The 144,179-nt window shown below is 36.2% G+C and overlaps 1 protein-coding gene and 4 long non-coding RNA genes across 8 annotated transcripts; 1 reads left to right on the top strand and 4 right to left on the bottom strand.

The window, feature by feature from the left end:
- Positions 1 to 3,007: 3,007 nt before the first annotated feature.
- LOC149774108 (uncharacterized) lies at positions 3,008 to 10,116 on the bottom strand. The gene is made up of 2 exons (XR_016417002.1): positions 9,864 to 10,116; positions 3,008 to 9,488 (listed from the first exon to the last, which is right to left on the bottom strand). It is a non-coding gene; the product is annotated as an uncharacterized LOC149774108 (long non-coding RNA).
- Positions 10,117 to 10,354: 238 nt separating this feature from the next.
- LOC149774107 (uncharacterized) lies at positions 10,355 to 17,352 on the bottom strand. 3 transcript variants are annotated; one of them, XR_016417043.1, is made up of 4 exons: positions 17,249 to 17,352; positions 13,870 to 14,013; positions 11,518 to 12,015; positions 10,355 to 10,511 (listed from the first exon to the last, which is right to left on the bottom strand). It is a non-coding gene; the product is annotated as an uncharacterized LOC149774107 (long non-coding RNA). The 3 variants fall into 3 exon arrangements; XR_016417045.1 differs by having other exon boundaries at positions 10,360 to 10,511; positions 11,518 to 12,005; XR_016417044.1 differs by lacking the exon at positions 10,355 to 10,511 and having other exon boundaries at positions 11,430 to 12,015.
- Positions 17,353 to 41,116: 23,764 nt separating this feature from the next.
- On the bottom strand, positions 41,117 to 64,260 carry LOC149774106 (uncharacterized). The gene is made up of 5 exons (XR_016416991.1): positions 64,028 to 64,260; positions 62,697 to 62,797; positions 60,122 to 60,277; positions 49,473 to 49,602; positions 41,117 to 43,351 (listed from the first exon to the last, which is right to left on the bottom strand). It is a non-coding gene; the product is annotated as an uncharacterized LOC149774106 (long non-coding RNA).
- A 454-nt stretch (positions 64,261 to 64,714) lies between these two features.
- LOC149774104 (E3 ubiquitin-protein ligase TRIM45-like) lies at positions 64,715 to 134,130 on the top strand. Its single transcript, XM_089945845.1, has 5 exons — positions 64,715 to 65,770; positions 66,850 to 66,867; positions 131,358 to 131,381; positions 132,141 to 132,164; positions 134,002 to 134,130. The coding sequence occupies exons 1-5, from the start codon at positions 64,730 to 64,732 to the stop codon at positions 134,128 to 134,130; spliced, it is 1,236 nt and encodes a 411-aa protein (XP_089801971.1). The 5' UTR covers positions 64,715 to 64,729.
- LOC149774105 (uncharacterized) lies at positions 118,285 to 126,140 on the bottom strand. 2 transcript variants are annotated; one of them, XR_016417036.1, is made up of 4 exons: positions 125,943 to 126,140; positions 123,692 to 123,812; positions 121,534 to 122,417; positions 118,285 to 120,825 (listed from the first exon to the last, which is right to left on the bottom strand). It is a non-coding gene; the product is annotated as an uncharacterized LOC149774105 (long non-coding RNA). The 2 variants fall into 2 exon arrangements; XR_016417037.1 differs by having other exon boundaries at positions 118,285 to 120,822.
- Positions 134,131 to 144,179: the final 10,049 nt, after the last annotated feature.

The following is a 144,179-nucleotide window of genomic DNA, read 5'->3' as shown; positions in this document are numbered from 1 at the left end:
ACAAATGATTTTGGGGAAAATAAAACAAATGGTCCACTTTACTGATGAACAAATGGTGAATAAAATTAGATTTTTAAGTTTATAAAGATGCATTACATTCTTCCTTTAAGTAATTAAAGGGAACCATTTATATTTTTTAAAAGGTAGAAAATGACTGTATTTAAGCCGTAAAATCTGATTAAAATTTTACATTACATGTGTTTATATTAACTTGATAATGCTGATCTTTACTGTTAATGTAGTCAGTAGTTACCTTTAAAGTAGTCAATAGTTACCTTTAAAGTAGTCAATAGTTACCTTTAAAGTAGTCAATAGTTACCGTTAAAGTAGTCAATAGTTACCTTTAAAGTAGTCAATAGTTACCTTTCAAGTAGTTAATAGTTACCTTTACATCAATGAAATTTGCATGAAGAATTATCTCTTATTGGTCTTTACTGGCCAAAAAATTAGTATTTTCCACTGTAAATTTGATAACAAGCAAATCTGATTTCCATTCATCAGTGTATATCTTGTGTGTAATATCCTGCAATAATGCTTCACATTACACTCAATCATTGTCACCTATCTGAGCATGGGTGTTACAACTATACGGTCACAAACTAAGTAGCAAATAAAAGGCTTGGTTGTTACAACTATATGGTCACAGAAAAAAGGCAAAATCCCCCAAGTTTTGTAAAGCTCAACAAAGAATTTAATTTAATTTAATTTAAGAATTCATTTACTCGTCAGTCGGTGGTTCTTCCCTGGGCTTTCCAGGGTTCTTCCTCCACCAGTTATACTGGCTGCCATGTATAGCCTATCTTGTGCTGAAAAATGGCATTAAACCCTAGAACAACAAGAATTCATTTAAGATGAATGAAAAGTTCCTTATAAATTTCAAACACCGGAAATGTACTGGTCCTGAAAAGAACCATGACACAGTCAAGAACTTCTTTGAATAGTTTGTAGCAGTTTTAGAATACAGTCGACTCCACTTAACTGCACATCGGTTAACTGCACACTCCGGATAACTGCACATAGTCACGCCGGTCCCATTTTTTTCCCAATGCTTTTCAATGGGAACAAGCTTCGGATAACTGCACTTCGCTTAAATGCACACTCCGGATAGTAGCACGATAAATGTTCTGCCCGTGGCACATTATTCATTACAAATTTACTCCGGTTAACTGCACAATGTATAGTCAGGATCAGTTATTGCCAGTCCACTGATGTAGCGCTTCAAATAAGCCAACAATTAAGCCGGTAAATGTGACTTTGTAAATGATTGACATGTAAAGGACGTCATAGGTGGTAGATACATGTATATTCCCGCCCACCAGGGAGCAATAGCGTGGGAACAATCATATGTTGCAGTAGATGACAGTCTTCAGACAGAAGGCGAAATCGACGACTCAACCATCGTTGCAACTCAAAACAAGAAGAAAATGACGAAAGAAGTGATGACGACGAAGCAGAAGATGACCAGGTTTCATCTAAAGTCGTTATTCAGTCACTCCAGAATTTACCCAGATTCATGGAACAGAGAGAATGTGAGCTGTTTGAACTGTTTTACAAAATAGAGTCGGCAATTCACCACTTATTAGTAAAACTTGTGTGCATATATCAATTGCCGATTTCTTTCGGAACTCGTCAATTTCATTGTGTTTGATTTAACAATATGACGTTAGTGCTGTTCATTGTAGACTCTTGTTTCATTTAAGTAAACGTTGAAAGAGTGGATTCTAGTCATCTTTATACGTTATTCTTCACCTATATTCGTGCTGTGCTGATTTAAAGCTGTACTGTACTGTACTTCGGTTAACTGCACACTCCGTTTAACTGCACAGTCTCGTGATGGGCCCGAGGCTGTGCAATTAACCAGAGTTGACTGTAATATTATAGTCCAAAATAATAAGCACTTTCTATTTTGACTGAGCAGTCAAAACAAATAGGACCACTCTGGTAACCTAGTGGTTAGTGTCCACTATGGATGCAGGATGTCATGGGTTTGAATCCCGGTCAAGTTATAACTAAGACTTAAACAAATGGTACTAACAGCTGCCTCACTACGCGCTCAGCATTAAGATGTTAGTGTTAGGGCTGGCCAGCCTGGTGTCTTTATAATGTGACTGGGTGGGACATGATGTTACATGTCTGCAGGATGATGCACCAAATTTAGACACTCATAAACTGCCACACTGCAAACATCATGGCAATATGACTGAAATGCTTCTATGTTAAAAGTCCAAGTCACCCAACCCCTAATATTTTTACTCTCAGATAATATCTGAGTAGAGCATAAAACATGTCTGCAGACTTACAACAGGAAGAAAATAAGTGAATGTCTCCAAAACTGAAATGAAACTGATTGCTTAAGTCTCTCCTTATATACACCATACATTCCAACCGTATTTCACAACAGACCCCGTGGAACAGAAAACACTACTCATTTTGTTTCAATTTGACCTATTCATGTGACCTAGATTAGCTAATAGGAAGTTACATAATTATTCTAGAAATGTTGAATCCACATCAGTCCCTGACAAATTAAGCCAAAATTATTATTAAGATTACAGTGCTTAATTGTTACAAACAACTAAGCTTCTAACTATAAAGCCAATGCAGTCTTATGTACCTAACATATTCAGGTCAGTTAGGCAAAACTAACTAACGATAATTAGTCAAGTTTACAGACATGAACAAAAATTAGACAAAATTAGACAAAATCATGTACCTGGAGTTACAAGAAAAACATAGATATACATAACACTGGGTTCAACCCCTGTTTTAAGTAGTGGTTACCATTCATTCTTTAACGTTTGTAATCTCCCTCACATTAAAGTGCATCTTTTTCCAACCAGCCCTAGAGTGCACAAGACTTATAGTAATTTGATGCACATACAATTTATTAATGATACATACTTCATGCCTGTGGAGATATCTGTTCACTGCTATACAAGACTGTGGGTTCAGGGATCGAAAAGTTTATCAAGCAAATATGTGAAGAAGAAACTAAAAAAGGAACAAGTTATCATTAACATCCTTTATTACAACATTAATTTTCCCACTAATTAAATACTAATAGCATGCACAAAGGACAGTAAAATAAACAATCCCATCTTGCTATGTCCATTTATCTGCCAATCTGGATATTTATGTTACTAAGTAAAGTGTTGCAGTCATATGCAACTTTCAAATGTAAAAATGGTTGGATGTCAATTACCAAAATCTGACAGCAATAAACTGGATTATCTTTATACTAAAATCTGACAGCTGGCAATAAACTGGATTAATTTTTTCTTTATGCTAAAATCTAACAGCAATAAACTAGATTTTCTTTATACTAAAATATAACAGCAATAAACTAGATTTTCTTTATACTAAAATCAGATAGCAATAAACTGAATTTTCTTTATACTAAAATCAGACAGCGATAAACTAGATTTTCGTTATACTAAAATCAGACAGCAATAAATTGGATTTTCTTTATGCTAAAATCTGATAGCAATAAACTGGATTTTCTTCAATGATGCAAATAAGAATTGCAGAAAATATGAATGGTCTTCTAGTTCTTTCCCACTGACAAAACACCAAAGTGTTTCATAACACAGAAAGAAAAAAAATTGTAATGTCTCGAACTCTTTTGGGTTACAATCTTTATCAAAATGTAAATACCTTTTCAATCATTAGTTATCAAAAAAACAATAATGCAGATGCCAAAACTATATTGTAAAAGGATCAAATAATATCTATGAATCACTTGATTAGCTACATCCATTATGTAATCATCCAACTCAAGTACAAACTAACAATATTACTTCTTAAGATCTAGTTAATTTACATTTACCGATGATGAGCTACTTTCAAACCAAACAGTTAAATAACACCAACTCCAGCTCAGATTTAAGCCAAACAGTTATATAACACAAATTCTAGCTGATTAAACCAAACAGTTATATAACATCAACTCTAGCTCTGATTTAAACCAGATAGTTACAAAACACAAACTCTAGCTCTGATTTAAACCAAACAGTTATATAACACCCAATCTAGCTCTGACATAAACCAAACAGTTATATAACACCAACTCTAGCTGTGATTTAAACAAAACAATTGTATAACACCATATCTAGCTCTTATTTAAGCTAAACAGGCATATAACGCCAACTTTAGCTCTGACATAAACCAAACAGTTATATAACACCAACTCTAGCTCTGACATAAGCCAAACAGTTATATAACACCAACTCTAGCTAAGATTTAAACCAAACAGTTATATAACACCAGCTCTAGCTCTGATTTAAACCAAACAGTTATATAACACCAACTCTACCTCTGATTTAAACCAAACAGTTATATAACACCAACTCTAGCTCTGAGTTAAACCAAACAGTTATATAACACCAACTCTAGCTCTGACATAAGCCAAACAGTTATAGAATGCCAACTTTAGCTCTGACATAAACCAAACAGTTATATAATACCAACTCTAGCTCTGACATAAGCCAAACAGTTATATAAGGCCAGCTCTAGCTCTGATTTAAACCAAACAGTTATATAACACCAACTCTAGCTCTGATTTAAACCAAACAGTTATATAACACCAACTCTAGCTCTGACATAAGCCAAACAGTTATAGAATGCCAACTTTAGCTCTGACATAAACCAAACAGTTATATAATACCAACTCTAGCTCTGACATAAGCCAAACAGTTATATAAGGCCAGCTCTAGCTCTGATTTAAACCAAACAGTTATATAACACCAACTCTAGCTCTGATTTAAACCAAACAGTTATATAACACCAACTCTAGCTCTGACATAAACCAAACAGTTATATAACACCAACTCTAGCTCTGACATAAGCCAAACAGTTATATAACACCAACTCTAGCTCTGATTTAAACCAAACAGTTATATAACACCAACTCTAGCTCTGACATAAGCCAAACAGTTATATAAGGCCAGCTCTAGCTCTGATTTAAACCAAACAGTTATATAATACCAACTCTAGCTCTGATTTAAACCAAACAGTTATATAACATCAGCTCTAGCTCTGATTTAAACCAAACAGTTATATAACACCAACTCTAGCTCTGAGTTAAACCAAACAGTTATATAACACCAACTCTAGCTCTGACATAAGCCAAACAGTTATAGAATGCCAACTTTAGCTCTGACATAAACCAAACAGTTATATAACACCAACTCTAGCTCTGACATAAGCCAAACAGTTATATAAGGCCAGCTCTAGCTCTGATTTAAACCAAACAGTTATATAACACCAACTCTAGCTCTGATTTAAACCAAACAGCTATATAACACCAACTCTAGCTCTGACATAAGCCAAACGGTTATAGAATGCCAACTTTAGCTCTGACATAAACCAAACAGTTACATAACACCAACTCTAGCTCTGACATAAGCCAAACAGTTATATAAGGCCAGCTCTAGCTCTGATTTAAACCAAACAGTTATATAACACCAACTCTAGCTAAGATTTAAACCAAACAGTTATATAACACCAACTCTAGCTCTGACATAAGCCAAACAGTTATATAACACCAGCTCTAGCTCTGATTTAAACCAAACAGTTATATAACACCAATTCTAGCTCTGATTTAAACCAAACAGTTATATAACACCAGCTCTAGCTCTGATTTAAACCAAACAGTTATATAACACCAACTTTAGCTCTGATTTAAACCAAATTTATATAACACCAACTCTAGCTCTGATGTAAACCAAACAGTTATATAACACCAACTCTAGCTCTGACATAAGCCAAACAGTTATATAATGCCAACTCTAGTTCTGACATAAACCAAACAGTTATATAACGCCAGTTCTAGCTCTGATTTAAACCAAACAGTTATATAACACCAACTCTAGCTCTGATTTAAACCAAACAGTTATATAACACCAACCTTAGCTCTGATGTAAACCAAATTTATATAACACCAACTCTAGCTCTGATGTAAACCAAACAGTTATATAACACCAACTCTAGCTCTGACATAAGCCAAACAGTTATATAATGCCAACTCTAGTTCTGACATAAACCAAACAGTTATATAATGCCAGCTCTAGCTCTGATTTAAACCAAACAGTTATATAACACCAACTCTAGCTCTGATTTAAACCAAACAGTTATATAACACCAACTCTAGCTCTGACATAAGCCAAACAGTTATATATTGCCAACTTTAGCTCTGACATAAACCAAACAGCTATATAACACCAGCTCTAGCTCTGGTTTAAACCAAACAGTTATATAACACCAACTCTAGCTCTGACATAAGCCAAACAGTTATATAACGCCAACTTTATCTCTGACATAAACCAAACAGTTATATAACACCAACTCTAGCTCTGACATAAGCCAAACAGTTATAGAATGCCAACTCTAGCTCTGACATAAACCAAACAGTTATATAACACCAACTCTAGCTCTGACATAAGCCAAACAGTTATATAATGCCAACTCTAGCTCTGACATAAACCAAACAGTTATATAACACCAGCTCTAGCCCTGATTTAAACCAAACAGTTATATAACACCAACTCTAGCCCTGATTTAAACCAAACAGTTATATAACACCAACTCTAGCTCTGATTTAAACCAAACAGTTATATAACACCAGCTCTAGCCCTGATTTAAACCAACCAGTTATATAACACCAGCTCTAGCTCTGATTTAAACCAAACAGTTAAATAACACCAACTCAAGCTCTGACATAAGCCAAACAGTTATATAACACCAGCTCTAGCTCTGACATAAGCCAAACAGTTATATAACACCAACTCTAGCTCTGATTTAAACCAAACAGTTATATAACACCAACTCTAGCTCTGATTTAAACCAAACAGTTATATAACACCAACTCTAGCTCTGACATAAGCCAAACAGTTATATAACGCCAACTTTAGCTCTGACATAAACCAAACAGCTATATAACACCAGCTCTAGCTCTGATTTAAACCAAACAGTTATATAACACCAACTCTAGCTCTGACATAAGCCAAACAGTTATATAACGCCAACTTTATCTCTGACATAAACCAAACAGTTATATAACACCAACTCTAGCTCTGACATAAGCCAAACAGTTATATAACACCAACTCTAGCTCTGACATAAACCAAACAGTTGTATAACACCAGCTCTAGCCCTGATTTAAACCAAACAGTTATATAACACCAACTCTAGCCCTGATTTAAACCAAACAGTTATATAACACCAACTCTAGCTCTGATTTAAACCAAACAGTTATATAACACCAGCTCTAGCCCTGATTTAAACCAACCAGTTATATAACACCAGCTCTAGCTCTGATTTAAACCAAACAGTTATATAACACCAACTCAAGCTCTGACATAAGCCAAACAGTTATATAACACCAACTCTAGCTCTGATATAAGCCAAACAGTTATATAATGCCAACTCTAGCTCTGACATAAACCAAACAGTTATATTACACCAACTCTAGCTCTGATTTAAACCAAACAGTTATATAACACCAACTCAAGCTCTGACATAAGCCAAACAGTTATATAACACCAACTCTAGCTCTGACATAAGCCAAACAGTTATATTACACCAGCTCTAGCTCTGATTTAAACCAAGCAGTTATATAACACCAACTCAAGGTCTGGTTTAAACCATACAAATGGGCCCTACCTCATGATTGAAATCTATATTGCCAAACCCAAAGACAACTCTTGTAAAAATTGTGTGAATACAATATTTAATCATATTTTCTGGTGATCACCATTATACATATTTTCTCATGATCACCAATGTACATACATAGTTTTACAGCAACTCAATAAAAAGTACAATAGTAGTTGCATTAAAACATTTGACATGCACATCATCAAGCTGTAAGTAAAAAAGGGCAATAACTCTTTCATAAATTAAGGAAGGACAGAGATTTGTCAAGATGTGCATTCAATGATGATCATACAGTATGAACAAAGTTCAATTGCAGTTCATAACAAAGGCAAGTTATATTGCATTTACAACAAAACGTTGTCTTGCACTAAATTCAGCAATAGGACAAAATGAATAGGTGCTCCTAAAAGAACAGAGGTTAAAGTGGTTTATTGATGTTTGTCTTCTGATCATGACCATAATGTTTACCAACTTTCATGGCAGTCCATCAAAACTAGTTGAAATCAATGAGATTGTGTTGGATGGATGGAAATGAGTATTATAATATAGAGACAGAGATAACACAATTAATATAAAACATTCTTGATTCAGAGAAATCCAGTTGTCTGTGTTATTTACAACATATACTCCCCCATGCAATAACCTGAACTAAATAACAGTCCCAAAAACTAAAAGGTTAACATAATGACATGAAAGCATGTTCATATTATGTACAGTAATGTCTAATAAGTTTATTTTTTGTCAGCATTTAGTGTTTTTATGTATAATCATGACAACAAAGGTTTAATTAATGAAATTAAGAGTTAAACAATCAAAACTTTAAATTTTTAAAAAAATATAAAAGAAATAATTTTACCACTTTGTCAGTCATTAATCATGCAAACAACCTTCAGATGATAAAGAGAAAGAGAGAGAAAAAACACATTATGACGCATCACCTGCTGTGAGCAACAAGTGCAGGGGACAGTTTCATATCATAAACTGTCAGTGCACCCTAAAGTGAAAATACCCATGTCATGATTGTTAAATTGTGTCAAAGATATATACAATATTCAAACAAGGTGCAACAATCATAACAATAATTATTTTTGGCAAATCAAAAAATAAGCAAGCAAAACATTTGTGAGCTAAAAGTTAGTCACAGAGGTCAAGTAGATATCATGAATGCATTAAGTTCAAGTTTAGTTCATTTTCTCCATACACTGGTTAATGTACAGCATAATTATGTATGGGAAAATCCCCAATGTACAGCATAACAGCATAATTATGTAAGGGAAAATCCCCAATGTACAGCATAATTCTATAAGGGAAAATCCCCAAAGTACAGCATAATTATGTAAGGGAAAATCCCCAATGTACAGCATAATTATGTAAGGGAAAATCCCCAATGTATAGCATAATTATGTAAGGGAAAATCCCCAATGTACAGCATAATTCTGTAAGGGAAAATCCCCTATGTACTGCATAATTCTGTAAGGGAAAATCCCCCCCCCCCCATATCCAGCAGACCTCTGTTCAACACTGTCTTCATCATCACCCTGAATGCTTTTGGCTATTATCTACTTCATTCTTCTGGGACACCAGGGGCTTCTTTGACCTTTTTGATGCTCCTGGTTCTTTTTAACAGAAGCCTCTTGCTTCTTGTTGAACATATATCAATGTACTTTTGGTCCAATATCTTCTTCACTTAGGATTTCCATCAAGGATGCTCACCATCTAACCCTTCCTCATTTGAACCCATGAAGCTGTTCTCCAGCACATTCCTTACTTCTGCCATTTTTCCAGAACTCCATGACTCTTTCTTTTCCAATGCAGAGTCTTCTTTTGGATTTCTACTGCATGGTAAATAAAAGGCAGAATTATATATATATATATATATAGACACACACACATCTAAACATAGTATAACACTAGTCATGGAGGCCATGAAAATGTACTCAATAACAAGGGAGTTTCCCTTATGCATAAAACTTAAAAGATAAAATGGTAATGTGTTACATTCAGTGTCTTATGGGTGTAGCATTGGCAGTCTTTATAAACAATGGTTGCATTTTTTTCCTATGAAAATTCTAGCCCCCCCAGCCCAAAAAGAAAGCCAACCATAAATTGAAAATAATAAATACTTAGTAATCCCATATAGCATAAGGTTATATCCACAAAATATTTAATACAGTAATATGAAGCCAAAGTTTAATCCCCAACTGTATTACCTCTTTCTTCCTTTTGTATCAAATCTGGAGTATGTAGCTTGTGCTCTTTAAATTCATTTTTCATCTTTCCTGTTTCAGTTTCCTTCTGGGTAGTTTATCTTCTTGTAGCAGCTGTGTGAAAAATGATACATACATTGCAGTGAAATATATTCATCATCTAGATAGTCTGCTTAAAATGATAGATTTAAACTAAACATGTTCAGTGGTGTCAGAGACACAAACATTAGGGCTGTAGCCACACATAATATTGAGATTTGATTCTCACAATGAAAAAAACTGATTTAAAAAATATATTGCAAGTAACAGTTAATTTTAATGCCAATTTAAATATGAAAATTAAACTTTATCTAATTTTAAATAGACATGTAAGGTGAATTTGAATCTGAGGCAGATCCAATTTGGTACCTTTTACAACCATGGTATCTACAGTGGAATAAATTCCATTCCCATTTCTTACCTTTTATAACCAAGGTATCCACAGTGGAATAAATTCCTTTTCTATTTTGTACCTTTTACAACCAAGGTATCCACAGTGGGATACATTCCATTTCCATTTTGTACCTTTTACAACCAAGGTATCCACAGTGGGATAAATTCTGTTCCCATTGCTTTTCATGAAGTCTGTCATCTTGTCATCAGACTAATTGCCTAAAGAATAAAAACAAAATAAACAGTGAAGTCATCCTGTTATAACATTTTTATAGTAAATGTATCTCTTACATGAAAATGTACATCATTAATGGATGGATGTAAAATATGATTGTACCCATGAATACACAATAGAACTCTCCTGCTGTTCATGATTACCCTTGTTTATTTTTCATGACTTTATGTGCACAGTACCCAAATATTTCATAAATCATAGATAATCGTTGCACATTGAATACAGTGAAATACATATAGACATTTTGTACTTAAAATGAATGTCAATTATAAAAAGAAATAAGAACAAATAATGCTGTGCACTGTCACAAAAGCAAGACATAAAAGGAAGAAAATGTAGTCTGGTAAACATGATTTTGGTTGCAGTTTTGTAGTTTCACGTCATTTGGCAGCACATGATAGGCTATACATGGCAGAGATAAAAGTGGTAGAGGAAGAACTCGTGAAAACCCCGGGAATAACCCCAGACCCACAGAAGCTACTAGTAAGTTTTCTCATATATGCATATTAGCCAATCCCAAGACTTAAATTCATGTAGACAGATGTGACATGGTAGTGATGGTAAAGGCAAGTGCCTTAGACCACTCAGACCTAATAGTAATCAGGTTTAATTACCTAATGCCATATATTTATGTGCAACATAGATTATTTTCTCAATCTTTATCAACAACCAGGTCATCTACTTATGTATATAAACTAATGAATTTCATTTTATCCCATTCACTGACTTGGGTCCAATTTAGCTAACAAGGTTTTCATGGAACTGAGTTAAAAATATATTTTAAAAAAATTAACCATTGTTATTATATAACCAAAAGTCTAATCAGGTCATGAAGATACAACAAAAATTCCTTCCAACTGAGAGTAATAGTAAGAGAGTTTGTATTGTTGACATGAGAAATAACACAAATGTAGTTTTCTTAAGAATCGTTCAAAATCATAAAAGGTTCATTTGAGTATGATATGATGGAAACCGATATTAATGGAATACCTCAAGTCCAGAATCAGCAATACTGGATCTGTGTGGATATTCCACAGATGATGCCTTCACAGTCTCCTTGTTACTAGAATAGGCAATACTGGATCTGTCTGTGTGGATATTCCACAGATAATGCCTTCACTGTCTCCTTGTCACTAGAATAGGCAATACTGGATCTGTGTTGATATTCCACAGATAATGCCTTCATGGTCTCCTTGTCACTAGAATAGGCAATACTGGATCTGTGTTGATATTCCACAGATGATGCCTTCATGGTCTCCTTGTCACTAGAATAGGCAATACTGGATCTGTTGATATTCCACAGATAATACCTTCACTGTCTCCTTGTCACTAGAATAGGCAATACTGGATCTGTCCATGTGGATATTCCACAGATAATGCCATCATGGTCTCCTTGTCACTAACTATGACAATGTCCTTGATTGTTATGTTTCCAAACAGCTCTTTCACTATTGCATACTGGTGTTTGCATGTTGTACCTGAATCAATCTGTACATTCAATAAAAGACTACTGTAAAATACAAACTAAGTTATGTACTCACTAAATAGTGTTGATAACTGTTGCAGTATATTTGTTTTTATCCAAATGGTAATACAATATTGTAAAATAGGAGTTATTAACCTGGAAACATGTTACTGCATTTACTGATTCATCTTCACTAGCCGAGATTCCGATGTGATAGCCCTATCTACACCTTGGCATATCAGGCAGATACTTCTGTGCTTCAGGTATGTGAATTTTATTGCATGTGGCAGCAAGCTACTACGTCCAATCAAAATTTTAGTTGTTCAAATTTGAACACTGTTCCTATATGGATGAGACAAGTGGAGCACACAATTTCAATGGACTGATAAATAAGCAATTTTCCACTGCTGGTCTTGAGTCTGTGTTCGGACAAATAACTTTTACACATATAGACATGTAATGACTTCCCTCTGGTACACAGTCATACTTTTGCTGTTAAACTTACAAAGTATCCCTTTTAGGTCAACCACCTAAACAATTCTCGGCTGATGTATAATGCACAACACTATCGATTTGTTGGCATTACATATTAAGGGAGACAAGACATGACATCACATAGATGTCGCTATGACAAAGCACCAATATATCTGTTTGATCGGTCAAGTTGTAGATAGGGCTCACATCGAAACCATGGTTAGCAAATATGTTACTGATCATAAAGCCAATGGATGCAATTATAACATAAATATACACATATTTAAGCCAAATAAATGGCAACAATTTATCTACTATCTTAAAAGTGCATGAAAAATCAAAAAGTCTATATTGTTAGAAAAAGTTCCCAATATATGATTTTAGATGTTACGGTAAATATACGTAATACCATTGGCACAAATAGTCTACAGTTAGTGATGGTTAAATTCTATTAAAGGCTCCACAACCAGCATACAGCATCATTATTACATACCAAGTATTGCTGTACGAATTTACAGTATCTGATAAATAAAATACAAGTACAGTACTTGAAAACCATGAATCTGAAAAGCAGTACATTAAACTAGAGATATATTCCAATGACATGAATGCATCAACATTTGATTTTATTCAACTCTGAATGTTTCAAATATTTAGCATCTGAAAAGTGATAGTGCATGGTCCCTTGTCTAGTGACCCTAACCATATCCTACATGTACTACCAATATAAACACAATGTTTCTTTTCAACATCTCATGGGGTCAGGTAGTTATGGAGGAGACAACAAATTAATTACCAAGTCTAGTGACCATGATGCTACTAAAATCTAAGTGGTATGAAACATGACATTTATTAATGATTCATTCCAATATCTATCATGAGCTAAGGAAAGGTCAAGAAAAATCCATAACCTTGTCTAGTGACCTTGATACTATCACCCTAATGAGGCACATGAAATAATGTATATTAATGACACATTAATGTATCATTGTTTAGATACAGAGATTCATTCCAGCCATAAATGTTTCAAAAGTGGAAATTAAATGTATTACCCTACCGTTTTCACAAATGCAATAAATGTCACAAACAACCGCACCATCCACACCTGCCAATAAACCTCTATTGTATATTTTTATTCATATCCACCTACCCATACACACTAGGTGAATTTTTAAAATCAAGTTTAAGAGGGCTATCATATTTAGCTCTGATTATATATATATATATATATATATATATATATATATATATATATATATATATATATATATATATATAACCATGTCACTGAGGAAACTAACAAAATACAAAAATCTAGTGAAAGAGTGGAAAAGAAGAGCAGGTGCTTTGGGAAAGTGACAGACAGAAAAGATGTTGCTATGAGTCACCTGATTTTACCATACCTGTTTTATTATGCTCGCACTGTCCACATTCTTCCTGTAATTGGTTAACTCAAGTCTGAAGTACTCCACCCTCCATTTGCACAAAGTCATTCATTGCCAATTTTTCAAAATTGTCTAACATATAAATCCTACTTGGTCTGGAAACTGAAATAATAGTAATAATAATAACATGTTGGTGTAAAAAACAATAACAATAATAATAACAGTAATATGATGTTGGTGTAAAAAAGATATAATAAAAATCATAATAATAATAATAAAATGTTGGTGTAAAATAATAATAATAATAATAATATGTTGGCATAAAGAAAATAAAAAAAAAAAATCCCATGTGATGCTGCAATTTTTAATATTTTTAAAAACAGTTACCAGGTGGAAATCTGATCGGTCTTTAAACTGGTACCCAGGGGTTACCCCATAAAGAGTGATTTAAAATTATGTGTCATTTAAATGTTTTTCCATGATGAAGGCACACACACACACACACACACACACACACACATATATATATATATATATATATATAGCATGATCTAAAGTACACTGTATATTTCTAATAATACACCATCATGGCCCCAACTGTAGGTACACAGGGGCGGCCATTCCCACCTTTGAACACCGAGGTGACTGAACCCAAACCAAAATGCATCCTTGCTGAAAGCTTGTGGCAAGCTTGCGGTAAGCTTGCGATAAGCTAGTTTGATGTTTATAAGCTAACATGGATGCTTGCGCAAGCTTGTACAAGCAAGTGCAGGCTTAGGCAAGATAGCTGGATATAACCGCAAGCTTGCACAAGCTTGCGCAAGCTTGTACAAGCTTTCTTGTTTGCTTCAGAAATTAAAACTAGCTTGCACAAGCTTTCTTGTTTGTTTCATAAAGTAAAACTAGCTTGCGCAAGCTTACTTGTTTTCTTCAGAAAGTAAAATTAGCTTGCGCAAGCTTGTTTTCTTCAGAAAGTAAAACTAGCTTGTGCAAGCTTTCTTGTATGTTTCAGAAAGTAAATTTAAACTAGCTTGCAACAAGTTTCTTCATATATATATATATATATATATATATATATATATATATATATATATATATATATCCATTCCTTGTGAAAGTTTGAGACCATGTATCCAAGTAGCAGGCACCATCACTGTCACGCCCCTACGAAAACAAAGTCATGACTTGATGAACAATCATGAAGTGTTCATGAAAGTTCCTCAAGTAAGTTCATGAGCTTCAAGAATTTTGATGAATCATGTACTTGAAGTTCATGAACACACTGATGAATTTTTATGAACTATTATAATATCTTTGAAGTTCCTGAAATGTCATGAACTAATGGTTCATGAACAATTCAAGTACTTTGATGCAATACCATGGTATTTCTTAAAAAAATGTATATTAAATATCTATATCATTATATTCATAAAATGTTCATGAAAATTTATCATACAAACTTCTCACAATATTAGTGAAATTTAAATAAAGGTGAATTTTTTCTTCTTTTTTTAAAATGATATACTGTATAAATGTTCATACAGATCTTTAATTCAATACTTGTTTACTTAACCTGAGTATTTCTGGATTAATATGGGAAAATATTTTCTGGCCAGCATCAACAAAATGTATTTGCTTTAAAAAGCTTTCAATGACATTGTCCTAACGTTTTTTTTCTTCTCTCCATTACTGTTATAAACTGCTTATTCTATTGACTTAGTCACTGGTTGCCAATTTGCAGTAAAAACCGAAATATATTAACAACGATTATTCTGATTGGATGACTTTGAAAAAAGACGTGATATGATTGGTTAATATACGCGCGCGATTAAGTGAAATCCCAAAAGTTATATTACATACTATGCTTTGGTGAAGGTGCGAACCAAAATGTCAGACTGGAATATGCAACAGTTTACAACTACCTCCAACCCTTTATATATTCTATTATGGCTGGTCTCCCTATAACAATATATAAACATAAATAATACATACATACACTCACACATACAAATACATTGGGGGAGGTGGTCACAGTTACAATTTTGATCTGCTAGCAAGAACGATGCTATTTCAGCTTAAACCTTTAAATCAGATAATGACAGCTTGTGAGAGGAAGACAAAAAATATTGTCCCCTGAAATAGGCTCAGTATTTTACTACATTTATGGGGGTTTCACCAGACTAACTTAAATCAAAAAATTGTCAACTTAAAAAAAACTAAAAGGTATAAAGTTCATCTGCTTTTTACTTCATGGTTACTAATTCCTGAACCTATTCCTTAATGGGACTAGACCCAAAAATAAAGACAAAAGTAAGAAAATGATAGAAACGTATACACGTGACAATTTTCAACCTATGTCAAAGCACATTCATTCATTATAACTGCAAAGTTATTAGCAATTGATAGAACCTTAAACAAGTCATGATTTTCAACCTGTGCCAAGGTTCAGGGCAAGTGATCGTCATACTAACTCATATTTTTTATCTAAACTACAACCAGAACTTATAGCTGCAAACAAAGAAACTTTCACCTGTTGTATTAGTTTATAATTTATTATTGCACCCCATAATTTTGAATTTTAAAATATTTGGTAAAGGCATTGTCTTTGACATGTTTGCAATTTAAAACAAAATCAAATAAAAAATACACCTCTATCCTGCCCATGCATAGGAAAACAAAGTAAGACCTTTACTACTCCTGTGTGATAAACTGTATGGGAAAATAAAAATACAATTGTTTATAAGTTCCATAAAGATATTCCTTTATGAGATCAGTTAGGAGTGATTTCCATTAGAAATGTGTGTTGTGTAATCATTCAAAACAGAAATCATGTCTTAAGTGTTTAATGTGATATTTCTACTCAATAACTATACTTCTGACTTTAATACTGAAATGAAATTATCCACATAATGTGTGTGTGTGTTGAAAAACTGAACTTGACTATGTACAATCTCCATGACCTACACCACAGGAGTCTGTCGTTTTATCAATAAAGTACGGCGAAATCTCTAACAATATGAAATCCCCTTATCGATAATATATTTATATTATCGATAAGGGGATTTCATATTGTTAGAGATTTCGCCGTACTTTATTGATAAAACGTCAGACTCCTGTGCCTACACGAAGAACAAAGGTTTATAAAGAATTTAAACTTATATTCAAATTTTCCTGAGAATCAGAGTGTTAAAATTAAGATTATAATAAATTGTACCGTAGATTCAAAGTGTTTAATCCGATATGAGACGCACCAGCACTAAATAGGAGTATTTGTAAAAATATTCACGTAACACTGAATACTCTAGTAAATACGACATATATACTATTTTTTATAACTGTATAATTTTAGAACAGTGTTTATACAAATTGTTTGTGGTGCCTGTGGTGTTGTAAAAACCTGGCATTAGAGAAATAACATTTGGCATCTTCAATTGCTTATCACTTTTTTTTCTTTTCTTTTTTTTATCACACGCTACCCGGTCTCCATGATCCGCCATTTTGTTATGTCACATGACACACTGTTGGGTTCCAACTAGGAATAACGCAGCAATTTCGGAATCCTGAGTTGTTGAGCTCTTTCTCGAGAATTTGCAGCAATTGTCTCGCTTCCTAGAGCATATGCTGAAACTCATAATAATACAACAATAAATTAAGGAAAACATTGATTTTACGTATTCGATAAATATTATGTCTAAAATTTAAACCAGATCTAAATAATTAATAATTCATAATATATTGCAGTACAAATAGCCAAAGGATATAAGATGTATACAAAATTGTACCATAATTCAGAAACAAGGAGGGAAATATATTCAACTTAAAATATTCAAGAAATGTATCAAATATTTATTAATGTGGATGCATAAAAGAATCTAAAAGAGAAATTATATATATATATATATATTAATGTATCCACACAAGGGGTTGATAATGAGAACAAATAATGGAGAGCAGCAGAGAGACTGAGCCCACCAACTATTTCGTCAAACAGAACCTTCTATCGAAAACACTCTTGATAGAAGTATTGTCTTCACAAAATAAACCCTTCTAGTCAGAAAACACTGATAAATAGGCTTTCTCCGCTGACCAGAAGGGTTATCTCATGAAAAATATCTACCTATATAACTATTTCTCGATACAGGGGTCTACTAGACGAAACATTCGGTGGCTCAGTCTCTCTGCTGCTCGAAATGCTTGCATTTCTAATTCTAGAATTTTTAATGCTTGCATTTCTGGAAAATCCTTTAGGATTTCTAACTAAAAATTGTATCTAACCCAACTGGATACCGTGTCCGAGGATCATGTAAATTTATCGTTACAAATCCGTGTGGTTTTGCCTGAGCACGACTAAAGAAATTTCTGAATTTATTTATGTCCATGTCGCCGCTGCACCAAGTCTGATGAATATTTCTCAGCGTGTGTGCGTCAGCTCCGTTAAATACCGCGAGAACGTTACAATTATCTCTGATCACTTTTGGAATTTGTGTATACCGTTGAGTCACATAAATGACATCAGTGTTTTTGTGTCGTCCACGTGAAAATATCCTGGCAGGGTTTGATTGTCGTCGCCGTTTCTGCTGCTGTGAATTAAAAATTTAAGTTAATAATAATGGACAACATTGGAGAAGCACATTCTGCTAGACTGGCTCGAGAGAGACTAGAAGCAATAAAAAAATTTCTTCCTGTACGAGATAGTGTAAGACAAAAATTACAAGCACAAGTTGAATTTGCAACAGGTGCAGAAGAATTATTTAAACCCGTCACAACAGCTACTGAAAAAGCTGCAATGGTCACTGAAAGAGCTTTACTGTGAGAACCTAAGGATGATATCGAAGAGGAAAAGGAACGAAGAAAGGGTATTCTTCCAGTACTAAAACAAACCGCTGAGCGGACTGAAAAGATTGCAAAAAGAACCAAACAAACAAAAAAGATTTTACGAGATCTTCCAACTGATATAGTTGCAGCTCAACCTCCACCCACCGTTGTAGCTCAACCTCCACCCACCGCTGAAGAAGGTACTGAAGTCGCCAAAGCTGCTGCGCCCAAAGCAGCAAAGGAAATTGTTGAACTAACTGCAAAATTTAATCCGGGTTTTATTAAAACCCTTAAAAACACACCAAAAGAAAGATTACCTGAAGTGATATTAGATGGTTTATATAGCAACGATAAAGTTTTAAACGAAAAATATAAGTCCACGACTGACACCAATTTTGTTAAATGGGCGTATCGTGTATACTACGACAAAAAAGTGGTCAAATCTAACGATTCAAAATTTTCAACCCTTGTAAATGCAATGAAGAAACTTGACGAAAGTAGACACCAAGGACTTCCACCTCCCTATTCACCGCCATTGGAGGATCGTCCAGATGACAAAGATGATGATGTTCTCGAAGATCTTGGCCTCTATGAAGCTACAGGTAGTGGTCTTGGTGGTCACATTACTTGTCCTGATAATATCATCAATGATGTATCACGGCTAGAAATTCTCTTAGGAGGAAGGCGTGCCGGAAATAACTCACCAGAAATAATTAATGAAGCAGCTGATATCTGTCAGCGATTATTTCAAGGCGGCATCATGGATAGCAGCAGAGAGACTGGGCCCACCAACTATTTCGTCCAACAGGACCATCTATCGAAAACTTTTCTGATAGAAGGTCTTATTTCACAAAAATAACCCTTCTATTCAGAAACTATGATGACTAAACCCCTCTTTTCTGGCTAGAAGGGTTATTTCGACAAAGATAACTCACTATGAAAAATATTTCTTCACGTGGTGACGTCGACGAAACACTTGGTGGCCCAGTCTCTCTGCTGCTATCATGTAAAATATTTTAGGATTTTTAGTTAAAAAATGTATCTAACCCAACTCGGTATCGTGTCCTAGGATCATGTAAATTTATTGTTACAAACCCGTGTGGTTTTCGCTGTGCATGACTGAAGAAATTTCTGAATCTATTTATGTCCATGTCACCACTGCACCAAGTCTGATGAATATTTCTCAGCGTGTGTGCGTCAACTCCGTTAAACACTGCAAGAACGTTACAATTATCTCTGATCACTTTTGGAATTTGTTTATACCGTTGAGTCACATAAATGACATCAGTGTTTTTGTGTCGACCACGGGAGAATATTCTGGCTGGATTTTTTTGTTTATCCAACATTACATCATCGTACACAACTAAGTTGTTAATTGATCCATCAATTTTCGTCGACGGATGGAGCTTCTTCGATATCAGTTATAAAATCAATAACATCTTCGTCGTTTATCGATTTTGCACTTTCGTTAAAATCTTTTAGCACTTGATAACACCGCTGATCGTCCACAGACGGGGCTATCAAATATAATTTATCCCACTTCATCCACTTCATTATCAAATTAAGTAACAACTGTGTCTTACCCGACCCAGATGGACCTATGATAATCATTCGGATAGAATTTGGTAGCGCTGAGTTATGCTTGATTGGTTCTCGTCGCTTTGTCGCGGAAAAGTCAGTGATTTCCATTTAATATATCATAAAATAAATATGGATTTATATTGTGTGAAATGCCGAGCACGTACCCCAACTACGGATACAACAACAATAACAACAAAAAATAATCGACAAGCGCTTACAGGCAAGTGTGAACGATGTGGCACAAAAAAATTTAGATTTATTAAAAAAAAAGCGGAGGTGCTATCGCAGCCAAGTTAAAAGCGCTGCCAGGAGCTCCGTGGGCTAAATATCCAGGAGAAAAACATCTTCCAGGATATAATTACTGTGGTCCAGGAACCCGACTTGATATCAGACTTGATGACCAAGATCATCCAAAACCAGGTGAGTATCCGATAAACGCTATTGATAGCGCGTGTCATGCTCATGATGTAGCTTACCGAAGCAAGGATTTACAACAGCGCCATCTCGCGGATGTGAAATTAATTCATGCGTTAAATGCCATCCCTGATAAATCTTTCAAGGAGAGGTTAGCATCCTGGTTAGTAAAATCCGCAATGAAATCTAAACTTGCATTAGGCGCTGGGTAATTAATAACAATGCAAGCATTTCCAATGGAGTCGATTTATTATTCCCCAAGCGGATACTGGAGAGGTAACGCGGCAATTAGTAAACTCGCTGAAGCAGCAAAAGTTACGGCGGTTACTGCCAAAAATTGGTTATCCCGACAGGCAATATGGCAAATTTATTTACCGCGGCCTAAACAAATTCACTTTGCGCATTTCGATGTTAGTGTACCAAATGAGGTTCATCAGGCTGATATATTATTTCTGCCACATGATACTATCCGAAGACGCACATACAAGTACGCGTTAACCATAGTTGATGTTGCCAGTAGATACAAAGATGCGGAACCGTTAACAACTAAAACAGCATCTGAGGTTGCTTCTGCGTTTGAAAGAATTTATCAACGAGGTGGTCTGCGATGGCCAAATTTATTACAAGTTGATCCTGGCAAAGAATTTCAAGGTGCGGTATCATCGTTGATGAAACAACATAACGTCACCATATGACGAGGACACACTGAAATTCACCGTGATCAGGCAATTGTTGAGCGATTCAATAGAACACTTGCTGAGCGGTTATTTGGATATCAATACGCGAAGGAATTTATTCAAGATGCGAGATCGCGCGAATGGGTTGGAAGATTACCAAGCGTGATAACTGCGCTAAATAATGAAATAACTCGAACAACCAACATGAAACCTTCCATCGCGATCACAAAAACACAAGGTGTTTTTCAAAAAAAATATACCACTACAACGAAAGAAAGAAAAACAGCAAATACTGGGTAATGTTACAGTTAGATATTTATATGAACCAGGTGAACTTGAAGGTGGTAAACGAAGAGCGACTGATCCCATTTGGAGTGTTACCACACATAAGATATCCACCGTGACAAGATCCACTGGCAGACCAGCAATCTACAGGTTGGATTCAACTGCTCCTCAACGCGGATTCACCCGTGAGCAACTTCAGGTAATTCCCGAGGACACACAATTGCCGCCAAAATCACTGAAGTGACTTAACTAGCGCTGGTACCCCGACGTCGATTACACTCAAGACAGGTCAACATGACATTATCACGTGTATGACCGCGACTGTTATCTTTTCTGTCTACGGTAAATTGTCTTGAATTTTTATTCGAATGCTGCCATAGCATTATACAATTACAGCTCGCGCAGTGATTATTCTGTTGTTGTTTCAGCGCAACAACGAAGTCATCGTCAAGATCAAAATCGCGATTATTTTTTTTTGTCACTCTGTTTGTAACCGGCGAGTTTTTTTCTTATTATGTTGCTGTTGTTTTCATTATTAATTTTATCAGCGTTTGAATGAAAATCCTTCGGATTTTCCAAGACAATTCTTCGCAGTTGAGATATTCTTCTGACTCTGGACACCGCTAAGTAAACTAAGTTTGACCATTCGATTCGATCATCAATGATCCAGACAGTTGTATCTGAAATAGTCAGTCCTTGAGAACAATGAATGGTCATTGCGTATCCTAGCGTCCACGGAGATTTATTCATCGCTAGTGCATCCTCGACAGCATCGATGTCAACTAACACAATATCATTTAATACTAAATTCTGTTTCTCTGTCTTTCCTGGAATATCAACATCTATATTTTGTAACCGTGTATCAGTTGGTCTATAACATAACGGCGTTGGCAGCATTGGAAACTTTTTTTGTTGCAACCGAAATAGCTGTTGTTGAAGTGTGTCTCTGACTATCTTTCTACTTGCCACTATCAAATCGTCTGGTTTCCACACGCGTAAAAAGCCACTCATCGAAGTTTCAGGAATCATCTCGCGCATAATTTCACATTGAATTTTATTCGGTTGTAGCCTGATTAGTGTTTTAAATTCTTTCAGCGTTGTGTCAAGTGCTCGGTAATCATCAGACACTTCTTCGTGATAATCAACAAAATTCCTCAGCCAAACATGCGGAGATGCGCCGACAAACGGAGGTGATTGACAATGATCGCCGCACATAATCACTGCAGTATTTTCCGTTAACAGCCAATCAAGAAATGTTTTTAACGTTTCCAGCGGCACCGTACATATCTCATCCCAAATTATTATATCATTGATATATTTTGTTCCCATTCGATCTGGCGTCCACACACCACCGCTGTATTTGAAAAAGCTGTGATAAGTACAAGAATTGACTCCTCGCTGTTTCATCTCTCTGGCAAGTCTGTGTGTGGGTGTTAGCACAATCATATCTGATTTTCGAAATAATTCAATCGCTCGAGTTGTTTTACCAGACCCTCCCGGCCCGTTCAAATAAACAGTTTTATGTCTGGTGATTGGATCATCCACAGACGGTGCGGAAGATATTTCTGGCATTGTTGATTTATAATAATCATCCTCGATTGCAACATCAGCGGATTCACAATACTCGTGTAACATCTCGGCTTTTATTCTCCACGAACCCCATTCATCTCCGCCGCAGAATTTAATTATAGCGGTCAGTGATTCTGAATATTTCTTGTCGATGTAAAATGAATCCGTGGCAACTCTGACTGCCATACCAGGAAATCGATTTACCATCGATAACAATTTTATAGAAACATAAGCCAGCATTGAAGATCTCAAATGTGTGTATTGAGGCGATTCTCCGTCGATATAACTTACAATTGTGCCCAACTTTTTCCCGTCGGACAAGAACACATCCTCCCTGTTACAAAATATGTCTCTGGCAACCGCGTCGGCGATTATAAAATCCAATTCAGCTTCATCGATAATCAACCACGAGTGATGCATTTTATGATCAAATGCTGCACCCTGAGTAAATTTACCGATTATTCTTCGTCCAAGATCTTTCGCTGTGCTTTCACTGTTTTTGAGTTTGATCTTAAGAATTTTAGGAGCCTCACTGACGATGACATCCATCGGGGTATTTGGACACTCTCGTGCATACTCGGCGATAACTTCTTCGAGGGTAACACGCTCCGGTGTTGGTAACGAAACTGAGGTCTGCGGTCGATAACATATGATTGCTTCGCTGACAGTCAACGATACCAGTATGCCGCTGTCAAGCATGTATCGCAATAACACTATTGGTACCCAGCGCTTTTCGACGAAGTGTCTGCCAAACCAAACATAACAAATCGGATGAAGCCCCGTAGCAAATTCAAACGAAGTCACACGAGCAAATCCTGTCAAATCATCGTCGGGTAAAACGCCGTTTACGGCGACTCGTGTCATCGAATTCGTGGGGTGTCCAAACCGCGCAAAGTATTCGCGGCATTCGCCGTTCCCGAGAAAGCTTCCTGGGTAGCAGGCAATCATATCCACGGAAATCATATCCCGGTAGTCATATCGAGTATTCCACAACCCGCCATGACCATGCTCGACACAACTTAATTGTATATCTGAAAGAAACTGACTTCGGGTTAGTCTCCACGAATTTCTTTCTCTGGCGGCGTGAGCGGCAACACTTGGAACTGTAAAACAATTAACCAATAACTGCTCATCGCTAGCATTTCTCATATACGTTTTTGCGAGTTTTTTCATTTGTTGTTGCAACGATTCTGTTCTGTATAATTCTCCGTTGGGTCTCACAAGTTGATCATACTCGGAATCTTCAGAGCTCCTAAATAACCACACCGACACAGGGTCGGTTTTACTCAGCGCGTAAATAACCTCGTATATGTTTCCAGAATAAAACTTGACAACACGGTCTCGTGGAAATATTGTAACTGCATCAGTCCACGCGTGCGAATTATGATCAATAATTTCAATCGGTGTTCCTGACTTTTTATAATGCTTCGAACTGTATAATATTTCCCCGGTTAGTGTTTTTACTGCTATTGAGCATTTTAATTTACTTGATAGCACAGCAACATCATTTATTGTTGCCCCGGTATTCTTAACCGATTCACCCCATGATGTTATTTTTTCACGTCGCAGATCGGTTAAACCGTTTCCTCGTTTTGCGTTTTTAAAATGTTCCATTACTCACTCGGCTACACAATTCAGCGTTGAAAATCGCATCGGAGCGAGTTTATCAATTTTTGTTTTTTTTACAGGATATATTCCATAAATGACTGCGGTTACAGGATACGCTCGAGCGTAATATGGTTTATCAATCCCGGTCAGCATTCCTGGTTTACAATTGCTGCTTAACATAATTGTCTTTCCGTTAGCAAGAACAGGATCGAGTTTGTCACGGATAATCCACGTATCGTCTTCAACGTTGACAATAAATTTTATTCTGAAAAAATATTTCTTTTTACCCTGATGAAAATCAATATAATCAACAATTGTTTTTGCTCGGGCATCAGTCATTGTAGCATCGATGATGTTCTCATCACTGACATCGTCAACGTCGCGGATAATTTTAAATGACGACCATACATGAGATGCGCCGTCGTCGCGAAATTCTTTTTTACCCTCGTTGATAATATTAAACAGATCAGTTAGATGCCGTCGTCGTGGATCCGGGTTTAGCCTGTCAAGATCGAATCTCCCGGCGCCAACTGCGGATAATTTCGAAAACACTGTCATATTATATTTAAGACAAATATTTAAATAAGAAAATATTGTATATACAATGAACAACTGCAAATGGTTAAAAGTTGGATCCGTAACAGTCTGTGGTAAGCCCTGCAGGAAGGAATTCTGCGGTGAACACATACAGAGCATCAAACGAGGAAGCACAGGACCTATTCGTTGCCTGCGATGTGGCATTGGTGTCAGGGGTAAAACACAGTTATGTGCGGGGTGCGGGGGGAAACGATACCGGGAACTCAAGCGATATTACAATAAAAGAAATAACGGAGACGCGCTAAAATCCGAAAGTGATTATATAACTAGGTTTTCAGACAAATTATAAATTAGACAAATATATTATTATATAAATGAATCAAGAATTTGTCCCACATCCCACAATCAAGAATTACGAAGCATCTCGAGAGGGAATAGTCAGAAATACCAGGTTGAAAAAACAGTTGGTGTTGTTGATAATGCTGGTTATCTTAGATTTACTGTTGGGAGAAAGAAGTATCTTAATCACAAGTTTGTGTTCGAGTGTTTCCGTGGAAAAATCAAAGACGGTCTTGTGATCGATCACAAGGATAATAATAAACTTAATAACTCTCTTCAGAATTTGCAAGCCATTACCCAGAGCGAGAATTCTGCACGAGGTAACGCTGGTAAATTTAAGAGCGTTGCAAGAAGAGCTGTAAGATCTCTCAACAAAAATACTAATAAAGAAAATATATTTCGCTCAATGAACTCAGCTGCGAAGTATTTTGGTATTAACTCCTGTTCGGTTCAACGTGTCGCAGAAAATGTTATCAAATCAACTTTTTCAAATAGGTTTGATAACTGCATTATATTTTATTATGTAGATAACTCTGCAGCGACTGCGTGAAAAGTCAATGATACAATTATTTCCCCGTTGTCACCTTGACAGCACTCTATAACACTCTACAGGTACGAGCAGACGATTTTCTGCACAAGGAAGTAAATAACTTCCCTTGTTTTTCCCCTTGACAAGTCAAGGTGACAGCGCAAGAATGATTTTATCCTCCGGATTTTATCAGGCAAACGTGTATTTATCTTTTTTTCACAGACAATATCGTTATTTTATTACACTTATTCGGGTTTATGGCTCATCTGTGGTTTCCACACGATAATATTTAAGAAAATACGTTTTAAACAAATCACGCTGAGCTATTTCTGAACTTTCAGGTATCAGTCAGTTTATATACAATATCGTCCTGATATCATATTGGGGTTTCGAAACCCAACAAAGTTGAACAACTTTCTCCGTTATCGCCCCGTTTCGGGGTAACCTTTTACCCCAAAACAGGGTTGATTTCAGGCGTGGGTGTGCAACTTGTTGGATGTAGAATTATAACCCCGCATTGTGTTTGTACCGTCCTAGGATAAGTTATATATACAATTGTAAATAACAACTGCTGTAAATATTGTAAATACTACATGTTTGTGCCGTCTTAAGATAAGTTATACTACTGTTGTAAGCTTGCTAAAATGCGGTGGCAATTTAGAAGCTTTACAGATGTAAATACTACATGTTATGTGTTGTCCCCATATGAGCCTTGCTAGCATATCAAATGGTAAGCTAGGAGGTTCACAAATGGGGAATGTCTCGTCGTTTCGCAAACACACCCTCTGGGCTTTCTAGACTGTTATTTGGCAGTTTAGGAGCTCAATCGGGGGTAGTGTTTCCGCCCCCTCCTGAGTTTGGTAGCCTATCATATGATAAGCTAGAGACTCAAAGGAGATGTGATGTTTTTTTATTTTAAATATTTAAATATTTAAAGATATAAAAATATATATAAATATGAATCAAGAAAATATCAATAATGTGATTGATGCCATTAAAAAATTAGAAAAACAAGGATTTAATATATTACTAAATGTTGAAACTATTCTGTCAGATTTTGAATCATTATACGAAGCTAAATGCGCAGGGCGTTATATTCTTCCTGCTCAATATCGATTCATAAAGATGATCCAAAATAATTTGTATGAATCGCTGGCCAGCGCAGCGGAGACACAAATAAATGAATTTGTTCCACTGTCTCGTGCAATCGAAAAGATCAGGCTGGCACTGGCAGCTGAGTATGAAACAAAGAAGATAATTAACAATCGGGTCAGAAAATTAAAGCATTGTATGTCCGCTGACGAAGTCAAGGGTGAAAATCCAGAGAATTTAGAAAGCAATGATAGCTTCGTCACGGATGACGAAGTCATTCACCTTGACGAAGTCAAGGGGAAGTAAATACCTCACCTTGATTGCATTTTACCTGGAAGTGAAATCGAAAGTAAAAAAAAAAAATATTACTTTTTTTTTTACTGTCCAAATTGTGCAACTGTCCGATTTCGTTGGTTTTCATAGCAAAATACCAGCGAAAACTATCAGTGAAAAAAATTATATTATAGTAAAATTCTGCAACTGTCCGATTTCGTTGATTTTTCGTGGAAATACCCTATGAATCCGTGACTTTGGTCTGTTTTGTTAATTTTTACTAGCAAATACCCCTATGAATCCGTGACTTTGGTCTGTTTTGTTAATTTTTACTAGCAAATACCCTATCAAAACCAGTGAAATGGACGATTTCGTTGATTTTTACTAGCAAATACCGTTATGAAATCGGGAAAATGGTCAGTGGTAAAAAATATATATATAAAGTAAAATATTTTTAAAGGATGGAAATGTCTTTGACATTTCTACTGAAGTATCTTATCAAGATGATCCCGTGAAATGCACGAGTGGGCAACATTGAGGATTTGGTCTGCGTCACAAGTAATCATCGTGATATTGTTTTCGCGGAATTGCTTCAGCTGAAAATCTGTCAGTAAAAAATCATCATTGCCGTACTTATCGATGATTATTTTAACAACGCCCGGGAAATGATTTCCGGTAAATATTTTTCGGATGAATTCTTCAAGCGCGCTTTTGTTGTGTATTAAACATTTCACGTGCTGATATATACTATTATTTTCGCGTTCATTTAATATAATTTATTACGACAGTGCTGTCGCTGATGGTGATGTCGTTAGCGTTTCCCACCGGGCTATCATCGGAATCACTTTGTGATTCACAATCACTTTGTGTTTCACTGTCACTGTCAGTGAAATCACTGTCAGAGAGATCTTCATCACTGACAACAAAATCACTGTCAAAATCACTTAGTGATTCACAAACACCTTGTGTTGTTACGCTAGCGTCAGAACTGTCAGAGAGATCTTCATCATCATCATCATACTTCTGGTAATTCGAAGATTTTTTGGACATTATTATGACAATGATATCGCTAATTGAAAACATCTTTTAGGATTTTACCAGCAGATTAATACTAACAGTCTCGCCACGTAGGTCCAAAAGTCTACCCTGCTGGTCAGTGACTTTAAAATTTATCCTTGTCAGCGTAGGGTTATGACACCGCAGAAATACAGGATTGATTGGTTCTTGCACAATCAAAAACCCAGGTGGTTCTCTAGGAGTAAATGAGTATAATATAAACCCTTGCTGGGCTTGATTTGATATTGTTGTGTCTATGTTGTAGCTGCCATCGATTACGTCACATACAAGATTGACCGCGACGACATCAGTGATATTTACGATTCCCGGAGAAACATGCCGGCCATCGCTCACTGTGGAATTATTGTGTGTTAAGATAGTTGGCGGTGGCAATATTCGCTTGTACTGGTCAAAAATATCCGGGAAGTATTCATCGACGATATCAGTGACGTGTTTTCGTAGCGTGGCCGGGGGTACGTATCCTGGTAATTTAAAATTCGGTAGTTCAGCTTCGGTCAGCGAGTACTTATTCAGAAATTTTTGTTTATCGCTGGGTTCACTGCCAATTACTGTTTGAATCATTCGCTGGTTATAATATTCCATATCTGCAGCAATCTGATTTAATATCTCAATTCGTTTAATAATTTCTTCACGTGAACCTGTTACATCGGAAAGATGTTCTTGGAATCGGTACCGTAGATGCGCTAGTTGTGTTCGGTGCAACACATTAACAATTTTAAAATATTCAGTAATTTCGCTTAGACGAATTCTAGCCCCCCTACCCCCCCAATCCCTATCTGTAAAAAACTCAAATCAATATCGCGGCCGCCTTCATGTGGAATCCAGCTAAACAACTTTGCTCCTTTTAGATCATCCAGTTGTTTTTTGTATGACGGTGTAATTCCATGATATGACTGCGCGTCAGTTACGTAATCAGACTTCGTTGGTGTTGGTGGTGTCGGTGGTGTCGGTGGTGGATTTTCTGGCCATCCTAATACTGTTCTGATTGAACTGTTATAAATGTCTACGTGGTAACCCGGTGTTCAGATTTCGATGATCGTGGACAGCGTTGGCTCGTGTGCTGATATGCTGATCTTTGCTTCTTTTCCGGTGATTCGTTTTATTTGACGCTGTATTTCTTTGTTGATTTCTTCTATCTGATAACTCCCAGTGGGAAGTGTAATAGTATTCCAATCTGGTGTGCCATCAGCGCTATTCTGATATGAAAATACAAATGAATTATCTGGCAACTGTCCGTGAAATGATGTCGACCTGATGTTGGGCCAGCTGTGATATACTCGTAATTGTGCCAGCGCGATTTCTTTTACTGGAATTGCAGTTGGAAAATTAATATCGAATTCTGGTTGCGTCGAGGACACTGATATCATTGTGGTCCTTACCGGAGTTGTATTTGCGGCTATCTCTTGAAGTATCTCCGTCATTATTTATCTTCATCGTTTTCAAATTAAAATTCTTTGCACGCTCGTAATCATTGTATATGCTGGACATCAGCGTGAATTCGGAATCTGATATTGTTGTGTCGTCAAGGCTGGATGATATCAACGAGGACAATTTCAAGTAGGCGCTGTTGGCCGCGCTGTTTAGCCGCTCATACTCGTGTAATTTTGTTATCGCGCACGAGGATATTTTTTTTGCAATTATATTAGCAACTCCTGCGATCGTCGTTGATGCTGAAATTGTGATTGTGATAGCGATTGCGGTCGTTACCGGAGTTAACGCAGACAATAGCACACCCGTGGATGCAACTACCGCGGATACCAAATACACTATTGTGTCCAGTGCGGTCACGCGCCGTTTGTATTTTTTTATTTTTATTGCGCATCTGTCAATGGTGTTTTTCAACGTTGACTGCCATTCGCGTACCTGATCATACCGGTATTGCTGAGCGTCTAATGTTGTCGTTGATGCTGATTTCATTTTTATTATTCAAAATCACCAGTGATTTTCAATTACGCGGTAACCAATTGAGGTGTTTCTGCGACGAATTCCAAACACCACCAGTAAGATGTTGCGGTTAATTTCTTGTCTGGGGCTTCAAGTATAAATATTTCTTCGGTTCCGCTGTTTAGTATTACAGTTACAACCCGGAAAACCTGTCGGTGGAATGACGCCATGGAAACGTTGAGAAGATTTCAAATTTAGCGGCGGAAAACACAGACAACCTGTACACGCCAGCGGCTGTTGCTGTATATTTGATAGTATTATTTTGTCGGGACCATGTTGCGAATCCCGATGATACCGTGAATACGATGTTGGTGATATGCTCGGGAGTAACTCCAGTGGGGACTTTAATCAGACTGGTTTTGTTAACGATATCAGGAATCTCCGCTACGATGTTTTGCTGTGTTTGTTTGATCGTGTCAATGTCGGTCTTGATTTCAGAAAGTTTTACGTCGATGACTGGAGGAACCCCAAAGAACTTATCAATGGACTCATCAGCTTTTGCGAAGTTTCTTCGAAGTCTTGTAAACGAGCCCACGTGAACATCATACTCTGCCCTCAACGTGGCTAGTTTACCGTCAATGGTGTCTACATATTTTTTGTTGGTGGCATCTTCGGGACCTTCCAGATCTTTTAACACAGTTATTTTGTTACCGTTCATGCTGAGTTCACCTGTCGTTGTATCACCGGTCTTTGCTACACGTCTTTCTGCAGCCTTCTGTGCATCATCTCGAAGCGCCGCTATTGATATCAACGAATCTCTGATTCTGCCGCTGTCAGTGAATACAACGATGTTGTCCGTGGTAGCTCCAATAACCCTGCGAATTATGTCATTCCACTTAATGTTACTGGTTTTTAGTTTGCCGTGCCTGTCCTGAAAAATAACAGCCTCATCTGGGTCTATCCCGGTTAACGTTAAAAGATTATCAATTTCATCTTTGGTCGCATACGCTGATAAATCAATATCTTTTTTTTCTTCCTTTGCTCTTCTTGATCTTCCGTAAATATCAACCATTATCAATTATGGGGTTGTTTAAATTTGGAAATCACATCTGTGGTGTATTCTTGCACGACTTTTGTGAGGAGGACTCGCTGATTTCGAGATCGCATCAAGAACATTTAATACTTCACGACCGCATATCGGAGGATCAATCAGTGTTTGTGTTGGTAACGTTGACTGCCAAACTGGAATGTTGGAAAATCTTTGGACGTACCTGAAAAACTCAACTGGCGGTGCTAGCCCGTACGAATCGAAATAGATAATTCCACGTGGATCGATCGCGTAAGCAACCCAGTGAGTTCCAGGACCTTCCTTGTTGTCGAGATTAATAATACCGGTTTCTGTGCTATTCGGTCGTGCTGGTAATTCATCTCGCATAAATACACCTCTGAAATTCTGTATACGTAATTGTTTAACAGCATCAAGCAAATCAAAATTGGACATCGGTGTGAAAACGCTAGCGTTTTTCAAAACACTTGGAACTTTTTGGGTACCATGACGGCGGAGTTCCTGGAAGTCTTAGACCGGATCCCTTTTTTTGTATCCTTTCCCGGTGGCTTTCTTTAGTGCCATTCCAGCTGCGGTGCCAATAGCTCCTAACTCGGCTGCCTTTGCTGCTGCGGCTGCTGCTGGTGCTAGTGCTGCGGCAATTATTGGAAGAAATGGAAGTATTCTGCCGGTTTTTTTGACCATATCTTTGACCGCGGCCGGAGAGAGATCAAGTCGAACTCCAGTCGTTGTTTGTTTCGCTTTATTGAAATGTTTTTGTTGGGTTTTAGTCAATGACAGTTTGTTTGGACCGCCCGCTAGCTGATCGTGTTTTAGTGTTATTGATGTCCCACATGTGCTCGCGTTTTTCGATTGTGATTTCTTCACCTGACCAGGAGTCAGTGTGACATTAACATGACTGTATGACATTTTATTTAATACGATATTGATCTAATTGTTTACAAGTTTTCCACGGGAGCATCGATGACTCTCATTCGGCTGCCAGCACCTTCAAGTAACATTGCTTTATCGGAAAGTATGACCGCGATTGCTCTGTAATTAGCTATAGCCGCTACGTTTCTATCTACGGTAGCCCTGAAGTGAATATCAACGACAGACTGTCTGGTTAAATCAAGATGCTCCAGCGAGAAGTAATAGATTGGATAATGAGATATAAAATCCAACTGTGATATTTGCAAACCAGTATCGATATTTAGATCACGCGCTAGATACTTTGTCAATCGTTGATATGCACGTGCAACATGGTTGTTAGCAAAATTTAATTGTATATTTTCAGTTGGTTCTTGATGCCCGTTTATTTTCAGAGAAACGTCAGTGACACCAAGTTGATCAAATATCATATGCGAACGTGTTTGATCACCTATTCGTCTAACATCCTGAAAAGCAATGAAAATATGTCGCGGCGCGGAAACCCCCTGCTGTGTTGCTATATTCCACGTGAATAAACCATTGATGTTACTTTGAATACTATCTGTGGTTGTTGTAAGCCACGATAGCAGCGTTTTGCCACCTTGATCCATAAAAGAAAGCAGTCGCTGTTCTTCGGCAAGTGCAGGGGACAATACCGGCATCCACAGTGATAGTTTTGTTATTTCTACATTACCAGCATCGCCCATAGGTCGCCATAGCGCATCATTGTCGTCGCCTTTTCTAACAAGCACGACTGTATGTTTTGCTCCAAAAATCACCTTTCTGACATCTCTGCAAAATCCAAAGATATGAGACAGCGGAATTGCACATGACAAATTTCTGCTATTACCTACTAGCGTTTGTCTGCGTGTAGCGAAACCTAAATTAAATTCTGCATTAGCACCATGAACCACTGGCGCCACATCAGCATCGGCATTGCCGGCATTATTTCTTGGTCGTCTAATATTGTACTGATCACTGTTAGGAAAATTAGAAGTGTCCTTGGCAAACATCATTGATGGACCAACTGATCTTGTATAATCATCAGAATATCTCGCTAAACCAATTATTGTTGTGGCAACATCGACATCATTCTGAATCGCTTCGATATTTTTTCCATCAATCATGTAAATAGCGCTGCTAAACAAGGCCATAATTCCGTTGTTGACAAAACCGACTTTAACGTCGGGTCCGTATTCTGTGTTATCGGTTTTTATAATTTTCCCTTCTACCTCAATAAATGCTTCAGAAGGCAGGAAATATCTACTTGTATCCTGAACCTGAAGTTCAATTCGTCCTCGTCTGTTTGGTTCTCGTGCGTTATAAGAGTAATACTGATAATCACGCACTGATTTATTTTTAGAGACTGGCTCGTCTATGTCGAATGCTGTATCGGATTCCCATTTGAACATTTTATTGTAAAAGTTATCGTCTAAAACGAAGAACACTTCCCGCGACCAAACTCGTATTTATTTGTTCAGGAATTTCGTTGACTAGCGCGGCTAGCTTTTGATTTGCAGCTTCGTTTATTACTTTACTGACATCCGCTGGCATGTCTGCAGTGGCTGGTAATTTTACCGTCGGAGGTTTTCTGCGTATCAGTCGTGCTAGTCTGCCCTTGATATCCGTGAATGCTTTACCGGCAGCGCTACCAGCAGCGCCAATAGCTGTATCTTTAATAACATCAATGGCTTTCATGCCTAATTGTTTTGCGATCGGTATTGCTTTAGGTGCCACTCCCGCAAATAAACCCGTAACTACATCGCCGAATCCGTTTCCATATGTCATCCTGTATACGGGTAGTCGTGAATTTATCACTCTGACCATGACTGGTCTACGTTGAGAATTGTGTACTATCATTTTATTCAATTGTTATTTCTCTAATCGTCGATGAGCTCATCAATAAGTTCTCGATAGATGTGAGTATCCATGATACCGCCCCGAAATAATCGCTGACAGATATCAGCTGCTTCATTAATTATTTCCGGAGAGTTATTTCCGGCTCGTTTTCCTCCGATGAGAACTTCTAGCCGTGATACATCATTGATGATATTATCAGGACAAACAGCTAGACCAGATCCGGTTTTTGGTTGTTGTTCTACAATTCTTGGGGCTAAAACATCTTGCGGTAAACTTTCAGGAGATGTTGTTAAACCAATTATCAGCGACCTAGTTGGCTCGGATTTTTGACGACGTGGACTTTGTTCAGATGCAACCTCATATTCACTTAACGGGACTAGGTCAGTATATTTTATCCTCCGCCGTTGTTGTTGTAAAGGTGCAGAAGGTTTCTGCTGGGGGAATTCTAGTTGTTTTACATGTTCGTTATAAACTCTCTTTACTTCTTCAATGAGACCTCTGTATTCTAAATCATCGTCTCTGGCTTGTTTTTTGTTTTTACATACGCGATATATCCATTTAATAAAATTATCATCATTCACGTTTTCAAAACCAGGTCTTAAGACACTAGATTTATTAAACATACCAATTAATATTTTTCTGGGCAATTCTTCTCTTGGAGTATTTTTAATATCTTCAGCAAAACCCTCCCTAAATTTTGCAATCAGTCCAATATTTTCCTTTATTGGTTTGGACGCGAGTTCAGCACGAATTTGCCCAATACCTTCAAGTATTTCTTTGACGACGGGTGGAGGTTGAGCTGTTGGATCTCGTAAAATCTTTTTTGTTTGTTTGGTTCTTCTAGCAATCTTTTCAGTTTGCGCTACGGTTTGTTTTAGCGTTGGAAGAATACCCTTTTCATCCCCCAATAAAGCTTCTTTGGTGACCGCCGCAGCTTTTTCAGTAGCTGTTGTAACAGGTTTAAATAATTCTTCTGCGCCTGTTGCAAATTCAACTTGTGCTTGCTGCCGTGCTTGTAATTTTTCTCAGACACTATCACGAACAGGAAGAAATTTTTGTATTGCTTCTAGTCGCTCTCGAGCTAGTCTAGCAGAATGTGCTTCTCCGATGTTGGCCATTATTGTTAACTTAAATTTTTAATTCACAACAGAAATCCTAAAATATTTTACATGATAGCAGCAGAGAGACTGGGCCACCAAGTGTTTCGTCGACGTCACCACGTGAAGAAATATTTTTCATAGTGAGTTATCTTTGTCGAAATAACCCTTCTAGCCAGAAAAGAGGGGTTTAGTTATCATAGTTTCTGAATAGAAGGGTTATTTTTGTGAAATAAGACCTTCTATCAGAAAAGTTTTCGATAGATGGTCCTGTTGGACGAAATAGTTGGTGGGCCCAGTCTCTCTGCTGCTTGGATACTCACATCTATCGAGAACTTATTGATGAACTCGTGGACAGCGACTGAAAGTCGTCGCGATTAGAGAAATAACTAATTAAATAAAATGATCGTACACAATTCTCATCGTAGACCAGTCATGGTCAGGGTGGTAAATTCACGAGTACCCGTATACAGGATGACTTATGGAAACGGATTAGGCGATGTTGTTCAGGGTTTATTTGCGAGAATGGCACCTAAAGCAATACCGATCGCAAAACAATTATCGATGAAAGCCATTGATGTTATTAAAGATAAAGCTACTGGCGCTGTTGGTAGCGCTGCCAGTAAAGAATTCCTGGCAATCAAGGACAGACTAGCACGACTGATACGTAGAAAACCTCCGACGGTAAAATTACCAGCTACCGCGGACATGCCAGCAAATGTTAGTAAAGTAATAAATGAAGCCGCAAATCAAAAACTAGCGGCGCTGATAAATCCTGAACAAATAAACACAAGTTTGGTGGCGGGAAGTGGTCTTCGTTTTAGACGATAACTTCTATAATAAAATGTTTAAACGGGAATCCGACCCAGCATTCGACATAGACGAACCGGTTCTTAAAAATGAATCAGTGCGTGATTATCAGTATTACTCTTATGACGCACGAGAACTAAATAAACGAGGACGAATTGAATTGCAAGTTCAGGATACAAGTAGATATTTCCTGCCCGCTGAAGCATTTATTGAGGTAGAAGGTGAAATTATAAAAACAGATGATACAGAATACGGACCCAATGTTAAAATCGGTTTTGTCAATAACGGAATTATGGCTTTGTTTGATAGTGCTATCTACATGATTGATGGAAAAATTATCGAATCGATTCAGAAGGATTTCGATGTTGCTACAACAATAATTGGTCTAGCAAGATATTCTGATGATTAGAGATAATTGTAACGTTCTCGCGGTATTTAACGGCGTTGACGCACACACGTTACGAAATATACATCAGACCTGGTGCAGCGGGGACATGGACATAAATAAATTCAGAAATTTCTTTAGTCGTGCTCAGGCAAAACCACACGGATTTGTAACGATAAATTTACATGATCCTCGGACACGGTATCGAGTTGGGTTAGATACAAGTTTTAGTTAGAAATCCTAGTATTCATATTTTGACTAACAAATTTTATGGAAGTATATGTGATTTGACAGTAGTAGAATATGGAATGTAGACATAGCTTGTCATTAAAGTTTGTTAAATTTTGAGAGATTACATGTTCTGTTCATCATATTTGTTTCATAAGTTTCTGGATTTTACATTTTTAAATGATGGTGAATCTAATCATTTATGCAATTAGGTGTGTTTGTTGAATTATCTCCCCATTAACACATAATTGTAATAACTTCTCTGGGTGGCAGGGTCCAGTTTCGTAAATTGGACTCTGGCAAATTTCTTAACTTAAGGCTATGGTGTGACTTTTTCAGCTATTATTGTTTACTATTTATAGATATGGATATATTTGTGAACTAGGTGTTTCGGGCTTGTGTTGTTCTTGAAATTGATGTCAGGCATGTACACTTTCCACACTTGCTCTGCAGTATATTGATAGTGAAATACCAATAGTTGGTTAGGAAGAAGAGCAAGCCTCCCATAGCAGTGGACACGTGGGTTCAAGGCAAGTAGAGTGTCTCAAAAACAGCTTGGATGACAGCTATTCTGAATTGCATCAAACTATTTAGTAGACAATGTTCTTCAAAATTTTCATCCAGGGAAAGAGCTTGCATTTGCACTGTGAGCACCACATGCTGTCAAAAATGGCCTTTGGATGTGAAAAATGCATGTATAAAATAGGGGTTGGGGTGCATAAACTTCTTCTGCTATGAACTGCCATTGACTTCTCTGGTCAAGTGAATAATATTCTTATGTGTTGTTTTAATATATGTATCTAAAAATATGTACCTTTTTGACCTCACTTGTGTATTTGATTTTTTATGATTTTTTTATACTAGGTCACTGATTGCGGTATTAAATTTGTACATAAAAACTGGCCCCTGCCCCCTTAAGGAAAATTGATATTTTTTGTATGGTGCAGTCAGCTACATCTATTATACTTTTCTGTTTCTTTGTGTATATTTAAATAATTGTTATGCATTAGCTTCATTATATTTCCTTCCTTTATCCATATATCACTTAGTGTTGTTACGTAATGCTCTTTCGAGAGGGAGGTAACTGTGTTTTGTACCTCAATGTGAGAACTGTTTACATCATGACAAAGTAGCATATTTTGGACTTCCTTACTAAATATGGGAACAGAATGGTAACTATTATGTATTGTCTTGCACTTTCTGTAGCTGTCAAGGTCTGCACCCCTATTTTTTATGAATAATATTCACATTTCAATACAGACACACAAACAATTGCATAGCATGTCAACATGGATTCTTAAAAGTAACTTTACTCCACAGCAGCAGATAGAATTCAGAGGAATCATACATAAACATACTGTTGTGAATACTGAATGTCACCAGTGGAACGGTCTTAGAAATAATGATGCATATGGCATATTGCTTGCTATATTTTGGTGAGAAGAATGAAAGTTTTAGCACCCCGACATAGTTTCTACCTTCATGATCCCACTCCGAAGTTGACATAAGAGATTCATATCTCACACTTGGGTGATAATAGGAAATGTTTCAGTGATATGTATATATCTTGAAATTTCTAGGTTCAGTTAACAAAGGAGAAAATGCTTAAATTTAAATGGCAGTTTCATGCATTTGACATTACACATACAATTTTTCCTCTGAAAGTCTTATGTTTTCACTGAATATTAAAAGTACATCAATATCACTTGTTTCTTTTCTTTTTGCAGGTCTCAGTTTGTATGGTGAGAGATTAGGATTAATCGGTTAGTCATGCTGAAAGAAACAATAGCTTCAATCTCATCCAGATACTCATTCTGATCTTAGTGCACAAGAGATTGACTTTGACGGACAGACTTAGCTTCTGCAAGAGTTGTTTTATGGTATGTGCTTATCAAAAGCCAAGCCAGTGAAATGCTTTTTATCTTGAACTAAATTTTCCAATGTAAATATTTGTTATATACCTTATCTTATTATTTACTATAATTTTGTAAACTCCAGAAAACATTAAAATCAGTTGTAAGTAAGTTGGTGTTTGAGAAAAATTTCTCTGTTAAATTGTATTGGTAATTTGTATATATATATGGTCAATTTAATTGGCTATGCATCTATGAATTTATTTGATCTGTCACTTTGTAAGTTTTTGGGTCACACACATCAGTATATCAATATTCCAGCATTGTCTAATGTTAATTGTTTACACTTTGACTTCTCCAGACTAGCCAGACTTGTGTTGCAATTACCCCCCCACCACACACACTGACACAGCACTGATACTGATATTAGCATCTCCAGAATGATAATGAAATGTTAGGAACTGCTTCTGTTATATCAGTCTAAAAGTACTACTAAAGCATATGATTTACTTAAATGTGTGATTTCTTTAAGTTTGCTAGAAGAGTTTAAGGAAAATTTTCACTTTTGTCACTGGCAACTAACATAGCATTTCTGTCATTCCCTCCTAAAACTTATAACTTCCAGATCTCTTCTTGATATTCATAAAACATTGTAAAGGAATTTTGATTTTGTACTGATGCTATGGTGGCAAAGACCAAAAGCATTGTAGGTTGCAAACAATTTGAAATCTTTCAAGAAATGCAGCCAGTCATAATTCACAATGTAAATAATGCAGTGCTTTTTGCCGCAAAGAGGTAACTTTTTTTAAAGCATAATACCATTTTCAGTTTTGCGCACAAAAAGTTTTCCTTTATACCATTGTACTAGATAATGTCTAAATATGTGACAAAATTATATACAACTTTTGACATAAACCAGTTTCAGCCAAATTCTTAAGTTGGCTGGGTCCAGTTTTGTAAATTGGCCCCTGGCAAATTTCTTAACTGAAGGCTATGGTGTGACTTTTTCAGCTTTTATTGTTTACTATTAGAGATATGGATATATTTGTGAACTATGTGTTTCGGGCTTGTATTGTTCTTGAAATTGATGTCAGACATGTACATTTTCCATAGTTGCTCTGCAGTATGTTGATAGTGAAATACCAAGTCGGCCAGGAAGAAGACCTAGGTTCCCACAGCAGTAGACACGTGGGTTCAAGGCAAGTAGAGTATCTCAAAAACAGCTTGGATGACAACTATTCTGAATTGCATCAAACTGTTTAGTAGACAATGTTCTTCAAAAGTTTCATCCAGGAAAAGAGCTTGTGTTTGCACTGTGAGCACCACATGCTGTCAAAAATAGCCTTTGGATGTGACAAATGCATGTATAAAATAGGGGTTGGGGTGCATTATAAAACTTCTTCTGCTATGAACTGCCATTGACTTCTCTGGTCAAGTGAATAATAGTCCTATATGTTTTAATATATTTATTTAAAATTATGGATGTTTTTGTCCTCACTTGTGTATTTGATTTTTTATGACTTTTTATACTAGGTCGCTGATTGCGGTATTAAATTTGTACATAAAACATGCCCCTGCCCCCTCTGGCCTGGTCAAGATATAAATAGCATAACATGGAGCATATTCATAGTTGAGAGTTACCTCCCCTACAACACTATACTATAATGACTACTCTGGCTTGGGCAATATATAAATGGTGGCACTGTAGTCTCTTAATTTGCACAGGGTTAGATTTTTAAAGAAAATAAATTTCCAGGCTTTCCTCACTGTTTATCATTGCCATTTCAAAAAGACCGTAGGTATCGTTAAATAACATTAATTGCCTTCCATTTTTGCCTGATTGATGGACAGAATTTAGGTTATCGAGTATACAGCTGCAGCTCCTAATTCAGATGTGCACTTATAAAAAAATAAACCAAAAGAACTGCAAGCTCCACTTGGTCATTTTCAGTTCCTGGACTAAAGATTTAAATTATAATTAAAAGTGAAGATAACTTATGATGAGGTGTCTACATTTCCAAGTCAGCAACAGATGAAATATAGATCACAATGACCTAATTCTGCTTCATAAATGTAGTAATCACTAAACACTGCATTATCACTATATTTCATGAGCATATCATAAGAGATGAACTTGGACACAAGATAATGAATAAGACTGATGCATGAAATGCAATGAACAGTAGTTGTCAGACAGCTTTACTTGCCATTTCAACTAGGGCATCCAAGAATGTTCAAGGAGCATTCTAAATCAGTTATATTCCAACAGACATTAGTTTCCTTTTATTGTGTGTCTGTGTGTGCATTTTGTATTTTTTATATCTTTAATGTCACTTGAAAAATTTCAGCTATGATGTCTGCAGTGTGAGTTTACTGTGATGCCTAGCACTGGGGCATTGTGTCACAGACATGTGATATTATGTTGAACCCAGCCATATTATCCCGACACAAGTGTGACCAGTCCTAACACTAACCTCTTAACACTGAATGCCAAACAAGGCAGATAGTACCATTTTTATGTATTTGTTATGACAAAGCCAACTTCAAAACTGACCTCCCCCAACAAAGGTGGATGATCTATCCACATTTATTGCAAAATAAGATTTGCACACCATCATCACAAAGGAATACTTCTCTAATTATTACTTACAATATAATAGCAATGTGTAATATATGTGTAAACATAGTTGATGGAAATGTTTATTGCCAAAACAGAGGACAACTCTTGGGAAAATTGTGTGCATACAATAATTAGTCACATCTTCTGATGATCACCATTGTACATACATAGTGAATACAATAATTAGTCACATCTTCAGATGACCACCATTGTACATGCATAGTGAATACAGTAATTAGTCATATCTTCAGATGACCACCATTGTACATGCATAGTGAATACAGTAATTAGTCATATCTTCTGATGATTACCAGTGTACATATATATAGTGAATACAATAATTAGTCACATCTTCTGATGATCACCATTGTACATGCATAGTCAATACAGTAATTAGTCATATCTTCTGATGACCACCAGTGTACATGCATAGTTTAACAGCAATCCAATAAAAAGTGCAATAGTAGTTGCATTAAAACAATTGTGACATACACTCCATCAAGCTATAAGTAAAAAAGGGCAATAACTCTTTCATAAAGGACCAAGATCTGTCAGTATGAATGATGACCATACATTGTATGAATCAAGTTTAACCACAGTCCATAACAAGACAAGACAACTTGCATTCGCAATGAAATGTTGTATTTCACTACATTCAGCAGTTAGGACAAAAGGAACAGGACCTCTTAAAACAATGGGGAATAATGTGATTTGTTGACAAGTTTGTCTTCCAATCATGATCATATATTTACCAACTTTCATGGCAGTCCATAAAAACCTCTGGGACTAATTGTCTTAATGAGACTTTGTTGGATGGAAATGAGTATCATAATATAGACAGATACACAATCAATATAAAACATTACGGATTCAAAGAAATCAAATTATCTGTGTTTTAGACAACAGATATAACAACAAAAATAAATCATTCACACATGTCTAACAAGTTTAATTTTTGTCACCATTTAGTGTTTTTTATGTATAATCATTCTAACAAGGATTTTATTGATGAAAATAAGAGTTCTTTAAAAAAAACTTTAAATTTTATTAAAAATATATATATAAAATGATACCACTTTGTAAATCTGTATTCACGCAAACAAGCTTCAGAGGATACAGAGAGAGAAAGAAAAACATTATGATGTATCACCTACTGTGAGCAGCAAGTCCAGGGGACAATGTCATATCATAGACTGTCAGTGCACCCTAAAGTGAAAAAAAAAAACATGCACCCCAAAGTGAAAAAAAATACCCATGTCATGAAAGTTAAATCGGGTCAGAGATATATGCAATGCTGTATCAAGGTGCAACAAACATAAAAATCAATATTTTAGGCAAATCCAAAAATAAGCAAGCAAAATGTTTGTGAGCTAATCATTAGTCACAGAGATGAAAATACACAAATAGTTATCATGGATTCATAAAGTTCAAGTTCAGTTCATTTTCTTCATGCACTGGCTAATGTACAGCATAATTCTGTAAGGGAAAATCCCCAATGTACAGCATAATTTTGCAAGGGAAAATCCCCAATGTACAGCATAATTCTGTAAGGAAAAATTCCCATTGTACAGCATAATTCTGTAAGGAAAAATCCCCATTGTACAGCATAATTCTGTTAGGAAAAATCCCCCTCTCCCCAATGTTCAGCAGACTTATAATTTGACACTGTCATCATCTTCTCCCTGCATGTTTTTATCTATTATCTACTTTCATTCTTCTGGGACACCAGGCGCTTCTTTGACCTTTTTAATGCTCCAGGTTCTTTCTCACAGACGCCTCTTGCATATTGTTGAAAATGTCATTGTATTTTTGGTCCAATATCTCCTTCAATTTTGTAAATGTACTGGATTCCCATGAAGGATGCCCACTATCTGCACCTTCCTCATCTTAATTCATGCAGCTGTTCTCCAGCACCTTCCTTACTTTTGCCATTTTTCCCGAACTCCATGATTTTCTCTTTTCAAATGCAGAGAGTCTTCTTCGGGATTTCTGCTGCATGATAAATAAAAGGGAAAAAGTAAATAAATATATAGAAACAGACCCACCCACCTAAACATACTACAACACTAGTCATGGAAGAAATGAAATTGTACTCAATAACAAGTGAGTCTTCTATAAGACTCTTGGTACTTATTCAACTTCCATATTAAACATATGGAAACACAATGATGATATTCAAAATTCAATAACTAAAAATGTATGGGTGCTGATGATCAGATCTATATTACTCCATGCACAACCATCCTTTGTGCAAGCTTCTGTGTGAAGAACACTGTATGTGCCACAACATTTTTTTATCTACATGTGCATGAAACACGTTATCCATTCTGCACCAATTGCATCAATTTAATTTTGTCTATATTTGTTTTAAAATTACAGATAGGATAAGCTCTCAAAAATATTTTTACTAAAATTTTACTTTTCATTATTAACCAATTATGGACCACCACACTTGTGTATACTCTATGTTAACCCATTTCTAGACTGATTCACAGTTCTTCTGTACAATTAGCACCATGTGTCCTATAGCCATATTAAATTGTTTACAAAGATATGTATTTTACTCATTGATATTGGAGCATAACTGTAAGAAAGAATTGGCCATGCTTGTGCAAAGATAATATTGTAATGACATTTTATGTGACGCCATTGTATATAGCTAAATTGCATTCACATTACATGTTGCTGTATTGTTTTGTACATATTAGTGGTTTAATCTTTTTATTAAATAATTGTTTTCTGCATTTGTATATTCATGTTATCTTTCAATGGCATATATGCTACATAAAAGAAACACAAACATGCTGACATCAGCAAGTATTATATCACAGGGTATCAAATTATGTGACACCTTGTATTTTCATCTGCCACTGGCAATACGAAAAGTTGTATAAAGTTATAATTTTCAAAATTGCATTTTTTTCATTCTGACTCGCACAGAAATAAGGTACAGTGTATTAATATTCTCATCATTCAATCAAGACAAATAAGTGTGCCACATGACATGAAAATGGTAAGAGGTGATTGCCCTTCTGTGACTAAGACAAATACATAAACTCATGAAGCATCAAGAGATCATGACATTTCAAAATTATTTAAAGTAACAACACATGTGATTCGTCACCCCCAAATCATAACAAAAAGGTATAAAAGCCCCCAAAAGTTCCATAAATTCTAATGAAAAATTAAATAAATGAGTGCTACTATTTAGTATAAAACTATGGGAAAGGGTGAGGAAGCAAAGAATAGACAGAGTCATTTCTTCAAGCCTTGCAGTGTTCCCCACAACAAGGGGAAAAAAAATATGCATCAATTCTAAAGACAAAGCCACTTTAGGTCTGTTACATAAAGACAACAAGAGACGAATTTGAAAAAGCTATACAAAGTCCCTGCAATGCTGACATTGATGTTGGAGATGGAAAGCCCATGTACAAACTGCTGCTGCCCAAGCCAAGAAGCAAGCTGGAGATGGAGAAATATGTGGAAAACTTTGCAATGCCAAGGTACCGTATATATAAGACAGATAATTCAGGAAAAAATAAATGACTGGAAAAAGGGGGGGGGGTACTTATATGCGGGACAGTGTCTAAACTTGACAGTTTTTAAGTGTTTGTGTTGACTACTGTAATGGCTATAAATCTTGGGACATGAACAAATCATTTTTTTCTCTGTCCAAAGACATAAGCATGTAAAAAAAAATCATTTTCAGTGACCGAACACTTATTAAACTAATTTAAAGTACTATGACTGATTTTGTTAGTTTTTTTGTATGTGCATATTTTCTGATTTCTCCAACACGAAATTAAATAAAGGTAAATACAGACTTCATAATTTGTGGGCTGGTTGAGTTTACCCGGGAGACCAGGCTGAACTACAGTATGATGTACAGAACTTACACAGGACAAAGCGTACATAGTAACACTTAAATCCTTATTTATTCCCAAACATATTAGATGCAGATTTTGCTTTATTCATTGTTTCAACCAAATTGCATTCTTCCAGATAACACCTCAGCTAGTCCTTAATAGCTGTTTCATTTAATTTGCATCACATGCTCATGAGTTCCTCATTCTGAATGATATAAGCAGTTGCACAACTTGAGGTAATATATATGAAAAGTTATGCAATGCATGTTTAATTGCACAAGGCACATAATCAGTATAACTTGCATGTTCACAAAGAGTGGTAATAATAATGGCTAAAATTCTCATATAGATCAACAAAGATCAACATCAATCAATTTTAGTTTTGTTTTGGCTGAACAACATTATAACTTTCCACACAATGGAAAGCTTGATGTTTTTGCATCTCCAGTGTTGATGATTGACAATTTGTCTTTCGTTTTCTGACAGCAATACAGGCCAGTTAATCATTAAAACCCTGAAGCTGGCTTGTGTTAAGAGGGAATTTTGACCAGCAGCTATACCAGAACATTGATGTGTAATTGCCTTTTATTCCATAATATTAGCACGATTACGGTAGTTTTGTAAAATGAGGTGTAAGGCATACCTATGAACCTTTCAAAAGCTAATTAGGGAGACTGAACAAAAAAAATAGATTGGGACCTAAATTTGGGAGGTTTTTCGTGGCATTTTTAAAACCTTGTTTTCACTAACTATTGATTGATCTTCCTGGTCCAATATGCGTGAAATTCACAAAACGTCTCGCCATTTCTCCCTGCGATACACCCTATCTTCCCCCAGGATGTGCCCTATTTTCATATTCTGGTCAGCTGTGGCCAAACTGCACAATAGTCAAAGGTAAGTCTTAAATAAACAAGCAAGAAAGCCAGTGCACTAATTAAAAGTTAATCCTCATTGACGCAACTATTTTGTGAAAATGACTGGCCCTCCGTCATAATTCAAAAAACTATGTTCTACACTACAGTGTGTTATGCAAGTACCAGCAATTGATTGCCAAATTAAAAAAATCCAATTTTGTTGAATGAAAGGTACCTAAATAGGCAGCCTCACAGTACTGTACATGTGACAACTATTTTCCCCTCGTTGTAATATTTCCGACCTTATTCACTTACTGTCAAGTCGAAAGGCATTTAGTATTGTTCACTATAAAACAAATGTATTCTGAATTAGTTTTTTGAGGACACATTTACTGCGTGGTATGTATTTTCATTCCTTCTTTTAATTTAACGATGGTAATTAACATTGGTATATATGGTATAAAAATGCCAGGTGTTCACTCAATGGGAATGGTGCTATAGCATATGGAGTTACAGCATTTGTAGTGATCATTCTTGGCATTGAAATTAATTGTCAAAGATTTTATTGTTGTGGTTTATTTTTTGTTCTGTTTATTTATTTCATTTTTGTATTGTTCTTAAGGTAAAAAAAATCAATTATATACATGAATAATGTTTAAACTTAACATTATACTGTGTGAAAAGCAAATTCTTTCTAGTAAGTAATTATTTCATCACATCAATAATTCACAGGTGATACAACAGAACATGTAGGACTTTCAATTTTTTTGAGAAATGAAAATTGAAGACATAATGTAATAATCGGGAGTTTTCTGCAAAAATAGGATATGAAATCGGGAGGTTAGTGTGGAACGACCCCAAAAATCAGAAGGATTTTTTTCCCTCCTGGCATGAAAGTTGACAGGTATGGTGTAAGGTCATTTACATCAAAGCAAACTACAACTCAGCATTTACGGTATTAGCATAATTTTCAAAGCATTATTTCTGAAACTTCATTATTGTATTTTGGAGATATCATTAATGTTTAGCAGAGTGGCGCCCATGATTCGACTCCAAAGGATGTACTTCAGTCAGCGGAATGTACTTCATTCAGTGTGTGTTCAAACCTACAATGTACCTACAGTGGTGCCATTATGTAAATATATTCAGTAGCCTAATTGCGAGCGGTGGATCGAACCGTATTGTTGTCCGTTGTGTAGTCATACTGGGATTACATTTTAATGAGTTAGGTATTTACAATTTCAAGGCAAAGTAAAATTGTAATTACTCATGCACTTATATAAAATGTCCAATGCATAAATAAACAATAATCGAGTCAAAAGGGAGACGTAGTGTTACCACAGCTTGCAAATGCTAAATTCTTGTCATCGTTCAATCAAGCAATACACAAATCTAAATTAGACAGAACAATAAGTAAACAGAAAATTAAATAAATTACTTTTCATACACGTTTATACCATTTCTTTTTAATAATCATGCATGACAACCTCTAGATAAGTATACGTGTAATTTTTTTAAATATAAATTTGCCTAAATAAAAGCATTTAGAACTTACCTGGTGCATCATGTGATGTCTTGGAGTTGGCTTATACATGGCTTATACATGAGTCATGCAATTTTCAGTGTTTATACCTGTTCCGTTTGGGGGGGTCGGCTTATACGTGAAAGGGCTTATATACAAGTATATACAGTAAGTCCATGTTTCTAAGCAATAATCAGACACTGATATCATTTATTGCTGCACAAGTTACTTGGTAAATTTAAGTAAAAGAACCGAACTGCAAAGAAAAGTTGTCTCATACAAATCTATACCTACATTTAGCCACAACTCATAAAAAATTAAGAAAGAAACCCAGAATCATTATTGTGAAAACTTTCCACTTCAAGCAGTGTTAAATTACTTTTTAAGATAAAGCTGCGTACAATGCATAAATTATTGAAAAAAGAGAAACAAAGCAAGCCTTGCAATCACTCACAGTCAAAGGGAGGTAATATACTGTGGTTTGGCGTACCAAGTAGCAGGCTCTAATTTACAGCTAAAGGATTCTATACTATCACTTGAGAGTACGTGCAGAGCAATGTTGCCTTTCTGTGTAGCTATTGTTCCAAATCTGAACACATTTCTGACAAGAAGCATGTTTTCATCTATTCACAGCAACAGATCTGGTGAAGAAAACACATCTTGCTTTATGCACACAGGATAACATGCTGAGATGTTGAATACTGAGTTCCAAAAGCACCAGATCCAACACTCTTACACCCTGACTGTAATGGTTTTCTAGCATGGGACTTAAAGCACGAAGAGAAAAGAGGTCTGGTGTGGTAGAGACTCTTGGAAATGAAGGATTCAAAACTATTCTTTTCAGTGTGAATGTCATTGCCCCCTCAACAAAAGGGATGCAGAAAAGTTCCAATACTATCAACCAAAAATCTGAATTTACCAACATGAAAGACATGGCTGAAATTAGAGCAGGTGTCAAGGAGATTAATTTTTGGACAGGAAATAGGACAGATATCAATGTTATTCAGATATGACTCAACATAACATGATGCAATGTACAGGGTGTAGGTAGAACACCATTTCAATCAGCTACACAGTGCACACATATTCAAATTGAAGACACTACTCCTGAGAAACAGGTCATACAGATCAACACAAAGAATAAACTATGTAAATTGGGTAAAATGCACACATCAAGATGACGAAGCCAAATTGTGTCACTGCTCAGCATATAAGTTTACAAACAAATATTGGAGATGATTACTCATTTTGTAAGGAAGGGTTATACATTTGAAGAAAACAGTCAATTTATAGGTACAGAACATTACAACTTATCCAGACACTGCTAGTTACTGGGCTAGACTGGACCTTACGATGGAAGGAATAACTGTACCTGTAAATTATATTGATAAATGTCATCTGGGTCAAAATCATGGAAAGTTCAGTAAAGGTCAGAGTAAATTAATTGATTTGATGCCAGGAAGAACAAAAAACTGAGGGGAAAGATGCAGAACAACCTTGAACTTGAGCTGAGTAAGAGGTGCCAGGCTGTGTTAGAAAAATGATTTGAAAAATATGATAAATGTACACCAAAATTAATAAGTAATTTATCTTATGACACAGATGCATTAGTTAAGTGCTATTATCAAGGTGATCATTGTCTTTGTCATACGCATTATAATGTGTGCTGAAGTAGCTGGTACAAGCGGGATGGATAGAAGTACATTCTTGCCAAGTGATCTGAAGCTGAAAATATCCACTGAGAGAGAGGAATGTACATTACGCATGTGTGTTGAGTACTGCTTAGGTAAATCTACAAACTTTTAAAAGAAAATTAAACAAGAACACTCACAACGTGGAATCGGTAAATCGAAGGACAAAATGCAGCTTACCTGGAAGAATATAACCTTTAACCATGGTAGGATTAAAAATAGTGTTTTCCATAACTGCAACCATGGACCAGTGGAGAATCTCTGGTGAAGCTTTGTCAATCTATTGGCTGTCCAATTTCAGCTTGCAGTTCTGTGGCACAACAATATGAAAAACAAACAAGATATATATCTCAAAGATAAAATATATAAAGCAAATACAGCATATAAAATCTGATAAAAAGGCATTTCTTTACAAACTCTATGAGAAATATCAAGAAGAAAAGAATTATAGCCAAGGCAAATTAATATGTGCTATGACACACAAACAAATGCAAAATATGAACATTCTTACCATAAACCATCTCCAATTTAGGATATTTCTACAGGCTGAGGCAACGTGAAATGTGCAGTTTTGTGCAGAGTCCTTGCTTTTTACAATGCTCTGCTTTGATTTACTGAATGTGTCTTTAAAGTCAAATGATCAGTATTGATACATAAGCGATTGTGACATAAGTTGCTTACATTTAAAATCTCTCCCTCACCCCCTTTGTGGGAATCGGTGCATATGTTAAATGGTATTTAACCATATAGACCAATCTGTGGGCACCAACATATGACATTCTGCAATTCAAAAATCGGTCCATACTATTCTCTTTTTCTTCCAATACCCAACCCTTCCTATCTGTGTTTTGCATAGTTTTTTATGTAACATCACATCTTAACCTTGAAAACAAGACTCCATTATGATTGTCATATGGAAAAGCCAGCAAAATAATACCCTGGATGCATGTGGTAACCATGAAAACAACAGGCTCCTATCATGTTAAGGTCCCATATAGGATTCACAGTACTAAGTCAACTCCCATAGTAAACATATGGAAACACCATGGTATTCAACATTCAATAACTTAACATTTCATATGATCAGATCCATATATCTCCATGCACAACTATCCTGGCTGCAGTCTTCTGTGTGGAGAACATCATATGAGCCACTGCATTTTTTTATATCTACATGTGCATGAAACATATGTTATCCATTATCTCCTCAACGAATCAGGTGCTACTTTCATTACTGAGTGCTTCTAAGTCAAGTCTGTACAAATACTAAAATTTCATCAATAGAATTTTGTCTATATTTAAAAAAAAATTAAAGATAGGATAAGCTCTCAAAAGATATTTTTACTAAAATTTTACTTTTCATTATTAACCAAATAGGGGCCCCGAGTGGCCGTGTGGTCTAAAGCGCTCTCCGTTACGGATCACTGCCATCTCACCTCTGTCTGCGTGGGTTCGAGTCTCGGATTCGGCTAATGTGGGTATGTGAGAAAGCTTGCCAGTAGCTTCTCGTGGGTCGGTGGTTCTTTCCGGGGTTTTCCCGGGTTCTTCCTCCACCATTAATACTGGCCGCCATGTATAGCCTATCATGTGCTGAAAAATGGCGTTAAACCCTACAACAACAACAACAACAATTAACCAAATAAGGACCGCCAAGCCATATGTATCCTACTTTATGTTTACCCAATTCTAGATTGGTTCACAATTCTTCCATATAAATAGTACCTTGTGTCCTTTATGCATAATACTTGTAGATTATAAAATGGGAATGTGTTACACAAGGAGGTTGGGGTTGTTGGTAGTCTGTAAACAATGGTTGCATTTTCCTCTCTAATTATCATAGCCCCACCAACCTGACTGGAACAAAATGTTCAATAATGCCTTCACAATCTCCTTATCACTAAAATATGCAATGCTGGATTTTTATGTGTGGATTTTCCACAGATAATGCCTTCTTGGTCTCCTTGTCACTAGAATATGCAATACTGGATCTGTCTGTGTGGATATTACACAGATAATGCCTTTACAGTCTCCTAATTGCTAGAATAGGCAATACTGGATCTGTCTGTGTGGATATTCCCAGATAATGCCTTCTGAGTCTCCTTGTCACTAATTCCAAAAGCTGTCTAATAATGCCTTCACTGTCTCCTTATCACTATAATAGGCAATACTGGATCTGTCTGTGTGGATATTCCATAGATAATGCCATCACCGTCTCCTTGTCACTAGAATAGGCAATAATGGATCTGTCTATGTGGATATTCCACAGATAATGCTTGACAGTCTCCTTTTCACTAGAATAGGCAATAATGGATATGTCTGTGTGGATATTCCACAGATAATGCCTTCAGTCTCCTTATCACTAGAACAGGCAATACTGGATCTATCTGTGTGGATATTCCACAGATAATGCCTTCAGTCTCCTTATCACTAGAATAGGCAATACTGGATCTATCTGTGTGGATATTTCACAGATAATGCCTTCACAGTCACCTTGTCACTAATTGTGACATTGTCCTTGCTTGTTATAAATCCAAACAGCTCTTTTACTCTGGCATAATGGAGTTTGTATGTTGCACCCAAAAACATGTATATTCAATAAATGACTACTGATATTACAACCTATGTACTTACTATACAGTGTTGTACTCACTATATGGTGTTGTACTCACTATATGGTGTTGTACTCACAATATGGTGTTGTACTCACTATAAGGTGTTGTACTCACTATATGGTGTTGTACTTACTATACAGTGTTGTACTCACTATAGGGTGTTGTACTCACTATATGGTGTTGTACTTACTATACAGTGTTGTACTCACTATATGGTGTTGTACTTACTATACAGTGTTGTACTCACTATAGGGTGTTGTACTCACTATATGGTGTTGTACTTACTATACAGTGTTGTACTCACTATATGGTCTTGCACTCACTATATGGTCTTGTACTCACAATATGGTGTTGTACTCACTATAAGGTGTTGTACTCACTATATGGTGTTGTACTTACTATACAGTGTTGTACTCGCTACAGGGTGTTGATAACTGTTGCAGTGTTTGTTTGTGTCCTAATAGTAATAGTGTTGTACAAAATGAGTCATTAACCTGAAAACATGTTAATGCTTTTACTAATTATAAAGTCAATGGATACTATTAAAACATAAATATGCATATATTTAGGCCAACACTATAATATATATTGTTAGAAAAAGTCCCCAACATGGGATTTCATGAGATTAAGTATCTTTAATAACACTGGCATGAATGGTCTATTGTCATTGATGCTTGAATTCTATTTAAGACTCCACAGCCATTAAACAACTATCATTATTATTAAGTATTGTTTTATGAATGTAAAGTATCTAAAAAAAAATACAATGCTTGAAACCCACGAATCTCCAAAACAGTACATTAAACTAGAGATATATTCCAATGACATGAATGCATCACCATTTGATTTTATTCAGCTCTGAATGTTTCAAACATTTTGTATCTGAAAGTGCATGACCCTTTGTCTAGTGACCCTGACCTTGATCATACATGTACTACCAATATAAACACAATGATTCATTTCAACATCTCATGGGGTCGGGTAGTTATGGAGGACACAAAATAATTCACTACCATGTCTAGTGACCATTATGCTACTAAAACCAAAGTGCCCTGAAACATGTCATCTATTAATCATTCATTCCATAATCTATCAGGTGTTTAGGAATGGTCAATAAAAATGCTTACCCTTGTCTAGTGACCTTGATATGATCACCCTAATGAGTTAGAAGAACCAATGTCTAATGACACATAAACATACAGAGATTCATTCCAATATTTATCAGGAGTTAAGGAATGTTAAAAAAAAATGCTTACCCTTGTCTAGTGACCTTGATACTATCGACTTAATGAGGATAAGGAATGGTCAATAAAAATGCTTACCCTTGTCTAGTGACCTTGATACTATCAGCTTAATGAGTAAAGGAATGGTCAATAAAAATGCTTACCCTTGTCTAGTGTCCTTGATACTATCAGATAATGAGTTAAGGAATGGTCAAGAAAAATGCTTACCCTTGTCTAGTGACCTTTATACTATCACCCTAATGAGGATAAGGAATAGTCAAGAAAAATGCTTACCCTTGTCTAGTGTCCTTGATACTATCAGGCTAATGAGTTAAGGAATGGTCAAGAAAAATGCCTACCCTTGTCTAGTGACCTTGATACTATCAGCCTACTGAGTGAGAAGAACCAATGTCTAATGACACACAAACATACAGAGATTCATTCCAATATTTACCAGGAGTTAAGGAATGGTAAAAAAAAATGCCTACCCTTGTCTAGTGACCTTGATACTATCACCCTAATGAGTTAAGGAAAGGTCAATAAAAATGTTTACCCTTGTCTAGTGACCTTGATACTATCAGCCTAATAAGGATAAAGAATGGTCAAGAAAAATGCTTCCCTTGTCTAGTGACCTTGATACTATCAGCCTAATGAGTTAAGGGATGGTCAAGAAAAATGCGTACCCTTGTCTAGTGACCTTGATACTATCACCCTAATAAGGATAAGGAATAGTCAAGAAAAATGCTTAACCTTGTCTACTGTCCTTGATACTATCAGCCTAATGAGTTAAGGAATGGTCAAGAAAAATGCTTACCCTTGTCTAGTGACCTTGATACTATCACCCTAATGTGGATAAGGAATGGTCAAGAAAAATGCTTACCCTTGTCTAGTGACCTTGATACTATCAGACTAATGAGTTAAGGAATGGTCAAGAAAAATGCTTACCCTTGTCTAGTGACCTTGATACTATCAGACTAATAAGGATAAGGAATAGTCAAGAAAAATGCTTAACCTTGTCTACTGTCCTTGATACTATCAGCCTAATGAGTTAAGGAATGGTCAAGAAAAATGCTTACCCTTGTCTAGTGACCTTGATACTATCACCCTAATGTGGATAAGGAATGGTCAAGAAAAATGCTTACCCTTGTCTAGTGACCTTTATACTATCACCCTAATGAGGATAAGGAATAGTCAAGAAAAATGCTTACCCTTCTCTAGTGTCCTTGATACTATCAGGCTAATGAGTTAAGGAATGGTCAAGAAAAATGCCTACCCTTGTCTAGTGACCTTGATACTATCAGCCTACTGAGTGAGAAGAACCAATGTCTAATGACACACAAACATACAGAGATTCATTCCAATATTTACCAGGAGTTAAGGAATGGTAAAAAAAAATGCTTACCCTTGTCTAGTGACCTTGATACTATCACCCTAATGAGTTAAGGAAAGGTCAATAAAAATGTTTACCCTTGTCTAGTGACCTTGATACTATCAGCCTAATAAGGATAAAGAATGGTCAAGAAAAATGCTTCCCTTGTCTAGTGACCTTGATACTATCAGCCTAATGAGTTAAGGGATGGTCAAGAAAAATGCGTACCCTTGTCTAGTGACCTTGATACTATCACCCTAATAAGGATAAGGAATAGTCAAGAAAAATGCTTAACCTTGTCTACTGTCCTTGATACTATCAGCCTAATGAGTTAAGGAATGGTCAAGAAAAATGCTTACCCTTGTCTAGTGACCTTGATACTATCACCCTAATGTGGATAAGGAATGGTCAAGAAAAATGCTTACCCTTGTCTAGTGACCTTGATACTATCAGACTAATGAGTTAAGGAATGGTCAAGAAAAATGCTTACCCTTGTCTAGTGACCTTGATACTATCAGACTAATGAGTTAAGGAATGGTCAAGAAAAATGCCTACCCTTGTCTAGTGACCTTGATACTATCAGCCTACTGAGTGAGAAGAACCAATGTCTAATGACACACAAACATACAGAGATTCATTCCAATATTTACCAGGAGTTAAGGAATGGTAAAAAAAAATGCTTACCCTTGTCTAGTGACCTTGATACTATCACCCTAATGAGTTAAGGAAAGGTCAATAAAAATGTTTACCCTTGTCTAGTGACCTTGATACTATCAGCCTAATAAGGATAAAGAATGGTCAAGAAAAATGCTTCCCTTGTCTAGTGACCTTGATACTATCAGCCTAATGAGTTAAGGGATGGTCAAGAAAAATGCGTACCCTTGTCTAGTGACCTTGATACTATCACCCTAATAAGGATAAGGAATAGTCAAGAAAAATGCTTAACCTTGTCTACTGTCCTTGATACTATCAGCCTAATGAGTTAAGGAATGGTCAAGAAAAATGCTTACCCTTGTCTAGTGACCTTGATACTATCACCCTAATGTGGATAAGGAATGGTCAAGAAAAATGCTTACCCTTGTCTAGTGACCTTGATACTATCAGACTAATGAGTTAAGGAATGGTCAAGAAAAATGCTTACCCTTGTCTAGTGACCTTGATACTATCAGCCTACTGAGTGAGAAGAACCAATGTCTAATGCCACACAAACATACAGAGATTCATTCCAATATTTACCAGGAGTTAAGGAATGGTAAAATAAGATGCTTACCCTTGTCTAGTGACCTTGATACTATCACCCTAATGAGTTAAGGAAAGGTCAATAAAAATGTTTACCCTTGTCTAGTGACCTTGATACTATCAGCCTAATAAGGATAAAGAATGGTCAAGAAAAATGCTTCCCTTGTCTAGTGACCTTGATACTATCAGCCTAATGAGTTAAGGGATGGTCAAGAAAAATGCGTACCCTTGTCTAGTGACCTTGATACTATCACCCTAATAAGGATAAGGAATAGTCAAGAAAAATGCTTAACCTTGTCTACTGTCCTTGATACTATCAGCCTAATGAGGATAAGGAATGGTCATGAAAAATGCTTACCCTTGTCTAGTGACCTTGATACTATCAGCCTAATGAGTTAGAAGAACCAATGTCTAATGACATACAAACATACAGAGATTCATTCCAATATTTATCAGGAGTTAAGGAATGGTCATAAAAATGCTTACCCTTGTCTAGTGACCTTGATACTATCACCCTAATGAGGATAAGGAATGGTCAAGAAAAATGCTTACCCTTGTCTAGTGACCTTGATACTATCACCCTAATAAGGATAAGGAATGGTCAAGAAAAATGCTTACCCTTGTCTAGTGACCTTGATACTATCACCATAATAAGGATAAGGACTGGTCAAGAAAAATGCTTACCCTTGTCTAGTGACCTTGATACTATCACCCAAATGAGGATAATGAATGGTCAAGAAAAATGCTTACCGGTGTCTAGTGACCTTGAAAATATCACCCAAATGAGGATAAGGAATGGTCAAGAAAAATGCTTACCCGTGTCTAGTGACCTTGATACTATCACCCAAATGAGGATAAGGAATGGTCAAGAAAAATGTTTACCCTTGTCTAGTGACCTTGATACTATGAGCCTAATGAGTTAGAAGAACCAAGGTCTAATTACATATAAACATCCTGAGATTCTTTCCAATATTTATCAGGAGTTAAGGAATGGTCAAGAAAAATGCTTACCCTTGTCTAGTGACCTTGATATTATTACCTTAATGAGTTACAAGAACCAATATCTATCAGGAGTTAAGGAATGGTCAAGAAAAATGCTTACCCTTGTCTAGTGACCTTGATACTATCACCCTAATGTGGATAAGGAATGGTCAAGAAAAATGCTTACCCTTGTCTAGTGACCTTGATACTATCAGCCTAATGAGTTAAGGAATGGTCAAGAAAAATGCTTACCCTTGTCTAGTGACCTTGATACTATCACCCTAATGAGGATAAGGAATGGTCAAGAAAAATGCTTACCCTTGCCTAGTGACCTTGATACTATCACCCTAATAAGGATAAGGAATGGTCAAGAAAAATGCTTACCCTTGTCTAGTGACCTAGATACTATCACCCTAACAAGGATAAGGAATGGTCAAGAAAAATGTTTACCCTTGTCTAGTGACCTTGATACTATGAGTCTAATGAGTTAGAAAAACCAAGGTCTAATTACACACAAACATACAGAGATTCATTCCAATATTTATCAGGAGTTAAGGAATGGTCAAGAAAAATGCCTACCCTTGTCTAGTGGCCTTGATACTATTACCATAACGAGTTACAAGAACCAATATCTATCAGGAGTTAAGGAATGGTCAAGAAAAATGCTTACCCTTGTCTAGTGACCCTGATACTATCAGTCTAATGAGTTAAGGAATGGTCAAGAAAAATGCTCACCCTTGTCTAGTGACCTTGACACTATCAGTCTAATGAGTTAGAAACCAATGTCTAATGACAAATAAGCATACAGAGATTCATTCCAGCCAAAAATATTTCATAAGTGGAAATTAAATGTAGGACTCTGGTTCATGTACTGCAATAAATGTCAGAGAGCCCCAAAATTTAACCCCTGCCAATCAATCTCTGTGTAGTGTTTTGTTTTCTTCTTTTTCTTCTGCATATCTGTCTGCTGGTACAGAGTGAGTGGATTTCTTAAACCAAGTTTAAGTGGGCTATCATATTGATGTTCAAATATATATATATATATATATATATATATGCAGAGTATTAATGTCAATGGTTAGCAGATCTCAATGAAAAATCAGATTAAATTGTTCATTTAGAGAGATGATACTATAACCCTCTGGGATTATTGACGGTCAGCAAGAATTCAGTCGATTTCGGGTTATAGAGATCCATGCCATAAAGTCGTCTCAGGATGACTTTAGTTATTAGGTAGGAGCCCCTTCATATATAAAACTGCAGATGTCACATCATGCTTACACCCACTCTAATTTTCCAATTAAAATGCATTTAATGATTTGAAGAACAGAGCAAAGGGACAGATGCCACTTCTTTTTCGTTAAGTACATCAGTGTAGTTGATCAAATGGAAAAGCTGAAAAATTGCACATTTTATAGATTTAATAAGTTATGAAATTGAAGAAAAACAACAATTAATAAAGCCTAAACAACAAAGTGGCGACATCTCAGAATTACTATATATGATCCTTGGGGCAACTTCTCCAGGCGAAGTGGGACAACTTCTCCAGGCGAAGTGGGACAACTTCTCCGACTACCATGGGCGACTTCTCCTAACACATGGGATGAGTTCTCCCAGGGCGAGTTCTCCATAATTCATTATCAACAATGCCAGTGTGTACACAGTGTCTCAGATAAGGTCACACCCACTATTTTTACAGGGGGAGGAAAGCGCGTTGTTTTATTCAAGACAGATTGGGAGAGATGATTGGTTTTTCATAAATTTCTTAGTAAAGAGTAAGAATAAAAGGTACACATTTTCAGAAAATGAACCTTATACATATAGCAAATTATATATGAAATTTGTGGGAGTTTCAATTTTGCATGTTTGTCCCCTTTAAACTAGAGATATATGCCAATGATATGAATGTATCATTTGATTTTATTCAACCCTGAATGATGAAAATATTTAGCATCTGAAAGTAAATGACCCCTTGTCTAGTAGCCCTGACCTTGATCATGCATCTACTACAAATATAAACACAATGTTTCTTTTCAACATCTCACAGGGTAAAGAAGTTATTGAGAAGACAACAAATTAATTACCATGTCTAGTGACCATGACGTTACTAAAATCAAAGTCATGATGCTTCTAAAGCCTATGTGGCATGAAACATGACATGAATTAATGATTCATTCCAATATCTATCAGGACTTGTGGAAAGGTCAAGAAGAATCCATAACCTTGCCTAGTGACCTTGATACTATCACCATAATGAGGATAAGGAAGGTCAAGAAGAATGTTTACCCTTGTCTAGTGACCTTGATACTATCACCCTAATAAGGCACATGAAATAATATCTATTAATGACACATTAATATATCATTGTTTAGATACAGAGATTCATTCCAGCCATAAATGTTTCAAAAGTGGAAATTAAATGTAGGACTCTGATTGGTTTAAGTACTGTAATAAACGTCACAGACAACCCGACCTTCCACACCTGCCAATAAACCTCTATTGTTTTTTTAATTCATATCCACCTACCCATACTCACTGGGTGGATATTTAAAATCAAATTTAAGAGGGCTATCATAAACCCATGGATCTCCAAAACAGTACACTAAACTAGAGATATATTCAAATGACATCAATGCATCACTATTTGATTTTATTCAAATCTAAATATTTCAAATATTTTGCATCTGAAAGTGCATGACCCCTTGTCCAGTGACCCTGACCTTGATCATACATGTACTACCAATAAAAACAGAATGATTCATTTCAATATCTCATGGGCTTGGGAAGTTATGGAGGAGACAAAAAAATTCACTACCATGTCTAGTGACCATAATGCTACTAAAACCAAAGTGCCATGAAACATGTTATCTATTAATCATTCATTCCATAATCTATCAGGAGTTAAGGAATGGTCAAGAAAAATGTTAACCCTTGTCTAGTGACCTTGATACTATCATCCTAATGAGCTACAAGAACCAATGTCTAATAACACATAAACATAGAGATTCATTCCAGCCACAAATGTTTCATAAGTATAAATTAAATGTAGGACTCTGATTGGTTGAACTACTACAATAAATGTCACAGACAGCCCAAACATACACCCCTGCTAATGAACCTCTGTTTATTTTTAATTTTTCTGCATATCCGTATACCCATATTCACTGGGTGGATTTCTTAAATTAGGTTTAAGAGGGTCATCATATTCATGTTCTAATACATATCTATACATATATATATATACATTGTACACACACACACACACACATATATATATATATATATACAAAATTCAGAATATGATGACAGAGAAGAGTCACCAGTGTATGAGTGGAGAAGAGCAGGTGCTGTGGGGCAATGATAGACAGAAAAGATGTTGCTATGAGTCACCTGATTTTACCATACCTGTTTTAGTATGTATGTATTGTCCACATTCTTCCTGTTTAATTGGTTAACTCCAGTCTGAAGTACATGTACTCCACCCTTCATCTGCACAAAGTCATTCATTGCCAATTTTTCAAACTGTGTCTAACATTTATAAACCTTACTTTGGTCAGGAAACTGAAATAATAATAATAATAATAATAGCAATAATAATAACAATAAAAACAATAATACTAATAACAATAACAATAATCACATTAACAACAACAGCAATAATAACAATTTTAATAAAAAATAACAACACAAACAATAACAACAATACAAATAATAATAATAATATGCTGGTATAAAACAAAACAAGAAACACAACAAATCACCATTTACTGCTGCAATTTTTAATATTTTCAAAAAATTAGTTCTTAACTGGAAATTTTATCAGACTCCAAATTGGTTCCCAGGGTTACCCCCTCCCCGAATGATTGCATGTCATTTTATTATTTTGCCTTGATGATGGCATATATATATATATATATATATATATATATATATATGAATGATTGATAATAACCAAATATGGGAAATATTTTCAGAATTCTAAATCTCCCACCCGAACCCATAACCTGAGGTACACTTTATTCCAATAAATGTCCTGTCATGTCCACAACTGTTGGTAAACAGGGGCAGCACTTCCCACCTTCAATACCCTGAAGTATGACCCAAGTAGGTGAAGTGAAATCCCAAAAGTTATAATGCATATCCGGCTTCGATGAATGCACAAACCAACTTTGGGACTGGAATATGCAACAGTTTACAATATATTTTAGACTTTAAAACAATCATTTCCAATCCCTTACTTCTTCTATTATGGCAGGTTTCTCTATAACCTATAAAACAAGTTACAGAAACAAACAATACATACATACACTCACACACACAAACACATTGGGTGAGTGGATCACAATTGCAAATTTGATCTGCTAGCAAGAACAATGTTATTTCTGCTCAGAGGTTTTCAAGCAGATGGTTTGGTGGAAGAAGACTATATATTGTCCAGTGAAAAAGCTGAGAACATTACTATTTTTTATAGTTTTAACAGACCAAATTGAATTGAATAATTGGTGACTTATGAAACTAAATATAATATATATGAACAACTTATTTTGCACAACAATATCAATGTTAATGCAATATCAATGTTAATGCAGTATCATAATTAATGTAACATCAGTGTTAATGCAATATCATAATTAACGTAATATCAATGTTAATGTAATATCAATGTTAATGCAATATCAATGTTAATGCAATATCAATGTTAATGTAATATCAATGTTAATGCAATATCATAATTAATGCAATATCAATGTTAATGCAATATCAGTGTTAATGTAATATCAATGTTAATGCAATATCAATGTTAATGTAATATCAATGTTAATGCAATATCAGTGTTAACACAATATCAATGTTAATGTAATATCAGTGTAAATGCAATATCAGTGTTAATGTAATATCAATGTTAATGCAATATCAATGTTAATGCAGTATCATTGTTAATGCAATATCAATGTTAATGCAATATCAGTGTTAATGTAATATCAATGTTAATGCAATATCATAATTAATGCAATATCAATATTAATGCAATATCAATGTAAAGGCTTTGTTTATTAATTTGAATTAATACTGTTACTTGTAGGGTAAAAGCTTTGTTTATTAATTTGAATTAATACTGTTACTTGTAGGGTAAAAGCTTTGTTTAGTAATTTGAATTAATACTGGTACTTGTAGGGTAAAAGCTTTGTTTAGTAATTTGAATTAATACTGTTACTTGTCGGGTAAAAGCTTTGTTTAGTAATTTGAATTAATACTGTTACTTGTAGGGTAAAAGCTTTGTTTAGTAATTTGAATTAATACTGTTACTTGTAGGGTAAAAGCTTTGTTTAGTAATTTGAATTAATACTGTTATTTGTATGATAAAAGCTTTGTTTAGTAATTTGAGCTAATATGGTTACTTGTAGGAGATGTCAAGAAACACAGCTTGTCAGCCAGCTGGAAGGTTGATACAATGCTAAATATGTAAGGAATATTGTAATTTTCTCAACTAAAACTAGTATAATATCATAGGAAATGATAACATCAGAGAAAACACACAGAACGAAAAATTTCTTGCAATTGTGAAAAAGCAAGCAGAATGTTTTGGCTTTGTCTGGAGACAAGTACATGTACAAGTTTGGTTCAAAGTATACTTGGCAACATGTAGCTGGTATGTGATATCAACCTTTGTTCCATTTAATGTCAATTTTCATATCTAATGGTAGCATGTTATACTGAATTGCCACAATTATAAATGCTTATTTTGAATTTAACAGTAACTATACAACTCAAGTATATATATTTATCATTCTGATTGTCCTAGTCATCTCCACACTCCATTTTGTTCCTGACTTTAGTTTTATTCCTGACAAAAATCATAAACTAAAACCATGAAAGAGAGACTTAATTAATCCCGTCCTTGAAATATTTGTGTGAGTTTGAGAGATCTTACACATTAATTCAGATATATTCTCCTAATATATACAAGATACCAACTTACATAATATGGTGTTTGGATTCTTGTTCATGGCTCTTCCCAGTAGATGATGACTAACATCTGTGATATGGTGTATGGATCAAAACTTGCAAAAGATCAACTATCTGCAAAAAAAATAAATGTATAAATTAAACCTGGGTAAATTTTATGGAATGTAGTATAAAGTACATTTGCTTTTTACTTCACGGTCATCAATTCCTCTACTAATAGGACAAGACCAAATGTAAGGACTATCATGAAATTAAAGACCTAAGTTCTTCCTTCATTATAACAGCAAAGTTATATGCAAGTAATATAAACTTATAGATGTAAATATTTTAAACCTGTGTCAAGTCCATAACAAATGATCTTCATACTACTTACCTATATACTATTTTGTTATCAAATCTACAACCAGAACTTATTTCTGCATCAAAATACGGAAACTCTCGCATGATGTGTAAGTTTATGATTCATTATTCCACCAATAATTCTGGATTTAAAATATTTGGAAAAGGTATAAAATGTCTTTGATGTGTTTTCAGTTTAAAACATAATTACATTAAAAAAGACACATCTGTCCTGCCCACAGATGAAAAATCAAAGCAACACCTTAACTACTCCTATGTGGTAAACACTGTATACAAAAAAAATACAATAGTTTAAAAGTTCCATTATGAGAGGAATTAGAATGTCAGCAAAAATAATTGTGTTGTCTAATTAATCAAAACAGAAATCATGTCATAATTGTTTTATTTCTACTCAATAAATATACTTTCAACTTTAATTCTGAAATTAAATTATCCACTCTGTGTGTGTGTTGTGTGTGTGTGTGTGTGTGTTTCGAACAGAACTTGACTATCACTAACTTAAGAATTTTTTTTTTTTTTTTTTGGTGGAGCAAACCACAGGTGCTCGTTATAAAGAAAATCAAGGAATGGGGGTTCTAACCTGTAACAATATTTTCTTTGTAACAAGCCCCTGTGGAGCAAACTGTCATATGTTCAGAACCATTTTTCGACTAACTTCAACTTTCATTACCCAAGTCACATCAGAAAAGAGTAATGGTTCGTATACTGTGTCATATCATATTCCACAGCAATACTTACCGTAGAATCAGACTATTCAATCCGATTTTCGTTAAATAGGACAATTTATCTTAGGTGAACACTCAAGACGGTGCCTCCAATCCGACTCACGAGAGATATTTTGCCAAAGATGACATATATAACATTTTTTCACTTATATGTTTTCAGAACAGTGTTTATACAAATCGGTTGTTGTGTCTGACTGCGTTATCAAAACCTGGCATTAAAGAAACAACATTTGGAATATTCAATAGCATATCACGCTACCTGTTCGCCAAGATCCGCCATTTTGTTCTGTCACATGACAATACTGTTTTTATGGCAACCACCTGACTATGGTAATAAACAGCAGTGTACAGTCAGGATACCAGACTAGCACACGCTGCGGTAACCATCTCTTGATTGGAACATCCTCGGCCATTTCCGTCAGGTCGTAGGACCAAATCTAAAATTTACGCTACGGAAAGTGTAGCTTCAAATATCAGCTTTAATTGTTACCTAGGTCCTTTGAAAAGAGAGAGTAGTGTCATCCCTTGTAGAATTATATAGTACATGTATTATTTGTAAATAAATCGCAAACAACGATACGAGCCCATGTGTAAATACATGTACGATCTTCACTGCATTAAAACACACACACACAAATAACCGACTACTAACCAGCCTACAAAAGGTAATATCCCTTACACATGTTTTGTGACTGACTTGGATGAAATCTAGGTCAGTATGTCGAACTGTAAAATTCTAGGTCATACTTCTTTAATTTGTAAAATGTTATTACGTTAATTGTTACGAGAAAACAAGGAAGCAGACTTATTTAAGTTCTTCTCTAAGGCTTATGTTTGCATTGTATTAAATTATATAGGTATACTAGGCTAATAAAAACCTTTAGTGAACCTGAGCATGCGCTTGGCTGAAACCGATGTAACCATATTTGTATTAGTTAAACAAAACGAAAGTAACTCCAAAATGGCAGCGAGACGACACGAATGCAGTATTTGTATGGAGAGTTTCAAGAATCCTAAACTAATACCCTGTCACCACAGTTTCTGTTACAAGTGTCTGGAGGATTATGTAGGGGCTAACCTTCGTAACGGTCAATTTAATTGCCCCATGTGCAGGAAAAGTGTAGAATTACCAACTGGAGGAGTTTCTGCCTTTCAGTCAAACTTTTACATTGATAGTGACTCCGGCGAGAATTTTCCCTGTGATATTTGTGGTCCAAAGAGCGTGGCATGCATTAGATGTTTGGATTGTGAGGATAATTTGTGTCAGACATGTTGCTATGTACACGAAAAATTGAAAATGAGCCGGAATCACAAAGTAAGTGATTTGGGAACCTTGGAGCCTGAAATGAAAGGTAGAATAAGGCAACGAATATTTTGTGATCAACACCCAGAAGATGAAATCAGGCTTGTTTGCAAAGACTGTAAAGCACTTATTTGCGTTCTGTGCAAAGCAATTAAGCACGAAAACCATGCTACAGAAACGGTATCTGATTCTGCAGCTGAAGTGAAGAAGACCGTGCAGATCAAGATGAACAAGTGCTCGGACAAGGTGAGACGTATAACTGTTTCTGAGCAAGAGGCAGAAGCTCTTGATAGGAAAATTGATGACGCAGAGAAGAAAGAAATAAAAGCTCTTGAGGACCAGCGTTTACAGTTGATCAAAGTAATTGATCAAGAAGTAGCAAAAATGAAAGACAAAATACAAAATGTTTATAAAGACCTAAGACAACAAAATGAAGCTCTCAAAAGAGCTATGAATGAGGAATTGAAAACGTGTTCTACCGCAAATGACAATGTGAGAAAGATAATTGAACAAGGAACAGACATAGATATAATAAAGAAAGGTCCAGATCTTGAGCAATTACTTTCAACGGCAACATCAGAAACTGTTCATAAACCCATGACACGCATGGAGAAAGACTTGTTTCTTCCAGTTGAAATCAAGGTTAGAGAACTGATTGCCTTGATTGGAATGATGCGAGATTCGACCGAGATGAGCCCGGTAAGTGTCATTTAGTGGAAATTGCAGCGGCTGTATTTTGTAAAAATATAAATATTTCATTCATTCCTTTATTGAATAATTAGTTGTGTAGTTCCAACGGAAAGGTTGACCGCCTTATATCGTTAGTAAAGTTACTGAATACAAAGGTCTCTGTAAGTCCTGGACCTGTAAATTCTAGCCTTGGACCCACCCAAATTCCAAGACTGTGAAACCTGCGGACCCTTATAGTGACCATAACCCTCAATTTTCTCAGGTATTTAAATAATATAGATGAACTCTTTCCAATAGATCATGAAACTAAAAGGTCTTTTTTTGTTGGCAAGAAAGATAATCAAAGGAATGTTATGCAACACTATATTCAAACACTTACGGATATATGAGTAAAACGTATAATGAAACATGCAGGTATTAAAAAGAACCACATTCACATGCCATTCAACTTATTGTTTTTTTAATTCAGTTAAGCCGGATATAGCCATGGCGCTTAAATGTATGAGGATTCATTTCTGTGATTCATAACAAACGTTATTAAGCATTGCATTGTAAGGAAGATGTAAAACTTCCAATATAAATAAATCACTTAAAATAGATGATACTGATAAGTATAAACGTAGCCTAAACGTAGATGAATCTACACATAGATAAAGATCCTATTTCTGTATTGTATTTTGACACAAGCGTTTGAATTGGAATATACAGAAAAACACCAGTTTTGGATGTACTAGTTCTTATTGTTATGTTTCTGATGGAACAAAACAGGAAATTGTGAAATCGATTGCAGATTGTATATTTATTTTCAGGTTAAGAAATAGCACAAAATGCCAGAAAGACAAAGTTTCCTCCGTTAGAAAGCTATCTTACAGAACTTAATGGTTATTTCTTCACGTAATATAAATATAAAATGTCGAAATAAAAAGATTTAGTTGCTAGGCAACTATAACATGATATTAGTTCAGGTAAAGAAATGACATACACCACATTGCTGTTTACATGTATGTATACGTGTGCAACTTTTTTTCTCAATGAAATTGGCAAATTTTATTTTGCATTTCTAATATCACCTTGATTTTATTTTTCAGGAGGAAAGACGAGAACAGGTGAGTACTATGACGGGTATTTTTTTCTGTAAGTAAGAAGAACCAGATGCAGATATTGCAAGGTCTATTTTGAGTATAATTACCATTTTTAAAGTAACAACCAGCGCGTTCACGGTATTGTCGGGAAATTCAGAATAGGTTTCTTATACACTGCGATGATAAATCTCCCAGACTATTTCTTTTCAAGTCACCAAACGCTGCAATGTCTAACTGTACTTTCATTTCACCTTCCCATAGGAGTATCCTCAAGTAATGATTGGTTATTTTCACACTATTTTATTCATGACACCATACTTAGAAAATTGTTCTTGTTTTTAGCCCATGACCCTAAATAAGGTAACATGTCAGCTGATGGGTAATATGTCTGAATATTAACTTTGTATTGAGGTTTTCCTTTCTGTCTGCCACGGTTCATTTTTGCATTAATCATAAGGTTCAATTCAATGATATGAGACATGTAAATATGCATAAGCGCGGGTATATGGTCAGAAAATAAAAAAAAAAAAAAACATTCGCTATCCTAAAATATACCAGGTAGAAGTTTCTAAGGTGTCACGTGTGAATGCGTTTTCAGTCAATACGTGTACATAGTGACCTTTATCGAGCACTGAATTATCGTACTCGTTTCAAGACGGGCATGCTATGTTAGGGCATTGTCCATCCTTCTGTCTGTCTGTTTTCTTATTGATTATCCGGTCCATACCATTGCAATCTTTATTGAGATGCTGACAGAAAACGATTCCCCAGATACATAATGTGACCCGGTGTGCATGGTATTGGTAAAGAACATAAGAAGGGAGTGTAATTATGTAACCAGTTTCGGAGTCTGGACTTCAAATTTGGATGATAGATTAACATTGATGTACCACGAGGAAATTGTGATCAAGTCAACTAGGATTTTAGTTAACATGTCATGGCCTCTACAACAACAATTTAAATTTTTTAGCTTATATACGTGTCCAGACAGTAATGTTTGTAGGTACAGACATACATTCAAACATTTCTTAGACACAACAACAACAGCTTTGCCGATGATTTATTGTATTGTCAGTATCCTATATTCTATTGAATATGTTTAGGATTTTATAGCGAAAAGTCAACTATACATCATCATTTATATATGTTGTGCCGTGTTTGTTGTATTATTGAAATGGACTATACAATCTACATCATGTGTACATCTTTCTCCAACTTATATACGCATGCGCTGTTAGGGAACCCCTTTGTCGATTGTTTATATGAGTCACTTGGTGTGTAAGGGAGTGTATTGGAGGGGTAGCACTTCTGGTGGGGGAACAGTCGTGCCTTCTTTGGGGTAGCTCACCTATCTTTGGTCCCCAGTCGTACCCAGCTCTCTCACCTGTGGCTCCAATGAGCTGTAACATGCTCAGCAGGGACACCCCGGTACACCGCTTCGACTGGCCGACGGGTTTTAAACCTAAGGTGAGTCAGGGCTTGACTACCCAAGCATGTGGAGACTGGATTCGGCACATTCGGTAACAAAGCTGATGATATCCAAAGCCACGCTGTGAAGCATGTTATGAAGAGGTTTTATGATGCATGGAATGAAGTTTATGGCCCATCATTATCAAGATCATCCTCTCTCCACAGTGTGGATGAGAACACACTGATTATAGACAAAGAGAAGATCATCGAAAGGTGGGCTGAGTACTTCAACCATGTCCTGAACCATGCCCTGAACCGCCCAACATCCATCAGGGATGAAGCCGTTCATCGCCTGCCCCATGTGGCAGTCAGTGAATCACTGGATGACCCACCAACCATGTTAGAGACCCAGAAAGTAATACGTTTGCTTTCTAGTGACACGGCTCCTGGCTCAAACTCAATCGCAGCAGAGATTTACAAGGAAGGCGGTGCAGCTCTGACTGAAAATCTCCTTCAGGTGTTTCATATAATGTGGCAAAAAGAGACGATCCCACAGTAATTCAAGGATGCTACTATTATACACTTGTATAAGCGCAAAGGAAATCTTCAGGATTGTGACAACTGATGAAGTATCTCTTTGCTCTCGATCGCAGGCAAGATACTCGCCAGGATTCTCCTCAACCATCTAACATCACACTTTGACCATGGACTCCTACCAGAAAGCCAGTGTGGATTCCGAAAGGAGCGTGGAATCATCGACATGGTGTTCGCTGCTAGGCAGTTGCAAGAGAAAAGCTTAGAACAGAAAACTTACCATTTCTCTTCGTATGTCGACCTGACTAAGGCCTTCGACTCTGTTACCAGAGAGGGCTTGTAGAAGATCATGGACAAGTACGGATGCCTAAGGAAATTTATAATCATGGTGCAGCAATTCCATGATGGTATGGAAGCTGGAGTCCGGAATAATGGTAAGACATGATATCCATTTCCAGTGTCAAATGGAGGCTGTGTACTAGCGGAAACACTTTTCAGTTTCATGTTTTCAGCCAAGCTCACTGATACCTTTAGAGATGGTGACGTGGGAATCAGCATCATATACCAAATTGATGGCAAACTGTTCAATTTCAGGATGCTCCAATCAAAAACTAAGGTCACAACATACATCAACAGAGACTTGCTATTTGATGATGACTGTGCCCTCAACGCTGAAGCTGACATGCAATGCAGCGTTGACAAGTTCTCTGATGCTTGCACAAATTTAAGCTCTACGATCAACACAAAGAAGACTGAAATAATGTATCAGTCAGCCCCAGGAAACCCGTATGCTGAGCCAAAAATCACTGTCAACGGCTCCAAACTGTGCGCAGTGAACAGGTTCACATATCTTGGCAGCACGCTGTCCCATAATGTGGTTTTGGATGACGAAGTTAATGCCATGATTGCAAAGGCAGCGTAGCATTGGGCAGCCTATAAGTCAAGGTCTGGAATATAAGAGGCATTATTTTTCTGACAAAGTTGAAAGTGTACTGAGCGATAGTACTCAATGTGTTATTGTATGCCTGCGAAACCTGGACAGTGTACCAGCGCCTTGCAAAGAAATGGCAAGACACGATCATGGATAATGAGGTCCAGGCCCAAGAACGCATTCCCAGTATCTACACTATCTAGATGCAATCGCAGTTGCGATGGGAAGGCCATGAAGCTCGCATGCAAGACCACCGGATTCCAAAAAAAAAATCTTTTATGACGAGCATGTTCAAGGACAACACAACAAAAGAAGGCCATATAAAACGATAAAAGGACACGCTAAAGTCGTCATTGAAGTACTTTGGCATTAGTTATGACACGTGGGAGCATAATACCCACGACAGGGTCGTAAGCCACTCTTCCATCACTAAAGGTGCTGTAACTTGCGAGGCCAACAATACAGCCATTGCAGAACAACGGAGGAACTCCCGAGCCAGTAACCCCCCGATCAGCATTGCTACCATCCCATGTCTACAATGCCACAAAACATTCAGGGGGTACATCGGCATCATCGGACAACTACGCACCCACATACCATTTGTTCCCGATAAAAACACTGGATGACTAATGTGGTCCTCATCGACTTGATAAATGAACTTACATATGAGTCACAATAAGAAATAAAGTATTGGAATCAAGACGCTTGCGTCTCTTCCAATATATACTTCTCACTTGAGATAGTTTATGACAAGAAACACAACATAGTGTCAGAAATTAAGTTGGATTTGTGCATTAACTTTGAGTTGCGCATAAAGTAGAAGTGTGAGCATTAGTTAAGATTTGGAAAAGTCAGCCATGGATTTATGCATGATTCCGCCACCAGTCATGGACTAGGAGGCTATGAACATGCCGAAACAGTGGGAAAAGTTTAAACTACATATCACGCTGATTTTTAATGGACCGCTTAAAGAACAAAACAGAAGCCGAAAAGGTGTCTTACTTTTCGTTGTGTGTTGGGAAAAAATGAGATACGTCTACCAGACGTGGACTGGTATTTCAAATGAAGATGCGAAGAAGCTCCAAACATTATATGACCGTTTCAAGGCGCAAGTGCAAGCAAAGTAAAACACCATATTTGTGCGGTATAGTTTCAATACCGAAATGCAAGGGGCGGAATAAATTGATTCCTACGTCATACGGCTAAGACTCAAAGCCAGCGAATGCATCTTTCATGATGCCGATGATATGATAAGGGTAGAATTGTATTTGGGGCTTCGGTCAGATAGTCTGAGAAAAACTGATTAATGAAGGAGACAAGATGACATTATATAAAGCTATTCAGAACGTCCAAAACTTTGAATATTATCGACAGCAATTGAAATCAATGTCGATTCCAAATGGCACTCCAAACAAGGATGTGGACGCTGTCGATACAATGAGAAACAGAATGCAGATACGTGGTGGGAACAAACCTAGGGGATATCACCGGCAACAATTCCTGAAGTCAACGCAGACGCATCAGAACCAACATCACAAAAGTGCAAGGTCCTAGCAGTTCACATGTAGGAATTGTGGAAACAGGAATCACCTGTCGAACAACTCGCAGTCACCGGCTTGAGGTATGACTTGCAGAGAGTGTGGCAAACTTAATCATTCTTAAAAAATGTGCAGGTCCAAACCTGTGCAAAATAGATCTGACAGTGACCAAGGATTTTATTATAACGGAATACACATAATGACAATGACTTTTACATATGTACAGTAAGGCATTCATATATGTCATCTCCATACCGTGCATTTGTCCAATTACGTATTGGTCCTTCCCAAATCCCATATAAATTTAAAATAGAAACTGGGTCAAAAGTAAACATTCTTTCAAATGAGTATATTAAAGACCCGTAATACATCTCGACAGTAAGCTTGTATTGAACACAGTGGATTTGATCTCAGTGATGGGCAAGCTAATGCTTTCCTGCTCTCACAACGGCAAAACTGTAAAAGCATATCTTTACGTTGTAGATAGTCAGGCCGCAGCTCTCATTTTCGTTCAAACTTCACATGAATTACAGATAGTTCAGCTGACACAAGCTTTTGATAATGAGTATGGCTTACATAAATCACAGTTACAAGTATGTACAGTGACCTGTTTTATGGAATAGGTCTGTTCCCCGGTGAGTGCAAGCTGCATTTTAATTCAGATGCAATACCAGTAGTAGCGAAGGGTACCAGAAACACTAAAGTCAAAGCTTAAGAAGAACTCACAAGAATGGAAGAGTGCAAAAAATACGTTGTATTAAATGAAATTATATAATTTAATAATATGTCATTTGGAAGCAGATTTCATCAATCCGTTTTGTTCTTTAAATCATTTTATTTAATACCAGATCATCTGGAATTTAAAATCATGATTTCATTTGTTGAGTTAAATCATTTCATTTTAGACTACATCATTTTATTTAATAGCACGTCATTTGGAAGCAGATATCATCATTCCGTTTTGTTCTTTAAGTCATTTTATATAATACCAGATCATTTCATTTAACGCCACATCATTTGAAATCTGAAATCATTATTTCATTTTTGGGGTTCAGTCATTTCATTTCATGCTACATCATTTCATTTCACACAGCATCATTTGCAATCTGAATTCATCATTCCGTTTGATGGGTTAAATCATTTCATTTAACTCTACATCATTTCATTTAATACCACGTCATTTGAAATCTAAATGCATCATTCGGTTTTGTTCGTTAAATCATTTCATGTGACACCACATAATTTGGAATGTGGATTTATCATTTCATTTGCTTGGTTAAATCATTTGATTTCTTACTAGATCATTTGATTAATGTAATTTTGGCGGCGACAGCTGCCCATACCACGAGTAGCGTTTATGTGGAACGGCGGAGACTGTTAACAACTAACAAGTACATGACAAGCAGGATGACTGTTTAGGGTATAGGAACAAAAAGTTAATGGTTATCCAAGATGCCTATGAACAGCATTATTAACGCATTCAATATATTTTGGACATTACTTGCGTATTCAGTGTTATTCTGTGATATACTGTTTCACGTCAAATCTTTATCATTGAAAATAACTATTTCTACAGAATTATTTAGATTTCGTTGCCTTGTTTTATATGTTACATTAAAAATAAAACAACTTTATTTAATTTTGTTAAAACAAGGGAAATGTTGTGTTATTGAAATGGACAATACAATCTACATCATGTGTATATCTTTATCCAACTTGTATATGCATGCGCTTTTAAGGACCCGCTTTGTGGATTGTTTATATGAGTCACTGTAAGAAATATAGTATTGGAAGCAACACGCTTGTGTCTGTTCCAATATATACTTCTTACTTGAGATAGTTCATGGCAAGAAATAATACAGTTTTATATATGGTCAATTCCCCGGATCAAAAATGAAGCCCACAAGAACTGTTTTTTTTTTGCTATGGGGGTACAAACTATTATCTGTCACAAAAAGATAACTGTATTAAGTGATCCCAACAATTATCAAGGCGTTCCAAGTATCGTTGTGCTAAACAAGAACGTCCGTGTTATCCTGAATAAAAAGACTGACAGCATGGACATTTGAAAGGGAGATAATATATGAAGCTCAACCTGGTTTCCGAAAGGGGTACTCTCCCATATTAACCTGTTTAAGTCTTCAAACGTTGGTCTATATATACTTCAGCAAATCTGACTTTTTCAAGCCGTTTTATTCAGTAGATCACTCATGGTGTTATGAATGTTTAGAGAAGTAGGGTATCGAAGAAAAAGTCATAATGCAGAATAATAGTCGTTGTATACGTGTCTACGTTGATCGGCATTATAAACAATAGCAGCAGGGAGGGCGAACAGACCAAAGCAATTTTACCAGTAACCCCTTCCAGGAAAATATTCCTCGATAGAAGGCTTATTTCGACGAAATAAACCATTCTATTCAGACCACAGAACAAAAAAAAATATCTAAAAAAATTCGAGAAACGCTAGCGTGCGAGAAATGCTTCGACGCCAAGGAAACATTTTTATGTTAACCATACAATGTATCAAGTCCGATACGGTATCGTGTCCGCGGGTCGTGTAAATTTATTGTCACAAATCCGTGATGTTTTCTTTGAGCGTGACTAAAGAAATTCTTAAATTTATTTAAATCCATATCGCCACCACACCAGGTTTGATGAATATTTCTCAGCGTATGAACATCAACTCCATTAAACACAGCAAGAAGATTACAGTTATCCCTGATTACTTTTGGTATTTGTGTGTAACGTTGAGTAACATAAATGACATCGGTGTTTTTATGACGACCCCGGGAAAATATTCTTGCAGGATTTTTTTGCTTGTCCAGCATCACATCATCATACACTACTAGGTTATTTATTTCCCCGTTAAGGTCTTCAACGCTGGGAGCTTCTTCGATATCAGTGATAAATTCAACTACTTCCTCGCCGTCTTCACTCAGCGCTTTTGCACTCTCATTAAAATCTTTTATAACATCATAACAACGTTGATCATCCACAGACGGAGCTATCAAGTATAGTTTGTCCCATTTCATCCACTTCATTATCATGTTCAGTAGCAGTTGCGTTTTACCCGATCCTGACGGTCCTATGATGATCATTCTGATAGAATTTGGTAGCACGGAATTATGCTTGACTGGCTCCTTTCTTCGCGTCGCAGAAAAATCAGTGATCTCCATTTGTATATAAGGAATAATAATTATGGATCTATATTGTGTGAAGTGTAAGGCACGAACCCCTACAAACGACATAACAACCATTACAACAAAAAATAACAGACAAGCACTTTCTGGTAAGTGTACGCGATGTGGCACAAAAAAATTTAGATTTCAAAAAAAAAAGCCTGACAAAGTCAGCGGAGGTGACATCGCAGCCACCCTCGGACGACTTCCAGGTACCCCTTGGGCTAAATATCCCGGAGAAAAGCATCTCCCAGGATACAATTACTGCGGTCCAGGGACACGACTAGATATCAGACTTGATGAACAATCTAAACCAAAACCGGGAGAGTATCCGATAAACGCTATTGACGCAGCGTGTCACATACATGATGTTGCTTATCGAAGTAAAGATCTACAAGACAGGCATATCGCGGATGTGAAATTAATTCATGCACTAAGCGCCATAAAAAATAAATCATTTAAGGAGTCACTCGCTAATTGGTTAGTAAGATCAGCGATGAAATCTAAATTAGCATTAGGCGCTGGATAATTAAATAAAAATGGAAGCGATTTATTATTCCCCAATCGGATACTGGAGAGGTAACTCAGCAATTAATAAACTCGCCAACGCGGCATCAGTAACACGCGAGGTTGCCAAAAAATGGCTGTCAAAACAAGCAATATGGCAAATCTACCTACCACCACCTCGACAAATCAACTTTGCACATTTTGATGTTAGTACCCCCAATGAAGTTCATCAGGCTGACATACTATTTCTTCCTCATGATACTGTCCGTAGAAAAACATACAAATACGCGCTAACAGTAGTTGATGTTGCTAGTAGATACAAAGAAGCAGAACCGTTAGCGACTAAAACAGCCGCTGAAGTTGCCTCTGCGTTTAAACGAATTTTATCAGCGAGGACCTCTAAGCTGGCCCCGATTATTACAAGTTGATCCTGGTAAAGAATTTCAGGGCGCGGTGTCATCACTGACAAAGCAGCATAACGTTGTTATACGACGAGGGCATACTGAAATTCATCGGGATCAGGCAATTGTTGAGCGATTTAATAGAACACTCGCTGAGAGATTATTCGGATACCAGTACGCGAGGGAATTCATTTACGATACAAGATCTCGTGAATGGGTTGCAAGACTGCCAAACGTGATAGCCGCGCTGAATAATGAAATTACCAGAACAACAAACATGAGACCTGTAAATGCAATCACAAAAAAATATATACCCCGCGTCAGTACACGCAGATATGTTTCAACACAGCCAGGGACGCTAGCGTCCCCGTTGCTGGGTAATGTCACCGTTAGGTATTTATACGAACCAGGCGAACTAGAAGGAGGAAAAAAAAGAGCAACCGATCCCACATGGAGTGTTACTACACATAAGATATCCAGCATAACCAGATCAACTGGGAGAAACGCAATCTACAGATTAGATTCGACTGCTCCTCAGCGTGGATTCACACGCGAGCAACTTCAGGTGATTCCCACGGATACACAATTACCACCTCGATCACTTAAATAACTGCAGCAACACCTCTGCGTCGGCTACACTCAAGACAGGTCAACATCACATTTTCACGTGTATGACCGCGATTACTATCTATTCTATCTACGGTAAATTGCCTTGGATTATTTTTCGAATACTGCCACAGCAATAAACAATTACAACTCGCGCAGTGATTATTCTGCTGTTGTTGTAATTGTATAATAAATGCTTCGTCAAGATCAAACTCGTTACCATTTTTTTTGTCGCTCTGTTTGTAACCGGCTAATTTCTTTCTTATTGTATCATCAGCGATTGATCTGTTGATGCTGTCGTTGACAACATCATCTAATACAATTCTTTGTAACTGAGCTATCCTTCTTACTCTTGACACGGCTAAATAAACTAAATTTGACCACTCGATGCGATCATCAACAATCCAAACTGTTGTATCTGAAATAGTTAGTCCCTGCGAACTGTGGATGGTCATAGCGTATCCTAGCGTCCACGGGGATTTGCTCATTTTCAGTGCCTGTTCGACAGCATCAACATCAACTGTGACAATATCATTCAATACTAAATTCTGTTTCTCCACCCCCGACGCAGATACGCGCGTTGGAATATCAACGTCAATATTCTGCAATCGCGTATCAGCTGGTCTATAACACAACGGCACGCCCAACATGGGAAATTTCTTCTGATGTAACTGAAATAACCGCTGCTGAAGTGTGTCCCTGACTATCTTTCTACTTGCCACAATTAAATCACCTGGTTTCCACGTTTCCCAAAAGTCGCTCAGCTCCGTCTCTGGAATTATTTCACGCATTATCTCACACTGGACTTTATTAGTTTGTAGCCTGATCAACGCCTTAAACTCTTTCAGCGTTTCATCGAGTGCTCTAACATCGTTAGTTATTTCCTCATAATAATCTACAAAAGTTTTCAGCCACGTGTGTGGAGATTCACCTGTAAATGGCGGTGGTTGACCATGATCGCCGCACATCACCACTGCGGTATTTTTCTTTAGCAACCAATCCAGAAACTGTTTTAATATATCTAACGGCACAGTGTCTATCTCATCCCAGATTATTTTCTCGGGAATATATTTCGTTCCCATTCGTTCAGGTGTCCACGTGCCGCCGCTGTATTTGAAAAAACTGTGATACGTGCACGCGTTAACATCCCGTTGTCTCATCTCCCTGGCAAGTCTGTGTGTGGGAGTCAGCACGACCAAGTCAGAACCGCGAAATAATTCAATCGCCCGAGTTGTTTTACCAGAACCACCAGGGCCGTTTAGATAAACTGTTTTGTGTCTTGTAACAGGATCGTGCACCGGCGGAGACAACGAAACCGTCGAAGACATTTCTGCGCTGCGATACTCATCCACGATTTCAACGTCAGCTGATTCACAATATCCCTGTAACATTTCATTCTTTATTCTCCACGAGCCCCACGATGGATCATCCGATATAACATTATTCAACACCGCTAAGTGTTTTTTATCGATATAAAATGAATCCGTTGCAACTCTCACTGCGACAACAGGGAATCTATTAATCATCGACAACAAATTTATGGATACATAAGCTAGCATCGAAGATCTCAAATGTGTGTACTGAGATGATTCTCCGTCGATATAACTAAAAACAGTCCCTAGTTTTTCCCCGTTTGACAGAAACACATCTTCGCGGTTACAGAACATGTTGTTCGTGGCTGCATCAGCGACAACAAGATCCAATTCAGCCTTGTCCATGATTAATCGACTGTGATGTTGTTTATGATCATACGCTCCACCTTGAGTGAATTTCCCTATTATTCTTCGTCCTAGATCTTTTGCTGTGCTTTCGTCATTTCTGAGTTTGTTTTTAAGTACTTCAGGAGCTTCCTTGATGATAGCGTCGATAGAAGTTTCTGGATGTTCTCGTGACCAATCTTCGATGACTTCTTCTAACGTAACCCGCGTTGGAGTTGGCAACCAAACTTCGGTTTGACGACAATAACATATAATCGCTTCGCTGACCGTCAGTGACAACAGTATTTGACTGTCAAGCATGTATCGCAATAACACTATCGGTGCCCATCGCTTCTCAACGAAATGTCTGCCAAACCAAACATAACACACAGGATGTAAATCCTTAGCGAATTTAAACGACGACACACAAGCAAATCCCGTCAGGTCAAAATCAGGCAATGGTCCGTTTACAGCAACTCTTGTCATCGAGTTTGTAACGTGGCCAAACCGTTTAAAATATTCGCTGCATTCTCCACGCCCAAGGAAACTTCCTGGATAACACGCCGTCATGTCCACGGATATCATACCGCGGTGATCATATCGAGTATTCCACAAACCGCCGTGTCCGTATTCGACACAGCTCTGTTGGATATCCCCAAGGAAACTTTTCGGAGTTGGTCTCCATGAATTTCGTTCCCGGGCTACATGCGCGGCAACACCGGGGACAGTAAAACAGTGTGTCAGTAACGTATAAATGTCCGTCGCATGATATTTTTCTGCGAGTTTTTTCATTTCGTGCTGTAACGCCATTGTTCTGTATATTTCCCCGTCGGGTCTCACAAACTGATCATATTCTCCATCTTCGCTACTTCTGAATAACCACACAGACACCGGATCGGTTTTACTTATCTGATAAATAAAATCAAACATGGAGTGCCTCGCACTCTCCCCGTTAGCGGTTCCGCTCGGCAATTCCGGATAATACTTCACAACACGGTCTCGCGGGAATATCCTAACCGAGACAGACCAGGCGTGACTGTTATGATCGATAATAGTTATTGGTGCTCCACGGGAATCATATTTACACGCATACAATACCGTACCGGTTAACGATGAAACCGTTATAGGAAATTTTAGTAATCGCTCTAGCTCAGCAACATCATTTATTGACGCTCCTTTATCCGCTACGTGTGTCGCCCACGCTGTTATTTTAGTTTGTCTTAGCGGTGTTAGGCCGTTTCCTCGCATTGCATTTTTAAAATGTTCCATTACTCGCTCAGCTACACAATTCATCCTTGACTCTGTCAACGGCGACACCCTCATCGGGGCGAGTTTATCGACACTTGGTTTCTTTATCGGATAAATTCCATAAACGACCGCGGTCACAGGATACGCTCTGGCATAATATGGTTTATCAATCCCAACAAGTACTCCCGGGTTTGAGTCTTTGCTCAACAAAATGGTTTTTCCGCGCGGATCAAGAACAGGGTCTAGTTTGTCTCTGATAATCCACTTTCGGGTTCCCTCGTCGTCGTCTCCAACAATAAATTTTATCTGCACGAAATATCTTCTATCGTCGAGATACTCAATTATATTACGCGCGATTGTATCGTTGATGGTACCATCAATGATGAAACTCAAGGAGTTTTCACGGGAAACTCTTCCAGAAATGCTTTGCATTTCCCGAGCAATGCTAGCGTGAGAAACGCTCGCGTTTCCGGGGATAATTTTATACGAAGACCACGTGTGTGCGGCACCATCACGACGAAACTCTTCTTTGGCATCCTTGATAACACCAATTACCGTTGCCAACTCTCTTCGTCGACGATCAGTGGTTAACCGGTCAAGATCGAATCGACCGCCTGCGGGTTTTATTCTGGATAGTCTTTCAAAACTCATTATTATAATTAAGACAAGTATTTAAATAGACAAATATATTATATGCACCAATGCAAGTGGATTAAACTAAATTCATCAGCGCCGTGTAGCAGACGTTGCAGACACGAATACTGTGGACAACATGCTCAACAGGTCCGCGGGGGGAGTCTAGGACCGATGCCGTGTATCAGATGCGGCATTGGAGTACGAGGAAAAACGCAATTATGTTCAGCGTGTGGGGGGAAACGCTATCGAGAACTAAAACGGTATTATGATAAAAAATATCCAGCCTCGAACACTCTCTCGGAGCGTGATTACATAAATAAGTTTTCAGACAAATTATGAATTAGACAAATGATTTGCTTATAGTATAATGAATCAAGAATTCGTCCCCGAACAAGAATTTGTTCCACATCCAACTATTCCAAATTATGAGGCAAACCGAGATGGCATAGTACGACACTGCACGCGAAGACGACCAGTTGGTGGAGTTGATAATGGTGGTTATTCAAGATTTACTGTTGGGAAAGGGAGGTATTTATGTCATCGTTTCGTCTATGAATGTTTCTTTGGAGTGATCCCTAAGGGTTTTGTCATTGATCACATTAACGGTAACATACTTGATAACTCTATAAACAATCTTCGCGTGGTCACTCAGAGCAAGAACTGCCTACTGGGTAACACAGGGCGTTGTAAAACAGTTGCAAGAAGAGCTATTAAATCTATAAACGCAATTACAGGTGAAGAAATTGTATTCCAGTCAATAAACGCCGCCGGTAGGTATTTCGGTATTTGTCCACCTTCTGTACAGCATGTCGCAACCGGGATCCACAAAACAGCATTTTCAAAGAAGCTCAAACAGAAGATTTCATTCTGTTATATAACTCTTATCGCTGACACAAACGACGATAACTCCTCCGAGAGTGTGTAACGCTTTGCAGAGTTGTCGTCGTCAGAGGATTTGCTCCCCTGAGAAAGCCACCTTGATAAAATATTTTATCGAGTTCATAACATGTAATCATTTATTTACCGTAGAATATATATTTTTTTACAAACAATATCCTCGTTTTACTGAATATATCCGACTGTTTTGCTCTTCTGTGCTTGTTATATGACCGCGCTCGAGAAAACATACAATTAAAATATTTTAAACAAGTCCCGCCCACTGCTAGAGCGAATTTCCAACTCGCAAGTAACAGTTGGGTTATATACGAAATCGCTCCCTAAGACCTTTGGGTCGATCGAAAGTCAGCACGCGCAAGCAAAACCATAAATTTAATCCGCCAATGGCGGGTGTCTTTTGTGCACCATCCAATGGTCGATTCAATGGATGGTTTTGCTCTGCTGCTGACCGTAGAAAATGACCCACCTGTGTATGTTTGTGTCGTCATAGGATAAGTTAGGATAAGATTACATGTTCATTGTGCCTTTACTTGCTATGACACTCGAATCAGAGGTTAAAGGTTGTTCTGTGTTGTATCGTCCCTCCCGAGCTTCTAGACCGTTATTTGACGATCTAGAAGTTCCTCATGGGGTGAGTGACCCCCAAAAATAAACAGATAGATGGATGCATAAAGCTCTACGTCACCTGGGTGCCCACCAATAGAAACATTCAGAAAGAGTGTTGGCCAAAAATAAACGGTAACATGAGGTGCCTAAGGGAAAAATCACAACACGAAGGTCTAATATAAGACCAAGAAAAAAAAATCCTAACAAAGGACTCATGAAAGAACCGTAGGCCGGTGAAGAGTACCCAGTAAGTGATAACCGCTCATCATCTATCTGTTTATTTTTGTTTTTGGTGATGCTAGCATCGCTCTGGAAATGCAAAGCATTTCTCATGCAAAGCATTTCTCTGGAAGTCCAAGGGACTTCTCATGCATTTAAAAATATGAAAATATATAATAATATGAATCACGAAAACATAAATACCATACTTGTTGAAATTAAAGAATTACAACAGCGAGGTTTTAATATTTTACTAGACACTGAAACAATTATGTCAGATTTTGAATCCTTGAATGAGCTATCACAATCGGGGAAGAACAATCTCCCTGCCAGATATAGGTTCATTAAGGGTTTGCAAGATCGCATTTACAGATCACTTGCCACGATAACTGAAAATCAGGTATCTGAATTTATTCCACTGTGCCGTGCAGTTGAGAAGATCAGGCTTGGATTGTCAAGCGAGTATGAGACTCGAAAATTAATTAGCACCAGGGTGAGACGGTTAAAAGGTTATATAAAGAATCTAAGCGTGGTGAACCACGTCGACGTGGAAATGCCTTGCATTTCTGACGAAAATACTAGTATTTGTGACTACGAGGCCGACAAGGAAGTATAAACCGCATAGCGTGTGACTCACAGCACAAAGTGAAAGTAGAACCTGAGAAACGCTAGCGCCCCGCTTAAGTGTAAAGCACATTTCCACGGGTAAAAAAAAAAGTGTATTATTTTTTTTGCCCGAGCGTGGAAACTCTTCCAGAAATGCTTTGCATTTCCAGTTTCTCATGCTAGCATCGCCAGAAACTCAAAGCATTTCTCTGGAAGTCCAAAGGACTTCTCAAGGGCGTTTTCAGAGTGTGAAACTCAAAGAGTTTTCGAAATGTTTTACATGAGAAGTCCTTAGACTTCCAGGATTTGCTCGAGCGTTTCAACATCAATACAACAATGAGAATAGTTCATAATCTGTTCTCGTTGACACCAAGCTGTGATCATATGATTTTGCTGTAACTGCGTCAATTGTGACGGAGTTAACAAGAAGTCTTCGTTGCCATACACGTCAACGATTATTTTAACGGGGAAATACTGTTCCCCTAGGGAAACCCTAGGGGGCTGACTCTTTGAGTTTCCAGAAACGCTAGCGTTTCCAAATGCGGTTTTTATTGCCGTGTGAAGAATTTGCTTATCATGAATATGAACTCGTGCGTGGATGTATTCGTGTTCCATTATACACAACTGTTTTTTTTTAATTGTGAAACGCTATGCGTGAGCGATGCTAGCATCGCCAAAAACTCTTCCAGAAATGCTTTGCATTTCCAGTTTCTAGGATTTCACCAGTAAGTTCACGGAGACAGTCTCGCCACGCAGGTCCAACAAATTTCCCCGTTGGTCGACGAGTTTGAAATTTATCGTTGACAACCACGGATTATTACACCGCAGATAGACCACATTGATTGGTTCTTGCACAATCAGAAAACCAGGGGGGTCTTTTGGTGTGAACGTATACAGGATAAACCCCTGTTGGGCCGTCGTAGTATCTGATGCGCTGTAACTGCCATCGATGACGTCACATACAAGATTGACCGCAATAACATCTGTGATATTTACGATCCCGGGTGAGATGTGTCTGCCATCGGATGCTGTACTGTTGTCGTGTCTTAAAATAACAGGTTGTGGTTTTGTTCGCGTGTACGCGGCAAGAATATCTTTAAAAGATTTATCAATAAGATCCTGAACCGATTTTTTTAACTCGGGCACATTATATCCGGGGAGTTTAAACCCGGGAATATCTTCCACGCGGATATTATTCAACGTCGCAAATTTTATTCTTCTGTCCGGGGTAGGATCAATCAGAAATCTTTGAATTACTATTTGATTTGTAATTGCCATCAAGGATGCGAGTTTATTTAGTTTTTCTATGGTAGTGATAATTTTATTACGAGTCGCGATTTTATCACTGGAAGAAATATACTCTTGAAAATACCACCGCAATAGTCTTAGCTCTTCTTGATGATATTGTTTGATCAGATCAAATATATTTTCTACCAGGGTTACGTGTATAAAAGAGAAACCACGGTCGGGGGGGGTACCCGGTTCTGTGAAAACTTAACCCCAACCCGTCTTCAAAGGTATCCGTGAAATAAACTTCATCATATAATGGTGGATCTTGAGGTATACCAAGCCTGTCGGTCCTTGGTCGTGCGAAAATGTCGTGTAGATCTTCTTTCGTTGTCTCGAAATCCGATTTTTTAGGTTCTGGTGGACCCGGTTCAAACCCCGGTTGTATTTGTGGCCATCCTAATACGGTCCTGATTGAGCTGCTATAAATATCCACGGCGTATCCCGGTGTTGAGATTTCAATGACCGCAGACAGCGTTGGTTCGTGCGCGGTCACAGATATTTTGGCTTCCTTGCCGGTGATTCGTTTTATTTGGCGTTGTATCTCATTGTTGATTTCTTCGATCTGATAACTCCCAGTGGGTAGCGTAATTGTATCCCATTCAAGTTCACGTGGGTCCGCGCTGGGTTTCCCGAACACAAACGAATTATTCGGCTGCAAACCACCAAATGATGCCAACCTGATATTGGGCCAGCTGTGATACACACTGAGCTTCGACAACGCGATTTCGTTCACCCGAATTGGAGTTGGAAAATTAATACCGAATTGTGGTGTCGTCGAGGACACTGAGATCATTGTGGTCCTTACCGGCGTTGTGTTTGTGACTATTTGTTGAAGCAGTTCCTGTGGCGTTGCCATCAGTGACATTATTTATTTGTTTAGTTTTCAAATAGTCATTGTACGCATCTGACATTAGTTTGAATTCAGAATCTGATATCGACGCGGCGTCGCTGGATTGCGCGTCTAACGATGATGATATCAGCGATGATAATTTCTGATATGCGGTCGTGGCTGTATTTAATTTTGTCGTGTAATCGTGTAATTTTGTGTTAGCACACGAGGATATTTTTTTTGCTATGATGCCGAAAACTCCTGCCGTGGTTGTGGTCGCACAAACAGAGATCGTGGCAGCGACTACTGCTGTTACCGGAGTGACCGCTGATAGTATTACTCCCGCGGATGCAACAACGGCAGATACTGAATAAACCATAACGTCTAACACTGTTATGCGTCTGCGGTATTTTTTTACTTTTTGACTGGTTACTTCGATGACAGTTTTTAACTCAGATTGCCACTCACGGACTTGATTGTATCGATATTGTTGAGCATCTGGAAATCCTTCGGATTTCAACGTTGACATTTATTTAAAAATCGCTGCCGATTTTCAATTACGCGGTAACCAATTGAGGCGTTGCAGCGACGAATTCCAAACAAAACCAGTAAGATGTTGCTGTTAAACTATCGTCCTCGGCTTCAAGCATAAATGTTTCCTCGGTTCCGCTGTTTAGTATTACAGTGCAAACCCCGGAATACTTATCGGTGGAATGTCTCCAAGGATATGTTGTGAAGATTTCAAATTTAGCGGCTGAAAACACAGACAACCTGTAAACACCGGTGGCTGTTGCTGTATATTTGATAGTGTTATTTTGTCGTGACCATGTTGCGAATCCCGATGATACCGTGAATACGATGTTGGTGATATGCCCGGGAGTAACTCCAGTGGGAACTTTAATCAAACTGGTTTTGTTAACGATATCAGGAATACCCGCTACGATATTCTGCTGTGTTTGTTTGATCGTGTTAATGTTATTTTCTATTATCTGAACTTGATCTGAAAAACTTTTTTCCGTTCTGACTACACCTAACCGGGTATTAATTTTGTTGATATCGTTGGCGTTATTAGTAAGATTTGGTATGATTTCAGAAAGTTTCGTGTCGACGACTGGAGGAGTCCCAAAGAACTTATCCACGACCTCATCAGTTTTTACGAAGTTTCTTTGGAGTCTTTTAAACCCGTTCACGTGAACATCATACTCTGACCGCAGCGTATTTAGTTTACCGTTGACGATGTCCACGTATTGTTTGTTTGACGCATCCTGGTCGGATTCGGGATTCGCTAACGCGGTTATTTTGTTGCCGTTCATGCTGAGTTCTCCGGTCATTACGTCGCCGGATTTTGTTACTTTATCGCTGACTAGGCCAGCAACGAGTTGGTACTGCGCGTCGACGTATTGTTTATTTGCGGCATCTTCGAGACCTTCCTTATTTTTTAGAACGGTTATTTTGTTGCCGCTCATGCTGAGTTCGCCGGTCATTGTGTCACCGGTTTTTTTCACACAATTTTTAATTTCATCGTTGATGTCTTTGATGATTTTGTTCGATATACTTGAATCCCTGATGCTACCACGGTCAGTAAAAACGGAAAAGTTACCAGGGACAGCTGTACGAACATTACGGATTAAATCATTCCACTTGATGTTGCTAGTTTTTAGTTTTCCTTGTTTGTCCTGAAAAACAGCAACCTCATCTGGGTCAACTCCGGCTAGATTCAAAAGATTATCGACTTCATCTCGGGTCGCATATTTTGAGAGATCAGCATCTGTGCTAGGTTTGACTTTTCTTGTGAAAGGTCTTCCGTAAATATCCACCATTATTCTTATTGCTGTTTTTCAAATGCGAGCATGAAAATGCCTAGCATTGGAAACGCTAGCGTTTCTCGATGCGGTATATTCATGCACTACTCGATGCGGAGACGTTGCTGGATTTCTTGAGATTGCATCAAGAACATTTAAAACCTCGTTCCCACAAATGGGCGGATCAATTAATGTTTGTGTTGGTAGCGTCGACTGCCACACTGGAACATTATAAAATCTGCTGTTGAGAGTGCGAGGCACTCCGCGGACATACTTGAGAAACTCAACTGGCGGTGCTAAACCGTACGAATCAAAATAGATAATTCCACGTGGATCGATCGCGTAAGCAACCCAGTGAGTTCCAGGACCGTCTTTGTTGTCGAGATTGATAATGCCAGTTTCTGGATTATTTGGTCGTTGCGGTAATTGATCTCGCATGAATACACCTCTGAAATGTTTTATACGCAATTTTTTAACAGCATCTAATAAATCAAAATTGCTCATTGGAGACTGACGAAGCGTTTTTAAACCCGTTTTGGGTACCATGATGCCGGAGTTCCTGGTAGTCTTAGCCCTGATCCGCGAGTGGATCTCCCCTTTTTTTTGTATCCATTTCCGGTTGCCTTTTTAAGTGCCATTCCGGCCGCTGTTCCAACTGCACCGAGTGCTGCGGCTTTTGCTACGGCTGGTGCTGCCGCGGCAATCAACGCCGGTATTGCTGCGAGAAGAGGAAATATTCCACCGGTTTTAGTCATGTCCTTGATAGCTGCAGCAGAGAAATTAAGTCGGACACCGGTTTTTGCTGTTAGTGCCTTATTAAAATGTTTAATCTGAGTATTAGTCAACGACAATTTGTTTGGACCACCAACAAGTTGATCTCGTTTTAGTGTTATTGATGTCCCGCATGTGCTTGCGTTCTTCGATTGCAATTTCTTCGTTTGACCGGAAGTCAAGGTGACATTAACATGACTGTATGACATTATATTTCAAAGACTGAATTTAATTAGGTTACATATTCTCGACTGGAGCGTCAATGACTCTCATTCGTCCGCCAACACCTTCAAGCAGCATTGCTTTATCGGAGAGTATGACAGCAATCGCTCTGTAACCACCAGCAGGAACACCTACACGAGCTCGGAAATGTAGGTCGACAACAGATTGTTTAACCAGATCAAGATGTTCCAGCGAAAAGTAATAAATCGGATATAAACTCATAAAGTCTCGCTGTGATATTTGCAGGCCAGTGTCTACATTAAGGTCGCGCCCCATAAATGACATCAGACGATGATACGCGCGTGCGACACGATGATGTTCGAAATCTATTAATATATCCTCAGATGGCTCCTGATGCCCATTTATTCTCAACGAAACTTCAGAAACTCCAAGTGTATCAAATACCATTGGATTTCTTTCCTGATTATCTATTCTAGCACGGTATTGAAATGCAATGAAAATATGTCGTGGTGCTGATACTCCTTGTTGCGATGATATATGCCATGTAAACAACCCGCCGTGATCACCTTGAATAACGTCTGTGGTTGTTGTTTTCCAGGATAGCAGTGATTTACCGCCCGTGTCCATAAAAGACAACAGTCGTTGTTCTTCGGTGATTGACGGAGACAACACTGGCATCCACAACCACAGTTTAGTTAGTATTATTTGACCAGCGGCAACAGCAGCATCTCGCCAGATAGCGTCATTATCATCAGGTTTTCGCACAAGTACAACTGTGTGTTTGGCACCGAATATGACCTTGTGGACATCTCTGCAGAATCCAAAGATGTGAGACAATGGAATCACACCTGAGAACTCTTCATCTCCACTTAACATCGATCTACGTGTTGCAAAACCCAAATTAAAATTTTCGTTCATCGATGCAACTTCGGTATTACCAGCATTCATTGTTACATTCCTGTTCTCGGGGCTGTCGGTTATATCCTTTGCAAACATCATTGATGGTCCGGCTGATCTGGTGTAATCATCCGAGTATCTTGCCAACCCGAGAATTGTTGTGGCAACGTCGACGTTATCATGAATTGTTTCAATTTCTTTTCCATCTATCATATAAGTAGCGGATTTAAATAACGCCATGATGCCGTTGTTAACAAATCCAACTCGGTCGCCGATTCCGTAGTTAGTGTTATCATTCTTTAAAAGCCTACCTTCAACTTCGATGAAGGCCTCAGCGGGCAAGAAGTATCTACTTGTATCCTGGACCTGTAGTTCAATTCTTCCCCGTTGGTTAGGATTACGTGCTTCATAAGAATAATATTGAAAATCACGTACAGAATCATCTTTAAGTACTGGTTTGGACATATCAAACGCGTCATTGGATTTTCGTGCAAACATTATTATTATTTGTGATGATCTAATTAAAATGTTATCGTCACCGGAAACCACTACCAGCTATCAAATTAGCAGTTACACTATCTTGCAACGCTTTGGAGGTAATTCCTGCTGTTGCGATCTCAGCTAATTTCTGATTTACGGCCTTATTTACTACGCTACTAACATTTGCCGGCATAGCTTCAGTGGATGGTAGTTTTACTGGCGCCAACCTCTTGACTGGGGGGTTTTTTTGTATCAGCTGTGCTAGTCGATCCTTGATTGATTGAAATGCTTTTCCGGCAAGACTACCAACAGTGCCAATGGCTTTATCCTTGACAACATCAGCGGCTTTCATCGCGAATTGTTTTGCTAACGGTCCAGCTTTCGGAGCGATTCTTGTGACTAAATCCCTAACAACATCACCGACTCCATCTCCGTAAACAACCTCGTATACTGGTAATCGTGAGTTTACTACTCTGACACTTCTTGGTCTGCGAAAAGAATCGTGTAGTATCATTTTATTTAATTATTGTTTCTCTAACTAAATTTACTAGTCGCTGTAGTAACCATCCGCGAGTTCATCAATGAGCCCCCGGTAAACGCCGATATCCATAATGCCACGCTGAAATAGTCTCTGACAGATATCTGCGGCTTCATTTATAATTTCCGGAGAGTTATTTCCGGCACGTCTTCCTCCGATGAGAACTTCCAACCGTGATACGTCATTGACGATATTATCAGGGCAGGGAATAAAACCGGATCCTAAACCGCTCCCGGATTTCTCTCCAGGGTCACTAAAAAATTCCTCTTTGGTATCCCCCTCCGAGGATGGCTGTGGTTGTTGTTGTTGTTGTTGGCGTTGTTTATTTACTATCTCTTTCACTTCCGCATTAAATTTTATGTATCCGGGATCGCTTACATCAACGGGTAAATCCTGCATGCCAAAATATACCGCCTTTGCCCATTTCCAGAAGGTATTAATTTTTTCTTCATGTTTTTTTAGTAAAAAATCTCCTCTGTTATTAAAATTTTTTAAAGTAAAAATGGGAAGATCCCCTCTTATTTTTTTAAAACCGGCTTTCGTAAACCACTCCCGAGGTGTTTCTTTCTCGGTCTGCTGCAACGGAGAAGGAAGCCGATATAATTCTTCTGTTTCTGTTGGCGTTGCGACGACTTCCAGTTCTTGTTCTGTTGGCGTTGCGACGACTTCCGGTTTAGCTGTTTTCCGAGTTGGTTTTTTATGTCGCTTTGTCTGTCGCATTTGGACATCAAATCGATCTGATCCTGACATATACTCTCGATAAAATACATCACTGGTATCTAACCGTTCGATACCCTGTTTTATTTTATAAATTCCATCGAGAAATTGTTGCTTAGACATCTTTTGATTAGGATCTTTTATAAATTTTTCTCGAGAGTGATATGCCCTAGCAGCGTCAGCACCAAAAGCAATTATTTCATCTCTATTTCTGACTGGACGATTTTTAATTTCATCCACAAACCCTTCAACGAAATCCGTTTTATAATTAAATCCTTTGATCGGTTTCGGTTGAGCCTTCCTAAGTTCTTCTATCGCTTGAAGAAGACTTTGTTGCGGTTTATCAGGATCAGGTTTTCCTATGATAGCAGTTTTTATTGTTTCAGTAGCTTTGGTCACGGGTTTAAATAATTCCTCCGCGGATTCTGCAAAGCCTTCCCGTGCTTGCTGTCTTAGTTGTAATTTTTGTCTGACACTATCACGGACAGGAAGAAATTTCTGAATTGCTTCGAGACGTTCTCGAGCTAATCTAGTAGTAAGTGCTTCTTCGATATTTGCCATTATTTATTTGTCAATGATTTAATTCCGCTAACATAAAAATGTTTCCTTGGCGTCGAAGCATTTCTCGCACGCTAGCGTTTCTCGAATTTTTTTAGATATTTTTTTTTGTTCTGTGGTCTGAATAGAATGGTTTATTTCGTCGAAATAAGCCTTCTATCGAGGAATATTTTCCTGGAAGGGGTTACTGGTAAAATTGCTTTGGTCTGTTCGCCCTCCCTGCTGCTACAATTTATCCTTGTAACATAGGACACACAAACAATTGCATAAGTCATTTAATGTTGAATTTAACATTTATTCGATTACCATATATAAAATAGTTGCCATAATTGACAATTTACTTTACTGACTGATGATGATATTGAAAATTGTGCAGATATTGTCACAAATCTAGAAATTCAAGTTGTGTAGAAACAGGTTTCAAGATTAATATTGACTAAACTCTGTACTGTTTAGATAAATGGAGGCATTCTGAGAACAAAATTTGTGTGGGTATAAATCTTAGAAACATATTGAAAATGTGCAGAGCAATTTTGTACCAGTTAGTTTTCATTTTTCTTTACATTTTCTAGAGGCGAATGTTGCCGATAACATGTTTACAGTCAAGACATTATTAATTGCTTAAAATCTGCATAAAATGGACCAGAAAGCCGATTATTCATAATCTCCACAATGGTGCAAACTATCATCAAAAGCAACACGAAAATTAAACCAAAATGGCGTCCAAGTCCTGATCCACCGTCTCCATAATATTCACTAATGGTGTCCTGACTATCTTCGATCAACAACTGCAATCGTATATATATAAACACCCATACGTGTCTGTGTGTCCGGCTTACCAAAAGGGAGGCAGACAATTCAAAAGTCGTAGCATCTGAATTTTTATTTTATATTGTTTTTTAATTTTTTACTTTTTATGTTCTTCCTTTAAACTCGTACATCCCAATTTTTTTCTATTTATCTACTTTTCTTTTATTTTTATGTTGAAAGTTTCTTTTCAACTACCGCATCCAAATTTTGTAATTTGTCTTTTGTTGATACTTTTTATTTTGATGTTGGCGCTTTCTTTTATGACTCCCGTCTGCCAAACAAGAGGTCACGAGTTCTAAACTCGTGGCATCATAATTTGTTCCCAATCTGGTTATATATTTTATCTTTTTTAAAAAACATTGTTGGTAAATATCTTTAAAACTTGCTTATCCCAATTGTTATATTATGTTTTGCTTACATTTTTACTTATACGTTGAAACGTTGTTTCTTGCTAAACGTGTGCCACGCAAAATGTCGCAAGTTCGAAACTCGCGGAATCTCATTGTTTTTATTATATTGAAACTTTATTTTATGACTAAAGTGTGCCAAACACGAGGTCACGAGTTCGAAACTCGTGGCATCCTAATTTGTTAATTTTTAAACTTTTCTTTTTTATATTGAAACATTCTTTTTACCAAGCGCATCCCAACCTATTTGTATTTCATTTACGTTTGATGTACCATTTTATGTGAAAACTTTATTTTATGACTTCCGCCTGCCAAACAAGGATTTGCGAGTTTTGAAGTTCGCGGGGTCCCATTTTTAAAAATATTTTTATGTTTCAGCTTTCTTTTAAACTCACGCATTCCAGTCTTTTTTGTGTTATGTTTTACGTTTTGATATTTATGTGGAAACGTTCGCAAGAACTCGCGAGTTAGAAACTCGTGGCATCCCATTTTTCTAACTCTTGAAACTTTCTCCTATGCCTAACGTCTGCCAAACTTGAGATCCCGAGTTCGAAACTCGTGGCATCCTAATATGTTATTTTATAACTGTTGTTTATGATATAGTTTGAAACTCGCGGCATCCCAATTTTCTTTTATTTTTTTAAAAGTTTTTTAACGTTTATATTGAGACTTTCCTTTTGCTTCGTGCATCCCAGTTTTGCATTTTTTAAAATCTTTCTTTATTTTCGTGTTGAACTTTGTTTTATGACCATCTTCCAAACAAGAGGGCGCAAGTTGAAAACTTGCGGCATACCCATTTTTATTTTTTATTTTTATTTTTTTCATACTGAAAACTCGCGCTTTTTACCAAATTTTTTATAATTGTTTTAGATTTTATTTTTAATATGATGCTGTCTTTTATGACTCCAATCCTGTATACGATTTCATCTGCAAAGTACTTGAATGATCCTTATTTGTTATGTTAGGTGTCACATTGCACTCCAACTTTATCTAAAACCTCATTATAAAGCATTCTGTTCAAAATGTTGTTGTTATCCTCAAGTATAATTTCTTGGTGGTAGATACTGTGAATTTCCTAGAAAATCCTAACCGTCATTTGCGGTATCCCTCATTAGTCCCCAGGGGCAAAATTGGCAATTTTCAGCAGATGCTTTATGCACCACAACAGCATACTCCAACCCCTTACTGATTTGAAGAAAAAAGAAGGAAATTACACACAATAGTTTTATGATTACTAGCAATGAAATATTACCGGTATTTTATCAGTTGACTATTATTGACCATTTCAAGTGTCAGAGTTAGTTCTAGGCTGGATGCGCAATAACATTATAGGTGTGCGATGCTGAAACACAGATTGGACAGATGTATCCAAAAACATAGTACCCATTCAAGATCAAATATATATGTAATAAAGAAGGATATTAGACATAACTTCGACATTTAGAGATAAATTCTAAAACAGAAACAACCAGTAAGAATTAATAAAGCGAATCGGGTTGAATCATCTTTTAATCGAGGCCAAAGTATTCGCTGAAACAGATATTACACGAATAAATGAGTCTTTAAAGTATTATTGTAACCGCGTATTAGACGGGAAAAATAGCAATATAATACTGATAACGGAAGTTACGGAAATGCTGGTAATTTTTTATCATATCATCGTAGCTTCCGTTGAATGAATGGTGATGTCAGCAGGATAATTTTACTTTGATACTTCTGATGAAGAAAATGGGGCCCATCTGAGGTCAAAAATGGACACCAATATGTCCAGCTTGAAATTCTTGTTTTTGCCACTTCTGAAGAAATCTAATATTGCGATAGTGTTTCTACCAGAATACTTCTTAAGAGTGGGCACGGTACGTTTTACTTGTATCAGTCCACATGAACATCAAGAGATGTGTGACTTGATACTATTATATGCACAGTTGTGCCCAAAAATTTAGAAGTAGTAACTGGCAAAAAACTTAACAGCTTACCAAAGAAAGATTATTTTCATAGCCTTCTCTAGTTCATATAGTTTCCTATATCGTGAATTTATTTTTGTAGGAAAAGAAAGTACCATCAGTATTTCAGTAAAACACGTACACACGGACAATTTTTAATGAATATTACCTTTGCTTTAAGATGTGCCTATTATAATCTGACATTATTCGCCAAGCTGTCCGTCCTGTTTAGTTATTTACTGCCTGGCCCATTACGTTACAAGCGGTCAGATGATAGGTAGTTGCTCTTTTTCAAAATATATACCGTCACTAATATTGTCTGTTATATCTCACAATTCAAGGTCACAAGAATGAAAATGCAATCATAAAATTTATTTCCAAATGCGGAATACAATTTTAGAAATGCGGGCAACTCTTTCTTTTCATATTCAACAAAACATTCGCGATGCGTAGCCTGAGTATGACATAATCCCACTGTTGTCACAGCAAGGAAAGGTTGACTTTTCTAATCTTAGTTGTTGTCCAGGTTATAATTGTTTTCAAGCACCAAAAACCATTAAAAGGAATTATAGTTACAAAATTCAATTCAAATGTACGTAATGTCTAGCTATCCTGTTTTGAGTTATGTTTGAAAATACATCATGCAAAAATCAAATTGGTGACCATAATTACACTATAAATGGTAAATTGTATGAAATGAATTGGGTTTCATAGATATTAAATAGTGTCTAAAACAGTCTACAGAACATTGTCAAATATGAACATTCTATCCCATACCTTTCATGGCAACGTGTGTTACATATATATATATATATATATATATATATATATATATATATATATATATATATATATATATATATAGATAGATAGATAGATAGATATGTCGGAGGTAGTCCAAATGTATGCATTAGCTTTTCTAGTCCGTCAGTCAGGACAAGGAGTTTTTTGTTGTTTTTGCTACTCCTAATAAAATACGAAACATTGGCTATCATCAACATTTGTGTTATAACCATTCCTCCTGAATGGCTGGTCGTATGAACATACGTTGGTTCTAACGGTGTCATTTAGACATCGAATATGCCTGTCACTGTGGCCACCCTGAAAATCTTGTTATCAATATTTCACCTAAATAAATGGTTATATCAGCAGGGAGATTGCACTGAAATACTTATTTTGATGTTTACCTGGTCGTAAATACAAATAATGCCCATGCTGCTTCTAATGTTTGCCACAGTGGCCATCTTGGCATGTTCAGTATAGCTACTTATTCTGCGGGGTCCCGAGTGACCGAGCGGTCTAATGCGCTCTCCGTTACGGATCACTGCCATCTCACCTCTGTCTGCGTGGGTTCGAGTCTTGGATTCGGCCAATGTGGGTATGTGAGAAAGCTCGTCAATAGCTTCTCGTGGGTAGGTGGTTCTTTCCGTGGCTTTATTGGGTTCTTCCTCCACCATTAATACCGAATGATGAAAATATTGTTAAACCCTACAACAACAACAACAACTTATTCTGCATTTGTTTAAGTCCACATTCTGCTTTCACTAAAAGCTTTCGTACGATGTGCATGATATACGTACTAACTAGAAATGGCGTCATTCTGATATGACGGATGCGGGAGGTCGTGGGTTCGATCCCCGGCCGAGTCATACCAGAGACTTAAAAACTGGTACTAACAGCTGCCTCGCTTGGCGTTCAGCATTAAGAGGTTAGTGTTAGGACTGGTCGGCCTGGTGTCAGGATAATGTGACTGGGCGGGACATCATGCTACATGTCTGCGGCATGATGCCCCTGTGCTAGACATCACTATAAACTGCCACATTGCAGACATCGTAGCGATATGACTGAAAAATTGTTAAAGCTACGTTAAAAATCAAAATCACAAAATCACATTCTGATATGACGTATGACACAATGACATCCATCTTGAAAATCTTGTCATTGCTATTGTTACGATTCTAGATCTCGAACTAAATAAAATAAACAAGTTAAACAAGGAAAATACAAATGACAATTCATTTCTCTAGACCACAAATGTGAAAATTCAAAACTGACAGTATTGTGATTTATGTTCAAAAAAATCCCAAATGTCCTATCACTAATCCATAAGTATAGAATGGTTTCGAATGAATTTCAAAAGTCTTGAATAAGCTGACATACCAATAGTCCATAATGCGATGATTTACAATAACATTTAATGTGCTGATGTGCCAATAGTTTTTAATGTGCTTTTGTACCACAATGGCACAATTAAGTATATCTTTAAATAAGTCGATTGTATTGCTCATTGTATAAATCGGGTGGTCATCGTGGCTGTCATTATCACCACACTGGAATATATCATTGACTTCCATTTGATCCTGACCGACGTCTGTTCGGACTAACGCTCATCTCAAAATTACGTGGATTATATTTGCTCTTCCTGGGATAACACACTTCAAAAGTTGTCGTTAGATTGTTGCCCTATCTTCAGTTATCACCAACCACGACAACAGTTATCACGAGATTACCGCGCGAGTGGTTTATAAAACAAGCGGAGTAATATCACACAAGGAAAATATCAAATATTCCAATATATAATCCCTCACTACCACCAATGATCTCAGTATCATATTGTTCAGGTTCAGTCGTGACATTAAATATAGTTCTGGCCACGAATATGGTCAGCAGAACCTTCACCATTTTCGACTATGGGAGAAAATATACCAGTTAATTTAGTACATCAAATAGTGTTTCTTCTCTTAATCTCTATTTGTGTTTTCGCTTGCTTAGTTTTATATTAATTAACTCGATCCGTTAATGCATATCAGGATAGTACCTAATTAGTCACTGCGGCATTGGAGAATTATCGGTGGAAAAGTGACGTTGACGTTGCTCCTTCGCGGCAATCGTTACAAATAATTTTAGTGCAACAACAACTACATTAATTGTAAACGCTGCGACGACAGGTATTTTATATTTCGCGATGAACTTTATACTTTATAGCAGTGTCGGCCTCGCGTTGCTACTTTCTTCTTATGTTTCGCGTATGATGTTGGTGTCGGTGGTGCTAGCGTCGTCGGCGGCGGTAACGTTAGCGATGTCGTTGGTGTTTCTCGCGGAATCTCATCTATTTATGAGCATCAGATGATTTAAGATGTTGCCAAGTAATTAATCTAGCACAAAGCGGAACCATTATAGGACCAACTTTAATAGCAAGGTCACTTGACAGGTGTCTCAACGTGGGTCATATTACTCTATTACACCAAAACCACATAATTTTCAAGTATTGAATTATCAAAGGAATTTTAATCTTTCAGGTTAAACATAACCACGAATGATGTTTGTTCACGAAAATATTTGGACACCGAGTTGTCTTTTATGTAATTACCCACACACTGATTTTTGCATGTCTTGACGTAAATGTCAGCAATGAGACTACATTACGATTGACACGAATCTAAGTAATATTATGAGTATTAGTATTTATGTGGTATCCTCAAAAGCCGACGTTAAACTTTGTTCTAACAGTGGCAAGATTTCATTGATTGATATATATAACATGCATCCGATAATCTAGAGCGTGTCTTTAGCGATTTATATTGCCAGTCGTGTACATCATACTTATTTATACAATCGTCCTTGAAAATATTACACGCAAATTCACTTTCACCGGAACATCGACAACCAATCACCGTGTGCATTTGTCTTGTTTTATTTTTTTAATTTATCATGCGATTAATCAGTGCAATGGGGAACCCGTATGTACACAAAGCCCAGTCTCCTCTAGTAGATGAGTGATAGTAAAGTTCGGATATTATACACGGATTCAAACGCATTGTGATATTTTTCGCATCTCGTAGACGCTTAAGTGAAATGTTTGTGATAAGCGCACACATGGCGTAGATAGCATCAGAGCAACGTTTATTAGAAGACCCCATGCCTGAAGTGGTAATATTCCGAGAATACCCCAGAGTGGACATTACTATGAACACTGATTCGGATAGATAGCGTCTCCTCGATCCAGCAAGGGTAGTACTAGAGTTTAAAGGGATGAAATGGAAACAAAAGTTGCTCAGTAGATTTCAAGTCAATAGTTTACTTTGATATGCATCCGCATGCTTATAATATACATATTACAAATATTGCATGGTTATAAAAAGTAAAGGCTCCTATACAAAGTGAAATCAATTAACTGGATAATACTAATTTAATCTCGACACTGAATCTCAAATTTTCAAAAATTCTGTAAATTATCTACGTCGTGGAAGAGTTTTGTATCTTATTTCCTGAGTAATATGAGACAAGAAAAACTCACAAACACGCATTCATATCATTAGTCCAAAATAACGACAGCCGATTCCGTGAATATATCAAGGTTTGTCGGCGACACTATTACAAGTTATGCTGATTTTCCGTCGATGAGTTGGACTGTTTATCTGTTAGAGGTATCGCAGATATGTTTATGTTAAGGGAACTGCACGTAATATATTTTTGTCGGCGAACCTGCGAAGTGAAATCCTGCAAAGTCAATTACCACAGATGAAACAGCATTTCTTGAAAACCGTGGATTGAACCTTGAGGAAATGCAAGTGGAACGAGATTGTATAGAAGAAGTTATAGACATCAATGCCACTTTCGAGCAGGTATAATTCCACTATATGATACATTAGGAGAAAGATATGCCATGGATTACGAGCCTCTGCGGGAACGTATCCCGACTATATTTTGTTCGCGAGAACATATGTCTCAGAGGGAATAGCGGTAGTCAGTTTCATCTCGACCGTAATAGGAATTCTACCTGTGAAAATATCGCTGAAATGGCACTAGCCACAAAAAGAACCAAAACGTCACCAGCAGTACATGCCTAGGCCTCGGCACCAACTATTTCATCCCAGGCACCTGTACCACCTGCACCTACATCATCAGGAACTGCACGGTAACTATATGCGTGGGAAAACGTTCAATCATGGTAAACAAGCTCTTATTTTGGTTGCCAAGAGAGGTCGTCCAGGTATAATTGAAACTATGGTGTCAAATTTGTTACAATGGCCGGTGTGGTTTTCGGAATAGTCGCGGGTAATGCAGTCGTGGCGTTAATCATAGCGACCACGGAAGGAGAAATTGCGTGGAAATATTACAGAGATAAACCACCATGACGATATTAAATCGACAAAATTATAAATGCGGTTGCTGCGCCAATGACGATGGTAATATATTTTAACGCGGCAATATCTGTATCATAACTAAACCGTGTGACACCCTTGTTGGTGGCGACTGTGGCACTGGTGACCACGACTGTCTACTTAGCGCGACCTGTGCCGACAATGCTTGATGCGGAGTCGTTTCCGGTGGCAGTTTATCGGACGAAGATTCATTCGTCACAAGGGCATCTGCGTATATTAAATGCACAACATGGGAATCATAGGTAGTCTTTTTCCTATGTAAAAATCTAGTTTCTTTTGTAGCTGTTACGCAGTGCGCTTGAATTATTGCTGTCATATTTCACGGAACACTGCGAATGGGATCTTGGAATTGATGTTTGCCGCTAGATTAACAAATTGTAATCTCGATCGTGAGATTGTGTCTGTGAAAGTCACACCTGCGCTTAATATTCCTGACGAGATCATAAGGTCAATGGTGGTGTACGCATTAACAGTCATAATTAATTGTACACACTTTTTATAATTGTGTCCACTCTTGCGTCCGCGTTGCATTGTCATGTCTGTCTTAGGTTTAACTTTATATCTGTCACATTCTATTGATACGCAGATGATTTAAAATTATTGCTAAGTTCACTTCTGTGTGATACCGTTCACTTATCTGACAATTTACTTTCATTCGTTGGGAATTCTCATAAGCGTATAATAAACATGATATGATAGTATTTATATTACCATCTGGGATCGAGTTGGTGTTGAATGAGCCTATGAAATTCCACGCCATGTAGTCGTGCACCAAAACACAACATGAAATAAGTAACGATCAAACGACATAAGCCTCGACAACAAATTAGGATTATACCCAGTTTCGGCGATGCCATTGGCCGCAATCACCCTCGCACTAATATTTAATATTTTTTTTCTATTTTATCTGATCAACGAGAGTTATTTTATCGACCTGTACTTTTCGAATGATATGTTCTCGCTATTTATCCGAAAATAAAACAGCCTCCTAGAGGTAAATGATTGTTGGTGCGCAATAAATTATCAAGCGCGATAACGATTCGGAATCGATATGAGGAAAGTACGAAGCGATTTCTCCTGTGGACATCTGATACATCCATGTGATGAATGCATGTTCCAAACTGTCGATAACGATTGTCATTGCACCTTTGGCTTCAGCAATTAGCTGTCGAGTAATATTCGGTCGAGTCAAGATTATATGGACACGTTCCTGAAGTAAGGTCCGATTGGATTCTGCAGTGGCGAATTCCCATCGTCTGCCAACGTTGGCACGTTTTTCTGCAGCTACGCATTAGCCGAATCGGCTATCGTGACATTTGCCCTCGTCCTCTGTCATCATCTGTCTATTTATGATGAATCCTATACGGGTATGATAACGTGTTTCACTTAGGTCTGAATGGTGTTACCTCGGGGGATCCAGGTGAATTATATTTAAGAAATCGAAATTGTGTTGGACACTTTACAAACCTCTTTAAGGTGATTTGCTTATGTAGTCATTTTGTTTAATATAACTTTGGGCCTCTTTCGGGTAATAAACGGACACTGATCCAATCGTTGGTGTGTTTATTTCCGTGGGTTGTTTGAACATAGATAAACATAAATGGCAGGTACACCTACGTGTGTTACATTTCAAAGTGCTTACTAAAGACCATAATTATACTATGACTGTGACTGCTCCTCGTATATACAACTATATATGGTAAATTTCAACGTGGTTTATAAAGACCATACAGCTATGTATGGTACATTTCAATGTGGTTTATAAAGACTATACAACTAAGCATGGTATTTTCCAACGTGGTTTATAAGACTATCATGCAAATATGACATTGTCTGCCTCCGCGAGTTAACTACTACTTTCGGATCGCTACTGAATTTGTATCCAATAATCTTTGACCTATAATACCGCAAGAATAACGGAATAAAAATGGTGTCCTACGTTTGTTTTTTTCTTTACCATTCTTTCTTTCTCTCTCCACTGTAATGTCAAGTCTATCTGTCCATCTCTCAAACCACTCCAGACTAAGGTACTTCCCGTTCTGCTGCCACCCAATGCATTAACACTAGTCTGCGTGTGCGTGCGTGTTTGTGTTAGCTTTCGCTTACACACATGTCGTTTGTACGAACATTTAATAACAAAGAAATATCAACCATTGACGTAAACCATTTAATGTAACCGTGTAGGTAGGTGTATGTCATCGTTCTAAATTTTTCTACAAGTCACTTTTGGGCCTACTAGATTGTACAAAATAATCTTTATGAGGTACCAAACAAATTTGTTTCTTCAATGGTCGTTTTGGTTCTGTAATCCTACTGGATTTACCATCGTTGTTCTCCCAATCTCTCGATTTCATTCTGTAACGGATGGAAATAGTTTTGAATATGAGATCATTTTATCATCTTCAAAATCGCTAACACAAACCTCTACAAACACATTTTGAAGTGGTGTGTGACACAAATCACCATTGTCGCTTGGTGTTTGCTTTCTCCCTGGAAAATAGATCTTTTAGACTTCATTATAAAAAAATTTAAGTTGACTAAGTTTTACACACTACTTGAACTCTTAACATTTCACGTTGTAGATGTAAGCCGTCGTTCTCAATTTTTTGGAATTTTATTTTTTTCATTTCTCAAATGTGGTAATATTTTTATGGACGGAACGAATTTCTTTTGGCGTGAATTAAGACTCTTGGGTTTGTGGCATAAGTGGAGAGCGTTGATCCAAGCTCACTTATGTCGTCTTCGAGATTGCTGGCACGGATCTGAGCTAACACTTCAGCTCCTGTGTGAAGTGATACGGCACATCGTTGCCTCTTACTTTCTCAATGAAATCATTTCGTCTTATTGCAAAATTTCATTTTACTAGGTTTCACACGCAGCAGGTCCCTGTATATGGGGAGAGTGTCTCAGAGTCAGAACACTATTAATTCAACTCTCAAACGATGAAGAAGACGGGAGAGTCAGCACAGATCGATCTGCTGGTCAAACATTTGCTAAGAGTCATGAGAAAGCATAATTCACAGGCGAGAGTGGCAACAAAACTTACCCTTCTGGTCGTTGATTTGATGAGAGTCATAGAAAGTGTATAAGTGCTGATGAGGTTAGCTATATCTGCAAGGTAAATGGGCATTTGTCTCCAGAATACCTGCGTCGTCCAAGAAAGAGAGACAAAAGTCAAGATACCTGTTATCGTTGTCAGGAAAAATGGACACTGGGCTTCATTGTGCTCTAAGAGAAAAGAGAAGAAACATAAATACGAGGAGAAAGAGAGGGACTCAGAAGAAGAACTTGAAGATGAGGAAGAACTTTTGCCAGTGAAGAGATGGAAATGGAAAAATTTACAAATTTGAGCCGATGCGTTGGCCCGGATGTGCAATTTCGTACTAACTTCTAAAAGAGAAATGACCAGAAAGAAAACGTAGGTTTCTCTTGGTTTTGAGCTTTTATAATAAGGATGGTATGTTTCGTTTTTATTGACACTGCATGAATATGTGCTCTTTCACATCTCTCTATCCCTCTGGGTCATTGTTGAGTTGGAATTGAAATGGAAGGGGTGTTTTCCTTTACGTACGCACTTTAGGCATGCAAATGGGTAAAATAGTCAGTCTGTTCATTCATCATTTTGTGTCTTGATTGTTCCTAAAACTGACGCTATATAATAGTGGGTTAACTGGATTTTGGAGTGTGTGGGGGTGGGGGTGGGTGATTGGTAGAGTTGGTCATTGTAGGTGAGGTCTTTGGTGCTTTCAAACAAACTGTTTCTTCTTCACTATGTTGATAGTATATAATGGGTTATTCTCTTCAGTCTGTGTTAATAGTATATATAATGGGTTATTTTTTCCTCTGCGTTGATAACATATAATGGTTTTCTCGTCCCTCTGTGTGGTTAGTATAATATGTTTTTTCTTCTTCCCTCTTTGTGGATAGTGTATATTGGGTTATTGTGTCTTCTTCCCTCTGTGTGGATAGTATATATGGGGCTTGTTTGTTTAATTATCACCTCTGTGTGGATAGTAGATATGGGATTAGGTTTTCTTCCCTGCTCTCTGTGTAGATAGAATATCTGGGGCTTGTTTTCCCTCCCCTCTGTGTTGATAGTATGTTTGGTGTTTGTTTTCTCTCCTTCCTTGTGTGGATAGTATAGTTTGAGATTTTTAGTATATACGAGTTTTTTTTTCTTCTTCCCATGTGTAGATAGTACATAAAGGGGTTTAGTTTTTCTCCTTTCCGTGTGTGGATAGTATATTTTGGGTTTTGTTTTTCTACTTCCCGTGTGTGGATATTATATATTGGGGTTTGTGAACAGTATATAATAGTTTTTTCTTCTTCCCTCTATGTGGATAGTATATTTAGGGTTTGTTTTTGCTCCTCACCTCTGCGTGGATAGTAATTTGTGGTGAGTGTTTTTGCTTCTTCGCTTGTGTAGATAGTAAATTTGTGTTTGTTTTTTGCCTCTTCGCCTGTGTGGATAGTAGATTTTGGTTATGGTTCTGCTTCTTCCCGAGTGTGCATAGTAGATTTGTGGTTAATTTATGCTCCTACTCGTGTGTGGATAGTAGATTTTACTTAAGTTTATGCCTCTTCGCGTATGTGGATAGTATATTTTGGTTATGTTTTGGCTTCATCGCGTGTGAGGATAGTAGATAATGTGGTTAGTTATGGCAACATTCCGAGTGTGGATAATATATTTTGGGGGGTTTTAAGCGCTCACGTACGTTTGTGTAGACAGTAGAGTGTGTTGTTTTTAACTTTTCTTCTGTGTGGATAGTATATTTTGGGTTAGATTTTGCTTCTTCGCGTGTGTGGATAGTAGATTTTGGTTATGTTTTTGCTTCATGGCGTGTGTGGATAGTAGATAATGTGGTTAGTTATGGCATTATTCCGTGTGTTGATAGTAGATTATTGGGATTTGTAAGCACTCACGTACGTTTGTGTAGATAGTGGAGCGTGTGGTTTTTAACTTTCCTTCTGTGTGGATAGTAGATTTTGGGTTAGATTTTGCTTCATCGCGTGTGTGGATAGTAGATAATGTGGTTAGTTATGGCAACATTCCGTGTGTGGATAATAGATTATTGATGTTTTTAAGCGCTCACCTACGTTTGTGTAGATAGTAGAGTGTGTGTTTTTAACTTTCCTTCTGTGTGGATAGTAGATTTTGAGTTAGATTTTGCTTCTTCGCGTGTGTGGATAGTAGATAATGTGGTTAGTTATGGCACCTTTCCTTTTGTTGATAGTAGATTTTGGTTATGTTTTTGCTCCTTCCCGTGTGTGGATAGTAAATTATGGTTGACTTTTGCTTCTTCGCCTTTAGAGATAGTAGGTTATGATTAGTTTTTAGCTTCTTCACGTGTGTGGATCGTAGAATTTGGTTTTGTTTATCTCTTCCCCGTGTGTGAATAGTAGATTATCATTATGTTTTTGCTTCTTCGCGTGTGTGGATAGTATATTATGGGTTTGATTTTGCTTGTTCGCGTGTTTGGATAGTAGAATTTGGGTTAGTTTAGCCCCTTCCCGTGTGTGGATAGTATATTATGGTTATGTTCTTTTTTTTTTTTTTACTTTTTCGCGTGTGTGGATAGTATAATTTGGGTTAATTTAGCTCCTTCCCGTGTCGTGATAGTATATTATGGGTTTGAATTTGCTTCTTCGCGTGTGTGGATAGTATAATTTTGGTTAGTTTAGATCCTTCCCGTGTGTGGATAGTATATTATGGTTATGCTTTTGCTTCTTCGCATGTGTGGATAGTATATAATATGAGAAGAGAAAAATAGGGATGTTTTCCTTCACGTCCTGCTTTACAGATAAAAATCAAAACGTTCGTCATTCATGCCATTCTACTAAAAAAGCAAAAAAGAAGAGCATACAGCTGTTTAACCACTAAAGGACTGGTGGTATTGGATAGTGGATGGGAAATATGTGGTGGAAAGGCTTGAGAAGGAATGGAGTTATCAAGGTACTAAGAATTTTGTGACAAGCGACCAGTTTCAAAGTAGCCATGGATCTTTTCCAGGGCATGATAGAAGATGAAGTAAAAAAAATTAGGAAGATTCATTGACCCTCCCTATGTAAGAGTAGGTAGCTTGAAGGAAACCCTGGATCATGTCACGAGAGTCAGGTACTTCCTAGAAGATATCTTGGAATGGAGTGAGTGGTCATTTGTGAAGTGGGGATTAGGACAACTCATAAAAGCAGATGAAAAGATGAGAACAGTGCTGACAGAAGAAGTCAAGAAGATCAAAGAAACTTGGACTAAAAAGAGAAAGGAAGAGACAATATAAAAAAATAAGACTTTGAAAGGCTGAACAACAACTGGATCAAAGTACAGGAAAAATTCAGAGCGATAGGCCATCCTGACTGGCTGCCATAGACAGAGATAAAGAAGAAGAAAGGAATATTAGGAAAAATTAGAAGATGGCTGAAGAACTCGAGAAAATAGAAGAAGAAGAAGCAGAAGAAGCCAAAGGCCCTTTCCAGGGCCCCTCATTTGCCTCGAAAAGAAATGGACTTTCTTGCCTAACCCCCCAAAATCTTTTTTTTTTTAAAATGTATAAGTATTTGTTTCTTGTCTGTGTTCTCTCTGGACATCCTGCTTTTTGCTGAGTACTGTGACGTCACCTCCCCTAGTTGCTACAGTGTTACCAATCTCCCCTACCGTGACGTCAGACGCTATCTTTCCCTTGTCACTATACAGTCCCAGGGTGTACTTCAAAGTCTTGTCTCTATATCGTCCCAAGGGGGTCTTGTAATGCTAATTCCCACTGTCGCTATAAATCTTGTCGCCATATCGTCCGGGGTGGGTGGGTCCGTAATGTTAATTCCCATTGTTGCCCTATCGTCCCACTTCACTACTTCCCAAACACGTGCGTCTTAATGCCAGATCAGAACTTGATTTTATCGTCATAGATCATCGGGAGTGCATTTATTGTATCGCATCGAATGTGTTGCCACTCGTCGAAGGAACCTTGACGGTAGTGAATAACGCCTGTAATAAATTTATAAACGACTTTATCAGATCAAATTGCGATTTTTGACGCAAAGACAATGAATATACGATTTCCCATTACTAAAGTGTACGACAGCTAGATATTACTATGTAATGGAAACATCGATTGTTGGGGCCGAATACCTGACAGATAGTCCATATGGTTTCAAAGAATATTCAGTCTACATCAATGCCTTATACCATACTTATCAACAGCATTGCGTTGCCATTGCTAAATGGGAGTACGAAATGTGGTATCGAAATGAATCGAAATACCGTCCCAAATATTTTAGATCATACATATGTCACCGATGTAATGTTAAGAAATGTCACTGATGATAGGTATAAGCTGTTTTTTGTTTTAACAATGTCCGGGACAATCGCGTGGATGAACGTATTTACATTTTCCACAGGGAAAAAACCTTGTTAATATAAAAATCAACCACATATGACTAGAACGTAAGGCTAATCGATGGTTTTCATTACAAAACCAGTTGCTTTTAAATACGACTGATGGATAAGTGCAAATGACATAAAGCTGACCAGGACGCACACAAATGATCTACATAAGTGTTGCTGATTCCACGCTTGGACGACAAGCCGCTCGAGAATGAACAGTTGCAAATGAGCACGAGAAACTCTCCGACACATTATACGCGGTACATATCAAACATGAAATGTTCAAAGAGACCTTCGGTAAAATACATCATTGAGAGCGTTATCCTCGCTGACTAGACATTCAAATTCAATTAGACAATACCTGATTAATCTAGCAGTATGTACAACATAATTTATATGGTGTTTATTGTATAATTTACTTGCTGTCTAAGTCATTGTTAATGTTGTCCTCACCGACCTGACAACCAATTTATTTCCATTTATATCAATTCAGTTCAAGTACTTATTATGATATAGTTGAAGTGTAAATAAAAAAACGTTCTCGCTCCATATTTTATATTTCACATATTACAGCCAAGTCCTATTTTCGTTTCTGCAGTAAATTTTAATGCAAGTTAATACAAATGTAATAATCCTTATATAATGTCCATTCATCAAAAGAGGTAGTTATATAATGCATTACTATAATAGTGCTAATACATACCCTGACCTTGTGTGATTTTGTCATATACCAAACTGTACATCAATACAGTGATATTAATCAGGCCTTGTATAAAAAAAACAAGACTGTCATGGTTATTAACTGCAGCTTTAATCAATGTTTCTTTATCAATGAATCATTTGTGTTACGGTTGAAAAAAGATGAAGGACATTAAAGATATGAGGCAAAGTGTACGAAGTCAACTAATGTGGAGCAAATATGAATATATTATACCTTACATTGTTTTGTTAGAAATGCCAATGTGCTGACACAACATTTTATGATTGAGATGTATGTATAATATAGGATACTCAAATATACATTACCTATTGTACATTAGTGTACTGATGGTAGTCACTCAGGATCTCTTAAACATGTATACGTTTATAAAATAAAAGTAGCATGTTCATGGATGTTAGTTAGAATTCGTTCATAAATTGCATCTTCTGTCTCAGCTTTATATGGTATATAAATTACCTAACCTGTATGATATTATTATTTTGTGTTATATATATATATATATATATATATATATATATATATATATATATATCCTAGAAATTGATTCACAGCAGTATTGAGGTTCAGGGGCAGATACCCTTGCCAGGGTTTATACAGAATGTGTCTGATAATGTCTTATGTCCAATAACCTATATATGGTTAATGTAAAAGTTATACCTGGTCACGCATGCATCCAACATTGATACTTTCAGTAACCGGTGTCATAACTGTTTTATCCTGCATACCTTTAAATATCAAGTATTCACTTTATTGGAAGGTAATTATTTACATATGCATAAAAGTAACTACAGCAAAACTATATGATAAAGTACACTGACATATATGGACATTAAACAAACAGGACAGAAACAAATGAACAAGAGATTCAAGTAGGAATGATTGCTCACTTGACTGGCATATGCATACTAGCCAAAGAAAGCAGTTTACTAAGAAATCTCAGTCAGTAGGATGCTTTTTTAAAGAATTCTTGTCCAAACTTTTTGATATACACAAATAATATTTCATGGCTTCTCTACATTAAAATTAAAAATTCTCTAATAATAGAGTTATGCCTAGATTACTGTAAAGTGACAATATAAATGAGAATATAATTTAGGACAGTCGTAATATACAATCTAGGTACCGTAAGGCTAATTTAAGACAGACAAACTGTACAATCCAGATACCTGTAGCACAAATTTAGGGCAGAAAAACTGTACAACCTAGATACCTGTAAGACAAATTTTCGGCAGTCAAACTGTACAGTCTAGGTACATGTAATCCAAATTTAGGACAGTCACACTGTACAGTCTAGATACCTGTAAGGCAAATTTAGGATAGTCAAACTGAACAACTATGCCATCTTCAAGGTAAATTTTGGAAGTCAAATTTCAGTAACTACTCTTGTGAAAATCTTGATCCTCAATACAGTAGTCCCTCATTATAACACTGCTTATGAGAGCCATACTAAGAAGACTGCAGGCTAATTGCAAGGTCACCTATATTGAGATATTATAGATACATGTATTACAAGATAAAATGTAAAATGGAAGAGCATACTAGCTCTGTAAAAATAAGTGGAAAAACTGATAAAAAATGTGAATATAAAAGCATCATTCTCAAAGCAATCCTAAAAAAAACAAATTTTGTATTCTGAATCTAATAAAACCTAAGAATGTTCCTTTAAAATCTTTTCAGATCTTGAAATCAATATAGTTGTAAAGTATACTAATAGTTAATAATGTAGCAAATGTTTAGTCATTAGACATAATATAATAATGCCTTAATTAGTGTTTGACTTCCTGATTAATGCTTGATTCCCTAATTAGTAATTGACCAAATCAATAACCTGTGGTATAATTATATGTTATACATATACTCCCACAGCTAAAATACTTACAATCCAACATCTCTGACCCTTTCAAACTGTTACTGTGTCCATCTTATGTTTTATGTTTATCATAATGTTCACCATTTGCCTTGCTGTATATCAAGTCCTAAATTTCATGTGTGGCATCAGTAATGTCCACAAATAATAATAATAATAATAATAATAATCATAACATAGCACTGCTCAGTTAATTAGTTTGCCATCATCTTCCCTGTTTTTTATAGCATGAATAGTCTGCATGAATTGACTCGGGCAAGGTTAATTTTATTCAGGCATACCATCTTTAATAACACCATCTCATGCCAGTAATGTGAACATATAATGAGAAACACAGTTACTGAAACTAGCCAATTATGAATGTACTAGTAGAGAATAAATAGACTTTTAGCAAGAGAAATAAATATATCAATCAAACTACAACATTTACCTCCCTTGTCTTTTGTAAATGTGTTTTCACCAATCCATATGGATTATATTAATGAGTTATAGTTACTGCATGTGATTAAAATTAGCAAATGTACAATGTGTAATTATAATAGATAACCATATGGGTGAAATAAACTGTACACTGTGTAATTATTACTGTAAGTTGTATGAAGAAAAGAAACTGTCCAACATGTAATTATAATTATCAACCATATGAAAGATTATGATTGTTTACACTAGGCATTATAATACATGAACTGGTATGAACAGAGTTTAAAAGCATATCAGCACACTACTGGCTATATATTACCAATTATAAGTTAAGTTATAAAATGTCATGATGAAAAGATACAAATTAGGAAGAAAAGTTCTTGCAAACATGATGTCCTACAGGATGAATAGTAATATGAATAATATGTAAATTTATTAAAATTCTTTAAATGTTATAGAAAAGATAAAGTTGGTTTTTGTAATAGCATCATTATAAAGGGTAACACATTATATATATATATATATATATATATATATATATATATATATATATATATATATATATAACTCAATGTTTAAAAAGTATAAAAACTTATGGTGGTTCATCATAGAGTTTCTTAACTGAGTTCACATCTCAAAACTAAGCAGAGTCAATTTTTAAATGGAAAATTTCTAAATGTAGACAGACAAAGTCTATGTCCCTAATCTTGCATCCAATGAAGAATTCACAGGTACAGAATTTGTTTTCTAAACTAATGGCATGTTTAGCTGATTATTTGCTATAGCATCCTATTCCCTTTGAGGCAACAAGGCAGCCAACCTGGGCTGGCAAAGGACAGGTATTAAATCCATGACTTTTGGATTACAAGTCTAACACTTTACCAAATGAGCTACCGTGACTCTGTCTGCAGGCATGGAGTGGGTTAAAAATGTATTAGACAAATAGGCATGCAATGGACACATGTAGGTTGGGGAAAAGGTGTATTAGGTGGACAAGTATAGAATGGGTGGAAAAGTGTGCTACAAGTACAGAGTGAGAAAAAATGTATTACACATATGGACAAGTAATTAGTGGGAAAATTGTGTTAGACAGATGGACAAGTAGATGGATGGTCAATGACTGAACAAATGGAGAGACTGATGACTGGAAATATGAAAAGCATGTGCCTTGATTTAAAAAGAAAAATGGACTGAAACAAGATTGAAACTGAATGGGTTACCATAATAGGATTAAGTGAAAAGATTAAAAGACACTGTATGCAACTGAAATGTTTCTGATAATGAAGTATAAGAGTCTTTACAAACCCTCACCATAAATAGTAATGCATCAATGACATTGAAAAAAGAAATATAATAGTACATATATAACAACAACCAAGCAAACAACAATGAAACAAACAAACAAACAAACAAACAAGCAACAACCAAACAAACAAACATGAATACTCTGATAAGACTTAAAACTTGGACATGATATGCATTGCTTTCACACCATGACAATAACACAAAAGATGAAGTTATACACTGCCATGAATACTGTATTTATTCTAATAAAGGCCCTTCTAATAAGACAATTCATACATTATCAAGGCATTAAATCCATACATATTAATTATGGCATGTCCAAACAACTAAAACAGCACATGTGTAATCCAATGACTGTTTGAAAATTTAAAAAAAAATAATTTACAGCCATTTTTTGGCAAAACACTCACCAAAGTGTATGATATTGATTTTGTTATATACAACTAATGAGTTTTGTACTATTCACCACACAGAGATTATGGTATATAAAAGTAAAAGCTGAATTTGTATGCTATGAATACTATTGCAAAAGAACTTAGGAATACGAAAAATAATCTAGTATCAAGATCTCAGAATTATTATTTTTACATATAACATGTACATGCTACAAATAACAAAAAGAACGTGTGGAAGATCCAAGGGTAATGTACCCATACACATCATGAAATATAAGTATAATATAATGTATCCATACACATCATGAAATATAGGTATCAAATAATGTAACCATACACATCATGAAATATAGGTATCCAATAATGTACCCATATATGTCATGAAGTATGGATATGCAATAATGTACCCATACACATTATGAAGTATAGGTATCCAATAATGTACACATACACATGAAGTATGGGTATCCAGTAATGTACTATTACACATCATGAAATATAGGTATCCAATAACGCACCCATACAAATCATGAAATATAGGTATCCAATACTGCACCCATACACATCATGAAATATGGGTATCCAATAATGTACCCATACACATCATGACATATGGGTATTCAATAATGTACCTATACACATCATGAAATATAGGTATACAATAATGTACACATACAAATCATGAAGTATGGGTGTCAAATAATGTACCAAAACATATCATAAAATATAGGTATCAAATAATGTACCTATACACATCATGAAATATAGGTATCCAATAAGGCACCTATACACATCATGAAGTATGGGTATCCAAACATTTACTATTACACATCATGAAATATAGGTATCCAGTAATGTACCCTAACACATCATGAAATATAGGCATCAAATAATGTACCCATACTCATCATGAAATATGGGTATCCAATAATGTACCCATGCACATCATGACATATGGGTATCCAAAATTGTACCCTAACACATCATGACATATAGGTATCCAATAATGTACCCATACACTTCATGAAATATGGGTGTCCAATAACATACCCATACACATCATGAAAAATAGGTATCCAATAATGTACCCATACATATCATGAAATAAAGGTGTCTTGCTCCAAATGATCTACAACAAAATTCATCTATTACTCAGTTATTATTAGTCAAGTTAAAACAAAATTAAAAGTACATTAGATATTGCTGTATGCATCAAGGAAATCCAGTACATATACTCATTTGAATACATCACCAAGGTAGTTTCCTGCCCATTCCATAACAGGTTAATTGAAAGAGATATTTTGAAGAAGAACATTTTGAAGAAATAGCTTGAAAACAAGATTGCCAATTTGTATCTAAAATGTCCATGATGGGGTTCACCATTACCTGTTCCAATGGAACTCTTTATTGGACTCATTTATACAGTAGCAAGAAAACTTCAAAACAGCCTTTGTCTTCTGACATAAAATAATCAGTACAGAACACTACTGTAAATGTTTTATTATGTTTTGGCAGAATAAAAGAGACTTAGTTTGATTTGACTCAGATCTATGTCTCAGCCTGAAACCTCAACATATTTAAATACATGTACCAATTATCCAATGGGTTTCTTCCTGTCACAGGGCCCCAAGTGGCCGAGTGGTCTAAAGTGCTCTCCATTTCCGATCACTGCCATCTAACCTCTGTCTGCATGGGTTCGAGTCTCGGATTCAGCCAATGTGGGTTATGTGAAAAAGCTTGCCAGTAGCTTCTCATGGGTCGGTGGTTCTTTCTGGTGTTTTCCTGGGTTCTTTCTCCACCATTAATACTGGCCACCATGTATAGCCTATTGTGTGTTAAACCCTACAATAACAACAACAGCATCTTCATGTCACTGGCAACAAAACATATACTATATCAAAATAGTAATTTCCCCATATTTGTATTGTAACATAGGCCATATGAAATAAGTTATTTCCCATCCCTTGAGCCAATGCATACCTTTCAAAAAAAACCATTTTCCTCACTTGCAACAAATATATTTTATATTAAATTAATTATCTCCACTCCATTACAACAAAACATATACTGTATCAAGTTAATTGCTTCCCCTCACTTGCAACCAAACATTAATGTAGTTTTGCCTTTATTATATACCTCCTCTTTAAGACTAACCAAATAATTTCTTATTTAGTTTGGCTGGAATTCCAAAATTAATTTGATATTGCAAAGGCTTGTTTCAGTGCCTGTAAGAATAATAACACCTAGATGTAAGAGAATACAACTAATTAGTTCCAGTATGGGTGTGTGATATGACAGTACATACTGAATATCAAAATCAAATGCCTGATCTACCTTCTATGGGTAAATCAGTAGACAATAAAGGGAGATAAAGCAGCCTTACATGCTGTTATACTTAACATGGTTATGTGAAGTTGAGATCTGTAAAGGTGTGGTTGCAAGCATACAGTTGTTTGAATTCAGTAGCACTGATTAGCTTGTCTTACTTACAGGCACTGGTTAGCATGTCTTACTTACAAGCAATGATTATCATGTCTTACTAACAAGTACTGGTTACCATGCATTACAAGCACTGGTTGGCATGTCTTACTTACAAACACTGGTTAGCATTTCTAACTTACAAACACAGATTAGCATGTCTTACATACAAGGACTTGTTTAGCATGTCTTATTTACAAGCACTGGTTAGCATGTCTTACAAACACTGGTAAGCATGGCTTACTTACAAACACTGGTTAACATGTTTTACTTACAATCACATATTAGTATGTCTTACTTTAGCAAACACTGGTTAGCATGTCTAACAAGCACTGATTAGCATGTCTTACTTACTAACAATGGTTAACATGTCTTACTTACAGACAGTGGTTAAAACGTCTTACAAACACTGATTAGCATGTCTTACTTACAAACACTGATTATTACAAACACTGGTTAGAATGTCTTACTTACAAACACTGGTTAGCATGTCTTACAGGCCCTGGTTAGTATCTCTTACATACAAACATATGTTAGCATCTCTAACTTACAAACACTGATTAGCATGTCTTACTTACAAGCACTGGTTAGCATGTCTTACAAGCACTGGTTGGCATATCTTACAATCGCTGGTTGGAATGTCTTATGAACAATGGTTAACATGTTTTACCTACAAACACCGATTAGAATGTCTTACTTACAAATACTGGGTAGCATGTCTTACTTATAAGCATTGGTTAGCATGTCTTACTTACAAACACTGGTTAGCATGTCTTACTTACAAACACTGGTTAGCATGTCTTACTTACAAACACTGGTTAATATGTCTTTCTTACAAACACTGATTAGCACATTTTACTTGCAAACACTGATAAGCATATCTTACAAGCACTGGTTGGCATATCTTACTTACAATAACTGGTTAGCATGTCTTACAAATGCATGTTATCATCTCTAACTTACACGCATTTATTAGCATGACTTACATACAAGCAATGGTTAGCATGTATTGCTTACAGACATTTATTAGCATGTCATACTTAACAATTACTGGCTGACATGTCTTAGGGACTCTGGTTATCAACTCTGGTTAGCATGTCTTGCAAGCACTAATCAGCATGTCTTTAACAAACACTGATTAGCAAGTCTTACTTACAAACACTGTTTAGCATGTTTTACTTATAAGCATGGATTAGTATGTTTTACTTACAAGCACTGGTTAGCATGTCATACTTACAAACACTGGTTAGCACATCTCACAAGCAGTGGTTAGGATGTCTTACCATACCTAAAATCAGGGGTTAGCATGTCTTACTTAAAAGAGCTGGTTTGGATGTCTTATTTTAACAAACACTGGTTGGCATTTCTTACTTACAACCACTGGTTAGCATGTTTTGCAAAAAAGCATTGGTTAATGTGTATTTGTACAAGCATTAGTTAGCATTCCAAACTTGCAAACACTGGTTAGCATGTCTTACTTTAACAAACACTGGTTAGCATGTCTTACTTACAAACATTGGTTAATATGTCTTACCTACAAGCACTGATTAGAATGTCTTACTTAACAAACACTGGTTAGCATGTTTTGCAAGCACTGATTAGCATGTTTTACTTTCGCAAACACTGAATAGCATGTATTAGCTACAAATACTGGTTAGCATTTCTTACTTACAATCACCAGCAATGGTTAAGATGTCTTACCATATTTAAAATCAGTGGTTAGCATGTTCTTTTTACAAGCACTGGTTAGCATATCTTGCTTACAATCATGGGCTGCAGGAATAATTAAAATCAGTATGTTGCAATTGTTAATATATCTAATATACAATGAGTGGGTTGCAGCGGTTAATATGTCTGATTTACAATCAGTAGGTTCCAGTGGTTAGCATGTCTAACTTACAATCTGAGCATTGCAGTGGATAACATATATGATTTACAATGAGTGGGTTGCAGTAGTTAGCATATTTGACTTACAATCAGTGGATGCAGTAGTTACCATATCAGACTTTGGATTTTTATTTTTTTAACATAGGTTTACAAAAATTTCAGTCATATCGCTACGATGTATGCAGTGTTGCAGTTTATAGTGATGTCTAGCACTGGGGCATCATGCCACAGCTATGTAGCATGACGTAACAGTGTAAAGGAAAGACAGAAAATCTGAAATTCAGAAAGTTAAATACAAGACAAACATATAATAGATTAGTCAAATCACCATTATTCTTGAATACTCTTTCATGTCATGACATACAGCGTATTCCCATTTGTGAATATGAGCCTACGTGTATACTATTGTTTTAAGTTAGAGAAAAGTTCCCTTTAAAGTAGGCAATAGTTACCTATACAGTAGTCAGTAGTTACCTTTAAAGTAGTCAGTAGTTATGTTTAAAGAGTCAATAGTTACCTTTAAGGTAGTCAATAGTTACCTTTAAAGTAGTCAATAGTTAAATTTAGTAGTAAATATTTACCTTTAACATAGTCAATAGTTACCTTTAATGAGGTCAACAGTTACCTTTAAAGTAGTCAACAGTTACCTTTAAAGAACTTATTAGTTACTGTTAAAGTAATTAATAATTACCTTTAATGAGGTCAATATTTGCCTTTAATGAGGTCAAAAGTTACCTTTAAAGTAGTCAATAGTTACATTTAGTAGCAAATAGTTACCTTTAAATTAGTCAATAGTTACCTTTAAAGTAGCCAATAGTTGCCTTTAATGTAGTCAATAGTTATCTTTAAAGTAGTCAATATTTACCTTTACAGTAGTCAATAGTTACCTTTAAAGTAGTCAATAGTTACCTTTAAGGTAGTCAATAGTTACCTTTAAAGTAGTCAATAGTTACCTTTGCAGTAATCAACAGTTACCTTTAAAGTAGTCAGTAGTTACCTTTAATGATGTCAATAGTTACATTTAATGAGGTCAATAGTTACCTTTAAAGTAGTCAAAAGTTACCTTTAAGGTAGTCAATAGTTACCTTTAATGTAGTCAATAGTTACCTTTAAATTAGTCAATACTTATCTTTAAAATAATCAGTAGTTACCTTTAAAGTAGTCAATAGTTACCTTTAAGGCAGTCAATATTTGCCTTTAAGGTAGTCAATATTTACTTTTAAAGTAGTCAAATGTTACCTTTAAAGTAGTCAATAGTTACCTTTAAATTAGTCAATAGTTATCTTTAAAGTAGCCAATAGTTGCCTTTAATGTAGTCAATAGTTATCTATAAAGTAGTCAATATTTACCTTTACAGTAGTCAATAGTTATCTTTAAAGTAGTCAATAGTTACCTTTAAAGTAGCCAATAGTTGCCTTTAATGTAGTCAATAGTTATCTATAAAGTAGTCAATATTTACCTTTACAGTAGTCAATAGTTATCTTTAAAGTAGTCAATAGTTACCTTTAAGGTAGTCAATAATTACCTTTAAAGTAGTCAATAGTTACCTTTAAGGTAGTCAATAATTACCTTTAAAGTAGTCAATAGTTACCTTTGCAGTAATCAATAGTTACCTTTAAAGTAGTCAATAGTTGCCTTTAAAGTAGTCAATAGTTACATTTAATGAGGTCAATAGTTACCTTTAATGTAGTCAATAGTTACCTTTAAATTAGTCAATACTTATCTTTAAAATAATCAGTAGTTACCTTTAAAGTAGTCAATAGTTACCTTTAAGGCAGTCAATATTTACCTTTAAGGTAGTCAATATTTACTTTTAAAGTAGTCAAATGTTACCTTTAAATTAGTCAATAGTTACCTTTAAAGTAGTCAATAGTTACCTTTAATGTAGTCAATAGTTACCTTTCTAACAGTCAATAGTTGCCTTTAAAGTAGCCAATGGTTACCTTTACAACAATGAAAGTTGCATGAAGTATTATTCCTTATTTCTTATTGGTCTTTACTGGCAACAAAATGAGTATTTTCCACTGTAAATTTGATAACAAGCAAATCTGATTTCCATTCAACAGTGTATATCTTGTGTGTAATTTCCTGCAATAATGCTTTACATTACTCTCAATCGTTTTCACCTGTGAGCATGGGTTTTACAACTCTACAGTCACAAACTAAGTAACATAAAAAAGGCAACAAAGAATTTAATTATCAAAGTTGTAAATGAAAATGTGAGAATCAGAAATGCACTGGTCCTCCAAGAACCATGACTCTCTCAAGATGCACTGTCCATAATTCCTTTCAATAATTTATAACAGTTCTCAAATAATAATATAGTCCAAATAATGAGCACTTTCCATTTCCACTGAACAGTCCAAACAAATGGGACCACTCTGGTAGCCTAGTGGTTAGAGCATCTGCCTCAGATGCGGGAAGTTGGGGGTTTAAACCCATCAAAGTCATAACAAAGACTCAAACAAATGGCACTAACAGCTGCCTCGCATGGTGCTCAACATTAAGAGGCTAGAGTTATGACTGGTTGGCCTGGCATAAGGAAAATGTAACTGGGTGCAACATGATGCTACAAGTCTGCGGCATGATGCCCCAGAGCTAGACATCATTATAAACTGACACACTGCAGACTTAGCGATATGACTGAAGAATCTTTAAAGCCATATTAAAAGTCCAAATCACACCCCTCCAATATTTTTCCTCTCAAATAATATCTAAGTACAACATACAAACTGCAGACTTACTACATGAACAAAATAAGTGTGAATGTCTCAAAAGTTGAAATGAAACTGATTTTTTAATTCTCTCCTTATATACACCATATATTGCATCTGTATTTCACAACAGACCCCATGAAACAGAAAACACTACTCATTTTGTTTCAATTTGACCTATTCATGTGACCTAGCCTAACCAATGGGAAGTTACATACTTATTCTACAAATGTTGAAACCACATCTGAGTCCTGAGAAATTAAGCCAAAAGTCTTACTATTAAGATTACGATGATCAATTGTCAACACACAAGTTAACATTTACCTATAGATCCTATGCAATACACAAGTTAACATATACCTACAGATCCTATGCAACACACAAGTAACATATACCTATAGATCCTATGCAACATTATTCTCTTAACAGATTCAGGTCATGTAGACAAACCTAACTAAATACAATACTTATTGTAATTCAATGCATGTATAATTTATGTCATACAACTTCACGTCTTTGAAGACATATGTTCACTACAGAATAAGATTGTGGCTGTATGGGACAGATAAGTGTGAAGTATAGAGCAAATATGCAAAGAACAAACTAAGACAATAAACTAACAGCATCATCCTTTATTATAAAATTAATTTTTCCAATAACTAAAAAATACTGGCATGCACAATGGACAGTAAAAAAAACATTCCCATCGTGGTTATGCTACATCCATTTATCAGACATTTGCCTTTATAATGTGCTTCGAATGTAAATGATTGAACATAATGCATACATTTATCCACTTATACAATTGCCTTTACAAAATATTTAATTTCAATGGCTAGTATCAATTAAACAAAAATAGACTGTCATATTTATGGATATTTATGTTACGATGTAAAATGTTGCAGACATACGCACTTTTCAAAGTAAAAAAATGGTAGGATGTCTGTTACCAAGATAATACAATCTGACAGCAATAAACTGGATTTTCTTAATAATACAATCTGACATCAATCAACTGGATTTTCTTAATACTAAAATCTGACAACAATAAACTGGATTTTGTTAATAATACAATATGACAGCAATAAACTGGATTTTCTTAATACTAAAATCTGACAGCAATAAACTGGATTTTCTTAATACCAAACTCTGACATCAATAAACTGGATTTTCTTAATACTAAAACATGATAGAAATAAACTGGATTTTCTTAAAACCTAAATCTGACAGAAATAAACTGGATTATCTTAATACCAAAATCTGACAAAAATAAACAGGACTTTCTTTACTGATGCAATAAATGATCTTTTTCAATGATCCCCCCAAAAAAATTGTAGAAAATATGAATGGCCATCTAGTTCTTTCCCGCTGACAGAACACTCAATGTTTCATATCACAGTAAAAACTTTGTTGTGATGTCTCTAGCATTTTTTGGTTAAAACCTTTATCAAAATATAAATACCTTTGAAATCAATAGTTGTCTAAAATAAAATAAGTGCAAAACTATACGGTAAAAGAATCAAACAATAATATGAATTGGTCACTTGATCAGGTACATCCATTATTAATTATCCGACCCATGTACAAACTGACACTATTTTTTTCTTAAGGTTTATTTAATTTACATTTCATCTATAATGAGCTAATTTTTAACCAAACAATTATTCAACACCAACTCTATTTCTGATTTAAACCATACAAATGTTGACTACTTTGTTCATATAAACATACTCTTATCTCTCCTGCATCCCTACCTCATGATTTGAATGTCTATTGCCAAAACTGAGGACAACTCTTGTGAAAATTATGTTAACACAATAATGAGTCATATCATCTGAGGATCAGCACTGTACATACATAGTTTTGCAACAGTCCAATAAAAAGTGCAATAATAGCTGCATTAAAAATTGTGACATACACTGCATCAAGCCATAAGTAAACAAGGGCAATAACTCTTCCATACATTAAGGAAGCACAGAGATTTGTCAATATGTGCATTTATGAATGATGACTATATAATATAGACTATGTTTAACTGCAGTCAATAAAATAGCAAGATAACTTGCATTCACAATGAAATGTTGTCTGGCACTATTTTCAGCAGTAGCACAAAAGGAACAGGACCTCCAAAAACAATGAGGAGTAGAGTGATTTGTTGACATGGTTGTCTTCCAATCATGATCATAATAGTTACCAATTTTCAGGGCAATCTATGAAACACTCTGGGAATAGTTGCATTAATGACAATGTGTTGGATGGATGAAAAGGAGTATTAATATATATAGAGAGAGATAACACAATTAATATAGAACACCCTTTATTCACAGAAATCAAACTATCTGTGTTATATACAACAAGAATGCACCCATCCCACAACTTTAGCTAAATGACTTCCCAAAAACTAAACAGTTCAACATAATGGCATGAATAGATGATCATCTTATGTACATTAATGTCTAAGATGTTTAATTTTTATTCAGCATTTAGTGTTTTTATGTATGATCATTTTAACAAGGGTTTCATTAATGAAATTAAGTTTTAAAAAAGTTAAAATTGTTAAAATATATGAAGAAAAAATGTTACCACTTTGTCATTCATTACTCATGCTAACAGGCTTCAGAGGATCAAGAGAAAGAGAGAGAGAGAAACAAATTATGATGCATCACCTACTGTGAGCAACAAGTCCAGGGGTCAGTTTCATATCACAAACTGTCAGTGCACCCTAAAGCGAAAAAATTACCCATAAACCCTAAAGTGAAAAAATACCCATAAACCCTAAAGTGAAAACAAAATCCATGCACCCTGAAGTGAAAAAAATACCCACGTCATGATTGTTAAATTGGGTCAGAGATATATATAATGCTTAAACAAGGTGCAACAATCATAAAAATAATTATTGTACGCAAATCCAAAAGCAAGCAAGCAAAACATGTGTGAGCTAAACATTAGTCACATAGATGAAAATACACAAGGAGTTATCATGGATGCATCAAGTTCAAGCTCATTTCATTTTCTTCATGCACTGTTTAATATACAGCATGATTCTGTGAGGGAAAATCCCCCCCCCCCTCAATGTTCAGGAGGCCTCTGTTTGACACTGTCTTCATCATCCGCCTGAACGCTTTTGGCTATTATCTACTTCATTCTTTTGGGACTTCAGGAGCTTATTTGGCCTGTTTGATGCTCCTGGTTCTTTTTAACAGAAGCCTCTTACATCTTGTTGAACATATCAGTATATGTTTGGTCCAATATCTTCTTCACTTAGGATTCCCATGAATAAAGCCCACCATCTGCCCCTTCCTCATCTGAACTCATGCAGCTGATCTCAAGCACCTTCCTTACTGTTGCCATTTTTCCAGAACTCCATGATTCTTTCTTTTCCAAAGCAGAGTCTTCTTTTAGATTTCTGCTGCATGATAAATAAAAGGGAAAAGGTTAAATAAACACACAAACACCCCCACCTAAACATACTATAACACTAGTCATGGAAGCCATGAAATTGTACTCAATAACAAGTGAGTTTCCTTTCGGATTCACTGTACTAATTCAGCGCTCATATGGAAACACCATGATATTCAAAATTTAATAACTTAACATTTCTGGGTGCTGCTGATCAGACTGATATTTATCCATGTACAACTATCCTTGGTGCAAGCTTCTATGTGGAGATCATATGAGCAACTGCATCTTTTTGTCTACATGTGCATAAAACACATGTTATCCATTCTGCACCAAATGATTCAGTTGTTACTTTCATTACTGAGTGTTCCTAAGTCAGATCTGTAAAAATACTAAACTTTCATCAATATAACTGTGTCTATATCTTTTTAAAATTACAGATAGGATAAGTTCTCAAAAATATTTTTACTAAAATTTTACTTTTCATTATTAACCAATTATGGACCACCACACTCGTATATACTCTACTTTATGTTAATTCACCCATTTTAAGACTGGTTCACAGTTCTTCCTTATAAAAAGTACCACATGTCCTTTATGCATAATACTTATAGACTATGAAATACGAATGTGTTACACTCGGGGGGGGGGGGGAGTGTTGGCAGTCTGTAAACAATGGTTGCCATTTTCCCCCTCTAAATATCCTAGCCCCACTAACCTCAGTGGAAAAAGCTGTCTGATAATGCCTTCACATCTCCTTGTCATTAGAATATGCAGTACTGTATCTGTATGGGTGGATATTACACTGATAATGCCTTCACATCTCCTTGTCATTAGAATATGCAGTACTGTATCTGTATGGGTGGATATTACACTGATAATGCCTTCATATCTCCTTGTCATTAGAATATGCAGTACTGTATCTGTATGGGTGGATATTACACTGATAATGCCTTCACATCTCCTTGTCATTAGAATATGCAGTACTGTATCTGTATGGGTGGATATTACACTGATAATGCCTTCACATCTCCTTGTCATTAGAATATGCAGTACTGTATCTGTATGGGTGGATATTACACTGATAATGCCTTCACAGTCTCCTTATCAATAGAATTCGTAATAATGGATCTGTCTGTGTGGATATATAACAGATAATGCCTTCACAGTCGCTGTGTCACTAGAATAGGCAATAGTGGTTCTGTGTGGATATTCCACAGATAATCCTTCAGTCTCGTTGTCACTAGAATAGGCAATAATGGATATGTCTGTGTGGATGTTCCACAGATAATGCCTTCATGGTCTCCTTGTCACCAGAATAAGCAATACTTGATTTGTCTGTGTGGATATTCCACAGGTAATGCATTCACAGTCTCCTTGTCACCAGAATAAACAATATTGGATTTTTCTGTGTGGATATTCCACAGATAATGCCTTCATGGTCTCCTTGTTAGTAGAATAGTGAATATTGGATCTGTCTGTGTGGATATTCCACATATAATGCCATCACAGTCTCCTTGTCACTAATTGCGACATTGTCCTTGCTTGTTATAAATCCAAACAGCTATTTTACTCTTGCATACCGGAGTTTGTATGTTGCACCTGAAAAATATGTACTGGTATATTCAATAAATGACTACTGTAGAATACAACCTAAATTACGTACTTCGTATATGGTGTTGTACTCACTATACAGTGTTGTACTCACAATATGGTATTGCACTCACTATATGGTGTTGTACTTACTATACAGTTTTGTACTCACTATATGGTGTTGTACTCACAATATGGTGTTGTACTCACTATATGGTGTTGTACTCACTATATGGTGTTGTACTTACTATACAGTTTTGTACTCACTATATGGTGTTGTACTCACAATATGGTGTTGTACTCACTATATGGTGTTGTATTCACAATATGGTGCTGTACTCACTATATGGTGTTGATAACTGTTGCAGTAATGTTTGTTTGTGTCCTAATAGTAATACAGTATTGAACAAAATGAGTCATTAATGTGAAAACATGTAAATGCTTTTACTAATTATAAAGTCAATGGACACTATTAAAACATAAATATGCACATTTTTAAGCCAACACTATACTCTATATTGTTAGAAAAAAGTCCCCAATATGGAATTTTATGAGATTAAGTATCTGTGATACCACTGACATGAATGGTCTGTAGTCAGTGATGGTTGAATTCTATTTAAGGCTCCACAGACAGCAAACAACTGTCATTATTATTAAGTATTATTGTATCAATTTATGGTATCTGGAAAAAATACATGTACTTGAGACCCATGAATCTCCAAAACAGTAAATTAAACTAGAGATATATTCCAATGACATGAATGCATCAAGTTTTGCTTTTATTTAACTCTGCATGTTTCAAATATTTAGCAGCAGAAAGTGCATGACCCCTTGTCTAGTGAACCTGACCTTGATCATACATCTACTACCAATATAAAAATAACAATTCATTTAAAAATCTAATGGGGTTGGGTAGCTAAGGAGGGAAACAAATCCTTACCCTGTCTAGTGACCATGATGCTACTACAATCAAGGTACTAACAACCATAAATACATGTCAAGAATAACCCCACCATCCACCCCTGCCAATCAATATGTCTATTGTCTATTTGTCTGCATATCCACCTAACCATACAAACTGGGTCAGATTTTTAAACCAAGTTTAAAAGAGCTATCATATTTAGCATATATATATATATACTAATTATACACTGTATTAAGCCATGGTGCTGGGGAAACTTACAAAATACAAAAGTCAGAATATGATGCCAGAGTCACCATTGGGAGAATGGAGAAAATAGTTTGCTGTGGGAATGTGAATGACAAAAAAAATGTTGAGTCACCTGAATTTTTCCTCTTTTTAACTGCAATCATAGGTACTCCATGCTTCATTTGTACACAGTCATTCATTGCCAATTTTTCAAAATATGTCAAACATATAAAAATCCTTCTTTGGTCTGGAAACTGAAATTAATAATAATAATAATAATAATAATAAAAAGAATAAAAACAACAATAATAATAATAATATAATAATAATATTTTGATGCAAATAAAACAATAATAATAATAATAATAATAATAATAAAATTATTATTATTATTATTATTATTATTATATGTTGGTATAAAAAATAAATATATAAATCCTACATTGATCTGGAAACTGAAAAACTACTACTACTAATACTACTACTACTACTACTAATAATAATAATAATAATAGTTATAATAATAATAATAACAACAATAATAATAATATGTTGGTGTAAAAAACAATCCTAATAATATAATAATAACTTGGTGTAAATGAAAAAATAATAATAAAAATACTAATTATTATTATCATTATTATTATATGTTGTGTAAATAATAACAATAATAATAATAATAACAATAATATGTTGCCATAAACAAACAACAACAAACAAAACAATTCCCCCTGTGCTGTTGCTATTTTTAAAAACATAGTTAATAGCTGGAAATGTGATAAGTCTCAAAATTGTACCCTGGAGTTACACCAAGAGGGTGATTTTAAATTATGTCATTTAAATATTTTGCCTTATACATATATATATATATATATATATATATATATATATATATATATATATATATATATTGTGGGAATTTTTAATCATCAACCCAACTGACATCCCTGGCAGCATGATCTGAGGTACACAATGTATTCCTATAAATGTCCCATCATGTCCCGAACTGCTGTTACAGAGGGGTAGCCCTTCCCACCTTCAATACCCTGAAATATGACCAAGTGACCAATGTGAAATCCCATAAGTTATATTAAATAGCCAGCTTTGGTGAAGGCATAAACCAAATTTCAGACTTGAATATGCAACAGTTTACAAAATATTTTAGACTTTTGAACAACCCCTCCAACCCCTAATTTCTTCTATTATGGCAGGTCTCACTAGAACAAACAAGATTTAGAAAAAATAATAGATACACACACATACATGCATACATACATACATACATATTGGGGGAAAGAGTCACATTTCCTATCATGATCTGCAAGTGAGAATTATGTTATTTCTGCCCAGATTTTTTCAAGCAGATAATGATAGTTTGGTGGAGGAAGATTGTACATATTTTCAAGTGAAATAGGCTCTGTATCTTACTCATTGTTTTCTTGTTTTAAAAGATAATAAAGCAGAATCTCCTGGAATTGTTCATAGATAAGTACATATACAAATCATATTTGGTTGAAAATATACTTAGCAACATGACACTGATATGTGACATCAAGCTGTATTCCATTTTATGCAATCTGTGTAACTAAGAACATTATATAGTGAATTATCACAACTAGACCCAAAGAACATACATACTTATTTTAAATTTAATTGTAACTATAGAACTCAAATATTTTCATGTATCAATCTGATTATCCTACTGATCTCCAGACTCCATGTTGTTACTGACTCTAGTTTTATTCCTGACAAAAATTATAAATTATGGCAACGAAAGAGACACTTAATTAATCCTGTTCTTGGCCTTTTTCTGTCAGTTTGAGAGATTCTACACATTACTTCAAATATTTATCTTAATGTATGTAAAAAAATACCCATTTCCATAACACTGTATTTGGATTCTTGTTCTGGGCTCTTTCCAGTAGATGATAACTAACATTTTTTATATGGTTTGTGTAAGAAAACTTGCTCAAAGATCCCTTCCCTGCAAATATGCATTAATACATTATTCCTGGGTAACTTTTATGCCATGAGGTATAACATACATGTGTTTTTTACTTCGTGGTCATTAGTTCCTCTCCCAATTCCTTAATAGGACAAGACCCAAAAGTACAGGTCCAAAGTAAGAACTATCGTGAAATGAAAATGCTTCATTTTCTCCTTCATTATAACAGCAAAGTTACATGCAAGTGGTACCATTTATACACGTCAAGATTTTCAACCTGTGCCAAGGTGCATCCCTTCATCATAACTGCAAAGTTATATGCAAGCAATATAAAACTATACACGTCAAGCTTTTCACCCTGTGGCTAGGTGCATTCTTTCTCTATAACTGCAAAGTTATATGCAGGTCATATAAACTGTTATATGTCAAAACTGCCAACCTGTGCCAAATACAGGACAAATGATCCTCATTTGTCATATCCAGTAGAAAATCACGCTACCTGGTCTCCATGATCCGCCATTTTGTTATGTCACATGACAATAATGTTTTTATAGAAGCCACCTGACCATTGTAATAACATTAGTGGACAGTCAGGGTACCAGCCTAGTACATTTATGAATAACCATGTCTCGATCGGAACTGCACTCGGCCATTTACGACAAGTCGTAGGAGGCTTCGAAAGTTGTATCTTCAAACATCAGCTTTCGTTGTTACATAGGTAGCGCACGAATAGAGAGAAGTGTCTCTCCGTGTTGGATTATATGTTAGATGAATGAACTGTAAATAAATCGCAAGCAACGAAACGTGTACATTTACATCCTTCATTGCGCACACACATAACACACGTTTTCTTTCTAAATATGTAAAGGTGCGTCAAATCTAAACTTTTTATAATGATCCATATGCCATCATTCCTGTTCGCATACTTTAACATAAATTATAATTCGTGCAGAACAGATATAAAATAAAATATACCCTAAATAATGTATGACGTGATGCGATGTGATGTGATTTGGATTTTTAACTTAGCTTTAAAAAAAATTCAGTCATATCGCTACGATGTCTGCAATGTGGCAGTTTATAGTTATGTCTAGCACTTGGGCATCATGCTGCAGACATGTATCATGATGTCCCATCCAGTCACATTATCCTGACACAATGCGGGAGGTCCTGTGTTCGATCCCCGGCCGAGTCATACCAAAGACTTACAAAAATGGTACTAAAAGTTGCATCGCGCTTGGCGCTCAGCATTAAGAGGTTAGTGTTAGGACTGGTCGGCCTGGTGTCAGGATAGTGTGACTGGGTGGGACATCATGCTACAAGTCTGATACAGACATCGTAGTGATATGACTGAAATATTGTTAAAGCTACGTTAAAAGTCCAAATCACACACAACACACACATGTATGGTTGTATGTATGTATGTATGTATCTAAGTATGTATGTATGTATGTATGTATTTGTCGACCTTTCCGGTGGCATAAGTGGTTAGAGCGTCCGCTCGGAAGATCTCGGGTTCGAACCCCGTCCGAGTCATACCAAAGACTAATACAGATGTTACTAGCAGCTGCATGACTGTGCGTTGAGCATTAAGTGGTTACGGTTAGGATGGCCTGGTTTCAGGTGGTACATGATGATATATGTCTGCGGCATAATGTCCCAGTGTTGAACATTAATATGAACTGCCACATTGCAGTCATCGTAGCGTTATGAGTGAAAAATTGTTAAATGTACGTTACAAATTTAAGTCACAAACATATAGACACAGACACACACACACACACATCTTATTATTCAACCAGTAACCAACCTAGAAAGGTAATGTCCCTTGCAAAACTATTTTGATTGCACACTATGTGACCGACTTGGATACAATATAGGACAGAGTGTTGAGCTGAAAAATTCCATAGAAGTTCGTATTCGTATCGTTGTTTGCAGTTTACCTGTCATACGTGTACTATATTGCTTGTAAACTCTTAAGACGGTAATTATACTGAAAACACGAAGAGGCAGACCTATCTAAATAAGTTTCTTAGGTTTATGTTTGCATTGTATTAAATTATATTGGAATAATAGGCTAATATAAAAACTTAAGTGAGATCGAGCACGCGCTTGGCTGAAAACCTATATTACCATATTTATATTGTTAAACGTTAGTTTAACGCGTTAATACTTTAAACTACATGTAATTACTTAGGACTGTTCAACGAGATATTAGAGCACACTGTGACAGAAACTACTCCAATACTGACCCATTTGTCTAATTCTGTATTTCAATCTGGATGCAGTATTTTGGTAAAATTTACTATTTGTCAAATAAACAAAATGACTGTATTAAATGATCCCAGCAATTATCAAGGCGTTCCAAGTATCCTTGTGCTAAAAAAGAACGTCGGTGCTATCTTGAATAAAATGACTGACAACATGGCCCGTGGAAAGGGAGATAATCTATGAAGCTCAATCTGGTTTCCGAAATGGGTGCTCGCCCATATTAACCTGTTTTAAGTCTTCAGACGTTGGTATATACATATTTAAGCAATCCTGTTAGCAGATTATTTTGTCTTCTACTTATTTTTACAAGCCGTTTGATTCGATAGATCACTCATAGTGTTATGAATGTGTAGAGAAGTAGCATATTGAAGTCAAAATGTATAATAATCGTCTTTATGTACATGTCTACGTTGATCGGCATTATACACAATTTATCATTCTAATATAGGAAACATAAACGATTTCATTATACGGCCTTTGATTTTGATCTATGTATTTCTAATTTGATTATTAAATTAAGATAGACATATATAAATATAATAGTTGTTATAATTGACGATTTAGTATACTGAATGATGGTGATATTGCTGAATGTGCAGATACTGTCATAAATCTAGGATTTCAAGCTGTGGAGAAACAGGTTTCAATATTAATATTTGCTAAACTCAAAGTACTGTTTGCATAAATGGAGGTATTCTGAAAACAACGAGGCAGATTCGTCTCTCTTAACTTTGCCACAAAAGAGAATTTTTGTGGGTATGATTATTAAGAAGGTGCTGAAAATGTGCACAACATAATATGTACCGGTTATTCGAAATGAGCAAACAATAGTTTCTTTTTTTCCCTTAGCATGGTCGATATACTGTTTACATACAAGATTTTACAGATTGCTTTAAAAACTGGATGAAATGGATCAGAATGATCGATTAGGCATACTCAACACAATGTTGGAAAGCAACACGAAAATTAAACCAAAATGGCGTTCCAGTCCTGAACCACTATCCCCATAATATTCGCTAAATGATATTTGACGATTTTCGACAACTGCAATCTTATATATAAACACCTGTATTTGTTTTTGTGTCCAACTGGATAAAAAGTAGGTCAAGAGTTCGAAAATTCGTGTTGTCCCAATTTGATTTTCATATTTTATATTTACTTCTTTTTTAAAAATTTTATTCAAACTTTATTTTAAACTCTACATCTCATGGTTTTAAAACGTTGCTTACTTTTCTTTTATTTTTATGTTGAAACTTCATTTCAAATTGCGCATGCATTTTTTTTTAAATTTGTCTTTGTACCATTTTAACTTTATGATGGAATTTTTTTATGAATCCCATCTGCAAAAGAAGAGGTCACGAATTTAAAACTCGCGTCATCCCAATCTTGATATATTTTTTTATGTTTTAAAGATTATGTTGAAACTTTCTATTAAACTCGCTCATCACAATTTTTATTTTATATTTTATTTTTTCACTTTTTAAAAAAAGTTTTTATGTTGGATCGTTCTTTTATGACCAACGTCTGCCAGACAAGAAGTCACGAGTTCGAAACTCGCGGCATCCCAATATTTTAATTTGTTTTTTAATTTTAATTTATTTTTGTATTGAATCTTTTTTTTGTCAACACGCGCATCCTAATTTTTTAAATTTTATTTCTTTTGCTTTTTTCTATTTATTTGTTGAAACCATCTCTTGTGACTCCCGCCGGTCCAACAAGAATTAAACTGTTTCTAAGCTCGCGGCATCCGAATTGTCTTTTCTTTATAATTTTTTTATTTGAACTTCGTTTTCAGCTTTCGCATCCCAATTTTTGTTTCACTTTATTATATTTACTTTTTGTATCTGCTTTTGAAACCTTTTTTATGACTAGCGTTTTCTAAACAAAATGTTGCCTGTTCGATCTGAAGGCATCTTACTTATCTCTTCTTTTTGATTTTAATTTAATGGTGACAAATTCATTTTTACTCGCGCATCCCATTTTTTCTATTTCTTTAATAAATTTTTATTTTCATGGTGAAATTTTCTTTTATGATTCTCGTCTGCCAAACGAGGGGTCGCGAGTTCGAAACTCGCGGAATCCCAATGTTTATTGTTTCTATTTTTACTTTCTGATTTTCATGTTGAAAGTTTTTTGTAATCTCGCGCATCCCATTCTTGACCTTTATATTTTTGTGTTGATACTGTCTGTTATGAATCCCGTCCTAAATAAGATTTCATCGACAGAGTACATGAATTTCTTTAAAGACTGAAGCAAACTCGATGTTTCAATTTAATGATCATGATGTAACTAAAGAACGACACCAGCTTATATTTATGTATCCCTTAATTCTTCGGTAATAAATACGTTACTTTAATTTGAAACAAAGGTATATCAAATGAGAGTAATATATTGTATCAGATATGTGGATTGTGTTTGCATTAGTGATTTTGATTCTGCTATTGTGCTTGTAGCCTGCACGTGAACCTGGTGTCGAATGTTAGCTGCTTCAAGATCGATTTATTGAAACATAGCGTTTGCTTCAGTCTTTAAAAGAAGTCTAAGTAACTGATGCCATACATCATGAATTCACCACTAATATATATTTTGCCTTTATTTCGGTGAGAGAATTTCAACGAATTATGAAGCTTCATGTGTGGTTTTAGTGGGATATGCTTATAATCTTACACTGGTCATGTCAGATCAAGACCTGATGTTATCGTCTGCATCAAGCTATTGTGAATTAGCTATATTAGCCTCACATCAATGACAAATTATACCACTAATTATAAATGTATTTCATCAAAATGTAACACATTGGTTTGTTTTGTTTTTTTTTGTTGTTTTTTGGGGGGATGGGGGTGGCATTATGCATCATTCATTGGTTACAGCCAGTATATCTCAACATCATTGAAAACGTTATACAATTCTGAAATAAATTTCGTTTGTCTATTTAATTCCCCGAGCCCGCCATACCGCATCCATGGTAGGTTTTCTGCCTTCAGTCCAAATGTTCATTGAAGGATTATGGACTTGATCGTATTATATGCACAGTTTGAGGGCGAAAGGTGTGAAATAAGAATAAGACACAAACTGAAAAAGAAACATGCCGATTTGATGATGAGCTGTCTGGTTTTGTAATCAGCTTCGCTATGTACGTTTTTCCCAAATACTTTAAAGTACTAAATGGTTAAAAACTGTACAGCTTTTTAATTTATATTTATTCAGGATAACGAAAAGACGGAAAAGTTACAATTCATAGACTTATATGCGAAACATGCCTTAAAATAAATCAGTTCTAACGACAACTGGTTTGGATTACCTTATTTTATATAATGACTTACACTGTGTGACGTACACAGTTTTGTATTTGTGAATACGTGCATGCGTATCTCCTCCCTCTTGAGAGCAAATAAGTCGAATTTATAGAACCTTGTCTAATATCAGATTTTTTATATTTTTCAGGAATAATTACCTGCTCACTTTGATTTAAGCTGAATTTATATTTGCAAATATTTTCATGCTTGTCTACTCTCACGTTTGATAGCAAATACGCGGAAAATATTTCACCCTGTCTAATAACTGGTTTATTGTATTCTTTAAGGACGAAAGAGAGAAGAAAGAAAGAGTAAGTATAATTATATGTGTTTTCAGTAAATAGGTAAATACTTTGCATTGCATAAAGTTAATGTATGATTTCTAAGACGCATATATTTATGATAATTAATTATTCGTCATATGTATTGCATATCTATTATCATTTAACAAGGCAAGATTATTTTCAAAATCTTCTCTGGTTGATATTTTTCCAGTATCGCGCATTTATCGCTTTCGTCGGAAAGAGAAGTTACATGTATTTATGGACTTACGAAATATGCGTTTATTTAAAGATGTTCTTATTATAATATGACATTGTCTCCCTGTTAATCATGTTAAAGTTTTGACTGATATGCCATAACATCACCAGCATTGGATAGATGTTAATGAGTGTATATTTTTTTCTCCAAAATATATAATGTGACTAACATTATCTGTTGGATCTTACAATTCACGGTTAAACAAAGGAAAATGGAATTATTACTTTTCTTTCAGTGTCCGGAATACAATTTTGTGGATACAGGCAACACTTCCGTATCATATTCATCAAAACATACGCGATGCGTCACTTCAGTAGTACATAGTCCAGTCGTTGTTAAAATGTTGATGTCTCAACAAGGAAAGGTTGACTAGTAGATTAGGTTAAACGTCAGCTCTTGTGAAATATTCAGCAAAATTAGTGGCATAAGTTGTAACTGTATTTTCGCATGCTTTTGTTTCCCCTTTTTGAGACATAAAAAGCGACGTTTGTTTCATTGTTTCTAATATCACATTTGTTATATTATTTCAGGAAGAAAAGCAGATACAAGCATATGTAAGTATAAATATATCTCCTCTCAGTCAGAGTAAGATATGTATTTATTATGTTTTTTATTTGATTATTAAGACATATGTTCATTAAAATATGTATTCATCAAATTTAAGCCATCATTTACTACTAAGTATAGGACTCCTCCGATGGCCTAGTGGTAAGAGCGTCCGCCTCGGATGCTGGAGGCAGTGGGTTCGATCCCCGGCCGAGTCATACCAAAGACTTACAAAAATGGTACTAACAGATGCCCCTCTTGGCGCTCAGCATTAAGAGGTTAGTGTTAGGACTGGTCGGCCTGGTGTCAGGATAACGTGACTGGGTGCCCCAGTGCATACCATCACTATAAACTGCCACACTGCAAACATCGTAGCGATATGACTAAAAAAGTGTTAAAGCTACGTTAAAAATCCAAATCACATACACATACACACACACATACACACACACAGTACTGAGTATAACGTTACAGTTTAGGTATCATGCCCCTTTTCTTTTCTATAATGAGTTATCAATAGCATTACAATGACATCAGGTAATAAAAATGCTTTGTATTCGCATATAATAAAAGGGTATTGTGTTTGATACCAACTATACATTAATAAGTTCATAATACAACTTTAGATTTTCTGCAGAGAAATGCAGATGTAAATGTTTAATACAAATATGAAAACCACAATAGAAGGCGCATACTTTCTTTAGAGTTTCCTCTCCATTACTGAAGGAACGACTGGCATTTTGCCATAATTGTCAGGAGAGTGAGAGTTATATCTTGTAGGTCGTGATGCTGTGATTACCAGACATTTAAATCTCAAAGCCTGCAAATTAGGTTTGATTTAATTTCAGTTTCCTGGCAGTTGTATCGTTTAATAACCAATGATTACTCTTTCATTATGTTACGTTCTGTTGGTATAAATACCCCAGGAAAATATATTTGTCAGAGTGACAAAACTTACTCTCGTAAGACACTTTTACGGGTGGTATACACTAACGTCTTTGTCATAGACCAGAAGAGACTAAGGGTTGGTATGTTATCCATTGTCCTTCTATCTGTCAGCAATATATGATATCATCGTACAATACGTGGATGATTGCCATAAAACGTTACACACACATACACACACATCGCGAGTTTGGTTGCTCCTAAATGAAAATTGTACTGCTCGGCCATATAACATGGCCACCACAGCAGCCGTCTTGAAAATAATGTTATCGCTATTCCTTCTGAGTAGATAGTCATAACAGTATGGGGTATTCGTGAAATCAGCTATGTCCAATTTGAAAATATTGTTATCGCCACTCCTCCTCGATGCAATATAGGACTATTCGTCTATAATTACACAAGGCAGCTTATACAGGGAGGTACTTGTACACTTAAAAATAAATTAACATTCATTGTGAGGTACCATTTGCCTGAATGATACAAAGAAAGTTTATATGGCTTGTGCAAAAGAGTTTATAAATCGTTACAATTCAATCATTACCTCATTCAAAGTTACCTAGCCGACAGCGAGTAAAATGTAGCCTTTGGTAATAATGATACAAAGAAAGTTTATATGGTTTGATATTCGATATTCCCATTACTGGATATATAGCATGGATAAAAATAAATATATGATGGATAACGGAGAGGTTACTCGAATGTTAAACCTTTTATCAATGTTGCGTTCATGCCACACCAACACCGTAAGAATCAAGAGACCATGCATTTTATACCAAAGCCGATGCTGGTATTAAGCATCATACCAATTGTAGCGGAATGTAGTTAAATGGCACTAGTCACAACAAGCAAATTATACAGTATAGAACAATTAACAGCTAATCGGAATGTTTTACATTTCAGAGACATAGTGTGAGTAAAGAAAAAATTAAAGAAGATGCGGGAAGTTTATTCATCGTTTCGAATACGACATTTATTTTGTTTTTACGGGGAAGAACGGAAAATAGCATTCTTATAAACCAAAAGATCTGAAAGATTGCATCTACTTTCACAAAATCAATAAAGTATGCATTTGACAAGGCTATGCTCTCTAAACACTTACGTGCATTACAAAAAAAAATAATACTGAAACCACCTACGAGAAGCATATTTTACCATTTCTATTATCACGCTTATTGTGCTTTTTCAGCGCTTGATGTGGCCAAACGTAAGTACTGATTTGGACACGTTATGCAATATATAATTAATATTACTCCAATTTAATTGTTAATAAAAGCTGATTGTAAAGTCTTCAATGCAGTTATCATTTAATTTAATGAGTTTTTGAGGATAAGATATCAGTTACACTATTTCAGAACACATTAGAATATCTAACTTATTGTTTTTTCTTTAGCTTATAAGGAAGTTGTTTTTCACATTAACACATAACGTATTTCATAATAAGCGAACGTGTCTGCTGCACAATAAAGAGGACGTACATTATTATTACAAAAAGGAAATAAATAGAAGAAAGTGCAGATTATAATGGAGTATCCTCATCAGTAAAGTACCGATCAGACCGTTGTTTTTTTGCCAGGTAATTATGAAACTAGCATTGTAACTGATAATGCTGTACTCCCAGACATTTAAATGCCCAAGTTTCAAGCGACTGCAGACTTGTTTGTTGTATTCTTCCACTCGGTTGTGTTGGCTATAAATCATTAATTATGTTCACGCATAGTTTCTGTTCTAAAGCAGGAAACATGGTGCTATTTCTTTTCTTTGCATAATATCACCAAAAGTAATGTAATATGACACCGCATGAATTTAACAGGATATCCCATCTATGTTCAATTGCCAGTAAAGAAAGTATATTGTTATCTTTTTAATTAACATGACAATGAAAAGATGTGAGATATATTAAGAAAAATTGCATTGTTCTGTTGAGAAATACCCTTATGTATGTATGTATGTATGTCCTGTTCAAATGAGATTACATGAAGTTAATCAAATCCCAGATAATGCAAGATCTTGCATCACAACACATAACTGAATCCAAAACTTAAATAGGATTATTGTGTCAACTTACGCATTTACAAGAAGAAGAATAGAATCACATACATATAACAAGGGTATAGGGGAACTAAATATAATTTAATTTTGTATGACAAAGCGTCTTTAAACGATATGGAAGCTAGTTTTCCTTTAATACCTATAATAAAGAAATATGGCGCACATTTGCAGAGAAAAACAAAGTTACGCAGATACAACGGAGGTTTTGATTCTCAAAAACCGATAAAACAAGAAAAGGCAGCATAACGTTGAAAATTAAATGCCCTTAATATATTGTTGGAATGTATGCAAAAAAGAATGTGCTTTCGGACTTAGTCAAGTGATTATAAATATTCGGTGCGATCACTTGTCTGAATATTTGGTGCGATGACTTGTCTGATTGATACGGTACTTTCATTACAGTATTGGTTATGATTCATGATTCGATGACACCGATGGAATATGATCAAAATATATCTCTCCGCCTAGATTGTGCAGGAATCGCGATTCCTTCATTACTAGTGATAAACCATACTACCTATGCTAAAAAGGCTACACGAATATTTGTATTACAGTTCCCGGCACTCTCAGCTTGGAACTGTGAAAAGTAGTTAATTGCAACGTCTATTGCAAAACTATAAATAGTTATTACAGGTGTCCAGTACAATTGCTTGCTTAAATGGGCTAGACGATTTATCAGTTTAGTTCTAACATTTATTTTCATAACTGTTACAGTTGGATGCGACTGCACATTCTTACGACGTAGAAAACATGTTGACTACAAAGGATGCACATTATACAGAGAAAGCACGAAATAATATTAGAATACAATATTACGAAGAAAAAAAAGCATAAAACTAGTAATTAGGGTGCGAAGGGGGAGACAATGAGAAAAAAGAGGGCAAAATTTCACCGGTGTCAGATGTAAGCAATGTGTGCTACTGTGACTCAGTTATTAATAGCTACAAGGGTTTTTATATGATTTCAATAGGAAGAAAGTGTAGAATTTCTAAAGAATCCGATAAGACTCGTGCTTGTTTCTATATACGTTTAAGTCATATGATATGAACGCGAAGCTCATTCACAAACGAATCCGATAAAAGCTTATATATGGTTTATTGTAGTGACAGTCAATGAAGAATCTGAATTAGTTGCATACTTTCGATCCACAATTGTTAGCCCCAGAGTGTGTATGTATCTATAAATGTATGTATGTATGTATGTATGCATGTATTAGGCATTTTCATCCTTTTCACAAGATGCACATAGAATATTATCTCATAAATATCGATGTCAAAGACACTGTATAATTCTATATTTTAGTCCAAATTCAGGCATAGAGGATATTCATACATATGTTCTCATCTTAATAACTGAATGGTACGTGTGTGCTTTGACCATCATATTTACTTTAAATGGATGCATAGTTGTATCCATCCCATATTGTTTTGTATATATTAGTCCAACTGGAAGAGCGTATATGTATTTTCCAACGAGGATTTTTTGCCTGAAGTTATTAATGTTTATATGTTTACATATCCTGACTCACCAGCCAATGAGAACATAATTCAGAATGATATTAGGTAAAGCGTCATAAACAAATGTGTGAACGTTACACATCTTGGTAAATGTACGTCGATCCTCGTTTTGTAGGCGACTAGGCTTCCTAATAAATATTGTGAGCAGAAACTCTTAATGTTAGACGGTCAAATTTCGTCCTGTTTCAAGTTGTTCTTATGTTTCTGATTTGATTAGTATGCTTGCTTAATGACATGTAAGCTTTGAAGAAATGGTTGTTTAGAAACCTACAATCGTTTTAATATGTATGCTAATGTTTCAGTAGTGTTGTTATGGGGCTTTTGTCTCTTTCCCTCTTGGGGTCCTGATTATTCACCACAGCCGGTATCCTCATCGACAAGGTAAACAAACAAATTACAGAAATGCGTAACACCAGGATGGATAATCTACAAAAATAGTCAACATGTATACACATTAGGTTTTATACGGCTATTAAGAAACCATGAGTGCTGAATGGATAGAAGGCTGCCCAGGCTATTTGCTCTGAGATTACAGATCAGGCCAATCTTGCTCGACTTATATTGTTTGTAAATCCCCAAACAGCGCTGTTTCATATGTATGCTCGTAGTTGTTGAACATTTCCTATTTCCGTCGAAACTGTCGCAAATTCAGCCATGCTAGTTATTTTATCCTCGATAGCCACCGAATACAGTTTATTGATCGTGTTGATACTGTTTGTGTTACTGACAGCAACTATGAAAGAAACGTATTCCCGAATGTAAACGTATCGAATTAATTGATAACACCACTAGGGACAGTGGTTGCACTAGATATAGCCCCGAAAATAATTCCAATTGGCGCACCTAAGATTGTTGTAGTTCCTATGATTCCAGCCACACCAAGAGGCTAGATCACAGTATCGTCTAAGACCGCCTACGAGATTATATTATTTTACTATCAGCACTGATCTCCTTGTGATTTCATATCACAGCTGTATCTCCGCCTCGCTTAATTTTTCAAGTCGAGATCAATTAATGTCCATCATAATTATATTAATAATACAATCGCGTAGTACAGTTATAGGACTGACAGACGCTGTCCAAACTAATTGTTTCCAGGTGCAATACACTCACGCAGTTCTAGACAATTACCCCTTTTCACTGGTACAACTGTCGTATTATCCAGTAAACCTTTGCCTCAGGGATATTGAAATTTTCAGGGATTGTGCGTTCTGGATATTTTGCACCGTATCATTTAAAAGCACACCGCTTACGCCGGTACCTTTTCCATCTAACGACCGCTTTTGCCTAATAATTATTAAGCTAACAAGTGAATAACAGTCGAGATCTTTCTCTTCTTATTTAATTCAAAGTTGTTGAAAAATATTCCTTGGCAAATAGCCCAAATTCCACGATTGTCAATGTCACAAAATATTATCAACATGTTACAGTTACCACGAATCCTATTCTGCGCATGTGTGTATCATTCAGTCACACAAACAATAGTTGTGCGGGATTGATTTGATTTTCAAGCATGAAATCGTCGTATACTATACAAATGTTTTCGCTCGTATTTAGATCATCAATGATTGGTGTTTCCCCGATGCTGCAAAATAAATCGATAATGGTGGTGTTGCCATTTTGCCTTAGCAGTATTTTCAGAAAAACGTTTTGAAACATCTATCACGGTTGGTCATGTATAAATTATCCCGCTGCAGCCCTCGTAAAATCATATTCAGCAACAGTTGAACGTTTTCCTGATCCAGCGGGACCAAAAATCGATGCACGAACTGATTTTGGAAATAGGTCTCCATCTCAATGTTAGGACAGTTTAAGAGATGGATGTGCGGAGACGTCACTGACCGAAAAATCTAAGAAAGCGTATGCGAATTTCCTTTTGCCTGCGGCCAGTGAATAAGACAGTACAAAAAGAATCATGTTTTCGTGTTGTGTCCGAATTCGCATGAAACCTCATTCGCAAATGTAACTTGGGTTCAACACATACTGGACATGCAATGATTACTGAAAATTGTGTTCGATATAGAAGAAAGAAAAGCCACATACTAAAGCAAAAGAGACGTTGATATCGTGTTGCATTACCAAAGTTACCGTCAACACCGTGAAGTAAATACACTGGTGAAAAGCTCCTTCCTGGATACTGTTACTGAGCGCCCTGTACACAGCTGGATATTCAACTAGATTACAACAAAGAAAACCTGGGGAATCACCATGAATCGTATTAATGCTGCTTGTTACCTACATGACCTTGCTTATAAAGCATCAAGTGATATCCGTGCACGTCATCGCGATGATGTGGATCTCCTGCATGACTTTAATACGATTTTAGGAGTAGGTGTTGCAGAACGAATTACAAGATTGGTCGTAAGAAGAGTTGTCGTAGCTAAGACTGCACTAATGAGTTCTTCTCATTAAAAGCATGTGTTGCAGATCCACCCGATCGAATTTATGTACATCCGCCACTGATATGGCTACAATTGCTGAAAGTGGATTCTGGTAAAGAATTTATCTTGTGTTTTACTACATTGCTAACCATCCATCATGTACGCGCTTGTGTTCGACATATCAACATTTATCGCGACCAACCTATTGCGGAATTATTATTTGAACACTCACGGAAGGGTTTTAGGCATATATAAGCTCAGTAGTTAGTAATGAGGCAAGACAGATCTAAGGAATAGGTAACTCGTCTTCCACTAGTCATATCAGGACTCAACAATTAGGTCACACTCACGATCGGAATAAAACCAGTCAATGCGATTCGACACAAGACTGTCTCGAGATTCTACCTCGAATCAGAAAATGATTTTGCAGCCAGCTCCGTTACAACCACTCGAAGATAAGTTTATGCGGTATCCGCATGCACATGGATAACTATCGTGCAACTTCCCTAGTATGGTCTGTCGATGGGTTAGTTATCTATTATTGTTACTCCATGACAACTAACACATTATTGTTTGTGATTATCGTCGCATGGTTGAATCAGACCTGCCAGCCGATCATTTGTTTTCGAGGAAAAAAGCGGAATGTCCACCGAGACCTGTGTTAACACTTTGATGTACCAGTAGACCTATCATTCTCAATAGCATGGTGACCAAACGCGTAATTGATGATTCCATCGAGAGTATCCATAGCTTGATATCAAGCGGTGAAAACTCCCTTTAGTGCGTATGATATATCTGAAATCGTACTATATTTGCCGTATGTGTAAATTCACATCGGTCTCGAAGACATTCCACGCACATATCGTGTTTGAAATCCTTCTACACGGTGGCTCTTTTGAGTCCTTTTGCCCGTTGAATATGTTTTGAGTCCGAGTACAATCGATTAAATTGTAGTCCTCATGTGAAATATAAGGACAATCATTTGTAGCTTTACAATTGTGGCCTAACATTTATATGATTTCTTTCTTTAAGTTACATTCTCTGCTGATTTTTGAACAATACCACATTGTTCAGTTTGAATTCCCATACATTTTATAGTGATATTTGCTTTTTCTTAAACATTTATCCTGTCTGCCTTCTGTTCAATTTATCAGAAACGTTTGGTATATGTTGTCTTTGACATATGTTTGAACTAACGTTTTTATCTACTTACAAGTATTATTCAAACCAATAACGCTTGGTTTTCTTACTCAACAAATTTGTCAGGGGTTCAGCAATGATATTGAGATTCAAGCACAACTTACGATGGTATCCAGTCATCGCATCTGTTGCTTTTCACTAATCGGAACACTCAATTCAAAGATATCCAAGTCATTACTACCTACAGGTTTAACCTGTCCATGCCCCATATTATCCTCTAGGAATGTAACAAAAGCACAATAAAACCCGCTTGTAGATATATTAATTGGCATATTTGTATCGATAAGTCTGTCAAAAATATTGTCTCTAAGTGATCTTTCCAGGTGTCGTTGTAGATGATGGCATGGAATAAGTAAGCATCACAATTATGTAGACTAAATGTAATTATGTTCACTAAACGTTGGAAAGAACAAGGAGAGCCTTTCATCGAAAACGTCATCAGCCTATATTGATGAAGTTGATATGAAGTCATACATTCCGACATTTCCTTTTCTTCAGTGGAATTTTCCAGATTCCTTTCAAAAGGTCAACGTTTGTGAAATAGTTTGCATATCCAATAGTATAACTGCTGTCATCGCTTCAAGGCAATTGAAAGAAATCTGATTTAATCACACTATTAACTTTTATATAGTAAGTGCACATGCTGAAAGTATTATCTGGTGTTGGTACAAGGATACTCGTTGATCTCTAGTTACATTACTTGTTTCAAGTTTTCATATTGAAGTTCTCCGTATATTGGACTGAATAGCTGGATGAGTCACTCATGCATAAATTGCTGAAAAAGTCCGCACATACAATTTGACCCTTAATCAGAATGGATAGATTAGGAAGCTACATTATGTTAAAAATGTTTACTGTGATCCATGTCTGTTTATTGAGCAATACGAGGAGGAGAAGTGATCTCATCAAAAGCCTGTCCAAAACACGTGTCAGCTAAAGGAATATTTTCCCATCAGCATCTTTCTCAAGAATGTTCTTCGTCATAGCTCTATTAACTGCACAAGCTTGATATAAATTAGGGATTTCGTTTTCAATAGGATCGATTTTATGATCCAAACAAAGTTTGTCAGTGACATGTAGATTAGCCACAATCTTATCTCCATCTGCGTCAGGATTATTGTTTATTTTTCAATTTGTAGCAACCATACATAATGTGCACTTTAAATAACCCCATAAAACCATAGAATAACGGACTCAAGTCCAGTTCATTAAAGTTTTGAATTAATGTTAGTAGAAATCCGAATTTAATATAATGCTAGAATTGTTGATATGACTGTGGTGGCCCGTGCGGTGATGATGTGGAAATAATTTGTTGTTGGACCACAATAATACAATCCAAGAATATACCCATATTTGAAACTTCACTACAAATTTAAGTTATTCTTTAAACAATGTTATTTTTGAAGAGCACTTCGTATTTCAATTGAATACATATTTTGAATATATAAATTCCTGTCAAATCTAATTAATCTACACAGCAAAGATCTTACAGCACGAATTAATTCTTTCTAGAAAACAATATTATACATATTCTCTACTTGACCGCTCGTCACAGTTAGCATTTTATAAAAAAACAATTATTACGTAATGCAAAAAAACCTCCAAAATGGTTCATAATGTTTTCAAGATAGAAATTTAGTTATTAATATAATAGTTCTTAGGAAATGTATCATGTAGAATGTAGAATACAGCAGACAGACCATGCATATTTATAGGAACATTCAATAACCTAAACCCACACCCAAATAAATATGCTTAATTAGATTAATAATCATCCTAAAATTAAACCCCTACACACAAATATGTTTTTACCTATGCATTAGTTGTTGACAGTATTTAGAAAAATCAATGATTTAGGTAAAGTAGAACATTAACATAATTTTGGACATTGTCAAGTTCAACAAACGTGTTACGTCATCAATATATCATGAAATAAAATAAAATAAATATATATACCTCTCTGTCTAGAGGAATAGCAGAATAACCAATTAGAACATAATTTCAGTGGTTTCCGATCTATGCATCTATCTATCCATCTATATCTATATACCTATCTAGAGGAATAGCAGATTAATAAATTAGAGAATTATTTCAGTGAATTAGATCATTTCCACACAAATACTGGCCCCAACTCCCATGGCAATTTGCCCCCACCGATGGTCATCATACCATCAACATTTTCCCTAGAAAATTTTCTCCCACCCTCAGTCATCATATCATATGCATTACCAAAGAAAAATGGGACTCACTCTTTGGCCTCATCGAGTATTTTAGATGTTATAACCGCTTTTGCTCCCAAGACTGCAACTGCGTACTTGCATTAGTATCAGACACGTTTAGCCTTTATTTGTCGTATAAGAAACTGTGTCGTGTCGGAGACTCTGTCAAATTTAGGGTTGGTGCACTGATCAACTATCTGTTAAGAGTGTTATAACGTCACTACGGGCGTGAATCTAAGTTTATTGGCTCGCCCTGCTATAGTGAATTGATTTAAGAAGCTTGACATAGCGGCTAAAGTTGGTACAAACTTCATGTACAACCCGACTAACCAAAGGCGAGATAGAAACAGTTTCTTTGTTTCTAATCTAGACTCGTCTCTGATTGCTTTAATGTTGTCACTGTTTAATTTCAATTGCCATGACAGACGTAATAGACTGACAATATTTTCCATATTATATTGCACTTGGATTTGCTCGCTCTGCTATTGACTTTGTTGAATTTGCCGAAAAAGTATTTAAAGCTGTACAATCATATTCCTGGGAAGATTTGTAAACCAGTAGATCGTCAACGTAACTAAATTTTGAGATTGACGGTTATTTGTGGCCTTATCTGCGATTGGCTGCTGCAATATTCTTTAGCGAGATCCATATTTGGAATAGTGGTGCATTGCCAATTTTGAAAACATTCCATATATTTGTTGCTCCGGTGTGGCATCAAAAACAATTTTTTTTACAAACTATGTACATCGCATTTTTTATCCAGCTTTCCCTTTTTTCACTGACACCATACCAATCTAGTTGCTTAGTGGTCTGAGCGTACGATTCAGATGCGTAGTTCTTGGGTTCACACGAAAAACGTATAAAAAATGATACTAGCTGCATACCTCGCTTGTTGTTGAGCATTGAGAGGTTAGTGTTAGGACTGGTCGGTCTGGTGTCAGGATATTGTGGCACGTTAGAATATGATGCGTCAGGTATGTGGCCTGGTCCCCCAATGCTGGACATCGCCATAAACTGCATAATGCAGATATCGTAGCACACACACACACACACATTCATTAACACCGTAAGGTTGCGGTGAATTCGAAGAATTTGAGTGTATAATTGCGACTAGGTCCTGCATATTACTGACTTCCTCTCTGAGTGTCTCCCGTTCATTATACGGTATTCCACATTCTATAATTTTCTTTGACTCTGTGGTACTTAATTTCGATTCATGTTTTGAAGTCCTGAAGATCTATTTAAAATCCCCCTGCTTTGTTAAAACTGATATTCAGAAAACTATACACACGTACTGATCCAATATACCACTTTTCACCCCATGTCGTAATCTAGTGTACTCGGGTCTGCTTTTGGTCTTCGTCATGGAAAAGTACATAATAAATTTTATACAAGGTTGTTACTCTCTGGTCTTAGACAGGGCAATATAAGGCAGCTCAATAAACAAGTTTTGTAAAACTGAAGGAATAATTTAATTACTCAAATTAGAAAAACTAGAATTGAAGAGAAACCTACAGTATTGTGAACTAATTCCAAAACAGTCCTACATATGTATGTCGTACGAACGAATTCCAGGTCCCGATTGTGCTAATATACCACCAATATCCTGAAACATGCTAAAGTGCCAACAGTCGTGATTTATCAGAATGGCATTATACAATGCCTCTTTTAAATAATTCACAGTAAGATGAAATTCGCAATGGAGTTAGAGA

The sequence above is a fragment of the Sinohyriopsis cumingii genome, unplaced genomic scaffold (assembly GCF_028554795.1).
Source record: "Sinohyriopsis cumingii isolate HCF-2022 unplaced genomic scaffold, ASM2855479v2 utg000426l, whole genome shotgun sequence".
NCBI lineage: Eukaryota > Metazoa > Mollusca > Bivalvia > Unionida > Unionidae > Sinohyriopsis > Sinohyriopsis cumingii.
This window is presented reverse-complemented; position numbering and strand designations above follow the sequence as displayed.

Coding starts and splice junctions, on each gene's coding strand:
- LOC149774104 (XM_089945845.1), top strand. CDS start 64,730: ATGGCAGCGAGACGACACGAATGCAGTATTTGTATGGAGAGTTTCAAG. Junction 131,382..132,140: donor AAAGAGAGAAGAAAGAAAGA/GTAAGTATAATT, acceptor ATATTATTTCAG/GAAGAAAAGCAGATACAAGC. Junction 132,165..134,001: donor AAAAGCAGATACAAGCATAT/GTAAGTATAAAT, acceptor TTTACATTTCAG/AGACATAGTGTGAGTAAAGA.